The sequence below is a fragment of the Trichomycterus rosablanca genome, chromosome 7 (genome assembly GCF_030014385.1).
Source record: "Trichomycterus rosablanca isolate fTriRos1 chromosome 7, fTriRos1.hap1, whole genome shotgun sequence".
NCBI classification, from domain to species: domain Eukaryota; kingdom Metazoa; phylum Chordata; class Actinopteri; order Siluriformes; family Trichomycteridae; genus Trichomycterus; species Trichomycterus rosablanca.
Window position 1 is genome coordinate 1,676,644 of NC_085994.1, and position 144,179 is coordinate 1,820,822.

Consider the following 144,179-nt stretch of genomic DNA (forward strand, 5'->3'; position numbering starts at 1 on the left):
TATTTATATAAAATAATATAAGTAAGCAGTTCACATTTAATTTCATTTGTCACATGTAAACAAATATAAATTTAAGCGAATAAACACTTTATACCTGTCTATTCAGTTTATGTTGGCATCAGAATAGTTTAATTAAAGTCACCTTTGTCACCCTCTGCTGTTATTGGAAAGAATATTTATTTATTTATTAGGATTATAACATCATGTTTTAGACACTTTGGTTCCATTTATGACAGCACAGGTAGTTACTGCTTACACAAGATTCATCAGTTCAAGTTTAAGGTCAAACACAGTCAGTCATGGACAATTTTGTATCTCCAGTTCACCTAACTTGCACGTCTTCGGACTGTAGGAGGAAACCCACGCAGACACGTGGAGAACATGCAAACTCCACACAGAAAGGACCCGGACCGCCCCACCTGGTTTGGCAACTGTAAATGTCCAGAGTTCATGGCACCAGTAATCTCTGGACCAGTGCACCCTGAATGACCCAGTCTCATGGAAGAGGTTCTTCTTGATGCCGAGTTTATCCTGCACGACATTTGCTGGAAGGTCATGAATGAAAATGAAGGTCAAGAATGAAATTCTTACAGCAGCTTGGCTGATATACACACACAAGTGCCACAGAAGCCAGGTGGGGCACAGTAAACTCTTTATGGTAATAATAGTAATTATTCTGATAAATAATAGTAAATAATGCTGATAATTAAGAATAATAAAAATAATTTTAAACCTGTAAAAATAATAAAATAATAAAAATAAACCTGTCAAATTATAATAAAAATAATAAAAACAAAAATAATAAACCTTTTAATATAAAAATAATAATAATAGTAATAATAATAATTCCAACAGTGAAATAATAAAAAACCTGACAATGGAATAATAATAATAATAATAAAAAATAATAATAATATTAATTATTCTGATAAATAATAGTAAATAATGCTGATAATTAAGAATAATAAAAATAATTTTAAACCTTTCAATTAAATATAATAATAATAATTAAGCTGATAAATTATTATAACAAAATAATAATACACCTGTTAATTAAATAATAATAAAAATAATAAAACAAAAATAATAAACCTTTCAATATAAAAAAAAAATAATTATAATAATATTGTATCTAATATAATAATTATAATAGAAAATAATAATAAACCTGTCAATAATAATAAAATTATACAACAATAATAATATTAGTAATATTAATAATAGTAATAATAATAATAATAATAAAAATGTTAATATAATGATAATAATAGTAATAATAATAATAGTAATAATAATAATAGTAATATTAATAATAGTAATAATAATAATAATAATAAACCTGTCAATAATAATAAAAAATTATATAACAATAATAATAAACCTCTTAATAGAATGCTAATAATAATAGTAATAATAATAATGTTAATAATAATAATAATAAAAAAATAAACCTGTCAATGGAATAATAATCACTCACTTTCTTAACTGCTTGTCCAATCAGGGTCATGGGGGGGAGTGCTTTTCAATCCCAGCTTTTCAATGGGCGCAAGGCAAACAGTAACACCCTGGATGGGGGCGCCAGTCCATCGCAGGGCAGACACACACACACCCATTCAGTATCTTCAATTAACCTGACTGCATGTTTTTGCACTCCTGGAAGACACCCACGCAGACATGAGGAGAACATGCAAACTCCACACAGAAAGGACCCGGACCGCCCCACCTGGGGATCGAACCCAGGGTCTTCTTGCTGTGAGGCGGCAGTGCTACCCACCAAGCCACCCTGGAAATAATCATAGTAATAAATAATAATAATAAACACATCACAGCAGAAGAAATGCTAGTATTGATTTTTATTCAGTTATACAATATATCATGTTTTTACTACACTAAAATAAATGACATTTATAAAAATCTGCTGCTAATAATCATGAATAATAAACGTCTGTGGTCGGAACCTCAAACAAAGCTCTAAATGAACAGATTACAGTACGTCCACAAGCTACACGTGCTCAGAAAGGGTTTGTGTTTTATTACATCTGGTCCTTGAGTGAAGTTTAGTGTTGATTTAGTGACAGAATAATGAATCCTGGGTTACGGTGATGGAGTGAGGGAGTTGGATTTGAGGTCAGTGATGAGGAACGTGTGAGGAAACACTCCTGGATCATGTGAGGATGCAGCGTTTTAACACAAATATTAGAAGTTCTTGATAAGGCACTACAAAGTGTGAATCATGGGTAATTTGGGACTTTGCTCTTAATTAAGTCACAGATATGATGCAGGAATCTATTTTGAAGGACTGGCCTTGCTGGAATCCAGTGACCTTATATATACACTGATCAGCCATAACATTAAAACCTCCTTGTTTCTACACTCACTGTCCATTTTATCAGCTCCACTTACCATATAGAAGCACTTTGTAGTTCTACAATTACTGACTGTAGTCCATCTGTTTCTCTACATGCTTTGTTACCCCCTTTCATGCTGTTCTTCAATGGTTTTTAAATACCGTGTCCACTCTGTTTGAGTCGGTCATCTTTTAGACCTTCATTGGTGGTCACAGGACGCTGCCCACTGGGCGCTGTTGGCTGGATATTTTTGGTTGGTGGACTATTCTCAGTCCAGCAGTGACAGTGAGGTGTTTAAAAACTCCAGCAGCACTGCTGTGTCTGATCCACTCATACCAGCACAACACACACTAACACACCACCACCATGTCAGTGTCACTGCAGTGCTGAGAATGATCCACCACCTAAATAATACCTGCTCTGTGGTGGTCCTGTGGGGGTCCTGACCATTGAAGAACAGGGTGAAAGGGGGTAACAAAGCATGCAGAGAAACAGATGGACTACAGTCAGTAATTGTAGAACTACAAAGTGCTTCTATATGGTAAGTGGAGCTGATAAAATGGACAGTGAGTGTAGAAACAAGGAGGTGGTTTTAATGTTATGGCTGATCGGTATATATATTTATACAGTGGTGTTCAAAAAAATAGCAGTCCAACACCATTAATCTGATAAATCACTGTTTTTAGTAGAAATGATATTTCTACATAGCAAATAATTCACTTGAAAGTGTAGTAGAGTAATGAAAACAAAACAAACCCAACAATTAGGACGTGCATGCTGCTCATTCTGAGTAATCGAAGCATTGATTGAAAGGGGGTTGTTCAAAATAATAGCAGTGAGGTGTTTAATTGGTGAAGTCATTCATTCTGCAGAAGAACGGGTGTCAATTTTGGCCCTTATTTAATGTAGGAGAGGGGCAAATGTTGCACAGGTTGGTCATAGCACATTTCCTTTTGAAATACTGGGTGAAATGGGTTGTTCCAGACATTGTTCTGATGAACAGTGTACTTTGATTAAAAAGTTGATTGTAGATAAAAAAACATACAGAGAAGTGCAGCAAATTCTTGGCTGCTCAGCTAAAATGATCTCAAATGCCTTGAAGTGACAACCAAAACCTGAAAGATGCAGAAGGAAGTGTGGAACTACTGTTTGAAAGGATCGAAGAATTGCCAGAATGGCAAATACTCAGCCAATGATCACCTCCAGAAAGATCAAGGAACATCTGAAGTTACCAGTGAGTACAGAAGATGATTAAATAAAGCCGATTTACCAGCAAGAACTCCTTGCAAAGTCCCGTTGTTAAGAAACAGACGTGTCCTGAATGGGTTCAAATTTGCCAAGGAACACATCGACTGATCCAAAGAGAAACGGCTCAACATTTTGTGGACTGATGAAAGCAGTATGTCAGACGACCCCCGAGCACTGAATTCAAGCCACAGTTCACTGTGAAGGTAGTAAAGCACGGTGGTACAAAATGATGATATGGGGATGTTTTTCATACCGTGGTGTTACGCCTATTTATCACATACGAGGGATCATGGATCAATTTAAATATATCAGAATACTTGAGATGATCATGTTGCCCTATGTCAAAAAAGAAATGTCCTGAAAATGGGTATTTTAACATGACAATGACCCAAAACATCTTGGTTACAGACAAACAAGATTGAGGTAATAGAGTGGCCAGCCCAATCCCCTGACCTCAATCCCAGAGAGAACTTGTGGGCTGATATCTGAAGTGTGTTTTTTTTTAGGCAAAACCCAAAAATGCAGAAGAACTGTGGAATGTCTAATCATCCTGGACTGGAATACCTGTTCTGAGGTGCCAGAAGTTGGTCGACTCCATGCAACACAGATCTCGGAAACAATTGTTATGCCACTAAATATTAGTTCAGTAATTTAAAGTAAAGTGAAACCTCAAACATTTTTATCAGTGTATAAATACATTTTTTGAGTTTTTAAAGAAAAATGCTGCACTGCTATTTTTTTGAACAGCCTAATATTCATTTTTCTTAACTTTCTGTAAAGGATGAACACAAACTGGCTAATTTTTGTTAATGTTTTGATTTAGAATTGAAAGTGTAGTATTTTCAGTGCATTTGCATTTATGGAAATAAAAGTTATTATAATGATTTTGTGCTTTATTTGCTTTTTTAAAAATCACTGCTATTTTTTTTAACACTACTGTATGAAGAAAAAAACCCACGTTACTGCATAAGACTCACAGGACGATCGATGAGGTTTGGGACAAATGTGTAAGTGGCAAATATAAGACGATCACTTAACAACCAAGGACTTTAATTCCACTGGAGTACACCAGAAGAAATGTGGACAGGCCTGCAGAGTTCTGGAACACAGTTTTATATAGAGACGATTCAAAACTAGAACTGTTTGGCCATGTGGATCAGCCGTTTGTCCAGGGTCGAGCATGGAGGGAAAAGATAAGCGATGACCTTTTTCTTACATTAGCAGATTCATGGATGCACAGAAACATCAGGGCATCTTGAGGAGGAACGTTCTACCTTCTGTGGTAAAATTAAACCTCGGTCATTACTGGATCCCAAACTCACTTCTAAGTCGACCCAAGCCTGGTTAAGGAATCAGTCCTGGAATACCTTGGAGTGGATCTTCTCCAGATCTTCTCCAGATTTAATTACTTTAGAAATGCTTTTGCACCACATGAATGGGTGAATAACTGATTACCGAAATCGCTTATTAGAGGTTATCAAGTCAAGTGGATGTTGCATGAGACTGGGTTTGAATAATACTTCACATGAACGTACGTCAAGAGAACGAGATGTTTTTCAGTTACAGCGGTACCTTGTAACTCGACGTCCCCTAAACTCAAAATCTTTGAAACTTGACGGCCTTCATGGAGAAATTAGTACCTTAAACTCGACGTTTCTCTTAAAAGAACCGCCACCAGCATTAGTGCATTAGTGTGGAATAAGGTTCAGATCCAGGGTTACAGCTCCACATGTATCTGTGTTTATCTGGATTCTCCTCCCTGTTTCACTTTTAAACTTGTGTTACAGCTCCAGCTTCTGAGAAATGGTGAGAATCAGAATCAGCTTCTCCCAGAGTCTAAAACGCTTCTGGTTCAGAATAAAGCTTAACGTGGTTTAATGTAGTAAAAGAAGGAGACAGGAGCACTAAACTTCTCTTCATTATTACTGCTCATAAGTTCCTCCACTAATCACATTCCTCACTCGCTGTTTTACTACAGTAAGTCACGCTAAGTTTTGTGCACCGCCGTCACACTTCATAGGAAATAACGGCACAGCGGTGCAGAAGCGGTTTTGTCACTTCTCATGTGAATGCGCCGGTGCTGAAGGGAATCAAGAACCTCCACCGTTAAGAAGCGTCAGGAAACAATAAAGAAGTAAAACTAAAGTGCAGCTTTTATTGTATTTTTATTGATGTGTAACTGTTAGTAATTGTATTTCAGTGTGTTTATATTATATTTGTGTTATTTTCAGTGTTTAAGTGTCAAAAACAACCTCATTATTTTACATGAGACTAAAATATCTGCAGCTCCACGGGACCATGGACGCATTAACTGGTTTCACAAACATACTTATGGGAAAAAATACCTCGAAACTCAACGTCTTTAAAACTCGACACCACTCCCAGAACCCACTGACGTCCAGTTTCAAGGTACCGCTGTATACTCAAAATCTCTTTGATTTATGCTGTCAGATTTGCTTTCATTTGTTTGGGAGTGTGTGTGGTGTGGGTGTGTGTGTGCTGAAACAGCCTCTCCTGTGTGAGGTGACTATACCATCAGTAAAAATAAAGATTCATCATGAATTAATGTATTAAATTCGTTATCAATTTAAAGTAGAAATTCCAGACGGCTTATAGACGTCACATGATCTACTCTTCACTCGGTCGTGTTAGTAACGTTAGCCTCGTTAACGTTTAGGATAATTGGGTATGTTCCATGTTTTTTACAGAATTATTAGTAAATAAATGTACCGAATGCCCACTGATTTAGATTTTTTTGTTTAATTAGCGTTCTGGCTGATGTTTCCCTTCAAAAGTTCCCTTCGTCGTAGACCGATCGAGCCTCCGATTCCAGCTCACATGACTGACAGATGAAATGTGTATCACCTCGACTACCTGCACGTATTTAGAACGTCTCGTTGTTTGTTTTTATATTTTTAGCAGAGGGTGGAATGTGCTTTACTGCTCCAGGACCTGCTGGAACTTCTCGACGACCTTCTGAGCGTCGGCAGGACGGCAGGGGAGCAGCGGCAGCCTCGGCGGACCCATCGACAGCCCCGACATCTCGGTCATCAGCTGCTTGTTCAGGGCGAGGTCAAAACCTGGAGACGGAACAGGAAACACTCCGGACTGAGGTGTTTTAAAGAGACATTTGTAAAATAATTTGGAGTAGATCATAATAAAAAAAAAGTCAGGTGGAGGTCTGCAGCAGTAGCTAAAAAACCTCCAGCGGTGCGACTGTAAGAAAGTGACGAATGAAACTCACCGATACTGCGAGCAAACGTGACGACGTCCTGCATCTTAAACTGAAGAGGAAACATAAACAATAATAAATATAATGCAGAGCAAAATCAGCTCCACTTACCATATAGAAGCACGTTATAGTTCTACAATTACTGACTGTAGTCCATCTGTTTCTCTGCATGCTTTGTTACCCCCTTTCATGCTGTTCTTCAATGGTCAGGACCCCCACAGAGCAGGTATTATTTAGGTGCTGGATCATTCTCAGCACTGCAGTGACACTGACATGGTGGTGGTGTGTTAGTGTGTGTTGTGCTGGTATGAGTGGATCAGACACAGCAGCGCTGCTGGAGTTTTTAAACACCTCACTGTCACTGCTGGACTGAGAATAGTCCACCAACCAAAAATATCCAGCCAACAGCGCCCCGTGGGCAGCGTCCTGTGACCACTGATGAAGGTCTAGAAGATGACCGACTCAAACAGCAGCAATAGATGAGCGATCGTCTCTGACTTTACATCTACAAGGTGGACCAACTACTGTAGGTAGGAGGGTCTAATAGAGTGGACAGTGAGTGGACACGGTGTTTAAAAACTCCAGCAGCGCTGCTGTGTCTGATCCACTCATACCAGCACAACACACACTAACATACCACCACCATGTCAGTGTCACAGCAGTGCTGAGAATCATCCACCACCTAAATAATACCTGCTCTGTGGGGGTCCTGTGGGGGTCCTGACCATTGAAGAACAGCGTGAAAGGGGGTAACAAAGCATGTAGAGAAACAGATGGACTACAGTCAGTAATTGTAGAACTACAAAGTGCTTCTATATGGTAAGTGGAGCTGATAACATGGACAGTGAGTGTAGAAACAAGTTCAGTTCTTTTGATTGAACAAACCTGGATGCTTTGAGCCAGAGTGAAATCTCCTCTATCGAATGCGCTCAGCATCCTGTTCATCACATCACCCATGTAGTTATACGTGCTGCCGAGGGAAAAGACGAGGAGGAATTAATGAAGCGCAGATTTATCATTAACACTACAGAGTGAACACACACATATAACCACACAGACACAGAAAGACACACTTGCACGCACACACACTCACACATGCACCCTTACAAACTCTCATGCATGCATACACCCACACACACATACAAACACACTTAGATCCTGACACATATTACGCTTACACATATACATATACACACACATACACATTTAGACTGCGACGCATAATTACTGCCATATACACACACACACTCATGCACAAACTTACATGCACATACACTAACATACGCACGCACACACACACACACACACACATACATAAATTCACACACACTTGCACATATACAGTGTATCACAAAAGTGAGTACACCCCTCACATTTCTGCAGATATTTAAGTATATCTTTTCATGGGACAACACTGACAAAATGACACTTTGACACAATGAAAAGTAGTCTGTGTGCAGCTTATATAACAGTGTAAATTTATTCTTCCCTTAAAATAACTCAATATACAGCCATTAATGTCTAAACCACCGGCAACAAAAGTGAGTACACCCCTAAGAGACTACACCCCTAAATGTCCAAATTGAGCACTGCTTGTCATTTTCCCTCCAAAATGTAATGTGATTTGTTAGTGTTACTAGGTCTCAGGTGTGCATAGGGAGCAGGTGTGTTCAATTTAGTAGTACAGCTCTCACACTCTCTCATACTGGTCACTGAAAGTTCCAACATGGCACCTCATGGCAAAGAACTCTCTGAGGATCTTAAAAGACGAATTGTTGCACTACATGAAGATGGCCAAGGCTACAAGCAGATTGCCAACACCCTGAAACTGAGCTGCAGCACAGTGGCCAAGATCATCCAGCGTTTTAAAAGAGCAGGGTCCACTCAGAACAGACCTCGCGTTGGTCGTCCAAAGAAGCTGAGTGCACGTGCTCAGCGTCACATCCAACTGCTGTCTTTGAAAGATAGGCGCAGGAGTGCTGTCAGCATTGCTGCAGAGATTGAAAAGGTGGGGGGTCAGCCTGTCAGTGCTCAGACCATACGCCGCACACTACATCAAATTGGTCTGCATGGCTGTCACCCCAGAAGGAAGCCTCTTCTGAAGTCTCTACACAAGAAAGCCCGCAAACAGTTTGCTGAAGACATGTCAACAAAGGACATGGATTACTGGAACCATGTCCTATGGTCTGATGAGACCAAGATTAATTTGTTTGGTTCAGATGGTCTCAAGCATGTGTGGCGGCAATCAGGTGAGGAGTATAAAGATAAGTGTGTCATGCCTACAGTCAAGCATGGTGGTGGGAATGCCATGGTCTGGGGCTGCATGAGTGCAGCAGGTGTTGGGGAGTTACATTTCATTGAGGGACACATGAACTCCAATATGTACTGTGAAATACTGAAGCAGAGCATGATCCCCTCCCTCCGGAAACTGGGTCGCAGGGCAGTGTTCCAGCATGATAATGACCCCAAACACACCTCTAAGACGACCACTGCTTTATTGAAGAGGCTGAGGGTAAAGGTGATGGACTGGCCAAGCATGTTTCCAGACCTAAACCCAATAGAACATCTTTGGGGCATCCTCAAGCGGAAGGTGGAGGAGCGCAAAGTCTCGAATATCCGCCAGCTCCGTGATGTCGTCATGGAGGAGTGGAAAAGCATTCCAGTGGCAACCTGTGAAGCTCTGGTAAACTCCATGCCCAGGAGAGTTAAGGCAGTTCTGGGAAATAATGGTGGCCACACAAAATATTGACACTTCAGGAACTTTCACTAAGGGGTGTACTCACTTTTGTTGCCGGTGGTTTAGACATTAATGGCTGTATATTGAGTTATTTTGAGGGAAGAATAAATTTACACTGTTATATAAGCTGCACACAGACTACTTTTCATTGTGTCAAAGTGTCATTTTGTCAGTGTTGTCCCATGAAAAGATATACTTAAATATCTGCAGAAATGTGAGGGGTGTACTCACTTTTGTGATACACTGTACATACACACACTAACACACTTAGATTCTGACACACAGTTATGCTTACTCATACACACACATGCATATATACACATGCTCACACACACGTACGCGCACACACACACACCAACACATACACTCACATACTTAACTGCACACATACCTACACTGGGACACATAATTACTCACACATATACACACACTCATACCTACATGCACTTACACTCACTTACACACGCACTTGCACATGCACACACACACAACCAACACAGTCTTGTTCCCTGGACTCTAACAACTTCAACACATACAACTACTTAGCGAATATATTACTTGCATCTTTGCACAGCATTTTTGCACCTTACTCTTTTATATCTCTGCTGCTATAAAAACCATACGCTGCTAACTGTATATCAGAATATGCTTTTTACCCCACCTATCATTTACTCATTACCATTTACTGGCCATCACTACACGTGTCTCTAGTCTCGTTTCTTTTAATTACTCCATTAGATTAGAAATGTCTTCTGTATTTATTGTACTGCTGTCTATCTTGCACTTTTCATTCTATGTTGCACCCTGGTCCAGGAGGAACGTTATTTCATTTAATTATTTACTTGTATATAGCTGAAATGACAATAAAATCTCTCTTGAACTCTTCAGAATTATTGGCTAATGGTTAATTAGCGCTTATGCAAATTAGAATTGAAGCGATGTTGCGATAACCAATAGGAATCGAGCATTGGGCAGTGCGGTATGAGCTTTGTCTCCTCCACCGTGAGGCACTACACTTTGTTTTCGGTTCCTAGATAATCGTCCTTACTAGAGAAGGAAGAGAAACTAACTGTCGTGAACAGACGCAGTTTTATTATCATGTTGATGTACAGTCAGTGATGGACTACACATGGATGAAGTTTATAGTCAAGCGATTTGCCTCCAGGATTTTTAGGGCGTCCAATTTTTTACCCAAATGCATTACGCTTCCTCTCCACTGGCGCTGACCCCCACCACGATTAATGAGAGCGAGACTCCGACACGTGAGCAGTACCCGACTGCATCTTTTCACCTGCGTGAGGCGAGTTCATATGCGGATCAGCTTTGTGTCTGGAGAGACACACCCTGATCAGTGTTATTCCTCGACTCTGTGCAGCCAGCTTATCCTATCCTGTGAATAACAGCCAATCGTTGTTCATGTGGCCGCCCAGTTCAGCCGGATGGCAGAGCAGAGATTCGATACGATTTATTCGAGATCCCAGCTCTGGTGTGCTAGTGTGTTTTACCGCTGCGCCACCAGAGCAGCTTTGATTTTTATTTCATTCGTATTCCTAGACGCTCTGTAGATACGAGTCAGTAACATACGCCGTACCGCCATGACGTTTGCTTTTATTTTGGCTTGGCGTCAGATAAACAATGCCAACCATGACGCTTCCTGTGTGAACGCAGGGCGACAAGAGGCGAAAAGTCACCGCTGGTCTCTCATAACATTCACAGATTAATCAAAAGTTAAGTTTGACAGATTGAGATTAAATAAAGATATAATAATAAAACAGACCTTCCCACGGCTCCGTTGACTCCAAGCACCCGGGCTCCCAGCAGTTGCTAATTACAGAATAAATAAGCGTTAATCACTGTTAGAGCATAAATACAACACAGAGTGGCATCATTAAGGTCAATTTTTCATCTGACTGTTCACAACAAAACACAGCTGTGCTACCGGCCGGCCGGGCGCCTGTATGGACTGTGATTGGCTCATCCGAGAATCAGATTGGTCATTAAATGACACTCATAAATTAAATGATAGAATAAATAAAAGCTGCAACACACAGCACAGCTACCTTAAAAGTTCCCTCTAAATCAGAGGTCCCCAACCACTGGGCCGTGGACCGGTACCAGTCCGTGGGTCATTTATTACCGGGTCGCACAGAAAGAATAAATACTGTAATTACAGATCACTACTTCAGCAATGAAAACACTACTATTTTATAAGTGTTATTGTTTTCAATCACCCCAGCAGCATCAGATCCAGTGTTCCAGCTCCACATGTATCTGGATTTTCCTCCCTGTTTCACTTTTAAACTTGTGTTACAGCTCCAGCTTCTGAGAAATGGTGAGAATCAGAATCAGCTTCTCCCAGAGTCTAAAACGCTTCTGGTTGAAAATAAAGCTTAACGTGGTTTAATGTAGTAAATAGAAGGAGACAGGAGCACTAAACTTCTCTTCATTATTACTGCTCATAAGTTCCTCCACTAATCACATTCCTCACTCGCTGTTTTACTACAGTAAGTCACGGTAAGTTTTGCGGTGCAGAAGCGGTTTTGTCACTTCTCATGTGAATGTGCCGGTGCTGAACGGAATCAAGCATCTCCACCATTAAGAAGCGTCAGGAAACAATAAAGAAGTAAAACTAAGGTGCAGCTTTTATTGTATTTTTATTGATGTGTAACTGTTAGTAATTGTATTTGTGTGTTTATATTATATTTGTGTTATTTTCAGTGTTTAAGTGTCAAAAACAACCTCATTATTTTACACGAGACTAAAATATCTGCAGCTCCACGGGACCATGGACGCATTAACAGGTTTCACAAACATCCTTATGGGGGAAAATACCTCGAAACTCGACGTCTTTAAAACCCGACGCCACTCCCAGAACCGACTGACGTCCAGTTTTAAGGTACCGCTGTATATACGTGTTAACGTGTACAGTACAATAAAAAAAGAATCCTGAAGTGCTTTTCCACTAATTTATACAAAGAAGGAACCGGTACCTCATCCACCCCGTAGAAGACGGACCAGCCGCGAGGGCAGCAGTAGCTGACACACTGACCCAGATCTCTCAGATCCACTCCACTGAACTTCAGTCCTTTGAAGGAGGGAACCTGCTTCTCGATGCCCTCCAAAACCTCCCTCGCTTCAACTGTGAGGAGGAAAATGTGAATTAAAAAGGGTGAAAACCTAGTGACCCGCCCTGCTCCCCTACTGCCCACCTGATCAGCTGCCTCAGTACAGAGGATTTTAATAACACATGGAGCTCATAATCAGATTATTTAGACGCTCTAGTTTACGTCACTCGCTCATTATTCAGTCGGATCATCACTCAGAATTAAGGCGCCTCAGTAGGAGCATTTTAAGGGATCTAAGAATTTAGACACGCCCTCTTCTCGGGAGTGTAGGATGATGGGAAATGTGTCTGTGTAGAGAGATCACGAGGTTTTCACACAGACCCAGTGTCTGTTGGAAAAAGTGCTGTCCAAATAAATTTGACATGACTTACTGCAGGTAAAGTGACAGATATTGAGTCTGACAGGGTCGTTATGTATTTAAATGAACATAAAGTTGTTGCCGTCGCCCAAGCGGCATGTCTGCGGACGCGTCGACACGAGACAGTCGAGACAGAGTCAAAACAAACGCCAGAGGGCCGAGTAAAGATCATCCGAGGTGAAGGAGTGTGTTTCAGTGCCACCTTGTTTGGAAATTGTTAAACCCTGGAGGAAAGTGAGAGACCGAATGTTCCTTATTTGACTAGTCAATCAAAAAGTGTAGCGCGTGGGTTCACTTCCCCGTGTCTCTGTTAGCACTTCTGCACACACACACACACACACACACACACACACACACACAATGTTGATGTGTGTTACAAACCTTTTGTGCTAAATTGTGCAGTCGTTTGCTAGGAGACGCTGGTGGATTTAGGGGGAAAGCTGCCCCCCCTGGTGCCCCCATGGTGGAAACAGCATCGCCCTCTAGAGTGGCAAACATGACACTGTTCTTCACATGAGAAAATGGTCCAGTGCCCTCTAGGGTCTGTCTGTCTATATCTGTCTGTCTATTTATCTATCTGTCTGTTTGTCTGTTTATCTCTATATATCTATCTGTCTGTCTATATCTGTCTGTTTATCTATCTCTGTCTGTCTATATGTCTGTCTGTCTATATCTACTATATATCTATCTATTTATCTATCTATCTATCTGTCTGTCTATATCTGTCTGTCTATTTATCTATCTGTCTGTCTGTTTATCTCTATATATCTACAGTGCTCAGCATAAATGAGTACACCCCAACAGATTTGTCAGAAAACCTTTAGTTTCTTTACAGAATCAACATTTTCTATGGGGTACTATACTACAGAATACTCCTACAAATGTGGGCCATTGATTGCAAACAAGATTTGTTCATTTGTACACACAAAAAAGTTATTTTCTCAACAAATTCATTCAAGACCATGTTGCAAAAATGAGTACACCCCAATGAAAGTCTTAGGAGTTTAGACTACAAAATTCTAATTAACACGAATTTAACCACATGTGAGTCTAATTATTCATTAAACAGGTGTCCAGCAGACAGTTGACAGTTAAAAGGGCATTACTTAACAAAGAAAACCCCATCCCATTTCATGCTGTCAGCAGTGGCACCACATGGAAGAGAAATGTCACAAGACCTGAGAAAGAAAATTGTTTCTTTACACAAGAAAGGTGAAGGCTACAAGAAGATCGGCAAAGCTTTACTGATCAGTCAGAATACTGTAGCAAAAGTGATACAAAAATTTAACAAAGATGGAACTGCAACCATCTTACAGAGACGTCCAGGCCATCCACGGATGTTAACACCCAAACAGGAGCGTCTTCTGATGAGAAGGGTTGAAGAAAATCGGCATGCAAGTTCACTGCAGTTAGCTAAAGAGGTAAAAAGCCAAACTGGGGTGACTTTTTCCCGTGACACAGTACAGCGTACACTGCAGAAGAATGGCATGCATGGGTATCATCCACGAAGGAAGCCTCTCCTGAAGCCCATGCACAAAAAAGCCCGCCTAGAATTTGCCAGGGCCCATGCTGAAAAAGATGAAGACTACTGGGACTCTATACTCTGGAGTGATGAGACCAAGATAAATGTTTTTGGAACTGATGGCTTCCAAACTGTATGGCGTCGCAAAGGTGAGGAGTACAAAGAAGAATGCATGGTGCCTACAGTGAAACATGGTGGTGGCAGTGTCCTTATGTGGGGCTGCATGAGTGCTGCTGGTGTTGGGGAGCTGCATTTCATCGATGGTATCATGAATTCACAGATGTGCTGCTCTATATTGAAGGACAAGATGCTACCATCACTTCATGCCCTTGGTTGTCATGCACTTTTCCAACATGACAATGATCCAAAACACACATCTAAGGCCACTGTTGCATTTCTGAAGAAGAACAGGGTGTAAGTGAATCAGTATGTCTCCTGATCTGAACCCAATCAAACACCTATGGGGAATTCTGAAGACACAGGTTGAGCATCACTCTCCATCCAGCATCCAGGCTCTAAAAGAGGTCGTTCTTGAAGAATTGAAAAAGATAGACGTTGCAATTTGTCGCCAACTTGTTCATTCCATGATTAGAAGACTTAATGCTGTCCATAAAAATCATAGTGGTCATATAAAATACTAGATGTAGTACTTTTTGATGTGGGGTGTATTCATTTTTGCATCAACTCATTTGAGTAAAACTGAATATTTTGTAATCTAAGTTATATTTTTAACCTTACTTTTATGTTATGGGTTAAAGAAATGTTCTATGAAACTCAGTCTTGTCAAAATTTAGAAAATTGTTCCTGTGTTCAGTGAGATATTGATTAAAATCTTACTTTTCAAAGGGGGTGTACTCATTTATGCTGAGCACTGTATATGTCTGTCTGTCTATATCTGTCTGTTTATCTATCTGTCTGTCTATATCTGTCTGTTTATCTATCTGTCTGTCTATATGTCTGTCTGTCTATCTATCTATCTATCTATCTATCTATCTATCTATCTATCTATCTATCTATCTATCTGTCGATCTATCTATCTATAATACTGTATCTATCTATCTATCTATCTATCTATCTATCTATCTATCTATCTATCTATCTATCTATCTATCTATCTATCTATCTATCTGTCGATCTATCTATCTATAATACTGTATCTATCTATCTATCTATCTATCTATCTATCTATCTATCTATCTATCTATCTATCTATCTATCTATGTATCTATCTATGTATCTATCTATCTATTTATCAATAAATATCTATCTATCTATCTATCTATCTATCTATCTATCTATCTATCTATCTATCTATCATCTATCTACTGTATCTATAATATCTATCTATGTAATCTATCTATCTATAATATATATATATATATATATATATATATATATATATATATATATCTGTCTATCTATCTATCTATAATATATATATCTGTATATGTAATCTATCTATCTATGTGTCTGTCTGTCTAACCGCCAATCCACCGAAGTATGGGGAATAAGAAGGGGTTGGTGTCAGGCGAATATCATCAGCAGCAGAAATCGTGAAATGATCATTTAAAAGCTGCATTTGTGTCGTTATTTATTTTATATTAAAATGAGTTGGACCATCTGAAACATTTCAGTGTAGCAGACGAGCAAAACCAGAAGTAATCAGGTTTAATCTGTAGATTTAAATGAAGCGGCCTCTCCCGGATACAGTTAAGTACATAAATGGCGTCCTAATAGCTGTGAACGTGGAGCAGTCGTAATTTACGCCGTGCAAAGACGAGGTCCTTTGTGACTGGAGCAGCTTATAAATCATCAGCAGATAAAACTATACAAATATGTTAAAGTTCATTATTATTTACTGACCCCTGGGTCTCTTTTTTTATGGGTAGCCCAATCACCTCACAGATTTCCAGGCGGGGCGGTCCGAGTGCTTTTAAAATAACTAAAAATCTTTACAGTTGAATAAGAATCTAGCAGGAACGGCATTATTGGGCTGGTACATTGGCAAAGAGAAGGCAGGAAGGGCCTGGGTTCAAGGGCGTGCTCTCCTTGTGTCCATGTGGGTTTCCTCCGGGTGCTCCGGTTTCCTCCCACAAGTCCAAATACATGCAGTCAGGCCAACTGGAGATACTAAAATCACCCTAAGTGTGAGTATGATGGACTGGTGCGCTCTCCGGGGTGTTTCCTACATTTCCCCTAATGAATCAGACCCACCGTGACCCTGACCAGGATAAAGCGGCGATAAACAGACAGTCTCAGACTTCAAAGCTTTGCAACAGCTACTTAAAGATCAAAGGAGATCAAAGAGTGCTGACTGGAATGGACTTTCCTCTACGGTCACCTGATCTAAATCTTATTGAACATTTACAGGGCGCTTTAAGATTTTGGATCAAACTGGTGGAATCCCTGCCACCCTAGGTGCAAGAAGATTTTTACTCTAATTATTATGATTACACTGGTACCTTGTAACTACACGTCCCCTAAACTCAAAATCTTTGAAACTCGACGCCCGTCATCGAGAAATTAGTACCTTAAACTCGACATGAATCTGATCTGAATCTGCATCAGTGTGGAATAAGCGTCAGATCCAGGGTTACAGCTCCACATGTATCTGTGTTTATCTGGATTCTCCTCCCTGTTTCACTTTTAAACTTGTGTTACAGCTCCAGCTTCTGAGAAACGGTGAGAATCAGAATCAGCTTCTCCCAGAGTCTAAAACGCTTCTGGTTGAAAATAAAGCTTAATGTGGTTTAATGTAGTAAAAGAAGGAGACAGGAGCACTAAACTTCTCTTCATTATTACTGCTCATAAGTTCCTCCACTAATCACATTCCTCACTCGCTGTTTTACTACAGTAAGTCACGCTGAGCTTTGTGCACCGCCGTCACACTTCATAGGAAATAACGGCACAGCGGCGCAGAAGCGGTTTTGTCACTTCTCATGTGAATGCGCAGGTGCTGAACGGAATCAAACATCTCCACCATTAAGAAGCGTCAGGAAACAATAAAGAAGTAAAACTAAAGTGCAGCTTTTATTGTATTTTTATTGATGTGTAACTGTTAGTAATTGTATTTCAGTGTGTTTATATTATATTTGTGTTATTTTCAGTGTTTAAGTGTCAAAAACAACCTCATGGGACCATGGACGCATTAACAGGTTTCACAAACATCCTTATGAGAACAAATACCCTGAAACTCGACGTCTTTAAAACCCAACACCACGCCCAGAACCGACTGACTAGGACACTGGGACACTGATATACACGTGGCTGATATACTTAGCTGTACGTACGGGTCACTCCGGTCATGCTGGGTATGTGATAGTAATACAGAGGAAGCTCCGGAGCTGCTGAAGCCACTTCCTGCAGAAAAGTCCGTAACGCCTCTGAGGAAACACAACAGAACCTGATTTAAGTTTATTTTGGAACCCGCAGAACACAAGTTCTTTTTTCTCAGAACAGAGACGAGCTGCTAACCTGCATTCGTGGGTTTGAAGAAAGACGGCGAGATGACGGCGATGGCGTCCGCTCCCACCGACGCGGCGTGACGCGCCTGCACCGAACACAGGAACATACGGGTTACTCGAGGTCAGCCCTACTGATAGTATTCATCCCCAGAACATCTGATCAGTATTCATCCCCAGATCATCTGATAAGTATTAATCACCAAACAATCTTATACGAATTCATCCCAAAACGTGTGATAAGTATTAATCCCCAGAATATCTAATAAGTATTCATCCCCAAAAACTTGTGATAAGTATTCATCCCCAGAACATCTGATAAGTAGCAATCCCCAAAACATATGTTAAGTATTCATCCCCAAAATGTGTGATAAGTATTCATCACCAAAATGTATGATAAGTATTCATCCCCTAAACATCTGATAAGTAGTAATCCCCTAAACATCTGATAAGTATTCATCCCCAGAATATCTGATAACTATTTATCCCCAAAACATCTGCTAAGTATTCATCCCCAGAACATTTGATAAGTGTTTATCCCCAGAACATCTAATAAGTAGTAATCCCCATAAGATCTGATAAGTATTCATCCCCAGAACATCTTATCAGTATTCATCCCCAAAATGTATGATAACTATGCATCCCCAAAACATTAGGAAAGTATTCATCCCCAGAAAATCAGAGAAGCATTCATCCCCAAAATATCTGATAAGTATTAATCCCCCGAACAGCCAATCTTCCGTAGATGCGCCTGACCTGCTGGTAGTGGAGCTGAGGTCTGTGAGATATGGGCTTTTATTCTTGTGAAGTAGTTGGGAGAGTAATAAGTACTTATTTTTAATAAATCACATATTTTTTGTGATATGGTAATAAACATAAACATTAGCATTTAAATAGTTTAAATTAAATAAAAACACTTTTATGTTGAATTTGTGGGGCTGAATGTTTAAGGCAGCGTATGAGGCATCGTTTGTACAGTATACATGCACAACACACTGCTCACCAGTTCCTGAGAGTCTTTAACGCTCAGGCAGCCGACGTGAACGATGACCTGCTCCAGTCTAAAAGTAAAAACACACGTAAGAATTCAGTCTACATCAGCAAAGAGAAAATGACTGACACTGCGTTTTTAATGACGCCACTAAACAGAACCACAGACGTACTTCCCCTTGCCCTGTCGGCACCACTCTTCCGCCAGCTGCTTCCTCTCCTGCAGGGTTAAAGAGCAGCCCTCACCCGTCGTCCCGTTTACTACAAAACACCAGCGAAAGATTCAGACACATTAGATAAAAAAAAGCAAAACATCACCATTAATAACGATACGGTTACTATGCAGCTACAAAATTGGACTATATTCATAATACCAGCTAATATCAACCCCCCCCCCCCCCCCCCAATTAATCATGTCCAAGTCTATTTTGCTTTTGTGAGGCTTTCACATGACTCTTCCTACTGCAATTCTGACAAAGACAAATATGCTACGCTCTTTGCATTTCTCCATCATCTATGGTGGCGCCTCAACCAGGCAGTAGGTGTCGCTGTTGCAACAGCTAAGAAGGTCATTAACAAACAGCAGCTCGTTCGCCTCCATCTTTCTCTGCCATCCTCTCCTCCTCATGCCTGGCGACTCCATCCTAATCACCCCTCTCCCCACAGAACTCTCACCACCGTCACCCTGATCACCCCATTTAATTCATAAAAAATACGGCCAAAAATTACTGTGACAGTACTGAGGGCATTAATCATTTTCCTTTATTTAGCATCCTTGACTGGCGTCCTTCAGTCAGCCCGCGGTCTGTTTACACATCAGCAGTTCTAAAAAATTTATTACTAGTCAAACAAAACTTTTAAAAAGAAATATTATTTGGACGCCCACGTACAGCTTTGTTTGTACACCTCAGATCCTGGTTTACAGGTACCATTCAGTTCATGCTGTTTATATTCTACATTCAATTGTAATTTAGGTGCCATAGTGGCTTGGTGGGTAGCACTGTCACTACCTCACAGCAAGAAGGTCCTGGGTTTGATTCCCAGTTGGAGCGGTCCGGGTCCTACATACTGTATTGTATATCTGTATCTGTATCTGTATCGGTTCTCTGCACAATGACATTAAGGTTGCATTTAATCTAAACAAGTGACATTCTGTGTAGATATTTATCAGCAATTAATAAACCAGCATTAATTCCTACATGATGTTCAAATGAAGACACGCACACAAGCAGTAATGATACATCGGTGGTGCGTTGATGGTACAGTGCCTTACAAGACATGTTTGCACGTGTGTGCTCTTTGTTCAGCACTCGGTTTGAGCAGTAAAACCTGATCAGCGTGTGAATCTGAGCTGAATCTGCATCAGTGTGGAATAAGCGTCAGATCCAAGTGTTACAGCTCCACATGCATCTGTGTTTATCTGGATTTTCCTCCCTCAACAACAACCTCATTATTTTACATGAGACTAAAATATCTGCAGCTCCACGGGACCATGGACGCATTAACAGGTTTCCCAAACATCCTTATGGGGAAAAAAATACCTCGAAACTCGACGTCTTTAAACTTGACGCCACTCCAAGAACCGACTTATTAAAGGGTCGATATTTTACATATTTACCAAAATATTTGGGACTTACCAAACACACTCCGCACGCCCTGTTTCTCGAGCAGATAGTCGACGTACAGTCCAATCACAGAGAGATTCACCTCACTAAATACAACGACAGAACACACTTTCTATAGAATAAGAATGTAGTCAAACAGACATTAAACAAACACACCTGCTTCCGGGGCAGATGTTTGTACAGATGTTAATGTAAAACACCTGTGTTAATCAGAAACACTTGATCAGCAGCTATATGCTATTTGTACAGTGCTATCTACACACCTTCATTGTCATGATAGTTTGTTTAGTCTGTTGGATGCGGTCCAGCTATCCACATTTATATGTGCACAGAAAAGTCACCAAATTATTTAACATTATAGAACATTAACACTATTTCACATCACTAATGTAACTGTTGTATTTAAAAGTAGGAGTACGTCTTATAATGATCTAGTCACAGCAAAAATAATCACTGAAATCACAAGGCTGTCATGTCATACATGTCCTTTATGAATGTTATAAACAGTGTTAAATAATTCCTACCCCTCCGGAGTAAGTGGAGTGAACGTGGCTGCCACCAGGCCACTGAACGTCACTGTCACAGGACACATCCTTGCACCTAAACACAAACCACACCACAATTCTCATGCATTTTACAATTCTTTCTGCCATATCTGTTCCCAATGAGCCAGTGTTCAACATTTTGTCTTGTTTTTTATTCTTTTTAGTCAGCATTTACATTGTCAAGTCACATTATTATGACTTTTCCTACTTTCGAGGGCTGTGGCAGCGTTATGGTCTGGAGAATGTCTTCAAGGCACTCTCAGCTGATTTGAGTATGAATCCATCCTTGCAGACCACGTACACCCATACTTGCTGATTCACTTCCCTGGGGCCGATGGGATCTTCCAGCGAGACGATGCGACACATCACCCGGCTAGAAATGTCCCACATTGGTTGGAAGAGCATAACCAAGACTTCCAAATACTGTACTACACTGGCCCCCTAATTCCCCAGACTTGAGCCCAATTGAGTGTCTGTTGGACCACCTCCGGCAGCTCCAGATACCCGTGAGAACCTACCAGGACCTTATTGAGTCACTCCCAGACCGTGTAGCTGCTGTCCGTGGATATTAGCAGGTGGTTATAATTTGACTGGGCATTTAGAGAAAATAGTCTCTGTGGAAGAGTTGCCAGGCAAAACCCTGCTAACCAAAAAACACAATAAATGTAGTCTAAAGATTGTCAAAAAAAAGCACCTTGATGATCCCTAAACCCATGTGGGTTCATGCTGTAAGGACGTTTTAAGACGTGTGTCCCAGTTATCAAGCTTAAGGGATTTTTTCATAGTTATATAGGCAGGGCTCTAGACTAACTTTTTGCACTGGTTGCACTGGTGCGCCTAACTTTTTTTCTTAGGTGCACCAGCACAAAAGTTAGGTGCACCCTAATTTTCAACTGCATCGCATTTAACACCTTAGTTTTACAGGTTCACTTGTTTTTTCGCTGTCCATATAGGCAATATTGACTTGTAAATGATTAAATAACAGTCTGGTCAACATGGCCTCGTCTGTTGATGTTTGTTGCTGTCTGCTGCTGAAAGGCAGTGGGGAGAGGGGACCCATGGGCAGTGCATTTACTGCGGCATGTAATGTGTTTTATAGATGCATTGTGCTTTTCATCCTTTCAATTCAAAATGTATTAGAACCAGTCACAAATACAATTTTGACGGCCATGGTTTTCCCATGCTCTTTACAGTTAATTATAGTATTATAATCTCATTATAGTACACTATTATAAAAATTATAACAATAATAATAGAGTATATCTATTCATGTATGTATGTATGTATGTATGTATGTATGTATGTATGTATATTGTATGTATATATATATATATATTTTTTGTGTGTGTGTGTGTGTGTGTATGGGGCTCTAGTGTTAGAGTGTAATCTTAAATAAAGTGCATTATATTATCGGCTTTACTGGATCTTTTACACAGATTCCCAAAATCGATTGCGGTGCACTCACTGTGTATTTTGATTACATGTATTCTAACACTTCACTGTCTTTTAGTTATTTTTATATTTTACTTAACGAAAATATTATTGTGTTTTTACTTTCGCTATCGTCGCACTTAACCGCTAGCATTAGCCTATTGCTACTAGACGGTCGGCTCACCACTGTTACGGGTCTCTTCTTGCTGTGTGGTGATGAATGTGTGGGAATAAAAGCACACGACAAGGTAGACTTCACTGTAACGGTTTAGTCAGGACTTCAGTAAGCGTTACAACACTTTAAACTGCCTAGCTCCAGAAACCGAACTTTTATACTTTGGCCGTCCGGCGAGTCTCATATACAAAACTAAACTAACTGAACGTCCGGTGCTGCATTCTGATTGGTTGAGCTGAATGTCGCTCACATATCACCGATACAATATTGTCCCGCCCTTCACTGTCTCTGATTGGTTTAGACCATGATATTGGCCTAATGTGTGTCTGTTGTTGAACCACGGGAAGACTTTCAGAGTAGCGGAGACTTTTTCCCCCTTGAACTGCTGGTCGCACCGGTGCGACCTGAGATTTTTTTTAGTCGCACCATTGAGAAATTAGGTCGCACTCTAGAGACCTGATAGGTGTTGCATACATTTATTTGCTCAATAAATTAAGTGATCATTTATCAAGACTGTGTGTTTGTGTTTCTCTGTGTGTGTGTGTGTGTGTGTGTGTGATCATGTTCTCTTAGTCTTAAATCCCAATGTGGATCTGAAACCATTACGTGACAAACGTGCAACAAACAAAGACAATAAGGAAGATAAATACCATACTTCTCACAGCACTGTATGTAACTATGATATATTAAGGAATTTTGAGATCAGAAAAAAAGCTGGGATGTATAGAAAATGCAAATAAAAAATAAAAGCAGTGTTTCATTTATTTACATACGTTTACTTTAACTTGTGATTGTTTGATTGCAGACAGATTGAACCCAAGATACAGTATTTTATGTTTTGTCTGCTCAACTTAATTTCATTTCTTTATATACATACAATCCTGCATTTCAGGACTACAACACTCTCCAAAAAAAGTTGGGACGAGAGCAATTTAAGGCAAATAATGAGGTAACAGGTGATTTAATAAGGTGATTTAATCCGGTGATTTGGAACAAAAGCAGCATCCAGGAAAGTCTGAGTCCTTGATGAGCAACGATGATCAGAGGATCTCCAGTTATGTGTGAGAAAATTATTGAAATGTTTAAAAACAGCGAACCTGGCTGCTCTAGTGGCGCAGCGGTAAAAACACACACTGTTCACCAGAGCTGGGATCTGGAATACATCGCATCGAATTACGGCTCTGCCTGCCGGCTGAGGCTGAGCGGCCACATGAACAACGATTGGCCTGTTGTTCAGATAGGGGCGGGATAAAGCCGGATAGGGACTCTCTCTCAGACTAGTGCAATGACGACCTCTGCTGGCTGGTTGGTAGCGCCTGCACGGAGATGGGAAAGGAGTGCGGTAGAGGGTGTGTCTCTCCATACACAGCGCTGTACTGCACTGCACTCGTCAAGTGTAGGTGATAAGATGTTCGATCGCTGTGCACGTGTCGGAGGGGGCGTGGAGCAGCCTCGTCCTCCACAATCAGGAGCAGGGAAAAAAAACAATGAACCTCAAAGAAAGATTGGAAGGAATTTGCATATTTCTCCCTCTACAGTGCAGAATATCATTAAACCATTCAAGAAATCTTGAGGTATTTTACTGTAAGGAGGGGGGCGGAGCGGTGGCTAAGTGAGTCGCACTGTCACCTCACGGCAAGAAGGTCGTGGGTTCGATCCCCAGGCGGGGTGGTCCGGGTCCTTTCTGTGTGGAGTTTGCATGTTCTCCCCGTGTCTGCGTGGGTTTCCTCCCACAGTCCAAAGACATGCAGGTGGGGTGAATTGGAGATGCTAGATTGTCCATGACTGTGTTTGATATAACCATGTGAACTGATGGGTCTTGTGTGATGGGTGACTACTGTTTCTGTCATGAATGGAACCAAGGGTGTGGAATGTGACGTTAAAATCCTAATAAACAAACAAACAAAGTGTAAGAAGGGCAAGGGTGCAAGCCTAAACTGAACACAGGTGATCTCGGGTCCCTCAGACATTCATCAATAGCTGATGGAACCACATGGGTGAGGGATTAGTTTATCAAACCTTTGTCAAGCATCACAACACAGAATAACTTTCACAAACACTTAAAACTTTACTGTGCAAACAAGAGTCTAATGTTAATCATGACCTTTAATGGTTGCTGCACGTTTCTTTATAAATCCAATGAAAAAAAGAACTCATTTTAATAATTTGTTAATAGAGAAAGAACTGTTAACTTTAACTATTAGTTGTTAAACCTTCTTGACAAGTCTTACCATCCTGCATCTCTCTATCTAACGGTATATCTATCTACAAAATAAACACTTTGAGGGGAAAATCATTTATAAATAGATAAAACACTACTACTAACAATAAATGTAAACACGCTGACCAGTCCAGCAACAAACCCAGAATGAAATGTGAACCTCACCTGTACTGAAGGTGCAGCTTCCACAAAACTCCAGCTCTGATCACTGATCATAAACACAAACTCAGCTTCTTCAGACGGGAAACTATGCGCACATCACGTGAAACCTCCGTATCCTAAATCACACCCTTTCTCCTACGTAGGGCACTACTTTAGAAAGTTTGCTATTTTCATTTATCATTTCTTTCAGCCAAAAGTAGAAAATACCGAAAACTAAAAAGTTTTAATTAAAACGCGCCTCCAAATGAGACATATTAGCAAGAGCAGAATAACAATGATTTGCTTTGAAGCATGTAGGGAATAGGGAGCAAGTGCAATTTGGGACGCAGCCGAAAAACCGCCCGCTTACTGTGACGTTAGAATCATGTCGAAAGCGGCTGGGTGGTTTTAGTTTAACCCCTTACTGTAGTGAGTTTTACTCTTTATTTTATTATAGTCATTAGGCTTGTTCGACTTAACCCGGCGCTGCGCAGACCGATCGCCGCCTGGCTCGGTACGGTCCATGCCGGTTAGTTTTTTTTGTCCGACTTGCGTCGGCGCCACCTGCGCGTCACGATGACAGACTGGTTATAATCTCGCGAGAGCGCGGCGGCTGCAGGCGGCGGAACCAGTCCCTGCAGTTGCTCTCCACGGGCTGCGCTGCCTGAGAGACGGCTTGATGACGACAGAGCTTAATCCTCATTGGCTAGAAGCTCCGCTGAATCCTCTGGCGGTTGTTTCGTTTCATTCTAAAATGTAAATCTCAGTTTATTTGTCTTAAAGACCTGATATGTGCGAAATACTATCATGCTTTCTAGTAGCATGACAGTTTATTTTCGTACAAATTGCAACATATGTCATAATTATCATTCCATATCATGAAAAGACTCAAGTAAGCTACCTGATATTTCTTTAATGTAACATATCTTTTTATCTTGATGTTTTTCTAGAACTTCTGATGGTTCTTGTCTTCTAATTTTATTAATATAAAGGAATCTAAATTGCTTTAATATTTTATATCTTAACTGTTTTAATACCACGATCACTACTACACTTTGATTTATTTTTCATTCTTCTCTGTAAACTTTGTAAACATTTTAAAATATGCTACATAAATAAAAATGTGTGGATGTGCATGGTGTCATGTTTCTTTACAAGAACCAAGGCCAGAAGGTAAGCTGTTCTGGAAGAACAAAACAAATGTGTTGTTCAGAAGATGATTGTGTTAAGAGATTCATCTTCAATAAACCACAGCCACTATTCATCATCAATGCCTAAATAACTGATTTGTCAGTGCTCGAAGAAGCACACACTTCTACACAATTGTACAATGTACTTATTAACCACATTATTCATTAGTGACTCATACTGGGCACATCGGTGAGCATACTGAAGTATACTGTTTAACAATGCATCTATAAAATACAGTGGCATGCGAACATTTGGGCACCCCGGTCACAATTACTGTTACTGTGAACAGTTAAGCAAGTTGAAGATAAAATTATCTCCAAAGGGCATAAAGTTAAAGATGACACAAAAACATTTTTTTTTATTATGTCTCTATAATGAATTACATCTTGGTTGTGAGGTTGTAGTGAATGCTGTTCATCATCCTCTTCATCCTGCACATCATCGCCATGGTCTCCTGGCTCCAAGCAAACACTGTGTAGAATGCAACAGACACTGCTGAGCTGATGGACTGGACATTCCTCATGTGCAGGCACCGGAGTCTCCTAAACTTTGCCGAAGGCATGCTCAATTACCACACGGCCAGTGTTTAGTTTTCTATTAAAGCGCTTCTGCCTAGCTGTCAAGTGCCCATTGTCTCTGTAAGGCCTCATCAGTTGGGGCAATAGAGGGTAGGCTGAATCCCCAATTATATACATCCCTTGTGGGACCAGGGACAGACAGGGGATCTTCTTCTAAAAGACAAGCAACCTCTGTGAGGCGAAAGGCTCTGGCATCATGCCAGCTACCAGGATGACCCACGCTGATGTGGGTGAACTGCCGGTGACTGTCACAAAATCCAGTGAGAATGATAGAATAGAACTGTTTCCTGTTAAAATATGCCAGGGGGTTGTCACAGTGTGGCTTCTGAATATGAATGTGGCATCCATCTACTGCACAGATAGTGTTTGGAAATCCAGCTGCTTGAAAGCCTAACAAAGAATTGTGCAGGGTTTGTCCTAAAGGCCAGGAAATGTGGTGTGCCATGTGCATACAAAACTCATGGAGATGTTTGGCAAGAGTGGATTTTGTGATATTGAATCTGTCTGAAATACCCCTATATACAGTGTATCACAAAAGTGAGTACACCCCTCACATTTCTGCAAATATTTTATTATATCTTTTCATGGGACAACACTATAGAAATAAAACTTGGATATAACTTAGAGTAGTCAGTGTACAACTTGTATAGCAGTGTAGATTTACTGTCTTCTGAAAATAACTCAACACACAGCCATTAATGTCTAAATGGCTGGCAACATAAGTGAGTACACCCCACAGTGAACATGTCCAAATTGTGCCCAAAGTGTCAATATTTTGTGTGACCACCATTATTATCCAGCACTGCCTTAACCCTCCTGGGCATGGAATTCACCAGAGCTGCATAGGTTGCTACTGGAATCCTCTTCCACTCCTCCATGATGACATCACGGAGCTGGTGGATGTTAGACACCTTGAACTCCTCCACCTTCCACTTGAGGATTCGCCACAGGTGCTCAATTGGGTTTAGTCCATCACCTTTACCTTCAGCTTCCTCAGCAAGGCAGTTGTCATCTTGGAGGTTGTGTTTGGGGTCGTTATCCTGTTGGAAAACTGCCATGAGGCCCAGTTTTCGAAGGGAGGGGATCATGCTCTGTTTCAGAATGTCACAGTACATGTTGGAATTCATGTTTCCCTCAATGAACTGCAGCTCCCCAGTGCCAGCAACACTCATGCAGCCTAAGACCATGATGCTACCACCACCATGCTTGACTGTAGGCAAGATACAGTTGTCTTGGTACTTCTCACCAGGGCGCCGCCACACATGCTGGACACCATCTGAGCCAAACAAGTTTATCTTGGTCTCGTCAGACCACAGGGCATTCCAGTAATCCATGTTCTTGGACTGCTTGTCTTCAGCAAACTGTTTGCGGGCTTTCTTGTGCGTCAGCTTCCTTCTGGGATGACGACCATGCAGACCAAGTTGATGCAGTGTGCTGCGTATGGTCTGAGCACTGACAGGCTGACCTCCCACGTCTTCAACCTCTGCAGCAATGCTGGCAGCACTCATGTGTCTATTTTTTAAAGCCAACCTCTGGATATGACGCCGAACACGTGGACTCAACTTCTTTGGTCGACCCTGGCGAAGCCTGTTCCGAGTGGAACCTGTCCTGGAAAACCGCTGTATGACCTTGGCCACCATGCTGTAGCTCAGTTTCAGGGTGTTAGCAATCTTCTTATAGCCCAGGCCATCTTTGTGGAGAGCAACAATTCTATTTCTCACATCCTCAGAGAGTTCTTTGCCATGAGGTGCCATGTTGAATATCCAGTGGCCAGTATGAGAGAATTGTACCCAAAACACCAAATTTAACAGTCCTGCTCCCCATTTACACCTAGGATCTTGACACATGACACCAGGGAGGGACAACGACACATTTGGGCACAATTTGGACATGTTCACTGTGGGGTGTACTCACTTATGTTGCCAGCTATTTAGACATTAATGGCTGTGTGTTGAGTTATTTTCAGAAGACAGTAAATCTACACTGCTATACAAGCTGTACACTGACTACTCTAAGTTATATCCAAGTTTCATGTCTATAGTGTTGTCCCATGAAAAGATATAATGAAATATTTGCATAAATGTGAGGGGTGTACTGACTTTTGTGATACACTGTATATATGACTCCTGGTTCGACAGTGTCCATAGACAGGCTAGGACACTCTTTGTCAGTGGCAATTTTGTCTGCTGTGGATTCATATAGACAGGGCCAATGGTGCTTATAAGATCCTACATAGTAAGTGAGAGAAAAGAAGGTTATCATATCATACCTCCACTTGTCCTTTGGAGAGTCTGAAATGACCTCTGAATTCTGAGGGACTATAGAGGGGGACAACATCCTCTACAAAATGTTGTATTTTTGGAACAAGCCTAAAGAAGGGTAAATGTGATTAAGTCCTTACGTAGACAATATAATTAGACAGTTTGGACTTTAAGCCACTTTGACACAATATAATTGCAGTCTATTTACCATATACACAACCATAATGATTAAGGTCTGATTGAGTGCACTTTATAATTTCCATCTAATTATTTCTAGAACACTTTTACGTACATTGTTCATCATATTCACTAATTCTACATTGAACAAACCGTATATTTGGAATTATGTATTCACGTTTTCATGTGAAATGTTTCAATAGACAGTCTTGAAAAATAGGCTACTTAGTTTAGGTCTATTCATTTAAATTGTTGTAGACAAATATTTAAATCTATTCAATAACATAAATATGTGTTTGATAACATGTTTGTTAGAACTTTTCTTTTTCACCAATCTACAAGATAAATGAATGATGAGTAAAACTATATTTATTTACAGATTTTACAGAAACTTAGTTTGACACTTTATGGTCATCTATATTCACCACTATGGATTTGGAAAACAAACGCTGGGTTTAACCTGCTCAATGATCAAGAATGTTTAGTTCGATTTCACGCAAAAGCAGAGCGATTTCTACTGCATTCACTTCATTAGCCACGAAGAACGCAAACGGCGCGAGATCCGCTGTAGCTCACGTGGGTTGCAGGTGGCGACTGTGAAGGCTTGTTCGAGATGAACTGCGCCTCGCCTTGGTGGTCAGCGAGAGCTGCCGGTTGCAGTTGGGGGAGGAGGTTAAAAGAAAGCCGTCAAGTCGGACAGTCGCCACCTGCAACCCACGTGAGCTACAGCGGATCTCGCGGCGTTTGCGTTCTGCGTGGCTGATGAAGTGAATGCAGTAGAAATCGATCTGCTTTTGCGTGAAATCGAACTAAACATTCTTGATCATTGAGCAGGTTAAGCCCAGCGTTTGTTTTCCAAATCCATAGTGGTGAATTAAAGATGACCATAAAGTGTCAAATTAAGTTTCTGTAAATAAATAGTTTTACTCATCATTCATTTATCTTGTAGATTGTAGATTGAAAAAAAAGAAAGAAAAGTTCTAACAAACATGTTATCAAACATATATTTATGTTAATGAATAGATTTAAATATCTGTCCACAACAATTTAAATAAATAGACCTAAACTAAGTAGCCTATTTTTCAAGACTATTGAAACATTTCACATGAAAACGTAAGAATACATAATTCCAAATATATGGTTTGTTCAAGGTAGAATCTGTGAATGTGATAAACAATGTAAAAGTGTTCCAAAAATAATTAGATGGAAATTATAAAGTGCACTCAATCAAACCTTAATCATTATGGTTGTGTATATGGTAAATAGACTGCAATTATATTGTGTCAAAGTGGCTTAAAGTCCAAACTGTCTATATCAGGGGTCATCAAACTACGGCCCGATGCTTTAATTTGACCGGCCCCTTTAACCACTGCAGCAATACATGTTGTCTGGCCCCTGTTCATCTTCGAACTCACAGTATTATAGCGGGGGGGAAAAATAACAGAGGAAAATTGGCATGAGGGGAGTGATTGGCGCATCAATAGAGAGATGAGTGACCGCAGCCACTGAACTGTGTTGCAAAGTGGGATTTTGTTATGAAAATCCTTGTGTCCTGTGTTAATTTCATTAAAGCTAATGCTCTTAACTACAGGCAGCAAGGAATTCTTGTCTGAGCTGAAGATGTGCTTTACTGAGATCCGCTGGCTGAGTCGGGGCGAGTTTTGAAATGTTTTAACGACCTGCTCCCGGAGATCGATGCATTTATGCATCCAAAATCAAAACTCAAACACATTGTTTAATTTTTATGCTTCTCTTTCCATTGCTCCCCGATCTCAATAAAACATGCACTCAAAGTAACTACCGTTTTCGACAGCATCTACTTCTGTGAGCAGACTTTTTCGAAGTTGAAACACCTTAAATCTCCAACCAGATCCAGACTCACTGATCAACATTTATTAGCTATTATGACTGGCAGTAACAAATATGGAACCCGACGCTTACTCTCGTCAGGCAAAAGTAGGCTCACAGTTCACACTGATTTTTTAAGGAAACACTGTATGAGGTAGGATAATGGAAATTATAGAAATAAATAAAATTTCTGCATTATCATTATGAACTACAATTATACAAAGCCCAGACAATACATCCAGTATACATAGTAAATAGCTTTTTTGGGTGTGTTTACTATTTCACCTGCGGTCCGGCCCCCCGAAACACTGAAGAGCAGTAATCTGGCCCTTTGGTTAAAAAGTTTGAGGACCCCTGGTCTACATAATTATTTTGTCTACGTAAGGACTTAATCACATTTACCCTTCTTTAGGCTTGTTCCAAAAACACAACATTTTGTAGAGGATGTTGTCCCCCTCTATAGGGGGACAACATCTAAATTCTCAGAATTTAGAGGTCATTTCAGACTCACCAAAGGACAAGTGGAGGTACGTAGAGTATGTGGAAGCCACATAATCATCCAGATGGTTTCAATGTTATCATGATAACCGTCTTTTCTCTCACTTACTATTTAGGATCTTATAAACACGTTTGGCCCTGTCTATATGAATCCACAGCAAACAAAATTGCCACTGACAAAGAGTGTCCTAGCCTGTCTATGGACACTGTCGAACCAGGAGTCATATAGGGGTATTTCAGACCGATTCAGTATCACAAAATCCACTCTTGCCAAACATCTCCATGAGTTTTGTACTCTGGTAAATACACACATGGCACACCACATTTCCTGTCCTTTAGGACAAACCCTGCACAATTCTTTGTTAGGCTTTCAAGCAGCTGGATTTCCAAACACTATCTGTGCAGTAGATGGATGCCACATTCATATTCAGAAGCCACACTGTGACAACCCCTTGGCATATTTTAAGAGGAAACAGTTCTATTTTATCATTCTCACTGGATTTCTGAAAGCAAAGTTTAGGAGACTCTGATGCCTGCACATGAGGAATGTCCAGTCCATCAGCTCAGCAGTGTCAGCTTGTTGCATTCTACACAATGTTTGCTTGGAGCCAGGAGACCAAGGTGATTATGTGCAGGATGAAGAGAATGATGAACAGCATTCACTACAACCTCACAACCAAGATGCAGTTTATTATAGAGACATAATAAAAAAAATGTTTTGTGTCATCTTTAACTTTATGCCTGTTGGAGATCATTTTATGTTCAACTTGCTTAACTGTTCACAGTAACAGTAATTGTGACCGGGGTGCCCAAATGTTCGCACACCACTGTATTTTATAGATGCATTGTTAAACAGTATACTTCAGTATGCTCACCGATGTGCCCAGTATGAGTCACTAATGAATAATGTGGTTAATAAGTACATTGTACAATTGTGTAGAAGTTTGTGCTTCTTCGAGCATGGACACATCAGTTATTTAGGCATTGATGATGAATAGTGGCTGTGGTTTATTGAAGATGAATCTCTTAACACAATCATCATCTGAACAAGATTGTTTTGTTCTTCCAGAACAGCTTACCTTCTGACCTTGGTTCTTGTAAAGAAACATGACACCATGCTCATCCACACATTTTTATTCATGTAGCATTTTTAAAATGTTTACAAAGTTTACAGAGAAGAATGAAAAATAAATCAAAGTGTAATAGTAATAGTGGTAATAAAACAGTTAAGATATAAAATATTACAGCAATTCAGATTGCTTTATATTAATAAAATTAGAAGACAAGAACCATCAGAAGTTCTAGAAAAACATCAAGATAAAAAGATCTGTTACATTAAAGAAATATCAGGTAGCCTACTTGAGTCTTTTCATGATATGGAATGATAATTATGACATATGTTGCAATTTGTACGAAAATAAACGGTCATGCTACTAGAAAGCATGATAGTATTTCGCACATATCGGGTCTTTAAGACAAATAAACTGAGATTCACATTTTAGAATGAAACGAAACAACCGCCAGAGGATTCAGCGGAGCTTCTAGCCAATGAGGATTAAGCTCTGTCGTCATCAAGCCGTCTCTCAGGCAGCGCAGCCCGTGGAGAGCAACTGCAGCGACCGGTTCCGCCGCCTGCAGCCGCCGCGCTCTCGCGAGATTATAACCAGTCTGTCATCGTGACGCGCAGGTGGCGCCGACGCAAGTCGGACAAAAAAAACTAACCGGCATGCACCGTACCGAGCCAGGCGGCGATCGGTCTGCGCAGCGCCGGGTTAAGTCGAACAAGCCTATTAGGCTTGTTCGAGATGAACTGCGCCTCGCCTTGGTGGTCAGCGAGAGCTGCAGGTTGCAGTTGGGGGAGGAGGTTAAAAGAAAGCCGTCAAGTCGGACAGTCGCCACCTGCAACAAACGTGAGCTACAGCGGATCTTGCGGCGTTTGCGTTCTACGTGGCTGATGAAGTGAATGCAGTAGAAATCGCTCTGCTTTTGCGTGAAATCGAACTAAACATTCTTGATCACTGAGCAGGTTAAGCCCAGCGTTTGTTTTCCAAATCCATAGTGGTGAATATAGATGACCATAAAGTGTCAAACTAAGTTTCTGTAAAATCTGTAAATAAATATAGTTTTACTCATCATTCATTTACCTTGTAGATTGGTGAAAAAGAAAAGTTCTAACAAACATGTTATCAAACACATATTTATGTTATTGAATAGATTTAAATATTTGTCTACAACAATTTAAATGAATAGACCTAAACTAAGTAGCCTATTTTTCAAGACTGTCTATTGAAACATTTCACATGAAAACGTGTGAATACATAATTCCAAATATATGGTTTGTTCAAGGTAGAATTAGTGAATATGATAAACAATGTATGTAAAAGTGTTCTAGAAATAATTAGATGGAAATTATAAAGTGCACTCAATCAGACCTTAATCATTATGTTTGTGTATATGGTAAATAGACTGCAATTATATTGTGTCAAAGTGGCTTAAAGTCCAAACTGTCTACATAATTATTTTGTCTACGTAAGGACTTAATCACATTTACCCTTCTTTAGGCTTGTTCCAAAAATACAACATTTTGTAGAGGATGTTGTCCCCCTCTATAGTCTCTCAGAATTTAGAGGTCATTTCAGACATTCTGAAAGCAAAGTTTAGGAGACTCCGATGCCTGCACTTGAGGAATGTCCAATCCATCAGCTCAGCGGTGTCAGCTTGTTGCATTCTACACAGTGTTTGCTTGGAGCCAGTAGACCATGGTGATGATGTGCAGGATGAAGAGGATGATGAACAGCATTCACTACAACCTCACAACCAAGATGCAGTTCATTATAGAGACATAATAAAAAAAATGTTTTGTGTCATCTTTAACTTTATGCCCTTTGGAGATAATTTTATCTTCAACTTGCTTAACTGTTCACAGTAACAGTAATTTTAACCGGGGTGCCCAAATGTTCGCATGCCACTGTATTTTATAGATGCATTGTTAAACAGTAAACTTCAGTATGCTCACCGATGTGCCCAGTATGAATCACTAATGAATAATGTGGTTAATAAGTACATTGTACAATTGTGTAGAACTTTGTGCTTTTTCGAGCACTGACAAATCAGTTATTTAGGCATTGATGATGAATAGTGGCTGTGGTTTATTGAAGATGAATCTCTTGACACAATCATCATCTGAACAAGATTGTTTTTTTCATCCAGAACAGCTTACCTTCTGACCTTGGTTCTTGTAAAGAAACATGACACCATGCTCATCCACACATTTTTATTTATGTAGCATATTTTAAAATGTTTACAAAGTTTACAAGGAAGAATGAAAAATAAATCAAAGTGTAATAGTGATAGAGTGTTATTAAAAACAGTTAAGATATAAAATATTACAGCAATTCAGATTGCTTTATATTAATAAAATTGAAAGACAAGAACCATCAGAAGTTCTAGAAAAACATCAAGATAAAAAGATCTGTTACATTAAAGAAATATCAGGTAGCCTACTTGAGTCTTTTCATGATATGGAATGATAATTATAAAATATGTTGCAATTTGTACGAAAATAAACTGTCATGCTACTAGAAAGCATGATAGTATTTCGCAAATATCAGGTCTTTTTTTTATTTTATTTTTTTATTATTTTTATTATTTTAAACAACATAACATACAGAACAATAAAAAAAGAATACAAATTCTCGTGGAGGATGTCATACCTATAAATTACAATCTAGGGGGTGCAAAATAATAATAATAAAAAAGAAAATAAGATAAAAAAAAAAAAAACAGAGGAATACAATGAGAAACTTAAAACAGTAAAATATCAGGTCTTTAAGACAAATAAACTGAGATTTAGAATGAAACGAAACAACCGCCAGAGGATTCAGCGGAGCTTCTAGCCAATGAGGATTAAGCTCTGTCGTCATCAAGCCGTCTCTCAGGCAGCGCAGCCCGTGGAGAGCAACTGCAGGGACTGGTTCCGCCGCCTGCAGCCGCCCCGCTCTCGCGAGATTATAACGAGTCTGTCATCGTGACGCGCCAGTGGCGCCGACGCAAGTCGCACAAAAAAAACTAACCGGCATGCACCGTACCGAGCCAGGCGGCGATCGGTCTGCGCAGCGCCGGGTTAAGTCGAACAAGCCTATTATTATCAGGGTCACGAAGGGTGTAATGCACATTTAATCACTCACTCCCAGCAGCCAACACACCTTCTGCATGTTTTAAAAGATGATCCTTCTTGGGTGGCCTGGAGAATAATTTGAATAAATAGGATTTACACAATATCATCCAGGGCCGGCGCTAGGGGGGGGCTGAGGGGGGCATTGCCCCCCCAAATTGTGTCTTTGCCCCCCCAAGCACAATGCAAGCAACGGCTATTTTTAAAATTATCTCTGAACCAATCACAAAAATGCATTTTGTTTTACAGTGTGAAGATATTTCCTTGCTTATTCCTGATCGGCTCTTTGAGTCATATAAAAATCGGCAGACTGCCCCAAACAGTTCAGTTCGGCAGTATATGTTCTGTTAGTGTGAGCGAGAGGCAGGTATACTGGTAAACACTTTTTTTTTACAGAATTCGTATTCTTTTGTTTTCTTTATATTTTAATTTCCCAATAATATAAATATTCTCACTCATTCCTATTTCCACGTTTGAATATTCTCAGTCTGTGTGTAGGTACATTTGTCAGCTTTGACTTAAATTTGTATTAAAGCCTTTCAAGAAATAGAGTTGTTCTATTAGTAATGGCAATTTAATTAAGGGGGCGTATTCAAATGAAATACAATTAGATCATCTTTTTTCTCCATTTACATAATCAACATGTATTTTTTAATCATTGGGTTTTAAGTTTAAGTTCGAAACCATGCATTTTTATTTCTTTACCTCATACATCACTTTAAGCCAGTATCAATAGCTTGGCTGTCATCATTCATGCACAAATCAAGCCTTGAATATATTTCTGGCTTCAAAAACATGACTATCAACATGCCCCCTCATTAGGTTTTACTGCCCCCCCAAGCAAAGCAGTCCAGAACCGGGGCTGATACACACACAAATTAAAATGAACTAAAAGTTATAACTAGCAAAAATAATTGGAGTTATTATTCAGTCCAGTCTGTGATAAAGTCTGTAAAGGGTTCTTGACATTCTTGGTGCAAACACGCCAGGTACCCATCACATCTGGCAGGAGCAGCATTGTTGGCACGGCAGTCTCGACTTCATCCCTTAACCTCGGGTGGGTGAACAGGTTTCCATCAGAACCATTCATCAGTTCAATATCAAACACAGTCATGGACAATTTTGTATCACCAGTCACCTCACTTGCACATCTTTGGACTGTGGTAGGAAGCCCACACAGACACAGGGAAAACATGCAAACTCCACATAGAAAGGACCCGGACCACTCCACCTGGGGATCAAACCGCCCACATTTTAGACAGAAAAGAGGATTAATTAACTGTACAGGAGATGAAAGTGAATTTTGGTCAGTTAATCACACTTGAGATAATCCAGTTAATAAAATGTTTGCTAAATGAACTGGCAGCTACAGTTACAATTTAATAAACACTTTTATAAAGACAGCTAAACATAATACTGTTATGCATTTTGCGAAAAGGGCTTAAAATAACACAAGGGCCTTCAAAAAGCTCAAGAGAAAGCCAAATCAAACAATAAACCAATTTCTAAAACATTCACATTTACATTTTCGACATTTAGCAGATGCTTTTATCCAAAGCGACTTACAGTACTATGATAGTATACAGTCTAAGCAATTGAGGGTTAAGGGCCTTGCTCAAGGGCCCAACATTGGCAACCTTATTTGATTGCAGACAGTATGAACCCAAGATTTTTTCATGTTTTGTCTGGTCAACTTTATTTGATTTCTTTATGTATAAACATTACTTGAACAAGTAATGAGGTAAAAAACTAAATAATGAAGTCATTCATTATGGTGATCGTAGTCATGATATGCAAAACAGCATCTACAGCATCTATAGTACCTACAGCAACCAGTATCTACAGTATCTGCAGGATCAACCGTATGCCAGCAAAATTATAGAAATGTTTAAAAACAATGTTCCTCATAGAAAGATTAAAAAGATTTGCATAGTATCAGTGTATAATATTAATAAACGATTCAAAGAATCAGAAGAAATTTCAGTGCGTAAAGGGCAAGAGTGCAAGCCTAATGCCTAGTTCACACTACACGATTTTCACCCTGATTTTCGCTCGCCGACTGGTCGACGCTAGATTTGCCGGCTCGGGAGCAACTCGGCGATTGAAACTCGGCTCTTATTCGCTATGTGTGAACTACTCAACAACTCGATCCGAGTGTGAACTGTACAGTGACCTGACGACATTGTGTAGTGTGAACTTGGCATAATCAATCGTTAATCGTTAATCAATAGCTGATAGAACCACATGGGCAGGGATTAATTTGGCAAACCTTTGTCAAGCACTACAACAGAGAGTTACATGCACAAATCACACTAAAAACTTTACTGGGCAAAAAAGTCTAATGTCAATTATGTCCTTTAATATAAGTTGCTGCACGTTTCTTTGTAAATCCAATTATTATATAGAGGGTTAAGGGCCTTGCTCAAGGACCCAACAGTGGTAACTTGGCAGAGCTGGGGCTTGAACCAGCGACCTTTTGATTACTAGTTTAGTACCTTAACCACTAGGCTACAACTGCCCTGCCCTTTTACTAAAATTGAAGAAGTTACTTTTCTTGTTTAATGGATTAAACTTATATAAAGTTTAGGTGTTTATAATTCACGTTAATAACTAACTTTTGTCCAAAACCTTCCTCAGTTGTAATATTGTTGAAAAAGACAGGTGGCCTTGACACTGACGCTGTACAGATGAAGAAGGGAAGAAAGTTTGGACTCTTTACACTTGTTTTTGTTCTTTTTTGTATTTGTTTGTTGCTAAAACACTGAAAAATAGCACCTAAACTTGAGTTTGTTATTGATCAACTAGAAAACGCTTAAAGACAAGCCTCAGGGGGGAAATCTGGCTGATTTATTTATCAGTTTGGAACTTTAATTCATACAGTAATCATATCTGAGAATAAACCAAAACACAATGTAGTAGTTTATTATTTATTTACTTAATTCTTGATGCTAACTTTAACTTGAAGATCCGACTCATTTCCGAACGACACATCACTAATGATAGGACTACCAGGTGCATCATGGGATTTGTAGTTCGACAAGTGAACTACAAATGGACTACAAAAGAAATGTAACGGTTTTATACAAAATACATAAACGTTTACTGTATTTAAATATATTTTACAGCATATATCATCATTAACAGACGTACCAGAATGTTAAAACTAACACTAATTTATGTACTTATTCGGAAAAGCAGCTGTGACGTATAGGGGCGTGTGTTCCCCGGATATGGAGGTTGAGTTCTTAGCTGGAACTGCTCAGGACTGCTCTGTGTGTTAGCCGCTTTGCTAACACTACTCACAGCCGTTATCAACACTTGGACAGAAGACAGAATTTCATCTAAAAAAAAGACAACCTAACAATTCTGGAATATATTTAAATATAATTCGAGTACCATGGCTGAACTCTGGTTAAACCAATCAGGCTAATCTGTTTGTTTTCTTTACAACAGCTGGCTAATAACAATGCAGGCGAGCTGTCAGTTTCTCATCCGTCCAGATACTTTCGGTTTTCTGATCGTTTATTGTTGATTTAATTGAACAGACCGACTGTTTACAAGGTCTAGCTTTGTTTCAGGTTGGGATGAATGGAAGAAAGAAGAATATTTGGTTGTTATACTGATGTGCCAGGTTGGCATCTGATCAGAAAGCAGTGTAGGCTGGGAGGTGAATGTAGGGCTGCACGATTAATCGAGTTTTAACCGGTATCGCGGACTTAAGTTTACATTACATTTACATTCCTTATAGCTGGCTGTTTTTGCCTACATGTGAATGATTGATTGGTTGGTTGACCTTCTTTCATAGTACATGAAGCTAAAAGCTCCTAATTCTTGTTGTATTTGATTAAACATCATTTTTTTATTGACTAATTAATTTACTGGCTCACTTATTGATTCACTGAGAGCTTAATTGTGTCAATGGGTTGTATATAATCCTTAACAGATCTGCACAAAATAGATTAAAGCAAAACCATATATGTATATATATATTTTTTTTCCTGTGGTGGCTTATTGACAGATTGGTTAATTGAGTTATTGATTTATTCGCTAATTTATTATTATTATTAATGAATGAATAAATGAATGCACTGGTTATAAATCTAAGTCTGTAACAAAGTCAAAAGCTTCATATTCTTGCTTATTGATATGATTCATTCATTGATTCTTGTTTAGTAGCATTTAAAAGATCCATCTGATTAATGCTGCTGTTGAAGGAGCAGCCCTGTTTGGACTGAATATTCACATTTGAAGGAATAGAATTGTTTACTCTATAAAGAGCTGTTTTTTCCCCCTGAAGTAATAGATCATATCATACCCAGGATCAAATCATTTGTATGTATTATCATCCCATCTGTGTTGTTTTGAAGGGAATGTGTTATTTCATGTCTGCTGTGTGCGTTTTCTGAAAATGCCAGCGTGTCAGGTGTCCAACCCGAGGTGCTCTGGAAGGTCCGGGTTTAGCCGTGCGGTGACGAGGCAGCCGGGTGTGTTGAAGTTCTCAGATAAGAATATTTAATTTAAACAGGCTCTGTTTGCTCTAACCAAACTGACTGACTGAGGAGCCTTGACAGCATGATACATTGACAGGTGAACCTGTACTAGGGTCGTGCTGTGTACGAGTTTGATGAGGCTGATCTCTGGTGCTCAATCGGCGTGTGAACTGGGCAGCTACAGGATTCCATTCAGTCATGGTTTGATACCAGTTCTGACTCTACGTTGTGAAAAAGTGTTCCCTTGTGGTTTCGGGTGCCTGGTTCAGTGATGATGCAGCCTCTTGTTTTTGTGCTGCTGCTGCTGCTCGGCTGCTCCGTCCGGCCCTCGCAAAGCATGAGCAAGGAGGAGAAGCTCCGACTGAGGTACGAGTCCTGTCCTAAATTACTGCCTCAATACACCGTAGGTTTGTCTATGTGTGTGTGTGTGTACTAACATGGCTGTGTTTTCAAACAGGAACCAAGTGGTGGAGATGTTTGACCATGCTTATCAAAATTACATGGTAGGTCAGCTTTCTCATATAATTAATTCTAAGGGGTGCACTATATGGCGAAAAGTATGTTGACTAATAGTATTACCATCTCAATTCAAATCCATGCACATTATTATAGGTTTTCTTCAAAATTTGTCAGTGTGAATTTGTGTCCATCCAGTGCCCACTTTTTTTGATTTTCCCCTTTCCTCCCAGTACAGCGGTACCTTGAAACTCGACGTCAGTCGGTTCTGGGAGCGGCGTCGGGTTTTAAAGACGTTGACTTTCGAGGTATTTTTCCCCATAAGGACGTTTGGGAAACCTGTTAATGCGTCCATGGTCCCGTGAAGCTGCAGATATTTTAGTCTCATGTAAAATAATGAGGTTGTTTTTGACACTTAAACACTGAAAATAACACAAATATAATATAAACACACTGAAATACAATTACAAACAGTTACACATCAATAAAAATACAATAAAAGCTGCACTTTAGTTTTACTTCTTTATTGTTTCCTGACGCTTCTTAGTGGTGGAGATGCTTGATTCCATTCAGCACCGGCGCATTCACATGAGAAGTGACTTATTGTAGTAAAACAGCGAGTGAGGAATGTGATTAGTGGAGGAACTTATGAGCAGTAATAATGAAGAGAAGTTTAGTGCTCCTGTCTCCTTCTTTTACTACATTAAACCACGTTAAGCTTTATTTTGAATCGAGTTCAAGGGCACAAATTTCTCGATAAATGGTGTTGAGTTTCAAAGATTTCAAGTTTAGGGGACAAGGTACATCTGTTTAGTCATTTTTTATTCCTGATTGTTTTGGCCAAGGAGTGCTGTAGACTATCATGCGCCCCCTCCTACACATATCCAGTTGCCAGCCACTTTTATTCACCTGCCCGATTTGGGTTCCCACACAGCGCCGTACCACGTACGGAAAGCATCTGCATTGTATACGGGGAGACACGCTAAGCCCTCCAGACTGTACAGCGGCACTGAAATCCATCCCCTTTCCCTCCCTACAGACCAAGCCCATCATATCTTATTTCTTTTTTCTCTGTCTGTCTCCGTCTTTCTCTTTCTCAGGACCATGCGTATCCAGCAGACGAGCTCATGCCTCTGACGTGTCGGGGTCGAGTACGAGGTCTGGAGCCCAGTCGAGGGGACATCGATGACGCTCTTGGAAAGCAAGTTCACATGCACACACTTACACCTGTTGCGTTTTGTCCGGGCTTGGTTGGTTAAAGAGGCAAAGAGTTTCATAAGCTGTCGGGGCTTTAGCAAGGGAGTCTGACATGTTTTCATTAGTGAGCGGTAACGATTATGATGAAGTGAAAGGCTCATCATCATCACTTTTATTGGTATAGCGTTTTTCCCCACGCTCAGGACTTGTTTCTTGGGTTAACAGTTCATTAATGATGCTCTTTCCCAAACAAGCTCAGAAATGGTCCTGGGTTCAGAGTAATGAAGTGTTAGACCATCTGAACTGATCAGTGATGCTTTAAACTTTATGGTCTGACAAACAGAAATTAATTTAGTTTTCAATTCTGCTTGTGTGTGTGTGTGTGTGTGTGTGTGTGTGTAGGTTTTCTCTCACCCTCATAGACACTCTGGACACTCTTGCGGTGAGTAACACTCCAACTTTTTTTTTTTTTTTTTGGAATGTAGAAATACCGGTCCGTTTTTATAGTTGATACTCCTCCCAGTGCTTCCCTTATTGTACCCGGGCTTGTGACAGCCTCCCAGTAGCTCCCCCAGACGTAGCCAAGCATGTCTGTGTGGACACCCGACCGGCTGCTAGCACCCACAGCTAACCCTGCTCTGATCTTTGCAGCTGTTAAACAAGACGAAGGAGTTCGAAGACGCTGTGAGGAAAGTCATGAAGGACGTTCGACTGGACAACGACATCGTCGTGTCCGTTTTCGAGACCAATATCCGAGTGCTGGGGTAAGATAGTAACTGACGTGCGTGTCTGTACTTCTGATAGGACACGACACACATCGTGCTGCACAGTAAACAGTCCGGTGGCTCGTATATAATGTGGTTTTATTTTAATGTCTTACCATCCGCTTAATACCATCCCAGTCCAGAATCGTACAGCTATAACAGGCTCTGCTCTTCTGGGAGGGTTTTCTACAGGATTGTGCCGTCCAGTCAAAATTCCACTGAAGTTTCTTTTATTAATATCTAGTCATTTTCAATTCCTTATTGTTTAACTATACTTTGTTAATAGTTTGTTTATAATGTCATTTCACCAATGCTTGATCCTGGTCAGGGTTGCGCCGCGCGGGTCCAGCTGGTTCGGAATCACTGGAAACAGTGCAGGAACACACCCTGGATTCCAGCAGCAGTATTGGGCTACAAATCCAATACTTAGTTCATTATTGACTGAATATTCAGTGCGATTTAGAGCCTTATTTGTCAGGTACAACAGTGTGGCTGGATGTTGGGATTAATGAGTATCTTTTGCTTTATTTTTCACTTCAAATGCACATGGGATGGAATTTTGGCGCTCTTGTGGACCTTGGTGTCACAAAGACACTATTTTACATTTACATTTTCAGCATTTAGCAGACGCTCTTATCCAGAGCGACTTACAGAAGTGCTTCTATAGTGAACATTTCATTCCTTAAGTTTAGGTAAACAACAGTCGAAGAACACAAATCTGCCTAAACCTGTTAGAACCAAAGTGGCTTTTATTTATTTATTTATTTTTATTTTTTTAATAAAAAGATTGGAATAAAATGTTAGTAAATAAGTACAAGTCAGCCTAAGTGTTTAGTAAAAAGGTGATGAAGGTTTTTAATCGTTTTTTAAAGACAGCAAGAGACTCAGATGTTCGGACAGACAGAGGAAGTTCGTTCCACCATTTGGGTGCTAGAACAGAGAAGAGCCTTGATGCTTGTCTTCCTTTAGTCCTGGATGGAGGCTCAAGTCGAGCGAGACTAGAGGCTCGGAGGTTGCGTGGTACAGAGCAGGGTTTGATTAGGCCACGAAGGTAGCTTGGGGCTGGTCCTTTTTTGGCTTTGTAGGCGAGCGTCAGTGTTTTAAACTGAATGCGTGCAGCTACAGGAAGCCAGTGAAGAGAACGTAGCAGTGGGGTGATGTGGCAGCAGTGGGGTGATGTGGCAGTGTTTGGGCTGGTTAAAAACCAGACGGGCAGCTGCATTTTGAATGAGCTGTAAGGGTTTAATAGTGGACATGGGAGCTCCTGCCAGGAGGGAGTTGCAGTAGTCCAATTGTGAGATTACAAGTGATTGCACCAGAATCTGAGTAGCTTCCCTGGAGAGAAATGGACGAATCTTCCTGATGTTGTACAGGAGGAACCGACACGCTCTTGTCATGTTGGCTATATAAGGAGAGAAAGTCAGCTGGTTATCCAGGACAGCACCAAGACTTCTTACCTTATCAGATGGTAATATGATTTACTATAATGAAGTAAAAAAGAAAACAGTACTATCAGTCGCAGCCTGGGAGAACAATACCTGACACTTATTGCACACTTGTAGATACTTGTAGATATGTGTTTTTATTCATTGATTATGCATTTTGTATCCTTCCTCCCTATTACAACTGGCTGAGTGCAAAACTGCAGACCACTTCATTACAACAGTCAGGTGTGGTCTCTCGTAGGGAGCCGTACAGCGCACGGAGGGTCACGCTATTCCTCAAGTGTTTCTTTACCGTTCGTTCCAGCACCTTGATCGAACAGAAGAGGTCACTATTGCAGTGGTCAGTCCAGTAACTTTGCGTTTTCGGACAAGAGTATTAGACTGCTGCACTACCTGTGCGCCCCGTTAAGGTCTAGCCTCTAAAGTACTTACATCAGTTTTATTCGCCATCAGGATGGGAACTTTTCTGTACTTAACCTCTGCAATCTCATACAGGACTTATAAATAGTAAATATGCTATAAATAGTGATAAGTAGGTCATGCACTGACTTTGTTAATTCGAGTAATAGCTTCAGTGCATCCAAGGTGCACACTAACACATAATCAAGTGACTGAATAATTACAGCTTTACGATGCTTTACCGTGTGTGTGTGTAGAGGGCTGCTGGGAGGACACTCCATGGCTGTGATGCTGAAAGATGGAGGTCAGCACATGCAGTGGTACAAGGATGAGCTTCTGCATATGGCTAAAGATTTAGGAGTGAGACTGCTGCCCGCCTTCAACACCAGCAGTGGCCTGCCTTATCCCAGAGTAAGTACACACACTCACACTCATATACACCGATCAGCCATAACATTAAAACCACCTCCTTGTTTCTACACTCACTGTCCATTTTATCAGCTCCACTTACCATATAGAAGCACTTTGTAGTTCTACAATTACTAACTGTAGTATATCTGTTTCTCTACATGCTTTGTTAGCCCCCATTCACCCTGTTCTTCAATGGTCAGGACCCCCACAGGACCACCACAGAGCAGGTATTATTTAGGTGGTGGATCATTCTCAGCACTGCAGTGACACTGACATGGTGGTGGTGTGTTAGTGTGTGTTGTGCTGGTATGAGTGGATCAGACACAGCAGCGCTGCTGGAGTTTTTAAACACCGTGTCCACTCACTGTCCACTCTATTAGACGCTCCTACCTAGTCGGTCCACCTTGTAGATGTAAAGTCAGAGACGATCGCTCATCTATTGCTGCTGTTTGAGTCGCTCATCTTCTAGACCTTCATCGGTGGTCACAGGACGCTGCCCACGGGGCGCTGTTGGCTGGATATTTTTGGTTGTTGGACGATTCTCAGTCCAGCAGTGACAGTGAGGTGTTTAAAAACTCCAGCAGCGCTGCTGTGTCTGATCCACTCGTACCAGCACAACACACACTAACACACCACCACCATGTCAGTGTCACTGCAGTGCTGAGAATCATCCACCACCTAAATAATACCTGCTCTGTGGTGGTCCTGTGGGGGGTAACAAAGCATGCAGAGAAACAGATGGACTACAGTCAGTAATTGTAGAACTACAAAGTGCTTCTATATGGTAAGTGGAGCTGATAAAGGTTTGGCACAGCGATGAAAGGGCTGACAGGAATATTATTAACAACTGGTACTGACTGTAGATTATGCAGAACGCTTTTTATGTTGATTGTCCTCTCAGGTTAACCTGCGGCACGGAGTTCAGGGTCCCGAGACACGGACCGGCACGGAGACGGACACCTGCACTGCATGCGCTGGCACCATCATACTGGAGTTTGCCGCCCTGAGCCGCTTCACCGGGGACCCCACCTTTGAGGTAGGTTTGGTCCCGATGTGGTCAGAAGTTCACATACACTTGCGGGATCGGTCTGCTGCGATGCGTGATCTCCGAGACCGACCTGGCACCTGGGTAGCCACGTGGGTCACATCATTTATCATTTTCAGCATTTAGCAGGGGCGGCACGGTGGCTCGGTGGGCAGCGCTGTCGCCTCACGGCAAGAAGGTCCCGGGTTCGGTCCCCAGGCGGGGCGGTCCGGGTCCTTTCTGTGTGGAGTTTGCACGTTCTCCCCGTGTCTGCGTGGGTTTCCTCCCACAGTCCAAAAACATGGTCAGGTTAAGTGGAGACACTGAATTGCCCTATAGGAGAATGTGTGTGTGTGTGTGTGTGTGTGTGTGCCTTGTGATGGACTGGCGCTCCGTCCAGGGTGTTACTGTGTGCCTTGCGCCCATTGAAAAGCTGGGATAGGCTCCAGCACCCACCCCCTCAACCCTAACTGGATAAGCAGTTAAGACAGTGAGTGAGTGAGGATGGAGTACATGCTTTTATCCAAAGTGACACAGTACTGTGACAGTATACAGTCTAAGCAATTAAGGGTTAAGGGCCTTGCTCAAGGGCCCAACAGTGGCTACCTGGCAGTAGTTGGGCTTGAACCGGCAACCTTCTGATTAATTACTAGTCCAGTACCTTAACACATGTGGTGCTAGTCTGCGTCTCTCCTTGGCCTGAGCTGAGGTGGTGCGATCAATGTAATCCGTGGGCTTTATTTGTGTAACCTCCAGACCCATGCGAGAAGAGCTCTGGACTTCCTGTGGGAGAAGAGACAGAGGAACAGCAACCTCGTGGGAACAACCATTAACATCCACTCTGGAGAGTGGGTGCGGCGAGGTGAGGCCTTCAGCTCTGTACAGCGCCTTTATTCTGATAAACCTGCTGGATTTATTTTCATACATTATCGTGTTATCTGTGTCACGGCAGACAGCGGAGTCGGAGCTGGGATCGACTCGTATTACGAGTACCTCCTGAAGGCTTACGTTCTCCTGGGGGACGACCAGTTTCTCCAGCGCTTTAATATCGTAAGCATCTCCTTACTTTCGTAATATCTGTAATAACTTATTTTATAATATAAGAGTTATTTGTTTTATGTCTTAATGCCTTATTATGGAGCTTTTTTCACTTCTAAGCACATTAGATGGTCAAGATCACATTTATTATCAATCAGAGAGCAAAGAGAACGAAAGGAACGCTAAATGAGAAAAACGTAACATCAGCGCCCCCTGTCGACTCGTTTTTGCAGTATAACCAACAGTTTACCATGGAGCTGCACTTTATGGACAAAAGTATTTTTTATTTTATTTGTTAAATTCATGCGTTGCAATAAACAAATTACACTTCAAACAGTATGTGGGCAAAGCATGCTCGGTTTAAAGAAACCTCAGACCTCAGCCTCACTCAACAGCTCTGGAATGAACCGGAACATCGACTGATGCTTGATTGCTTTATCTTTGGGCACAAATTCCCACAGGCATACAGTTTTTTAAAGTCTTATGAGAAGCCATCTCAGAAGAACGGCTGTTCTAGCTGAAAAGATCACACAGAGGTCGCTGTGTATTAAAACCATTTGTTTTTGAGATGTGGCGTCCGACAAGCTCAAGGTCGGGTGTCCAAATACTTTTGGCCCCATAGTGTATATTTCTGGTCAAAGAAATTATGCTATTTGTTCTATTTTTACCAACACTTTGATTTAATCTTATATAAAAGCAATAAACATGGGCGCTGGGGTGGTGCAGCAGTAAAATATTACTCATAACTGAGTGAATAACGACCTCTGCTAGCTGGTTGATGGCATCTGCACAGAGTCGAGGAATAATGCTGATCAGGGTGTGGCTCTCCGTGCAAAAAGCTGATCGGCATATGAACTCGCCTCATGCAGGTAAAAAGATGCAGTCGGCTACTGCACACGTGTCGGAGGGGGCGTGTGACGGTCTCGCTCTCCTCAATTTGGGTGGGGGTCAGCATCAGTAGAGAGGAAGCAAAACGCAATTGGGTAACAATTGGACATGCTAAAATCAGGAAAAGCAATAAACACTTAAGGTTGGGTGTTATCTCGTTTACTGGCCCTAGTTTAAACACTGTCCACAACTTATGATGCCACTAATGTGCCCAGATCTCTCAGAGGAACAGTCCTCCCCGAAACAGCGGTTTTAGCGCTTCTCATGTGAATGCGCCCTGACTCGTTCTCCACTTTTTCTGTTTCAGCACTATGCATCCATAATGAAGTACATCAGCCAGCCTCCGCTGTTACTGGACGTGCACATACACAAACCCCTGCTGCCCGCACGCACCTGGATGGACTCTCTGCTGGCTTTCTTCCCTGGTCTGCAGGTGAGGTCCAAACCCACCGCCAGGGTTTCATAGTTCCTCAAATTGTATCCATGAATCCTGTTGCTGGCCATCCTCCTCCTCTTTTACCTTCACTGAATGAGCTTCATTTTGGAGTGAATGCGCCTTTACCCTGAGTGTTTTTTTTACAGGTACTCAAAGGAGACATTCGACCAGCCATAGAGACCCATGAAATGCTCTATCAGGTCACCAAGAAACACAACTTCCTTCCTGAGGTACGGTTCATTTTTTTGCAGGTGCAGATGTCCAGAAATTTCCGACTCATGCAGTAGCCGACTGCTTCTTTTCACATGTATGTTGTGATTAAAAAAAAAATAGCTCTTTGAAGCATTCTTAAGCTCAATATTTCTGCTTCTCTTGATTTAGGCGTTCACCACAGATTTCAGAGTGCACTGGGCGCAGCATCCTCTGAGGCCCGAGTTTGCAGAGAGCACCTACTTCCTGTATAAGGTATTTCTAATACCTCAGTTGGATTAGAACACGTCCATGTTTACATCTCGATCGGAATAGAACACATCCATGTTTACACCTCGATCGGAATAGAACGCGTCCACGTTTACACCTCGATCGGAATAGAACATGTTCACGTTTACACCTCGATCGGAATAGAACATGTTCACGTTTACACCTCGATCGGAATAGAACATGTTCACGTTTACGCCTCGATCGGAATAGAACGTGTCCACGTTTACGCCTCGATCGGAATAGAACGCGTCCACGTTTACGCCTCGATCGGAATAGAACGCGTCCACGTTTACGCCTCGATCGGAATAGAACAAGTTCACGTTTACGCCTCGATCGGAATAGAACATGTTCACGTTTACGCCTCGATCGGAATAGAACGCGTCCACGTTTACGCCTCGATCGGAATAGAACGCGTCCACGTTTACGCCTTGATCGGAATAGAACATGTTCACGTTTACGCCTCGATCGGAATAGAACGCGTCCACGTTTACGCCTTGATCGGAATAGAACGCGTCCACGTTTACGCCTCGATCGGAATAGAACGCGTCCACGTTTACGCCTTGATCGGAATAGAACATGTTCACGTTTACGCCTCGATCGGAATAGAACGCGTCCACGTTTACGCCTCGATCGGAATAGAACATGTTCACGTTTACGCCTCGATCGGAATAGAACGCGTCCACGTTTACGCCTCGATCGGAATAGAACATGTTCACGTTTACGCCTCGATCGGAATAGAACATGTTCACGTTTACGCCTCGATCGGAATAGAACGCGTCCACGTTTACGCCTCGATCGGAATAGAACGCGTCCACGTTTACGCCTCGATCGGAATAGAACGCGTCCACGTTTACGCCTCGATCGAAATAGAACGCGTCCACGTTTACGCCTCGATCGGAATAGAACACATCCATGTTTACACCTTGATCGGAATAGAACACGTCCATGTTTACACCTTGATCGGATTAGAACACGTCCATGTTTACACCTTGATCGGAATAGAACACGTCCACGTTTACACCTCGATCGGAATAAAACATGTTCACGTTTACGCCTCGATCGGAATAGAACGCGTCCACGTTTACGCCTCGATCGGAATAGAACACATCCATGTTTACACCTTGATCAGAATAGAACACGTCCACGTTTACACCTCGATCGGAATAAAACATGTTTACGTTTACGCCTCGATCGGAATAGAACGCGTCCACGTTTACGCCTCGATCGGAATAGAACACATCCATGTTTACACCTCGATCGGAATAGAACATGTTCACGTTTACACCTCGATCGGAATAGAACACGTCCACGTTTACACCTCGATCGGAATAGAACGCGTCCACGTTTACGCCTCGATCGGAATAGAACGCGTCCACGTTTACACCTCGATCGGAATAGAACGCGTCCACGTTTACGCCTCGATCGGAATAGAACAAGTTCACGTTTACGCCTCGATCGGAATAGAACATGTTCACGTTTACGCCTCGATCGGAATAGAACATGTTCACGTTTACGCCTCGATCGGAATAGAACGCGTCCACGTTTACGCCTCGATCGGAATAGAACAAGTTCACGTTTACGCCTCGATCGGAATAGAACATGTTCACGTTTACGCCTCGATCGGAATAGAACATGTTCACGTTTACGCCTTGATCGGAATAGAACATGTTCACGTTTACGCCTCGATCGGAATAGAACATGTTCACGTTTACACCTCGATCGGAATAGAACATGTTCACGTTTACACCTCGATCGGAATAGAACGCGTCCACGTTTACGCCTCGATCGGAATAGAACATGTTCACGTTTACACCTCGATCGGAATAGAACATGTTCACGTTTACGCCTCGATCGGAATACAACATGTTCACGTTTACACCTCGATCGGAATAGAACGCGTCCACGTTTACACCTCGATCGGAATAGAACGCGTCCACGTTTACACCTCGATCGGAATAGAACGCGTCCACGTTTACACCTCGATCGGAATAGAACGCGTCCACGTTTACACCTCGATCGGAATAGAACGCGTCCACGTTTACACCTCGATCGGAATAGAACACGTCCACGTTTACACCTCGATCGGAATAGAACACGTCCACGTTTACGCCTCGATCGGAATAGAACGCGTCCACGTTTACGCCTCGATCGGAATAGAACGCGTCCACGTTTACGCCTCGATCGGAATAGAACATGTTCACGTTTACGCCTCGATCGGAATAGAACGCGTCCACGTTTACGCCTCGATCGGAATAGAACATGTTCACGTTTACGCCTCGATCGGAATAGAACGCGTCCACGTTTACGCCTTGATCGGAATAGAACATGTTCACGTTTACGCCTCGATCGGAATAGAACATGTTCACGTTTACGCCTCGATCGGAATAGAACATGTTTACGTTTACGCCTCGATCGGAATAGAACGCGTCCACGTTTACGCCTCGATCGGAATAGAACACATCCATGTTTACACCTCGATCGGAATAGAACATGTTCACGTTTACACCTCGATCGGAATAGAACACGTCCACGTTTACACCTCGATCGGAATAGAACGCGTCCACGTTTACGCCTCGATCGGAATAGAACGCGTCCACGTTTACACCTCGATCGGAATAGAACGCGTCCACGTTTACGCCTCGATCGGAATAGAACAAGTTCACGTTTACGCCTCGATCGGAATAGAACATGTTCACGTTTACGCCTCGATCGGAATAGAACATGTTCACGTTTACGCCTCGATCGGAATAGAACGCGTCCACGTTTACGCCTCGATCGGAATAGAACAAGTTCACGTTTACGCCTCGATCGGAATAGAACATGTTCACGTTTACGCCTCGATCGGAATAGAACATGTTCACGTTTACGCCTTGATCGGAATAGAACATGTTCACGTTTACGCCTCGATCGGAATAGAACATGTTCACGTTTACACCTCGATCGGAATAGAACATGTTCACGTTTACACCTCGATCGGAATAGAACGCGTCCACGTTTACGCCTCGATCGGAATAGAACATGTTCACGTTTACACCTCGATCGGAATAGAACATGTTCACGTTTACGCCTCGATCGGAATACAACATGTTCACGTTTACACCTCGATCGGAATAGAATGCGTCCACGTTTACACCTCGATCGGAATAGAACGCGTCCACGTTTACACCTCGATCGGAATAGAACGCGTCCACGTTTACACCTCGATCGGAATAGAACGCGTCCACGTTTACACCTCGATCGGAATAGAACGCGTCCACGTTTACACCTCGATCGGAATAGAACACGTCCACGTTTACGCCTCGATCGGAATAGAACACGTCCACGTTTACGCCTCGATCGGAATAGAACGCGTCCACGTTTACGCCTCGATCGGAATAGAACGCGTCCACGTTTACGCCTCGATCGGAATAGAACGCGTCCACGTTTACGCCTTGATCGGAATAGAACATGTTCACGTTTACGCCTCGATCGGAATAGAACGCGTCCACGTTTACGCCTCGATCGGAATAGAACATGTTCACGTTTACGCCTCGATCGGAATAGAACGCGTCCACGTTTACGCCTTGATCGGAATAGAACATGTTCACGTTTACGCCTCGATCGGAATAGAACATGTTCACGTTTACGCCTCGATCGGAATAGAACGTGTCCACGTTTACGCCTCGATCGGAATAGAACGCGTCCACGTTTACGCCTCGATCGGAATAGAACGCGTCCACGTTTACGCCTCGATCGAAATAAAACATGTTTACGTTTACGCCTCGATCGGAATAGAACGCGTCCACGTTTACGCCTCGATCGGAATAGAACACATCCATGTTTACACCTCGATCGGAATAGAACATGTTCACGTTTACACCTTGATTGGAATAGAACATATTCACGTTTACACCTCGATCGGAATAGAACACGTCCACGTTTACACCTCGATCGGAATAGAACGCGTCCACGTTTACGCCTCGATCGGAATAGAACATGTTCACGTTTACACCTTGATTGGAATAGAACATATTCACGTTTACACCTCGATCGGAATAGAACACGTCCACGTTTACACCTCGATCGGAATAGAACGCGTCCACGTTTACGCCTCGATCGGAATAGAACGCGTCCACGTTTACACCTCGATCGGAATAGAACGCGTCCACGTTTACGCCTCGATCGGAATAGAACGCGTCCACGTTTACACCTCGATCGGAATAGAACGCGTCCACGTTTACACCTCGATCGGAATAGAACACGTCCACGTTTACACCTCGATCGGAATAGAACACGTCCACGTTTACACCTCGATCGGAATAGAACATGTTCACGTTTACACCTCGATCGGAATAGAACATGTTCACGTTTACACCTCGATCGGAATAGAACGCGTCCACGTTTACGCCTCCATCGGAATAGAACATGTTCACGTTTACACCTCGATCGGAATAGAACATGTTCACGTTTACGCCTCGATCGGAATAGAACGCGTCCACGTTTACACCTCGATCGGAATAGAACGCGTCCACGTTTACGCCTCCATCGGAATAGAACATGTTCACGTTTACACCTCGATCGGAATAGAACATGTTCACGTTTACACCTCGATCGGAATAGAACGCGTCCACGTTTACACCTCGATCGGAATAGAACGCGTCCACGTTTACACCTCGATCGGAATAGAACACGTCCACGTTTACACCTCGATCGGAATAGAACGCGTCCACGTTTACACCTCGATCGGAATAGAACGCGTCCACGTTTACACCTCGATCGGAATAGAACGCGTCCACGTTTACACCTCGATCGGAATAGAACACGTCCACGTTTACACCTCGATCGGAATAGAACACGTCCACGTTTACGCCTCGATCGGAATAGAACGCGTCCACGTTTACGCCTCGATCGGAATAGAACGCGTCCACGTTTACGCCTCGATCGGAATAGAACACGTCCACGTTTACACCTCGATCGGAATAGAACGCGCCCACGTTTACGCCTCGATCGGAATAGAACGCGTCCACGTTTACACCTCGATCGGAATAGAACACGTCCATGTATTTAGTGTATACAGTCAGTATGTTATTGGTTCTAGGCCACCAGGGACCCGTACTACCTGGAGGTGGGACGGACCGTGATGGAAAACCTGAACCGCTTCGCCCGTGTTCCCTGTGGCTTCGCTGCCATGAAGGACGTGAGGACGGGAAGTCACGAGGACCGGTAAGGAACATGTTCTGCACTCGTGACCTGAAGGCTGTGAGTTCAAATCCCAGACCTTTTAGTCATGGTGAGAAGTGGAGCGTCTGGTTTTCTGTTGGTAGAAGGTCTTTGGTTCACATCCCCTCTCTCCCCTCTTTTCCCAGCATGGACTCGTTCTTCCTGGCCGAGATGTTTAAGTACCTGTTCCTGCTGTTCGCCGAGGAGGACGACCTGTCCTTCGACGTGGAGGACTACGTCTTCACCACCGAGGCTCACCTGCTCCCGCTCTCGCTCTCCACTGCGCCCCGCTCACCCTCGCCCCCTGCGGGCAACTCCACGGTACCGCCTACAGTTCTACAGTCTTTAAAAATCGCATTTTAAACTCCTTGTTCAATCACAGCCATAGGATCAAAAGTATACGGACACCAGTCTTGTTGGACATACCATTTCAAAATCAGGAGTATAAATATGGTATCAGGCCCCTGCTCCCAATTGCAGCGATAGCAGTCTCCACTCTCCACTCCGGGTCGCTGAGGTAATGGTCAGAGCTATGGTCAGGATACTGGAGTTGTTCATGCTTGATTAAAATTTCTACAGGAACACCTTGCCACAGTTTTACGAACTAAAAAGCAAAAGGCGTTAAGACTCCACCAAACCACAGTAAGAGTCTGTTTAGAGAGTGCCAGTCCATCGCAGGGCTTCGGCCAAGAGACTGTCTGACTGATAGAGGTGGCAGCTTGCTGTCCCATTGGGGTGTCAATACACTAGTTACATACACTATATTGCCAAAAGTATTCACTCACCCATCCAAATCATTGAATTCAGGTGTTCCAATCACCTCCATGGCCACAGGTGTATAAAACCGAGCACCTCGGCATGCAGACAATTCAGTGAATTCCAGCGTGGTACCGTGATGCCACCTGTACAACAAGTCCAGTGGTGAAATCTCCTCACTACTAAATATACCACACTCGACCGTCAGTGCTGTTATAACAAAGTGGAAGCGATTGGGAACGACAGCGACTCAGCCACCAAGTGTTACCACGTAAAATGACAGGGCGGGTCAGCGGATGCTGAGGAACATAGTGCACAGAGGTCACCAACTTTCTGCAGAGTCCATCACTACAGACCTCCAAACTTCATGTGGCCTTCAGATGAGCTCAGGAACAGTGTGTAGAGCTTCATGGAACGGGTTTCCATGGCCGAGCAGCTGCATCCAAGCCTCACATCACCGGATGCAGTGGTGTAAAGCACACCGTCACTGGACTCTAGAGCAGTGGAGACGTGTTCTCTGGAGTGACGAATCACGCTTCTCCGTCTGGGTTTGGCGGTTGCCAGGAGAACGGTACCTGTCTGACTGTACTGTGCCGAGTGTAAAGTGTGGTGGAGGGGGGGATGATGGTGTGGGGGTGTTTTTCAGGAGTCGGGCTCGGCCCCTTAATTCCAGTGAAAGGAACTCTTAATGCTTCAGCATACCAAGAGATTCTGGACAATTTCATGCTCCCGACTTTGTGGGAACAGTTTGGGGATGGTCCCTTCCTGTTCCAACACGACTGCGCACCAGTGCACAAAGCACAAGCTCCATAAAGACGTGGACGAGCCAGTTCGGTGTGGAAGAACTTGACTGGCCTGCACAGAGTCCTGACCTCAACCTGATAGATAGAACACCTTTGGGATGAATTAGAGCGGAGACTGTGAGCCAGGCCTTCTCGTCCAACATCAGTGTCTGATCTCACAAACGCGCTTCTGGAAGAACGGTCAAAAATTCCCATAAACACACTCCTAAACCTTGTGGAAAGCCTTCCCAGAAGAGTTGGAGCTGTTATAGCTGCAAAGGGTGGCGACATCATATTAAACCCTGTGGATTAAGAATGGGAGTCACTCAGGTTCATGTGTGTGTGAAGGCAGACGAGCGAATACTTTTGTATATATTACAGTACATTGTGATACCAATATATCGTCACAGACTTTGCATACGTGTCTACCTGAACGATTGATGTTGCTTTCTCCTTTCCTCTCACCCTCTGGACAGGCCCCGGGAGAGCTAGATGACTCGAACTTTGAGTGGACGTGCCCCAACACACGCCTTCTTTTCCCCGATCCCTCCTACCCACAGAATTTTCGGGAGCCAATCAGGAGCGCGGTGGACAAAAGTTGTCCGCGACCTGCACCCCCTCGGTAAGACTCGGAACTCGATTACGGTTGATTGGTAAATGTAATCAAATACTGGAGCTTCCTGATTACATTTATGGAAGGAAAAATGCTGTTTATTGTAATTGCACCCTTAAGCTATTGAATCAACAAGTTAACCAAATTCAATGCACAGTTAGGTTCAATTTTGTAGCCACACCCAGGCATGATGACCACCAGACTTCATATAAATGTGAAGCAGGGTGTCCCAATATTTTTGTCTCTAAAATTCCAATATAAGCCTCAGCATCAATGTAGCCTTCACACATTTTAAAGAAACTTATTCAGCGGGTATTGATGCACCCCTATGCAATGACATTGACTTTTGCACCTTTCGCTGATAACAGTCTGGATGGTCCTTTTGTCTTTGGCACTAGAAACTAGCGGTGGGTGATATAATATCGTTCACGATAATACCGGTATAGTTGTAAACTCGATATGATTTTTGCCATATCGCGATATCGTTAGCAAACGTGCGTAGGGCTGCAACTAACGATTATTTTAGTAGTCGACTAATCTGACGATTATTTTTTTTTTTTTTTTTTTTCGATTAGTCAACGATTATTTATGTCATACCCTCCATCTCTGCCATAACATAACAAAACTCTGTTATGTTATTTAAGTTCCAATATCAAATGAAAACAATGACCCATGAAACATGAATATGAAACTTAAGCTTGATAGTTTAATCAAATATATTTGAAACATTAATACACAATCACACAAAAAATTCAATTGAATAAGAAAGCTTTGGGCAGCATTAGAAGCTGTTATGTTTCAGAAGTTATCACTCTGGAAGTCAAAAACATTTATAACATGTGGTTGAGAAACATGTGAATGCTGTCTGTGAGGACCTCAGCCGTGCATGAACCTCTCCTCTGGTCAAAGTCATCCACACTCCATTGCTTAGTGCTGTTAATAGAAAGAGCAAAAGAGAAAGCTGTATTAATGATCACAAACTGAAGGCTGTGTATCATAGTTTATTACAGATAGTGCACCGGCTATGCCAACTAAACCATAACAGGTTAAATATCTGAACTGAATTATCTACTGAGCTAACTAGCTATCATTAAGTGGAGGAGGCTTTATTATTTAGAATGAATGCTCTCATCAACGTGAGCAAAAAATAACGTTAGGCTATAACGTTAAGTTATAAAACGTTACTCCTAATAAATCACTGATTAACTATTGCACTTAATGCGTTAGCTTAGCTATCAAACCTAAAAAATAGCGATCTCTTAGGAAGTTTTCCGACAGGTACTCTAACATTAACAAACATTAGCTACAGTACGTTGGTTAAAGAATGAGGCGGTGTAAAAATTTACCTGTCCTGAATAACGCTGGTCATCACGGCTGCAGGGTGCTCGCGTTTCAGATGCTCGTGCATCACCGTGTTGCTGACGTGAAACCACGACTCTGCTCTGCAGTGTCTGTAGCGTTCAGCTCGTTTCTTTGGTTTATTTTGGCTGAAATGCTCCTGAAATACTTTGGAAAGTTTCGGTCTCTTTATCTTTGCCTCTCTGTCTTCATAAACTCCCCGCTGTGCCATGGAAGCGATGCTGCGCCCCCTGCTGTCCCTTTAGCGCGTCGCAATAATAACGACGCGTCGACAATGAAATTACACGTCGACACATTTTTATAGTCGACGTTATCGATTACGTCGACTAATCGTTGCAGCCCTAAACGTGCGTCACTCGCTCTCAAGCGCGTAACAGTGAAATAATCAGTCAGTGAACGAACAGAACACACAGGTTACCATCTGAGAACGTTTAAAACACTAAAGCGCTAAGCGGAACGCTTTCCTTTGCGTATGAGCATGGAAACTGAATCACTGAGTCAATGAGTTAGAAACGACTCTCTTCAGATGAATTATTCATTGAGATCGAATAAGAAAACTGTGCTCTTATCTGTGGTAAAGATTCATTCGTGTAGCTGACTCTGTGGGCAAACAACTCATTCAAGAGATTCAGATGTATGAACCGGAATTTCAAGCTCTCTCTTCATTGGTTGTTGAATAATTGACAGACACATTTTCATTATGCAATGATAGCAAAGCATGATCAAATATTAAATGTTTTCGGGATTTTTTAATGCTCATTTATTTGAAGTTAAACGAAGCAGAAATGTGATTGTGAGATTCTGCTGGTTTGTTTAATATAAATGTTGTCAATATGAATACAAATACAGCCTGTAATAATACACAATATAAACACTGTAACTCAGAACTACAATGTTTTGTGTTTTTAAGAGAACTTATAAACAATATAAGGTAAAATACGGGCTGTGGCCTGCCATTGTACTTTAACTTTACATTATATCGTATCGTGTGTCACCACTTCTCAAAAGCATATGGAGATATGAGTTTTTTAGCCATAACGCCCAGCCCTACTGGAAGTGATGCTTAATTTAATGTACATTTAGTAACATTTGTACCTTAGATGAGTGTCTGCAAAACAAAGGTGTTTTTAAAATAAACTTTTTAAAAAAGTGTTCTTATATATCGCGAGTGAATATCGTTATCGCAAAAATATCCCAAAATATCCTGATAATATTTAAAGGCCATATCGCCCACCCCTACTAGAAACCCATCTGACCCCAGCACGTTTCCACTGTCTTTTGGTCCATCTTGAGTCTAGAAAAGCGTTTCTGCTTAGAACTGATGTACAGCGGCGGACTGTATGAAGTGCAGAGCTGTCTGATGACTCGAGGGTCACACACAGTTTCTCTGCACACGGACTGAGATTTTTCCAGATACTTTGAATCTTTACACAACATTATGTACAGTAGATGGTGAAAGATCACAAATCTTGCCATGAGAAACGTTCCTACCTCATTTGGTACCTATTTCAGAATGGTGTTAGTTCAATACTTCAAAACAATAAGTTTTTATTCTTATTTTGCTCCGTCCCGACTTTTTTTTGAGTGTCTAGCAAGAAAATAAATTTAGTCCCCTGATAATTTGCTTGGCCTCCTCGTTTCAGGGAGCCAGGATTGGGTCGAGCTCCACTGAGGGCTCAGGACTTCATGGCCAATAATCCAGAGCACCTGGAGCTCCTGAGGAGGATGGGGGTGACTCTGATCCACCTGAAGGATGGCAGAGTGCAGCTCGTACAACACGCCGCTCAGGTGAGTCCTCCACCTGTCACCCCTTCTGTCCTCAAAACAGGACTTTATTTTGTAATCTAAACGTGTGTGTGTGTGTGTGTGTGTGTGCAGGCGGTGAGTGCGGTGGCCGCCGAGGACGGCATGCGCTTCATGCAGGAGATGATGGAGCTGTCCAGCCAGCAGCAAAAAGAGCAGCTTCCTCCCCGTGCGGTGCAGATCATCTCGCACCCCTATTTCGGGAGAGTGGTACTGACCGCCGGACCCGCGCAGTTCGGAACGGACCTTTCGAAAAGCAACCTGGGGGTCAGTAGGGCCGATTTTTTTAGCCATTCATTTTCTTATTCATTTTCTGAGTCATTTACGGCGCAGAGTGTTCAGGCTCACGGGTTCGGGGCTGATCTGGATCTCACAGAGGTCACATGGAGCATAGCGTGTCTCTCCGTATGTGGTGTGGCTCTGTGTTGGAACTCACCACCGGCAGGTGATAAAAAGTGGCCCGTTTCTTGTCCAGAATAGGCGTGGTGCAGAGCTACCAACCTGGCCGGGCATCCACACAAGCGTAATTGGGTGTGTTTGAGGGAGGGAGGGAGTTTGCCCTTAATGCAATTCGCAATCTTCAGGGCTGATCTGGACACAGGTGGGGGGAGCGGTCAGGGTCGCCTGAAGCGTAGCGTGTCTCTCCGTACATGATACGGCTCTGTGTGTGATTCCACCACTGGCAGGTGATAAGAAGTGGCGCGTTACTTGTTCAGACCGGGGGCAGTGCAAACGGCTTCGGGTCTACTGTGAGCGAAGGGGGTGGCTGGTCAGGGAAAAGCCCGATCGCCACACACGGAGGGTTTTAACTCGTAAGTTCGAATCCCAGAAGAGCCACCGACCTGGCCGGGTGTCCACACAATCGTAGTTGGTAGTTTTTGAGGAAGGGAAGGTCGGACTGGGTTTACCCTCGCTGCCGCTGCAATTCGCAATCTTCAGGGCTGATCTGGACACAGGTGGGGGGGGAGCGATCAGGGTCACATAAAGCGTAGCGTGTCTCTCCGTACATGTCCGTCGCTCAGCTTTGGGTTTGTGTCTCCACTGTGACACGATTTTGCTTGAGTGCTTCACAATCACCCTTAAAACCAGCTCATCTGGTCAGATCATATATACAGTATTTCATTCGAAAGCTCTTGGACATGTCCATGTCTGTGATTGGCCGGCTCTCTCACTCTCCCGTTGCTTCTTCGCTCAGGTCAGAGGGTTCGTGATGGTGGCCGAGCCCTACACGGGCTGCTCCGAGCTGAGCAACGCTGACTACGTAGCCGGTCGGATCGCTCTGCTGCAGAGGGGTCAGTGCATGTTCGCAGAGAAGGCCAGGAACATCCAGAAGGCCGGAGCCATCGGGGGTATCGTCATCGGTGAGCGAAGAGCTTTTAAATGATAGATTGTTTCTCACCCGGATCCACGTTGCACGGACAAATTCCTTAAAAATCTACACTATACTGCCAAAAGTATTCGCTCGTCCGCCTTCACACACATATGAACCTGAGTGACTCCCATTCTTAATCCACAGGGTTTAATATGATGTCGCCACCCTTTGCAGCTATAACAGCTTCAACTCTTCTGGGAAGGCTTTCCACAAGGGTTAGGAGTGTGTTTATGGGAATTTTTGACCGTTCTTCCAGAAGCGCATTTGTGAGGTCGGACACTGATGTTGGACGAGAAGACCTGGCTCACAGTCTCCGCTCTAATTCATCCCAAAGGTGTTCTATCTATCAGGTCGAGGTCAGGACTCATGGGGCAGGTCAGGTTGAGGCGCAGTCGTGTTGGAACAGGAAGGGGCCATCCCCAAACTGTTCCCACAAAGTCGGGAGCATGAAATTGTCCAGAATCTCTTGGTACGCTGAAGCATTAAGAGTTCCTTTCACTGGAACTAAGGGGCCGAGCCCGACTCCTGAAAACCACCCCCACACCATCATCCCCCCCTCCACCACACTTTACACTCGGCACAATACAGTCAGACAGGTACCGTTCCCCTGGCAACCACCAAACCCAGATGGAGAAGCGTGATTCGTCACTCCAGAGAACACGTCTGCACTGCTCTAGAGTCCAGTGGCGGCGTGCTTTACACCACTGCATCCGGTGATGTAAGGCGTGGATGCAGCTGCTCGGCCATGGAAACCCGTTCCATGAAGCTCTACACACTGTTCTTCAGCTGATCTGAAGGCCACGTGAAGTCTGGAGGTCTGTAGTGATCGACTCTGCAGAAAGTTGGTGACCTCTGTGCACTATGTTCCTCAGCATCCGCTGACCCGCCCTGTCATTTTACGTGGTAACACTTGGTGGCTGAGTCGCCGTCGTTCCCAATCGCTTCCACTTTGTTATAACAGCACTGACGGTCGAGTGTGGTATATTTAGTAGTGAGGAGATTTCACGACTCGACTTGTTGCACGGGTGGCATCACGGTACCACGTATCACTGGTGCAAGTGTGCCTGAGGGATGCACGATCGAGGCTTAATAACTCTAGCAAACTGTGTACGTGTCTGACACTGTGTTTTCCCCCTGTAGATGATAACGAGGGCAGCAGCAGTGACACGGCGCCGCTGTTCCAGATGGCAGGAGACGGGCGGAGCACGGACGATGTCACTCTGCCCGTTCTCTTCCTGTTTCACAAGGAGGGGAACATCCTGCTGGAGGCGCTGAAGGACCACAGGGAGGTGGAGGTGCTGCTCAGCGAGAAAGCACGAGACCGAGGTGAGACATGACACCCGTTACACATTAAACGTACCCTGTTACACCTGCGACCTCAGAGCCTTGAGGCTGGGCTGGAGCCTCGAGTTTTAGTGGGGTGTTGCTAATAAACTGACCAGTGATTTTACACTGTATGACCAAACATATATGGACACCTGAGCATGAGCTTGTTGGTATAAAAATAGTGACTTCTGTGTGATCGTCTCAGCTAGAAGGCTTTTCACAAGACTGGGAATTTGTGCTTAGTTGAGTGGGGCTGAGGTCAGGGCTCTGTGCCCCTTTCATGCTGTTCTTTAATGGTCAGGACCCCCCACAGAGCAGGTATTATTTAGGTGCTGGATGATTCTCAGCACTGCAGTGACACTGACATGGTGGTGGTGTGTTGGTGTGTGTTGTGCTGGTATGAGTGGATCAGACACAGCAGCGCTGCTGGAGTTTTTAAACACCGCGTCCACTCACTGTCCACTCGATTAGACACTCCTACCTAGTCGGTCCACCTTGTAGATGTAAAGTCAGAGACGATCGCTCATCTATTGCTGCTCAGTGGTCACAGGACGCTGCCCATGGGGCGCTGTTGGCTGGATATTTTTGGTTGGTGGACGATTCTCAGTCCAGCAGTGACAGTGAGGTGTTTAAAAACTCCAGCAGCGCTGCTGTGTCTGATCCACTCATACCAGCACAACACACACTAACACACCACCACCATGTCAGTGTCACTGCAGTGCTGAGAATGATCCACCACCTAAATAATACCTGCTCTGTGGTGGTCCTGTGGGGGTCCTGACCATTGAAGAACAGCATTAAAGGGGGGTAACAAAGCATGTAGAGAAACAGATGGACTACAGTCAGTAATTGTAGAACTACAAAGTGCTTCTATATGGTAAGTGGAGCTGATAAAATGGACAGTGAGTGTAGAAACAAGGAGGTGCTTTTAATGTTCTGGCTGATGGGTGTAGATGATTCTGGAATGACTCTTGTGCTCTTTGGCTGCTTCTCCTTCCTGCTGTTTGCTTTAGTCTTTATTATATTTCTAACTGTGACTCTTCATGTTCTGTCTCTGTTTTCTCTTTTTTCTGTGCACGAGCAGACGCTATATTTAAGGGAAAAGCCCTGCCGGGCGCCCTGTTGGATGGCGGTAAGTAGTCCAAGTTTTCTCTCTTTTCTTCCTCATTTTCATTCTTTATTTCTATGCTCTTGAAAGGGCTCCGGATTTCCACCTTAATGCAGTTGGTTACGAAATACGGGGTCTAAGGTGGCCTGTTGTTTGTTTTTAACTGCAGGAACCTGTTACTGCCGATATGTGTTTTGCTAGGGATGCCCGGGTGGCGTTCGAACCTTAGCAGCACAATCGACCTGGCCGGCACCCACACGAACACAATGGGGCGTATTGCCGTATTTAAGGGAGGGAAGGTTGAACTGGGTCTCTTACCTCTGTGATATACCATCTCCGGGTCACACGGAGCTTAGCGTGGCTCTCCGCACGCGATACGACTCTGTGTGAGAACCCAACACTGGCAGGTGATAAGAAGTGGCGCAGATTGGACACGTGTCGGGGGGGGGGGGGTGATCCGGCTCCCCTCATTCAGATTAGAAATTGGAAACGACTAGATCGATAGATGGGCTAGACAAAATGTGTTTTGCTGACCATTTTTGTAAGTTACCCCTTTCCATCTGAATTTAGTCATTTCCAGTTCCCCTTCACAATTCCTCCATGGTTTGTCGAGAAGGGCCTCGGGCTGGGGCCCTAACCGGACAGTAGGCGTAGCTGTTGTGCCACCGTGACTCATTTCTTTGCCCATCTTGTTATCTGTCCAAATGTAAACTAAAGGGCCAAAAGTATGTGAACACCCATCTCTAAGTGTTCTCTTCCACTGAAAGAACTCTGGTTCTGGTTCTTGAACCGGTTCTGTTCAGGTTTCTTGGAACCTTGGTGTTTTGTAGAGAACCGACCCGCGTTTCCACCAGTTTTTGGGAGCCGAGGATGTGTTGTATAAAGAAAGTTAAGAGCAGTAACATGATGGTGGAGCGTGTAGATTATCTGTGGGGATTTGTGCTGTTGTTACAGATGTTGGTTTTTATGTAAAAAGCACCGATCAGCTGTTGGTGATAAGAAGACGTGATTCAACTTTGTGGATTTGTGTACCTGGATTATTGAGCATGCATCAACAGATTCACGTGTGCTGGTTCTGCAGCTCCAGGTGCTGAATCCACAAAAAGCCTCAACTAAATAAAGTGTAACGTGTCTGAATGTACTAACAGTACCACACAGGAACTAAACCTCTCTCTGTTATTACTGGTTATAAGAGCTCTGCACTGGTTATTAGTGCTCTGTACTGGTTATAAGTGCTCTGTACTGGTTATAAGAGCTCTGCACTGGTTATAAGTGCTCTGCACTGGTTATTAGTGCTCTGCACTGGTTATAAGTGTCTCTGTACTGGTTATAAGTGCTCTGCACTGGTTATAAGAGCTCTGTACTGGTTATAAGTGCTCTGCACTGGTTATAAGTGCTCTGCACTGGTTATAAGTGCTCTGCACTGGTTATAAGCGCTCTGTACTGGTTATAAGAGCTCTGTACTGGTTATAAGTGCTCTGCACTGGTTATAAGAGCTCTGTACTGGTTATAAGTGCTCTGTACTGGTTATAAGTGCTCTGCACTGGTTATAAGTGCTCTGCACTGGTTATAAGAGCTCTGTACTGGTTATAAGCGCTCTGTACTGCCCAAATTCATCGCTCATTGTTTTAGTACAAGAAGCCACGTTAAGCTTTATTTTTCACGTTAAGCGTTGATCGTACGGCTTGAGTTGCTTTTACCGTGTCATATCAAACAGTTCGTCTCATTGGAGGCGCTTTGTGGCTATAACAGCCTTCGCTCCTTTGATAAGGTTTTCCACAATATTTAGATTCTTTTTGCCCCAAGCTTGCCAAATTACGTCTTCATGGAGCTCATTCTGGACACACGAGTTCTGCTACAAAGGTGGAAGCTTATCGTTTACTTTATATAAGTGAATCTAACACTGAAACACGTAATCAGACGTGGCGTCCACATACTTTTGGCTGTATAACATACTAAAACGGTGCTTGAGCTAATGCTTGTTTTCTCAGGTGCTGAAGAAACTGAGGACGAGGTGGGAGGAGACTGCTGCACAGAGGACCACACCGACCCCGCCCCCTCGCCCACACCCGACCAATCACAGTCCACCCCCGCGGAGCAACGTGCAGTGGACGAGGAGCCTGTAGGACAGGAGGACGCCACCGTGACCGCGATGGACGAGCCCGTAGAGGACGCCGACGCTGCCAACCAATCAGCGGACTCTATTATGGCTGATTGGCAGGAGGACCTGGAGGCGTTTAAGCAAATGGAGAATGATGAACTTTGACCTCGGTGATGAGTCTCATCCCAGAACCATAATAATAACAATAATAACAATAATATTCATAATAATACTGAAGCAGAATGATCGGACACTTTCGGACACACCGGATCACACGGCGTCATTCTCAGGTGCAAACCCCGACTTCGCTCGGACCCTCGGAGTCCTTCCCTAAACTCGCACGGGGTCCAAACTTCGTTATCTCGCTATCCTCGTTCCTCTTTCTTCGTCAGTTCCGCGCTCGTTAAATCAGGGTTACGAAGGGATTTACAGACTGATCAAAGCGATCGGCGGTCAATCAGATTAAAGCTCGTTTCATCTCTCATCGGTTTACACCTCCGTAGTCTTGATACACCATGTGCTCAAAAATACGTGGACACCAGGGCATGTGTGTGAACTGATCTCAATTCCAGTGACCACTTTTGGGATGAATTGGAACATCGATCGCTCCTAGGTGCCTGAGTAGGCCTAAATTCCCACAGACGCACTCCAAAGTCTGTCTGCTATTTTGAAAGGGGGGATTTCATATTAATGTCCGTAGTTTTGGAATGGTCAGGTGTCCACATATTTCTGACACTTTTAACAAGATTAAAGCAGGTTTTTCAGTGCTGCTGACCGGTCGAGGTGCCCGCACAGTTCAAGCTGATACTGCGCTCTGTGAGACTCCGCCCCTGGTAGGTGAAAAGAAGCGGTGGCGGCAGCGACGGATCGGGGGAAAAAGGAGAGAAATGAATAAATAAAAGTTAAAACGGGATCAGTTTTGTTGTATGATTTGAGTGTGTGTGTATTTGTCTCTCGAGTTCCAATCATAGCTGTACTATCGGCCGGCTGGGTGCCTACACAGACATGATTGGCTGATCTCTCAGGCTAGGAGGAACGGTTGAAGGTATTCCTCGGTGCTGCTGCACGTGTGACCCCTGCTGGCTGGTCGAGGTACTGCACAGAGCCTGTGAACGATGGAGAGCAGTACGTGATACTGATCCCTGTGTGAACTCGCCTCATGTAGGTAAAAAGAAGCGGTCGGCTGCTGCACACGTGTCTGAGGGTGTGTGTGTTACGCACGGCCCTCTTCAAGTTGGGTTGGGGTGATTGGATAAGACTAAATTGAAAGAAAAGGAAATTGTGTCTGGGGAAAGCCATTGAATGTTATTATTATTTTAACTGCATTGTTGTCCCTTGCAAGACCCAGCAGACGTGTTTTCCAATGATTAGTGTCATGTAAACATTCTTTGTGGGGGGTGTCGGGCTGCCATTACAACCCTAAGGGCGCATTCACACGAGAAGTGGCAAAACCGCTTTTGTTTAGTGCTCCTGTCTCCTTCTTTTACTACATTAAACCACGTTAAGCTTTATTCTGAACCAGAAGCGTTTTAGACTCTGGGAGAAGCTGATTCTGATTCTCACCATTTCTCAGAAGCTGGAGCTGTAACACAAGTTTAAAAGTGAAACAGGGAGGAGAATCCAGATAAACACAGATACACGTGGAGCTGTAACCCTGGATCTGACGCTTATTCCACACTGATGCAGATTCAGCTGTATTCACACGCTGATGTGAATGCGCCCTAATACACGACACATCTTTACTGGAGGGCAACAATGGCAAGAGGAACAGTGCATGAATTTAATATTCTCCAAAACCCTAAAAGACATCATTTAATTCTGTTTTGAGTTAGGTAGGGTGCACGCAGGGTGCGCTGGGTGCAGACTTCGATTGGCAGGAGTGATTTGCGATATAAGGGCATTTGCCAGACCTAATGGGAAAGGTTACAGGACAGTACTGAGCCCTAATGTGTTGGAGGGCTTGGAGACGGTGGCGCTGACAAGGAGGTGGTGGAGATGAAGACGCTGAGATTCTTGGGAACAACGAGGATGAGCAGAATAAGGAAGGAGTTTTGGAGGTTTTGGAGATTAAGTTAGGGAGGTGAAATGTTGCCACTCCTTGGGATTGGGGGATTTTGCCAAGTAATCTTTGGGATTTTTAATTTGCGCTCAAGCAATTAAAATCTGCATGTAATTTTATGGTCTACAGTCATAAATAAGGATGACTAAGCGTCCTACTACTAAATAATAACCTTTGGTTGTCGCTGGCCATCTTTACGGCTACTGTACATTTACTTCTTTACTTAATCACATTTTCTTGGACGCAAGAACACGACGTCACGCCTGTTGTCATTGATGAAGTTTACTTATGTTATTTGGTAATTGTTGTGATAGGTTGCAAGAATAAATCTGCGTCAATCGTCAGAAAAAATGTATGTTGTTACCGGACTTTCAGAGTCCGATAGTGATAGAAAAGCAGACTGTACAGGACACACTGGGTTTAAAAGATGTTCATTTTTTTAATATTGCAATTTGTAAATATTAATACTGATAATGATCCTGATTGTTCTCTGTCAGGTAACTCTGGATTTTGTTTTTGTGAATGGGTGATTCTTCAATTGCGGGCTCTTTTGACCATCTTAACTTTTGAAAAATAAAATTAGGAATAATTTAGTTTTAATTAGGTCAAGATAATGCTAGAGCAAAGACTTAATGATGGCTGCAATTGAGCTTATATAGAATTTTAATATTTCATATTTATTTGCGAAGTGGCATAGCAAAATGTCATCATGTGTCGGTAATGACGTGTTGCGGTAATGACAATTTTTACTTTTTTTAAGAAAAAAACTAGCTAGGCCATGGATTTGCTAAAGCTAGTCAACAGCTAGTACAAGATGCACTTTAAATACATATAAATAATGTGTACATTTCTTTTTTTTTTGGTAAAGTACTGCCATACTGATGTAAATGGTAATGACGCTGAATAAATATACTCTATGATCAGGAGGAATACGTGATTAAATTACTCATATTTCCAGACATTAAAATGTTAATCTTCTCTCATGGCTGGCATGTGCTTCCTTGCAAGTCTTTGTTTCCATGGTTACAACATAAACAAGTGTTACCTTCAAATGATTCCCTACAGAAACCGTACACTGTAGCGGTAATGACGATAATGCCGGGGACAGTAATATATTGCTCAAAAATACGCATAGGTTGTACAAATATGAAAAAAAATACATTTTGTTTCTTTTTAAGTTATTATAAAACTGATATTGTGATTTTTTTTAATGAATTGATCACTTTTTAGCATTTTATTAGAGCAGAGAAGTTTTAAAGTCTGGGTTGGGGACAAGGCCAAAGTAGCAAAATATTGATGTTTAAATCATCATAAAAAATGGAAATCATAATTATTTTGGTATGTTTTTTTTTTTAGTGATGCAATGAATGATCTTTTTAATACCTAAAATATTTGTTTTGTAATAAAGTATTTTTAACACAAATTTATAACCTAGGGACGTAAAAGTTTCCCCAATTGAAGAATCACCAGAATAATTGTGAAAATACGTTATACAGTATAAATCTTCACAATTTTGTCGTTTTCAGTTATTTGGGAATTTTAGTACAATCTTGGGATTTCTCAAAATGCGGAGTGGAAACACTGGGGAGGAGAGATTTGGATGTTTTGAGGATGTGCAGAGGAGGAAGGAGGACAAAGAGGAGGTTTATGGATGCTGTGAAGGAGGACAGTAATGAGGACTTTATGAGGGTCGAACCCACTTGTTGACACAAGAGGGCGCTGATTCCACAGCACTGATGAGCAAAGCACGAAGCTAACCAAATAAACATGATTTAGTAGTTATTCAAAGCATTTGTTAATCAGATTTACACAACACGATAATACATCAATAAAGTTTATTATTGATTGGGAATCAATGAGCCTTGTGCAGCAAATAGTGCAATTAATACGGGATTAATCAATCACTTGTGTTCATGCAAACAGTATGTCCACTTCACATGTACATACACGATAACATTTGAGCAAAAATGTATACTTATAAGCATAAACAAATGTTTTAAATAGATTAATAATGCAAAATAACAAGTAAAGAAAGTTCTCAGGTAATTTGAGGATCGTTTCAATCATATTTCTAACTGATTGTCACAAAGCTGTGATTAGCAAATAGTGCTAATGCTATCTTGTGGTGCCTATTAACTACAAACAAAAACCTTTACACTTACATTTGTTAATGCTTAAAAATGCATGTTTTTTTTGTTCATATTTGTAAGTACGATAAAACGTTAAAAGACACCAAAAGAACTCTGGTTCCTGAACTGGTTCCTTTCGGGCTGCTTAGAACCTTGGTGTTCTTTAGAGAACCGGACACATTTTCACCAGTTTTGGGAGCAGAGGATGCGTCACTAATGGTGGGCAATGCACAACAAAAGTAAAGAGTAACATGATGGTGGAGCGTGTAGGTTAACTGTGGGGATTTGTGCTGCTGTTACAGATGTTTGTTTTTATGCAAAAAGCATCGATCAGCTGTTGGTGATAAGACGATGTAGACGGCGACTCTGTTCCTTGTGTTTGTCGCCATTGTTGTTTTCTTTAGTGCGTTCATGTGAGAAGCGTTTTGCACTAAAACATCACTGAAGGTCCACGACATGAACATTTGTGTGAAATAACCATCAAACCCAGTTTAAAATATAACACATATATCTGTGTTTAGCTGGATTTACTTCACTGTGTGCTGGTTTTACTTTTAAACTTGTGCTATGCAGCTCGGGGTTCTGAGAATCTCCGGAGAGTCGAAAAAGCTCAACGTGGCGGAATGTACTAAAAGTATGACACAGAAACCATACATTTCTCTCCGTTATTACAGGTTATAAGCGCTCTGTACTGTCCAAATTCATCGCTCAATGTTTTAGTACAACAAGCCACGTTACGCTTTAATTTTCACGTTAAGCGTTGTTCATTCTGTCTGGGACTTTTTTACCACGTCATATCACACAGTTCATGTCATTTGAGGCGCATTGAAAACATCAGCGGCAAACTGGCTCAAAATTAAATGAGATGAACTTTAAAAGATGGAAGCCCAGCGTCAAGCTCCGTCGAAAACAACAGCAGCACAAAAGCGCTTTCGCAGCTTCTCATGTGTATGCACCCAAACCTCTACAACTGGTTCAAAATCAAGTACACGATCCGGAACAGAGCCCATTCTGCATCAGTGGAAAAGGGGTAAATGTGTGTAAAAGTCAAGTGGCCGTGTGTAATGTAAACGTAGCTGAATACTTGTTTCCCCTCTCTGTATATTTCTGATATATTTCCAAATTATCAGAATATATTTCCAAATTTCCTCTTTTTTAGTTGTTTTATCATAACAAACTTGTGAAACCAGCTCTGATTATCAGCTGCACGTATACAGCGAGTTAAAACAGTATCATACACACAGCAGGACTCATAAAACTCCTTCTGACAGTTTTATTGCTCTCTGTATTGACTCTCCTTCTAAACGCAGTCAAACTGATAGACAGATGAGATGCAAAACCGAAGCCGGAGTTGTTTATCGGGACGTGGGAAAGTCGAAATCACCCACAAGTCCACAGATGAGTAACACTTCTGCAAAAAATGCACAAAAACTGTCAGTGTGGGGTGTAAATTCTGAAAGGCTGACGGTGTTCCACAATTTGGGCTCAGCTACAACAGCTCTTAATGGAGAATGAGTGGAAAATCAGAACTTTTTAGTGCATTTTAAGCTATTACAACCAAGAAACTGTGAGCTAAGCTTTAACTTGTATGTTTTAATAAGGGTAAAGTCTACTTCAGGCACTTTTAAACTTTCCAAAACAGTCATTAAAGTGACAAAAACTTTTTGCATGTATAATAAACACATCGATCACATTATTTTTATGGTACTTTGACATACTGCATACTTAAAAACACACAAAACATGAATATTTCTTTTGAGAAAGAGTTTAATCCAGTATACTTAAACTGTGTTTTGTTGGTAGAAAAGCGTTTTTATTGTTGTGATCAGTGTAATAGCTAAGCACCTAAACTTTCAATGGTCCCAAGTGCGCATGGTCGTCAATTACACAAAAACGTTATTTTCACAACATAACAACTTGTTAAATGTCAAACATGATAGGTTAAAAAGTAATAATGTTATTACCATAATGCTGTACGTGAGCATCTGAATTTCGAACACAACTGGTTAAAAAGTATTGAGGTTATTGAAGTTGACTTGGAGTGGTCCAAATGGTCCATAATGTATGCGTGTTATAACAATATTCATGTTATATTTTTGTCTTATGTCTTTATTTCAATTAGATTCATGTTAAAAGGTAAAGAAAATATAGACAGAAGATACTGAATGTGATGCAATTGTAGTGTGGAAGAATGTAAACAAAGGCTCATGTACGCATTTTAGAATATGTATTTTAAATCGATTCAACATAAAGGTCGACGCAGAAGAGACGATACAGTGGAGAGTTTGTCATTTCATTGTTTTCCTCTCTACAGGGTGATTTACTTCATTTTTTTCCCTACATTTCTACTATCATGATAATTACTCTGTGAGTCAATAAAGCAAACCTGTACCTTTGCCCATAACTTTGGCAAACTTTGACCTTGTGTGTACAATTTACAAAATTCTTTCACCTCCAGTGGCGTTCGCAATTTGGGGACATTTTAAACATTATTTGTAACTTGCAGATGCAGAAACAGATAACTGGTGTGGAATTTGCTCATAAATTGACATTTTATTGTCCATAGTTAAAGTTCTCATTTGTCTGTAGTATGAAAATATCATTTCACAAGTTAATGTTGGTACATGCTTAGGTTGTGGTGGGCGATATGATAATACAGACATCCCAAGTCTCCCGGAAGTTCCGGGAGTCTCCCGCTTATACATAGCGGCTCCCTGATGCCCGCAAGTCAGTTAAAATCTCCCGGAATCTAGAACGAGCAGCCAAGAGCGACACACACACACGCACGCGCACGCACGCACGCACGCAGGCGACACAGACTTTATTCCCGATCGCGTATTAACTCCGTTATCTGATATACAATCTAGCACACTGTGTAGGGAACATAAATCAAGTGTCTAATATACTGTCTAGTGCACTATGTAGGGAACATAAATCCGTCATCTGATATACAATTTAGTGCACTATGTAGGGAACATAATTAATTATGTAATACACTATCTAGTGCACTATGTAAGGAACACAAATCATCATCTAGTTATACTTTCTAGTGCACTATGTAGTGAACATGAATGCGTTATCTAATACACTATCTAGTGCACTGTGTAGGGAACATAAATCCGTGATCTGATATACAATCTAGCGCACTGTGTAGGGAACATAAACCAATTGTATAATTCACTATCTAGTTGCACTACGTAGGGAACATAAATTCATTTCTAAAATACTATTTAGTGCACTATGTAGGGAACATAAATCCGTTAGCATTATGTAAGTAACATAAGTCTATTATCTAGTACACTATCTAGTTCACTAAGTAAGGAACATAAATTATTTTCTAATATACAATCTAGTGCACTATGTAGTACACATTAATGTGTTTGTGACGCGAACAGTTAGCTTAGTAGCTCAGTTAGCAGCTCATAAAAGTTCTGTTATCACCCATATCCTTTGGTGTGTGCAAGAGGTTTTTTTTAGCTTTTTTTTTTTTTTTGGGCTTGGGGGGTCGGGGTCGAGGTCCGGGGGTACCTCCCTGAAATGAGTTTTTGCAACTTGGGATGTCTGATAATATCATGCACACCCCGACCTACATCAATGGTACTCCTGTTGAGATTGCCCAGAACACGAAGTTCATAGGGGTCCACGTTATGGACAACCTGACCTGGCTCACCAGCGGCTGTATTACCTACAGTGATTGAAGAGGACCCATCTCATTCCACCCATCCTCACCACTTTCTATAGAGGCACAATAGAGAGTGATTTAACCAGCAGCATCTCTCTCTGGTATGAGAGCTGCAACACCTCAGAAATAAAGGCCTTGAGGAGAGCGGTCACAGCCTGTTTACCCGTTTGCCCTCAGGTAAAAGATACATGAGTCTACGCTGCAATACGGACTGATTTAGAAATAGCCTCTACCTGACCGCCATCAGAATCCTGAACAGAACAAAATAACCAAATTCTGATGCATATTTTATCTAAGGGTAAATCATTTGTGCACTATCTCTGCAATATGCAACACTGAAATGTGCAATAACTTAATGTGCAATATTATAATGTGCAATAATAATCATTATGTGCAATTTTCAGCATGTGAATATTATTATATGTAACTTTTGATGTACCTACTGTATTTCAGTCCTACATATTTTTATATTTTTCATCATTATTTTATACACTGATCAGCCATAACATTAAAACCTGTCCATTTTATCAGCTCCACTTACCATATAGAAGCACTTTGTAGTTCTACAATTACTGACTGTACTCCATCTGTTTCTCTACATGCTTTGTTAGCCCCCTCTTTCATGCTGTTCTTCAATGGTCAGGACCCCCACAGGACCCCCACAGAGCAGGTATTATTTAGGTGGTGGATGATTCTCAGCACTGCAGTGACACTGACATGGTGGTGGTGTGTTAGTGTGTGTTGTGCTGGTATGAGTGGATCAGATACAGCAGCGCTGCTGGAGTTTTTAAACACCGTGTCCACTCACTGTCCACTCTATTAGACTCTCCTACCTAGTCGGTCCACCTTGTAGATGTAAAGTCAGAGACGATCGCTCATCTATTGCTGCTGTTTGAGTCGGTCATCTTCTAGACCTTCATCAGTGGTCACAGGACGCTGCCCACGGGGCGCTGTTGGCTGGATATTTTTGGTTGGTGGTCAGTCCAGCAGTGACAGTGAGGTGTTTAAAAACTCCAGCAGCCTGCTAGGCCTGATCCATTCATACCAGCAAAACACACACTAACACACCACCACCATGTCAGTGTCACTGCAGTGCTGAGAATGATCCACCACCTAAATAATACCTGCTCTGTGGGGGTCCTGACCATTGAAGAAGAGGGTGAAAGCAGGCTTAAAAAGTATGTAGAGAAACAGATGGACTACAGTCAGTAATTGTAGAACTACAAAGTGCTTCTATATGGTAAGTGGAGCTGATAAAATGGACAGTGAGTGTAGAAACAAGGAGGTGTTCATAATGTTATGCCTGATCGGTGTATATACTCTCTATTGTACTGGACTTACGATGTAAATAAACAACATTCGTTATTTTAAAGCGTTTATGTTTTATTTGGCTTTCCATATTGGCCATAAGCCCCGCCCCTCACTCCAGAATCTCGGCCTGTGATTGGCTCGTTTTTGGCTCTCGTGTAAAACGGCTACCGAGTTTTCCTGCCAAGTCGGGTGGCGCGGACGACGAGCTGCCCGTGTTGCCAGGTTTGCACATTCTACTCCTCTTTGGACTATTTCTTTACAGTACAGTACATATCCTAATCAGGGTCGCGGTGGGTATGATTCACTGGGAAAAAGGTAGGAAACACCCCGGACAGGTCGTCAGTCCATTACCAGGCAAACAAACTAGGGTCAATTTGGTATTTCCAATTTATCTGACCGCATGTCTTTGGACTGTGGTTGGAAACCGGAGCACCTGTAGGAAACGCACGCAGACACGGGGAGAACATGCAAACTCCACACATAAAGGACCTGGACCATTTAACCAGGGAATCGAACCCTGGACCTTCTAGCTGTGAGGTGACAGTGCTACCCACCGAGTCACCGTGTCACCCCCCAGACTGCTTTTCAATACATTCATTAGTTGTCCGTCTTACACACACACACACACACACACACACACACACACACACACACACACACACACACACACACACACACACACACACACACACACACACACACACACACACACACACACACACACACACACACACACACACCTTAGTGTAATGTCTTCAGGGCCAGCTGTAGCCTAGTTGTTAAGGTACTGGTCCAGTGATCAGAGGGTCACTGGTTCAAGCCCCACCACTGCCAGGTTGCTGCTGTCGGGTCCTTGAGCAAGGCCCTTAACCCTCAATTGCTCAGACTGTATACTGTAACTGTAATGTAAGTCGCTTTGGATAAAAGCGTCTGCTAAATGCTGAAAATGTAAATGTAAATGTCTTTGCGCTGTGCAAGGAACCGGATCACCTGGAGGTAAGCCACGCAGACATGGGAGAACATGCAAACTACAGACCGCTGGATCTGAGAATCAAACCCAGGACCTTCTTGCTGTGAGGAGACAGTGCTACCCACCAAGCTTTTGCCCATGATTGCGAGTCCTGTGTGTTAACTTGTACTGGACTAGTAAGCACAAAGTTGCTGGTTCAAACCCCACCACTGACAGGCTGCCACTGTTGGGCCCTTGAGCAAGGCACTTAACCCTTAACTGCTTAGACTGTATAATGTAAGTCTGCTAAATGCTGAAAATGTAAATGTAAACTTATTCTGGCGGGTATCCTGGCTCTATGTAGAGGATCTGGCAACCCTGCAGGCAGTACTGTGAGCTGGGAGAGGAGCAGCAGGGCTGGAGTTTAAGTTTCATCACCATCAGCAGCGGATCGTCTCTCATACAGTGAGTGTGTGTATTACAATTAACATCACTGCATGTGTTTATGTGCTGTTATGGAGGGGAACACGTGTGTGTGTGTGTGTGTGTGTGTGTGTTTGTGTTTTGCTTTTTTTACTTTTGCTTTTTGGTTTTATAGTGAACAACATGAAACTGGTTATTATTATAATCATTACTGTAAGAGTTACATAAGGACTGACTGTTATTTATAGTGTTCATGTTTGATGTTCTCTCACTTTTACTGTTCATGTTGTCATTTATTTATCCATCCATTGTGCTGCCAGGATAGAGAGGAGCTGGAGGGCATGGGGTGGTGAGGGCACATGGGCTGGCACGTACAATCAATCTCAGTATGACAAGAGGAACTGTGTGTGTACAGTAGTTCAGAGGCTACACGTGTGTGTGTGTGTGTGTGTGTGTGTGTGAGTGTGTGTGTGTGTGTGTGAGTGTGTGTGTGTGTGTGTGTGTGTGAGTGGTACGGTGTAGTGTGTATATTAAGGGTATGTGTGTGTGAGTGGTTCAGTTTAGTGTTTATAAGTGTGTGTGTGTGTGTGAGTGGTACGGTGTAGTGTGTATATAAAGTGTGTGTGGTATAGTGTAGTGTGTGTCTGAGTGGTACAGTGTAGTGTGTGTGTGAGTGTGGGTGTGTATGTGTGTTGTACGGTGTAGTGTGTATATAAAGTGTGTGTGGTACAGTGTAGTGTGTGTCTCAGTGGTAAAGTGTACTGTGTATATAGAGTGTGTGTGAGTGAGTGTGAGTGGTACACTGTAGTGTGTATATGGAGAGTATGTGTGTGTGAGTGGTACAGTGTAGTGTGGATATAAAGAGTATGTGTGTGAGTGAGTGTGTGTGAGTGGTACAGTGTAGTATGTGAGTGGTATAGTGTGTATATAAAGAGTGTGTGTGTGTGAGTGGTACAGTGTAGTGTGGATATAAAGTGTGTGTGTGTGTGTGTGTGAGTGGTACAGTGTAGTGTGGATATAAAGAGTAAGTGTGTGTGTGTGAGTGGTACAGTGTAGTGTGGATATAAAGAGTATGTGTGTGAGTGAGTGTGTGTGAGTGGTACAGTGTAGTATGTGAGTGGTATAGTGTGTATATAAAGGGTGTGTGTGTGAGTGGTACAGTGTAGTGTGGATATAAAGTGTGTGTGTGTGTGTGTGTGAGTGGTACAGTGTAGTGTGGATATAAAGAGTATGTGTGTGTGTGTGTGAGTGGTACAGTGTAGTGTGGATATAAAGAGTATGTGTGTGTGTGTGAGTGGTACAGTGTAGTGTGGATATAAAGAGTATGTGTGTGTGTGTGAGTGGTACAGTGTGTATATAAAGTGTGTGTGTGTGTGTGAGTGGTACAGTGTAGTGTGGATATAAAGAGTGTGTGTGTGTGTGTGGTACAGTGTAGTGTGGATATAAAGAGTAGGTGTGTGTGTGGGTGTGTGGGTGTGGGTGTGAGTGGTACAGTGTAGTATGTGAGTGGTATAGTGTGGATATAAAGGGTATGTGTGTGTGTGTGAGTGGTACAGTGTAGTGTGGATATAAAGAGTAGGTGTGTGGGTGTGTGGGTGTGGGTGTGAGTGGTACAGTGTAGTGTGTGAGTGGTATAGTGTGTATATAAAGGGTATGTGTGTGTGTGTGTGAGTGGTACAGTGTAGAGTGTATATAGAGAGTATGTGTATGTGTGTGTGTGAGAGAGAGAGTGTGTGTTGTACGGTGTAGTGTGTATGGTACAGTGTACTGTGTATATAGAGAGTATGTGTGTGTAAGTGTGTGTAAGTGTGTGTGTGAGTGGTACAGTGTAGTGTGTGAGTGGTATAGTGTAGTGTGTATATAAATGGTGTGTGTGTGAGTGGTACAGTGTAGTGTGTGAGTGGTATAGTGTAAAGTCTATATAAAGGGCGTGTGTGTGTGAGAGAGAGTGGTACAGTGTAGTGTGTACATAAGAGGTACATGTGTGTGAGTGTACAGTGTAGTGTGTATATAAAGGGTAAGAGTGTGTTTTTTTTTTTTCCAGTGTAGTCTGTATATAAATGATACATGTGTAAGTGTGTGTGGTACAGTGTAGTGTGTATATAAAGTGAGTGTGTGTGGTACAGTATAGTGTGTGTGAGCGGTTCAGTTTAGTGTGTGTGTGTGTGTGAGAGTGGTACAGTGTAGTGTGTATATAAAGGGTACGTGTGTGTGTGTTTGTGTGTGTGAGTGGTATAGTGTAGTGTGTATATAAAGGGTACGTGTGTGTGTGTGTGTGTGAGTGAGAGAGAGTGGTACAGTGTAGTGTGTATATAAAGGGTACATGTGTGTGTGTTTGTGTGTGTGAGTGGTGTAGTGTGTATATAAAGTGAGTGTGTGTGGTACAGTATAGTGTGTGTGAGCGGTTCAGTTTAGTGTGTGTGTGAGAGTGGTACAGTGTAGTGTGTATATAAAGGGTACATGTGTGTGTGAGTGGTGTAGTGTGTATATAAAGTGAGTACGTGTATGTGTGTGTGTGGTACAGTGTAGTGTATATATAAAGGATACATGTGTGTGTATGTGTGTGGTACAGTGTAGTGTATATATAAAGGATACATGTGTGTGTATGTGTGTGAGTGGTACAGTGTAATGTGTATATAGAGAGTACGTGTGTGTGTGTGTGTGTGTGTGTGGTATAGTGTTTTGTGTATATAAACGGTGTGTGTGAGTGGTACAGTGTAATGTGTATATAGAGAGTACGTGTGTGTGTGTGTGTGTGTGTGTGGTATAGTGTTTTGTGTATATAAACGGTGTGTGTGAGTGGTACAGTGTAGTGTGTATATAGAGAGTACGTGTGTGTGTGTGTGTGTGGTATAGTGTTTTGTGTATATAAACGGTGTGTGTGAGTGGTACAGTGTAGTGTGTATATAGAGAGTACGTGTGTGTGTGTGTGTGTGGTATAGTGTTTTGTGTATATAAACGGTGTGTGTGAGTGGTACAGTGTAGTGTGTATATAGAGAGTACGTGTGTGTGTGTGTGTGTGGTATAGTGTTTTGTGTATATAAACGGTGTGTGTGAGTGGTACAGTGTAGTGTGTATATAGAGAGTACGTGTGTGTGTGTGTGTGTGGTATAGTGTTTTGTGTATATAAACGGTGTGTGTGAGTGGTACAGTGTAGTGTGTATATAGAGAGTACGTGTGTGTGTGTGTGTGTGGTATAGTGTTTTGTGTATATAAACGGTGTGTGTGAGTGGTACAGTGTAGTGTGTATATAGAGAGTACGTGTGTGTGTGTGTGTGTGGTATAGTGTTTTGTGTATATAAATGGTGTGTGTGAGTGGTACAGTGTAGTGTGTATATAGAGAGTATGTGTGTGTGTGTGTGTGTGTGTGTGTGTGTGTGTGTGTGTGTGTGTGTGTGTGTGTGTGGTATAGTGTTTTGTGTATATAAACGGTGTGTGTGAGTGGTACAGTGTAGTGTGTGTGTACAGTAGTTCAGAGACTACACGTGTGTCTGAGAGTGGTACGGTTTAGTGTGTGTGTGTTTTTTTGCAATCTTGACAAAGAGACAACTGTTCCATGTACTTTGTACTCATAGACAGCTGTTTGTACAGATGTGCTCGCTTTAAAAGTGACGTTCCGATCTAGAGTAACTGTAAGTCGTAATGTAGAACTCAGCAGCACAACACGTGTTTCCTCTGTCCCATGACAACAGTGGCGCTCCTTGATGTTGTCGACTAGTCTTCCACTTTTTTATGAGTGATGTTAGAGGAATCGTAAAAGCTCACCTCGATGGTTTTAGAGTTCGGGACTTTAGTAGGTTCCTCAATAATTGCTTTTACATTTACAAGTGCACTTAGCCAAAAGTATAAGGACGCCACTCAGCTGGAACCCTGTTAGAAATCATAACGGGCTCTTTAGCAGAGTAAATGTGTGTCAGGCGCGACAGCAAAAATAAACTGTTATTAACCTTCTGTAGTGATGAGATGGATGTAAATGAGTCTGGATGGGTTTCCCCGAGGTAACGTGAGCAGCCCTCGCCGAATTAACGTTACTACTGAGGCTGAGCGTTTTACGATGGGCGTCGAACCTCGGCGTGTTTTTATATTCGGGTCCTACACGCAGCAGATCACGGGCAGGTTTAGATCGTTGGAATGGGCGCGTGTCAATAATCAAACGACCGGAAAAAATTGGGAAAATTAGGTATGTCCGTTTTACTGTTGGTGGCACTGTCGCCTCACAGCAAGCAGGTCCTGGGTTTGATCCCCGGAGTTTGCATGTTCTCCCCGTGTCTGTGTGGGTTTTCTCCGGGAGCTCTGGTTTCCTCCCACAGTCCAAAAACATGCAGTCAGGTTAATTGGAGACACTGAATTGCCCTATAGGTGAATGTGTGTGTGTGTGTGTGTGTGTGTGTGTGCCCTGTGATGGATTGGCGCCCCGTCCAGGGTGTTGCTGTGTGCCCTGCACCCATTGAAAAGCTGGGATGGGCTCCAGCACCCCCTAAACCCTGACTGGATAAGCAGATAAGAAAATGAATAAGTGAATGAATGTTTTATCTGCTGCTGGTCCGGTTCGTTGGGCGAAAGGCAGGAAACACCCCGGACAGGTCGCCAGTCCATCACACTCACACTTTGGGTGATTTTTAGTAGCTCCAGTTGGAGCACACACAGACGAGGGTTCTTCAAAAAGTTTCCACACTTTTATAAACTTTGTTTATTAAGAATGTCAAAGACAAACAGGTTACAACAGTGGGGCGGCACGGTGGCTCGGTGGGTAGCACTGTCGCCTCACAGCAAGAAGGTCCTGGGTTCGATCCCAGGGCAGGGCGGTTGTCATTGTTGTCATGGGATCACACACACACACACACATTCACCTACAGGGCAATTCAGTTTCTCCAATTAATCTGACTGCATGTTTTTGGACTGTGGGAGGAAACCAGCGCACCTGGAGAAAACTCACACAGACACGGGGAGAACATGCAAACTCCACACAGAAATGACCCAGACCGCCCCACCTGGGGATCGAACCCAGGACCTTCTTGCTGTGAGGCGACAGCGCTACCCACCGAGCCACCGTGCCGCCCCACTGTTGTAACCTTTTTGTTTTTGACATTCTTAATAAACAAAGTTAGTAAAAGTGTGGAAACTTTTTGAAGGACCCTCGTATCATAACAGATCCTGCTTTTGAACAACACGCCAGCCTGTGTGATAGTTTCCTCAACGATCGTGACATTTATTATATTCATAAACCATCGTAAACAAGGTCGACTCAGCAGAGCGCAGGACGTGTTCCCGTTCTGAAAAATAGAAACTGCAAAATAAACGCGGTAGGTTGGGGAATGGAATGTACAGAACGCACGTGGTCAGGTGTCCACATATTGCTGCTATATTGAAATACTTATAGGGTATATTTGGTAGTTATACCAGAGGGACGGAGCCTCTGGTTTAAATGTAATAACTTATAGTATACAGCGGTACCTTGAAACGCTACATCAGTGGGTTCTGGGAGTGGTGTTGAGTTTTAAAGACGTCGAGTTTTGAGGTATAAGGATGGTTGGAAAACCAGTTAATGCGTCCATGGTCCCGTGGAGCTGCAGATATTTTAGTCTCATGTAAAATAATGAGGTTGTTTTTGACACTTAAACACTGAAAATAACACAAATATAATATAAACACACTGAAATACAATTACAAACAGTTAAACATCAATAAAAATACAATAAAAGCTGCACTTTAGCTTTACTTCTTTATTGTTTCCTGACGCTTCTTAATGGTGGAGATGCTCGATTCCCTTCAGCACCGGCGCATTCACATGAGAAGTGACAAAACCGCTTCTGCGCCGCTGTGCCGTTATTTCCTACGAAGTGTGACGGCGGTGCACAAAACTCAGCGTGACTTACTGTAGTAAAACAGCGAGTGAGGAATGTGATTAGTGGAGGAACTTATGAGCAGTAATAATGAAGAGAAGTTTAGTGCTCCTGTCTCCTTCTTTTACTACATTAAACCACGTTAAGCTTTATTCTGAACCAGAAGCGTTTTAGACTCTGGGAGAAGCTGATTCTGATTCTCACCATTTCTCAGAAGCTGGAGCTGTAACACAAGTTTAAAAGTGAAACAGGGAGGAGAATCCAGATAAACACAGATACATGTGGAGCTGGAACCCTGGATCTGACGCTTATTCCACACTGATGCAGACTAAGGGAGTTGAGTTTTCGAGATTTTGAGTTTGGGCCACATTGAGTTACAAGGTACCGCTGTAATCAAATGATTTCCTCTAAGTAGCTTCACAGCTTCATTATCGTTGTATGTTGACGTACACACGAGCTGTGTTTAGTTGATGCGTTGGTGCTGCGTGTTTCTGATGGAAGCCTCTTTTATCTAGTCGGCTCAGGCTGAGGGAAACGAGGCTAACGTGGCTAAAGGCTAAAGATAAGCTTCCTTAGAACAACGTCTGAGAGCAGCACGAAAGAAAAACATAAAAAACACACGAGCGTTTAGTCTTCATCAGAACAGAACAGAATGGCTTCTAACCAGTTTGTGTAATTAACATCAACAGTCGTTTAAAATAGTGGTTCTCTTAGACCCCCCTGGGTTCAAAAACATGTTGTGACCCCCTTGACACGGATTATGATATTAATCTTACACTGTCAGCAAGAATTACCAAAGCTTTTGTATTCTTACTCATGTTAAATTTGATAAATCCATGATGAAGATAAATATCTTGGTATTTTCTGATTTTGTTCGATTAACTGATGGTAGGAGCTTCCTCACACAAGATGTTCACAAGTCACAAAATATGAGTCTGAGTTAAATCTCGAGTCAATATAATAAACACAAAACATATATTATAAATGTAGAGTAGAAATAAACAAATAATCTGTAAGTTCAGATAAAAACAACAACAGATTAGCGAGTGTATTTAGCCGTTTTACTTCGTGCCTTTACTTTCCTCGGTACCAGTTAAAAGCCTAAACTGACGTTTTGTTTTCATTGCAAATCACGGCACAGCTGCCAAAATCCCAAACACAGCAAAAAATCCATAACCGCTGCTTACCTTAGCTTCTGTTCTTCCAGATGCTATTACATTTATAAGCGTGCATCCCATTAGGAATAGAATCCGTTATTTTGTAAATGTGCTTATAATTAAAAACCTCCAAACTTTTCCCAGTCGTGAAGTAAAACAGGAAGTGGTTAGAAAGCCGATCGAGCGTTTCATTACCACGTCATCTGTGTGACGCAAACTGAATAAATGCAAATAACAGCATTTCTTACTAACAATTACAATCAGAAGCTCTGATTGGTTCAGAAAGCGTCTTTCAACCATTAGCACCGATTCAGTAGGAGCGTTCCATTCACCCCGGTTGTTCCTGTGAAGTGCACTACGTAGGGTATTCCACCATTTTAAGTGAGATTCCAATCCAAAGGTAACGAGAATGTTCAAATGAAGTGAACTTCAGACTGTGTAGGGAGTAGGGAGCGACGCTTCATCACTACGCCGGAAGCTGGCTGGAACATTTACACATTGTGTGTGTTGTGGGTTAAGACGGCCAGAGCGTTGTTGTTGTTATTATTATTATTATCATTATCATTATCATTATCATTATCATTATCATTATCATTATCATTATCATTATTATTATTAATTATTATTATTCATTATTATTATTATTATTATTATTATTATTATTAGAGAGCAGAAAATGACACGATCAGAATGATGTCGGATCATATATATATAATTGTCACATGTAACTAATGTTGCTGACTTTTGTTGTACACGAGTCATTTTTTGCGAGTCACGAGTCGAGTCCGAGTCATTTCAAACGAGTCCGAGTCGACTCGAGTCCCCATCTCTGTCCTCACTTGGGTTTGCTTCAGACGGACCTGCGTCAATAACTGAATCTTGACTCTTTCATAGTCGTCGTTTGTTGACCTTTGCACTTTTGTGGTGGGCAAATCAAATATGCGTCCAGTTTCAAACACCCACTGCTGGCTGTAGGTAGTTTAAAATCATCTATATGATATCACAAATCTCCCGTATGCTAACAGCTGATTGATTTCCCATCCCATCACGTGATTATATTTTTCTCTTCTTAATTAAATGCAGCTGGACCCCAATCTAGGCTCAATGACGCCCCGGGGCCCCTCTGCCCCCTGCTTGAAAATCCGCTTGAACATCATCGACCATGATAAAATATTCATTACAGTTGGATGTTTCCCGTTATAAACCCGTTAGATTTGGATTTATGCACCCAAGCAGCGCAGTTACACCCTCGCTATGGTACCGGTCGGCGGGCCGCCCCCTAGAGGACACGATCGGCGGTGCAGACAGAGCAGCAGACAAAATCAGCGACTAGTCTGCTGGGTGGAAAAAGATTGGACTAAAAAAAGTGTGCGACGCTGTGTAAGGACCCTGGTTAGTATCCCGAGGTGCCTGTGCAGAAGTGGAGGAACGTGGAGATCAGCGTGTGACTCTCCGTGAGCGAGACCGACCTCATGCGCCCATCCACCGAAATACGGGCGAATGAGACGGGGTCGGTGGAACGCTCACTAGTCGGAGGGAGGGCGTGTCAGGAGAATATACCCTCCTCGTACACCATCGAGGTCTCCAGCAGAGGAAGAGGAACTGGCTACGACTAAATCCTCATGATGAGTTTTGTATGTTCTCCCCCGTTATGTGGGTTTCCTTCTGCTACCCAGCCTCCTGTGTGTGTGTGTGTTGCCCTGTTCGTAATGTATTCCCATTGTGAACTTGCATTGCTGGGTGGCGCCGATCCACCACGACCCTGACCAGCATCAGGGATTCATTCATTCATTCATTCATTCATTGTCTGTTTAACCTCTGCTTTATCCTGGTCAGGGTTACGGTGGGTACATTTCACTAGGCAAAAAGGAGGAAACCCCCTGGACAGGTTGCCAGTTTGGACTGTGGGAGGAAACCGGAGCTCCCGGAGGAAACCCACACAGACACAGGGAGAACATGCAAACTCCACACAGAAAGGACCCACTCCACTTGGGAATCGAACCCAGGACCTTCTTGCTGCCCATTGACTATATTATGATGTCATTAAAATAGAAAATGCATCTCCAAACACGCGTCTGCATACGAAGCTTTTTAGTTATCAGGATATTGTGTGCGTGTGTGCGTGTGTGCGTGTGTGTGTGTGTGTGTGTTTGTACGTGTGTGTGTGTGTGCGTGTGTGTGTGTGTGTGCGCGTGTGTGTGTGTGTGTGTGTGTTTGTACGTGTGTGTGTGTGTGTGTAAGCGTGCACAGGAAACAGAAAGGCTCATTATCCTGCTGCAGCTTCGTAACTCAGTTATCAGTGAGTCCTGGTTTGGGTTGGATTTTATTTGGGGATGAAGATTCAGAGTGAGGATGAGGATGACAGAGATGAGAGACTCCACCAGTCCACCACCCAGCCGGGCCTGTACACACGTGTGATTAGCTGTGTCTTAGGAGGGGGGGTCGAAGCTTGAGAAAAAATGGCACTCTGTCCAGGGTGTTTCTGCACTGCGCCCAATGTTTCACAGTGGAACCGGACCCACCAAGACCCTGACCAGGATACATTTTACCTAATTAATACTCAAGCATTTCACTGCCAGTGTGGACCTGCACTGACGAGTGCACCTTCTAATGGCTGGGCTGTTTTGGCCACATCACCTCCCCTCGGATCAAGTCCATGCCCGATCAAGACGCCCGATTGGCTGATAGCACTGCGTGTGTGTGTGCGTGTGTGTACAGATGTGTGTTTGTATGTACAAGTGTGTGTGTGTGTATGTGCATGGGTGTGTGTGTGTACGAATGTGTATGTGTCCATGTGTGTATGTGTATGGGTGTGTGTGTATGTGTCCGTGTGTGTGTGTGTGTGTGTGTGTATGTGTCCGTGTGTGTGTAAGTGTGTGTGTGTGCTGCAGTAATGAGGTGTGGAAACTATGGTCTACAAGTCAATCCCTCCAAAACACAATGGAGGTGAGTTCATGTTCCTCTGCTTCTTCCTGTCTGATTGTTACTAACAGTTACAGACGCCTTCTAACCTGAACGCCCCCCCCAACACACACACACACACACACACACACACACACACACACACACACATTGGCACAACAGTTCCACCTGACATGAACTTTAGGGCTTATCAGAACTCAAACGTAAACAATACGAGGTGTCGTAGGGAGTGTTCGATTATTCCTTCATTATCGCCAACCGTTTCATCCTGGTCAAGCTGGTCAAGGTCACAGTGAGTCAAAAACATCCTGAAACGGTACCAAACAGGACCAGGCATGCCCGCAGGCGAGCACATTCACTCATCGACACTCAGGGGCCGTTTCAGTGGCATCGAATGCATTTTTTAAATAGTTTTTGGGAGGTGGTGAGGGGGCGCAAGCAGGTGGCGACGACTGACAAGACTGACGTGACGTGAAAACTGTTTTAGATAAACCTTAAGGGTGCATCTGAACGCAGCACGGCACTGGAAAACACTAGAATCTAAAATCAAATGGAAAAAATGGATTCCAGAAAAGTTTTGTGAAGTAATCTGTGATTTGTGCATTCTTGTAGGAATTTAATGCTGTTATTTTTTAGTGATTGAATAACTGGAACACAAATGTGGATCAGGAACAAAAAACTATGTTTAATTAAATTTCTCTAATAATAATCCAGGGTTCGAATCTCAGCGGTGCTATCGGCCTGTCGGGCGTCTGCACGGATATGACGGGCTAAGGTCTGAAGGAAGGTGACCAAAACAGTCCAGTCATTTGGAGGTGTTTTTACTTATTAGTTTTATTGTATTTTGTAAATATGAACTAATTTAGAAGTTGGCGCCTGCAACACACTCCGAAAGAGTTGGGACGATGGTGTGTTTAGCACTGTAATCCATCAGTGCTCTGTTTATGCATTTTCTCCCTTTTTAGGGCGTCCAATTGCCCGATTGCGTCACGCTTCCTCTCCACCAATGCCGATCCCCGCTCTGATTGATGAGAACGAAGCTAACCCACGCCCCCTCCGACACGTGGGCAGCAGCCGTATGCATCTTATCACCTACACTTTGACGAGTGCAGTGCAGCTCAGCGTTGTGTACGGAGAGACACATCCTGACAGCACTCTTTTCACCTCTCTGTTCAGGCGCCATCAATCAGCCAGCAGAGGTCGTAATTGCACCAGTCATGGGAGAGAGACCCCATCCGGCTTAGTCCCGCCCCTATATGAACCACAGGCCAATCGTTGTTCGTGTGGCCGCTCAGCCTTACCCGGCAGGCAGAGCTGAGGTTCGATACGATGTATTCCAGATCCCGGCTCTGGTTCCAGCGTGTGTTTTTACCGCTGCGCCACCTGAGCGGCATCAGCGCTCTTATTAATCAGAGTGTTTAATGCCTCGGGAACTGAGGACGCTAATCGCTGAGGTTTTGCGAGTGGTATTTTTCTCTGATTCTCCTCATGATGCGCCGTACATTTATTATAAGACTCGGATCTGGACTGCAGTTCTTCAAAGCTTTTGTTGCATTTTATTAAATGTCCCAACTTTTCTGGATATGTAGTTTGTATTTTAATAAGTACTTGATGATACATTTATAATTCAGGTTTATTTTTTATACCATGCTTGTTTATCTGAAGTCTAAATTAGTGGAGTGGACACTCGAGCGGAGTCGAGCCCGTGTGCGGCGTGGCCCTTCCCTTAATTGTCTCCTGGTATCCATAGTAACCCATTAAAAGAACCAATCACGGCTCATTACTGAGCAAATGAAACTGACCGGCCAATTTGCATCCGAGCGGGACGTCGGTTCTGTTTCCTCGCTTTATAATGATGTGATTTATTATGAATAAATAAAGTGAGTCAGCATAGAGTACAAACACACACACACACACACATCTGTACACACACACACACACATCTGTACACACACATCTGTACACACACACACATCTGTACACACACACACATCTGTACACACACACACACACATCTGTACACACACACACATCTGTACACACACATCTGTACACACACACACATCTGTACACACACACACATCTGTACACACACACACATCTGTACACACACACACACACATCTGTACACACACATCTGTACACACACACACATCTGTACACACACACACATCTGTACACACACACACACACACATCTGTACACACACACATCTGTACACACACACACACACATCTGTACACACACACACATCTGTACACACACACACACATCTTTATACACAAACACACACACACACATCTGTACAAACACACACACACATCTTTATACACACACACACACACACATCTGTACACACACACACACACACACACATCTGTACACACACACACACACACACATCTGTACACACACACACACACACACATCTGTACACACACACACACACATCTGTACACACACACACATCAGTACAAACACAAACACACACATCTTTATACACAAACACACACACACATCTGTACACAAACACACACACACATCTGTACACACACACACACACATCTGTACACACACACACACATCTGTACACACACACACACATCTGTACACACACACACATCTGTACACACAAACACACACACATCTTTATACACAAACACACACACACACACACATCTTTATACACACACACACACACACACATCTGTACACACACACACATCTGTACACACACACATCTGTACACACACATCTGTACACACACAAACACACACACATCTTTATACACAAACACACACACACATCTGTACACACAAACACACACACACATCTGTACACACACACATCTGTACACACACAAACACACACATCTTTATACACAAACACACACACATCTGTACACACACACACACACACATCTGTACACACAAACACACACACACACACATCTGTACACACACACACACACATCTGTACACACACACATCTGTACACACACAAACACACACACATCTTTATACACAAACACACACACACATCTGTACACACACACATCTGTACAAACACAAACACACACGTAAACGCACACACACGTAAACACACACACACACACACACACCTTGGTCAGTGCTTCCTCTTACCTGTTACACACACACACACACACACACCTTGGTCAGTGCTTCCTCTTACCTGTTACACACACACACACACACCTTGGTCAGTGCTTCCTCTTACCTGTTACACACACACACACACACACCTTGGTCAGTGCTTCCTCTTACCTGCTACACACACACCTTGGATATAAAGTTTTTTACAAAACAAAAACACACACGAGGATGTGAGTAAGCTGGCACGTACTCGCAGAAACGGAGCCAAGTGAAATGCCCGGACACGCCCAGCAGCCACACAAACACACACACACACCCCACACGCTGTGATCTACGCTTGGCTTAGGTATAGAAGCCACGCCTCCTTTACTGAGACTGACAGGTACAGAAGCCACGCCTTTATTTCCTAGACTGAGATAAACAGGCTGAAAATGGCAAACGTGGTATTTTGGAATCCTACAATACAACAGGTTTTTCTGCGGTCTAGGCAACCGGGTGTCATTGTGATTAAGTGTGTGTGTGTGTGTGAGTCAGAGATTCACTTTGTCCTTTGGGACTTTCAAACTGCTGGATGAAGACGTTTTGTGACTGGATAAGTTGTCGCTTAGCTTTAGCACTAATTTGAGGTATTGTCTCTCACTGTGGTTCAGTGGAGTCCTAGAGCCTTAGAAATGGCATTGTACACAGACCAGCCATAACATTAAAACCACCTCCTTGTTTCTACACTCACTGTCCATTTTATCATCTCCACTTACCATATAGAAGCACTTTGTAGTTCTACAATTACTGACTGTGTTAGGGTTAGTTAATAACCCACCAAAGACTAGGGGGGAACCCAAAGGCGAGTGCACAAACAACAAAACCCAGAAGTGATAATACGATATTTTATTTAAACAAATAATAAATAAACGACAAAAACAAACAACCAAAAAGATAACAGAAAACGAGAGGGGAGCGGCAGGAGCGGTACTGGAAGCGCCGGGGAACTGCAGGGCGGACTGATGACCAGGAGTGATGAACCGGAATGCAGGATGACCAGGAATGGCAGGAGAACCAGGAATGGCAGGAACGCAGGAGAACCAAGAACGGCAGGAATGCAGGATGACCAGGAACGGCGGAACGGCAGGAAAACCAGGAACGGCAGGAACACAGGAGAACCAGGAACGGCAGGAACACAGGAAACCAGGAACGGCAGGAACGCAGGAACGGGGGGAAGGTCTAGGAGGCGATGAAAAACAAAATACGTTAAAGAGGAGAAGGTACAAGAAGAGGACTCACGGTTTAAGGACACAACGAACGGCCGTCTGTGTACCGTATGGCAAGCAGACAATCTGGCGACGAGTGAGAGAAAAGCCGGCGTTTAAATGCAGGAGTTGATGAGATGAGGAATGAGGCGCAGGTGTGTGAGGGGTCCGCCCTCCAGCGATCTATTGGCTGGTACCGCAGCAACCTCCGAAAACAGTACCGCTCCAGGCCGCTAGGGGGAGAAGGGAGCAAAACGGGAAAGCAAACGCAAACCACCACCAAGAACAAAAGCGATCGGGGAAACTAAAGAAAACGGAGAAAAACAAAATACAAACCGGAATGAAAACAAAACGCTGGGAAACCCTGAAAATGAAAGGTAAGTGCTGGCGGATCCTAACAGTACCCCCCCCTCAACGGCCACCTCTAGGTGGCCTACCGGGTCTATCGGGATGTAGACGGTGGAACTCACGGACCAGGTTGGAGTCAAGGATGGCAACCCGGGGAACCCACGACCGCTCCTCAGGCCCATAACCCTCCCAATCTACCAGGTATTGGAGGCCCCGACCACGTCTACGGACATCCAGCAACCGGCGAACCGTGTATGCCGGATGCCCATCGATGAGCCGGGGGGGTGGTGGGGATTCGGTCGGAGGGTTCAAGGGTGAGGAAACCACGGGCTTGAGCTGGGAGACGTGGAATGTGGGGTGGATCCGCATGTGGCGGGGAAGTTTCAGTCGTACCGACGTGGGGTTGATGATCTTCTCGACGGTGTAGGGGCCGATGAAGCGGGGGGAGAGTTTCCGAGACTCGACACGCAAGGGGATGTGAAGGGTGGACAACCAGACAGCTTGACCAGGAGCATAGGGGGGGGCCGGTCTTCTACGACGATCGGCCGACTGCTGGTTGGCGTCCCGAGTGCGCAGGAGGGTGGTCCTGGTGGAGCGCCAGAGTCTTCGGCACCTGCGAAGGTGGTGCCCAACAGAGGGGACTGCCACATCGGCTTCTTGTTCGGGGAACAGTGGTGGCTGGTAGCCTAAGGAGGCCTCGAAGGGGGACAATCCTGTGGCAGATGACACCAGAGAGTTGTGGGCATACTCGACCCAGGCCAGGTGGGAGCTCCAGGCCTTGGGGTTGCGAGCAGCCATGCACCGTAAGGCCGACTCCAGGCCCTGGTTGGTCCTCTCCGCCTGACCGTTGGACTGTGGGTGGAAGCCGGAGGACAAGCTGACTGTGGCGCCCAGTGCCCTGCAGAAGGCCTTCCAAACCTGGGAGGTGAATTGGGGTCCTCGGTCTGACACAATGTCCAATGGTATTCCATGAACGCGAAAAACTAGATTAACTAAAAGTTCTGCTGTTTGGAAGGCTGTGGGGAGCTTCGGCAGAGCAGCAAAATGTACGGCCTTGGAAAACCGGTCAACGATGGTGAGGATGACTGTGTTCCCGTTGGAATCCGGAAGGCCCGTGACGAAGTCCAAGGCAATATGGGACCATGGGCGACTCGGGATAGGGAGAGGCTGAAGTAGCCCCGCAGGAGATTGATGGGATGCTTTGCTGCGTGCACAGGTGGTACAGGCCGCCACAAATTCCCCAACATCCTTCTCCAAGGATGGCCACCAGAAATGCCTCTTTAGGAAGGATAAGGTACGACTAGTCCCGGGATGGCAGGCGACGCGGGACTCATGGGCCCATTGAAGGACCGGCGAGCGAGCTGTGGCCGGGACGAAGAGACGGGTTTGGGTTCCTGTCCTGGGGTCTGGTTCCTGGGCCTGGGCTTCGGTGACTAGACGACGAACGTCCCAAGTGAGGAGCCCAACAAGTCGACTCGGCGGGAGGATAGTCTCGGAAGAGGTGAGGGCTTCCTTCGGGGCAAACTGGCGAGAGAGGGCGTCCGGTTTGATGTTCCGGGATCCAGGCCGGTAGGTCAAAGTAAAATCAAAACGGGCGAAGAACAGTGCCCATCTGGCTTGCCTGGCGTTCAGCCTCTTTGCCGTCTGGACGTAAGACAAATTCTTGTGGTCCGTCCAGACGACAAAGGGCTGAGCGGCCCCCTCCAGCCAGTGCCTCCACTCCTCCAAGGCCAGTTTCACCGCCAGTAGCTCACGGTCCCCGACATCGTAATTGGCCTCAGCTGAAGAAAGGCGACGTGAAAAAAAAGCACAAGGGTGCAGAGGGTTCTCGGGACTCACCCGCTGGGAGAGCACAGCCCCTACCCCAGTATCGGATGCATCCACCTCCACCACGAACTGCTTGTCGGGGTCGGGCTGGATGAGGATGGGGGCGGAAGTGAACAAAGTCTTGAGCCGGAGGAAAGCTTCCTCTGCCTCCCGGGGCCAGGTGAAGGAAATCTTAGTCGAGGTGAGGCGAGTGAGGGGTGCTGCCACGTGGCTGTAGTTTCGGATGAATCGTCGGTAGAAGTTAGCGAAACCCAGGAAGCGTTGGAGCTCCTTCCGAGTGGTAGGGGTAGGCCACTCTGTGACCGCTCGGATCTTGTGGGGGTCGGCTCTAACCTGGCCGCTCTCCAGAACGACCCCGAGGAATTCCACAGAGTCGACGTGGAACTCACACTTCTCGACCTTGACGAACAATCTGTTCTCTAATAACCGAGAGAGGACCCTCCGGACATGCGCTCCGTGTTCTTCCCGGGACTTGGAAAAAATCAAGATGTCGTCAAGGTAGACGAACACGAACCGGTTGAGGAAGTCTCTGAGCACATCGTTGACCAAGGCTTGGAAGACTGCTGGGGCGTTACAAAGCCCGAAGGGCATTACGAGGTACTCGAAGTGGCCGAGCGGGGTGTTGAACGCCGTCTTCCACTCGTCGCCTTCTCGGATCCGCACCAGGTGATACGCGTTACGCAGGTCCAACTTTGTGAAGATGGTAGCACTGTGCAGGGGTTCAAAGGCCGACGACATCAACGGCAGGGGATACCGGTTCTTGACCGTGATCTGGTTGAGGCCCCGGTAGTCGATGCATGGCCGCAGGGTCTTATCCTTCTTTTCGACAAAAAAGAAACCAGCTCCTACGGGAGATGATGAGGGGCGGATGATTCCGGCGGCCAGAGACTCCGAGATGTAGCTCTCCATCGTGCTCCTCTCAGCACGAGAGAGGTTATAGAGCCGACTGGTAGGCAGTGGGGCACCAGGCAGCAAGTCGATGGCACAATCGTAGGGTCGGTGAGGGGGTAGAGACTGGGCCCGGTACTTGCTGAACACCTCGCGGAGGAAGTGGTACTCCCGGGGCACCTTGGACAGGTCAGGGGATGCTGCAGAGGGGGTGGTGCTTGTCCCGTTCCCCGGCTGAGGGATGGCGGAGACCAGACAATTGGCGTGGCAAAAGTCGCTCCAAGCCACAACTCGTCCACGAGCCCAGTCGATGTGGGGGTTGTGACGTGCCAACCAGGGGTAGCCTAGGACCAGGGGGGTCTGAGGAGCTTTGATAACTACGAAGGAGAGGGTCTCCCGGTGGTTTCCTGAGAGGATCAGGGACAAAGGCGCGGTACGGTGGGTCACCCGGGCAATGATCCGTCCATCCAGGGCTCGCGCAGTGATAGGAGGGTCCAGGGGCTCCAGGGTCCCCCCCAGCTGACTTGCCAGCCCTTCGTCTAACAGGTTGTCCTCCGCACCCGAGTCCACCAAGGCATGGAGAGGGACCGAGCAGCCATGGCAACAAAGGGTTGCCTGCATGCGGAGGTGGCGTTGCTGGGAGGATTGGGATAGTTGTGGGAGGGGGGATAGCTGAGAGTCGCCCGCCAGTACCCCCACGGCTACTGACGGGCGCCCTCTTTTGGCCAGACAGGGCATGCCCGGAGAATATGGCCTGCCTGACCACAATAAAGGCATTGCCCGGCCCTGAAGCGGTTAGCCCGCTCCTGGGGGGTTAACCGGGCACGCCCCAACTGCATGGGTTCAGGCATTGGTACTAAGGGTATAGGGGCAACACTGGAGGCACCTGAGGGCTCTGAGGGGCTCGAACAGGTCAAAGGGGAAGGTAGCCTGGAACCGGTTCTGGCCGCCCTTTCATGGCGGCGGCTGCGGAGGCGGTTATCCAAGCGGATGGCCAGAGCTACCAGGGAGTGGAGGTCGGGGCTCTCGTCCCTTGCCGCCAACTCATCCCTCAGGGAGTCGATGAGACCTTGCCGGAAAGCCTCCCGGAGGGCCTCGTCGTTCCACCCCGAGTCGGCGGCCAAGGTCCAGAACTCAATAGAATAATCAGCCACGGACCGGGAACCTTGGTGCAGGGAAAATAGTCGGGAAGAGGCACTCCCCGAATAATCCGGGTGGTCAAACACTGTCCTGAACCGGGCGAGGAAGTCAACAAACGAGCCCTCTCGAGGGTCCGTCTGTGACTGTACCGCTTCGGCCCAGGTCAGGGCCCTGCCTCTCAGGTGACCAATAATAAAGGCCACCTTACTGGCCTCGGTGGCAAAGGTAGTGGGACGCTGACGGAAAATGGATTCGCATTGGAACAAAAACCCTCTGCACCTCTCCAGGTCTCCACAGAAGGGCTCGGGGTTGGGGACAGGTGTTTCCACGGAGGACCCTGGAACCACGGGACCCGTCGGAGGTACGACCGGAACCTGGGAAGGAGCAAGAGGTACAGGATTAGGAGGTATTAGACGTACTACCTGCTGGGTCAAGTCAGCGAGCTGCTGGCTGAGTGTCCCCAGCATCTGGTTATGGCGGATAAGGATCCCCTCAACCGTTTGTGCACCCGTGGGTTCCATGGAGGCCAGATTGTACTGTTAGGGTTAGTTAATAACCCACCAAAGACTAGGGGGGAACCCAAAGGCGAGTGCACAAACAACAAAACCCAGAAGTGATAATACGATATTTTATTTAAACAAATAATAAATAAACGACAAAAACAAACAACCAAAAAGATAACAGAAAACGAGAGGGGAGCGGCAGGAGCAGTACTGGAAGCGCCGGGGAACTGCAGGGCGGACTGATGACCAGGAGTGATGAACCGGAATGCAGGATGACCAGGAATGGCAGGAGAACCAGGAATGGCAGGAACGCAGGAGAACCAAGAACGGCAGGAATGCAGGATGACCAGGAACGGCGGAACGGCAGGAAAACCAGGAACGGCAGGAACACAGGAGAACCAGGAACGGCAGGAACATAGGAGAACCAGGAACGGCAGGAACACAGGAAACCAGGAACGGCAGGAACGCAGGAACGGGGGGAAGGTCTAGGAGGCGATGAAAAACAAAATACGTTAAAGAGGAGAAGGTACAAGAAGAGGACTCACGGTTTAAGGACACAACGAACGGCCGTCTGTGTACCGTATGGCAAGCAGACAATCTGGCGACGAGTGAGAGAAAAGCCGGCGTTTAAATGCAGGAGTTGATGAGATGAGGAATGAGGCGCAGGTGTGTGAGGGGTCCGCCCTCCAGCGATCTATTGGCTGGTACCGCAGCAACCTCCGAAAACAGTACCGCTCCAGGCCGCTAGGGGGAGAAGGGAGCAAAACGGGAAAGCAAACGCAAACCACCACCAAGAACAAAAGCGATCGGGGAAACTAAAGAAAACGGAGAAAAACAAAATACAAACCGGAATGAAAACAAAACGCTGGGAAACCCTGAAAATGAAAGGTAAGTGCTGGCGGATCCTAACAGACTGTAGTCCATCTGTTTCTCTACATGCTTTGTTACCCCCTTTCACCCTCTTCTTCAATGGTCAGGACCCCCACAGGATCCCCACAGAGCAGGTATTATTTAGGTGGTGGATGATTCTCAGCACTGCAGTGACACTGACATGGTGCTGGTGTGTTAGTGTGTGTTATGCTGGTATGAGTGGATCAGACAGCAGTGCTGCTGGAGTTTTTAAACACCTCACTCTCACTGCTGGACTGAGAATAGTCCACCAACCAAAAAACATCCAGCCAACAGCGCCCAGTGGGCAGCGTCCTGTGAGCACTGATGAAGGTCTAGAAGATGAGCGACTCAAACAGCAGCAATAGATGAGCGATCGTCTCTGACTTTACATCTACAAGGTGGACCGACTAGGTAGGAGTGTCTAATAGAGTGGACAGTGAGTGGACACGGTGTTTAAAAACTCCAGCAGCGCTGCTGTGTCTGATCCACTCATACCAGCACAACACACACTAACACACCACCACCATGTCAGTGTCACTGCAGTGCTGAGAATCATCCACCACCTAAATAATACCTGCTCTGTGGGGGTCCTGTGGGGGGTCCTGACCATTGAGGAACAGCATTAAAGGGAGGTAACAAAGTATGTAGAGAAACAGATGGACTACAGTCAGTAATTGTAGAACTACAAAGTGCTTCTATATGGTAAGTGGAGCTGATAAAATGGACAGTGAGTGTAGAAACAAGGAGGTGGTTTTAATGTCATGGCTGAGCATTTTTTTCCAGAATTTTCCTTTCAATTTAGTCATATCCGGTTCCCGACTGTGAATCTGCGGCCTCTTGAACGACCCCAGGTTTGACCGACTAGAGACGTGTCACCACACCCCCCCTCCGAAACGTGTCCGATCTGCGTGCCGCTTTTTATCACCTGCCAGTTTTGGGTTCCCACACGTACAGAGAGCCACGCTAAGCTCCGTGTGACGTTAGAGCGCCCCCTGTGGGCATTTTTTAAATACATTTCCCGCTGTTTTCCCTTGACATCCACAGAGAGGAAGGAACCGTGAGAACGTTAGCGACGCAGCGTGTGCTGGAGTAAGCGCGGGGTACGAGGTGCAGAGACGTCGTTACACTGTTTATACGGTTAAGTGCACACTTACGTAAGAGCTGGAGTGTGTGTGTGTGTGTGTGTGTGTGTGTGTGTCAGGATGATGAAGTGTTTGAAGCGGGCGGGGGGGGGGGATTTACTCCTAGAGTAAATGTTATGACGGTACGCGCAGCACGCCATCACACACACACACACACACGTTTATTTGTTCAGGCCACTTTATCGAGGTGTGTGTGCGAGCTGAGGAAGATCCCGGTCCTGAAAGACGTCACGCATGTCCAGGGGCCAAATTGGGCCCTCAGTCTGATTTCATTCGATCTGCAGCTTCTGTCTTATAATATATTTATATGTAAGTGTTATGTGGGCGGAGTCAACGACTAAACAAAGTCCAGCAAATTAGAATTGAAGCGATGTGGCGATAACCAATAGGAATCGAGCTTTGAGCAGAGCGGTACGAGTGCAATCTCCAAGCGCTAAGTTCCGTCCGTAAATTAAAGTTCTTCCTATTATTATTAGTCGGTGTTATGAGGTGATGAGCAGATTTCCACTTTTATTTTGGGATATCCACGTCAGGGCGAGTCTCAGATGGATGCCGCGTTCGCTGTCTGTGACGCGGAGGGATCTGAAGCTCAGCATTAAACATTTACATTTACATTTTTGGCATTTAGCAAACACTTTTATCCAAAGCGACATACAGTACTGTGACAGTACACTGTCAAAGCAATTGAGGATTAAGGGTCTTGCTCAAGGGCCCAACAGTGGCATCCTGGCAATAGTGGGGCTTGAACCAGCGACCTTTGAATTACTAGTCCAGTACCTTAACCATTAGGCTACACCTGCCCTTCGATGGTTTTGCCGCTTCTCATGTGAATGCGCCCTTACAATTATGACTGATACTGTTTTAACAATTAAGTGTTAAGGGTCTTGCTCAGGGGCCCAACAGTGGCAACTTGGCAGTGGTGGGGCTTGAACTGGCAACCTTTTGATTACTAGTTTAGTACCTTAACCGCCGAGCTACTACTGCCCTCCTTAAACCAAACGTCAGTTGTTATGGTGCAGCGGTAAAACACACTAGCACACAAGAGCTGACATCTCAAGCTGGTGAGTTCGAATCTCTGCTACCAGCAGACGTGATTGGCTCGTCCAAGGATGGGAGTGACTGCTGCAATTACGCCCTCTGCTGGCTGATCGATGGTGCTGCACAGAGACGGGGGATAATGGATATTGGTGCGTGACTTTCTGTGCGCAGTACGGATCTCCGTATGAACCTGTCTGGTGCAGGTGAAAAGAAGTGGTCAGTACTGCACACCTGTCGGAGGGGGTGTGTGTTTGTCACGACTGTCCTCGGTCAGGAGTTGAGGAAGTGAAATATGATCGGGGAATCGGATACGACTGTGAGTCTGACTGCATGTTACACTCTGTCGACAATAAGGGGGCATACATTTTGCTTGATATTTACTATTAAACTGTATGAAAAGAAGCACAACTAAACTGTTCCACCTTAAAATCACAAACCTGGAAGCTCTTCAGTATCACTCAGGATTTATTTTTTTGGAGGGGGGGGGGTCTCAAATCCGACAGCATAAGCCCTATCCCACATCTGTCTGTGTGGGGTGGGGTGCCGTGTCAGTCACATGACCCCTGGATAACACACACACACACACACACACACACACACAGCGGTGCTACAGACGTCAGTGTGTGAAAGGTGCGTAACAGTATGGATGAGCTGCAGACGTCTGGGAGCTTAGTGTTTATGTTCTGGGTTTAGGAGCATGAACAGATGCAGTGTGTGTGTGTGTGTGTATGTGTGTGTGAGTGTGTGAGTGCAGTCAGGCTTAGTGATGTCAAAGCTCTGGTGTTTCAAAATGACCCAAATTGTAAGTCCTGCTACTGGTAGAACATCCACAGTGTCAGTGCCAGTCCATATTACACACTTGCTGCGTCCCAAATCGCATACTTAAACAGTACGTACTAGATCGGAGGCAGTGCGTGCTGCTCTGCCAACTTTCTGCCATCTTTCTTCTTCACCACAAACGCCTTTGCAGCTCCAGTTGAATTTTGGGATAGATTATTGGACCGTTCTTGGACAGTTTGTTGTTTTTCTTGGAGGCTAAATATTATTCTGTATATTTATAACGTATCTCTACATTTATATTGTCCACCTTTACCACAGACGCGGCCTCATAACACAAGAGACGTACCGCTTTCTCTTCCTGAAGCACAAACTTTTATTCACTTTCACATCTTTCATAAAATTTCCTCCTTCTGCTTCAGTTTTCTCTTCTTGTACATTTTGGGATTATTTGTAAATATTTCTCAACATCATCTAGTAGTGGGATGCAGGATAAAATCACTTTGCAGGTCATAGAATCAGCATGCATTGTGGGAGATTTTACAGTGTATATTAAGATGATCATTCTGCCCTTGCTAAGAGTTTTTCCCCCTTTCTCAGTTAGACAGACAGACAGACAGATAGACAGACAGACATATAGACAGACAGACAGCTCCCTCCAGAATACAGTTAAGTCGAATGTATTTGCTTCTCAGCTGTGTGATACTCTGTGTGCATCAGAATGGAGTAAAACTACAAAGTACAAGCAATAAAAACAATAAACGTAATACAGTAGACACACATAGCTGTAGTTAAGTTACATCTAGTACAATATGAAATGTAACCAAACGTAAAATAGCGCGTTTGCGTAAAATAGCGCGTAAAATAACGAGTTTGTATGCATTGTATGTAAAAATACTAATTGCTATAGTAACGGTAACAACTGTATTTAATTACGGAATTACGGTTAATTTGTAAATTCGGTAAATGCTGTTCAGTTCCGTTGCGCGTCGTGCCCTCCATTGCTGACGCCTCCTCGGTTCTGATAAAAACTGGTGCCAACATGGGCCGGTTCTGAATAATCGACCCTCTGTCCTGATTTCTTTCAGGTGGGATGGTGAGAGACGGGGGCTAGCATAGCGATGGGCTGCACCTCGGCTAAGCAGGTGTCGGCTGTGCCAAGCGAGGATGAGGGCAGAGGGAAGAACTACGGCAACGGAGACCTGTACTCAGGTGAGTCTCTCTGCATTCACACCGTTTATCTGAGGTCTAGCAGTATGGTAGAGACCCTTCAGAGTCCAAAGCAAACCCAGGTTAATAAAAAGCATTTTTTATTTATTAATGAGCGTCTATCAGACTTCTCAGTGTTCCTACACGTAAATCATAGCACAGTTCAGTCCCTTTTTTAGGTAAGTGGTAACATTACGAAACTACAACCTCACTGCCTAAATCAGGCCACTCCTCCTGGTCAGCAAACTTGAAGGGCCGTCATGTGAATGGCAACAGCACTTCCGGCAGAGATTAGATCGACCCCGTCCAAGACGTTACACCATAAGGAAGAACTCGGCAGCCTCTCCAAAGATGTGATACCATTCTTACTGTGAAATATGGTGGTGGTAGCATCATGTTATAGAAATTCTCCTCAGCAGCAGGGACCAGCAGCCTGATTAAGATTGACAGAAGTGAATCGCTTACGGAGAGACCTGGTATCAAAACGTTTATGCATGCCAGCCTAAAATTCATGCTCGAGTTCCAAAAGTTTGTGGACACCACTGACTGATCGCAGCTAAAAATTGTGTAAAGGCCCCAATTCTTCTCCCAGTTTAGTCATATCCCCTACTAGCCTCTACTGTAGTGCAGTGCCAACCGCTTCTTTGCACCAGGTGGGTTCATACGGAGATCCGTATCGCGCACAGAGAGTCACACACAGATCCCCGTTATCCCCCGTCTCTGTAGAGCAGAGCTCGTAACTGCAGCAGTGATGTTCAATCCCCTAAAGCATTGCCACCCTTCTATGAAAGTGGTGAAATTATGAAACTACAACCCCACCACCTAGATCAGGCCACTTCTTCAAGTCAGCAAACTTAAAGGACCCTTGGATGAGCCGGTCATCGTCTGTACAGACGCCTGGCCTGTCAGTTTTTGATTTTTTTAGGTGTAAACAGGTTTGAATTTCTGATCAAATGAACACAAGGGCTTTTTAGGCGCATCACACGCAGCAGTCTGCCTCCCGAGTGCCTCCCGACCCTCTCCGAATAGCTCCCGTCCTCCCACGCGCAAGGATTAGCACTTTAAATCAATCAAGAAGCGATTTTCTCAGGCTAGCGGCGGCGGCGGCGTTCCTCGCTGCTATTCAGAGCCTGGCTGGGGCCGCCTGCTTTTTAAAGATCTAACGTTGTCACCTCGCCATGGGCGTAGGAATCGGCGCGATGACTGAGAGAGGGAAGCGTGTGGGCGTGTTAGAAAGGCGACAGGGCAGTGCCAATCACGACGCAAAAGTATTAATCATTTCATTTTCTTCAGATGTCGACGATCAGCCGCGACGTGTTCGGCTAATTAGGTTAGAACTGCAGCGTGACTTTATTTTACAGCTGTTTATTGTTTACGGCTCATGAAAGCACCCGTATTATTGTTTTATTTTATTTATTATATCTTTCTTCTGGTTAATCAGTGTCGGAGTCTCTAACACAGCGGCTTTTCTCTCTCACCAGTGAGACCTTAAATACTCAAACTCTCCACCTTAAATTCTCACACATGCACAGCTGGAATATTTACACAGACGTTCGTACAGAATTTACAGTTTCACTCGTCTGTCCTCACACACACACACACACACACACACACACAGCAGGTTTACGTTAAAGTTTTGATCCTCATCGTACCACACGTGTAGAAGCTGAGAGCTGATCGTATCTCAAATCTTACAGCTTCTACAGCGACAGTAACAAAATCCAACGTTTACATTTACAGTCATGACTGAATACAGATCAAGCTATTAAGGGTTAAGGGCCTTGATCAGGGGCCCAACAGTGGTAACTTGGCAGTGGAGGGGCTTGAACCCGGAACTTTTTGATTACTATTTCAGTACTTTAACCACTGAGCTACCACCACCCTACAATCTAAAATAATAATAACAATAATAATAGTAATAAATAATAATAATAATAATGATAATAATAATTACATTAATAATAATAATGATAATAATAATAATAAAATAATAATAATAATAAGTACATGAATAACAATAATAATAATAATAATGATAATAATAGTAATGATAATAATAATGATTATAATGATAATAATAATAACAATGATAATAATAATTAATATTATAATTAATAAGAATGATAAAGATAATAATGGTAATAATAATTATTATAATGAATAAGAATGATAATAATAATGATAATAATGATTATTATAATTAATAATAATAATGATAATAAAGGCAATCATTATTATAATAATAATAATAATAATGACAATAATAATTATTATAATTAATAATAATATAAATAATAATGATAATAATAACAATAATAATAATAATGATAATAATAATTATTATAATTCTTCTTCGGCCTTTGTCCCGTTCGGTCGGCTCTCTGTGGATCGTGATTTGCATTGATTTGGCACAGTTTTTACGCCGGATGCCCTTCCTGACACGACGGCTTGGGACCGGCACTACAATGCACTGGTTTATGCATCCTAGCGGCCGGGTATCTATAGGACAATTCAGTGTCTCCAATTAGCCTGGCTGCATGTTTTTGGACTGTGGGAGGAAACCGGAGCACCCGGAGGAAACCCATGCGGACACGGGGAGAACATGCAAACTCCGCACAGAAAGGACCCGGACCGCCCCGCCTGGGGATCGAACCCAGGACCTTCTTGCTGTGAGGCGACAGTGCTACCCACTTAGCCACCGTGCTGCCCAATAATAATAATTATAATTAATAATAATAATAATAATAATAATAATAATAATAATAATAATAACAATTAGATTAATAATAATAATAATAATAACAATAATAATACTTACATTAATAATAATAATAATAATTAAAAAAATAGATTAATAATAATAATAACAATTAGATTCATATTACTAATAAGAACAATAATAAAATAGCAATAGTAAAATTAATAATTATAATAATACTTAATAATGTAGAATAATAATAAAAATTAGATTCATAGTAATAATAACAATAATCAATAATAATATAATTACATTAATAATAATAATTACATTATTATTATTAATAATAATAATAATAAATAAATAATTAATAATAATAATAATAATAATAAATAATATAATAAGTACATTATTATTAATAATAGTAATGATAATAATTACATTCATAAAAATTTTTTACCACCACTTCTACTACTACTAATAAATGCAAATAATAATAATTACATTAATAATAATAATAATAATAATAGTAATAATAATAATAATACTAGTAATAACATTAAATTAATTAATAATAATAATAGTTTTTCACTTGTATATAAAGGCTAGATGTGATGAACTTTTCTGCTCCTCTGTGTTCTGTGGTTCTATGTTTTTATTTCTCAGACATTAAATAATTTGTAGTTTATTTTACATTCTGCAGTCGCTGTTGGTTTGATGTTCTGAACTCCTGGATTATAACGGTGTTGGTATAGTTCTGATTGTGAGCTGTAATCTGTGTGTGGCAGAGTTTTATTTTAGGATGTAGGAATAAAAAACAAGGATTTTTTTCTCTATAGGAACATCTGCTGCTTCTGGTACCTTCAAATCCAACCTACGTGACTTAATCAATTATTAATAATCAGTTATGATGATTACTGGATCCTCAGGGGACAGGAAATAGTTAGATTTGATTCTGGGGGACGTGGAGACTTTATTTTTAATGTCTTCATTGGTTCTAGTATCACTGAAGCTCTTTAGGACCTGATGATGAATCATCTGTCTCTCCCGTACATCCAGGTTTATCAGCGATGCTAATGCGTAGGTGTTTTGTCTTTGCTGTAAGGAAGTGCTAGCCAGTTTGTTTCTGAGATTCAGGTGTGGAAGAGCTAAAGACGTGACGCGCGTGGGTTATACATGGCCTACACATTATTATTAGCACTAGGTAGCAATGAAGTGACAGACAAATGCTAGCCCACACTTAATGCCCTCACCTGACTTTACATACAGAGAGGGGGAAACAATTTCTGTAAAGAACCTTGGAGCTCTTCTGAGAAAGCTTTCCACAAGATCTTGGAGAACCTTGAAGAATCTTTGAGAACCATGAAGAACCTTGGAGAACCTTAAAGAACATTGAAGAATCTTGGAGAACCTTGGAGGACTTTGAACTGTGAAGAACCTTAAAAAACTTTGAAGAATCTTGGAGGACCTTGAACTGTGAAGAACCTTAAAAAATTTTGAAGAATCTTGGAGGACCTTGATAAACCTTGGAGAACCTTGGAGAAAATTGAAGAATCTTGGAGTATTTTGGAGAACCTTGAAGAACCTTGGGAAACCTTTAGGAACCGTGAGGAACCTTGGAGAACATGGTAGAATTTTGGCAAACCTTGGAGAACCTTGAACAATCTTAAAGAATCTTGGGGAACATAAGGACCATTGGAGAACCCTGTAGAACCTTAAAGAATCTTGAAGAACCTTGAAGAACTGTGAGAAACCTTAAAGAACCATGAGGAACCTTGAAGAACCCTGAAGAACCGTGGGGAATCTTGAAGAACCTTGAAGAACTGTGAGGAACCTTGGAGAACCGTGAGGAACTTTGAACTTCTATTCATTCATTCATTGTCTTTTCGTCCACTGCAGGAAAATGGCAGGAAACGCCCAGGACAGGTCGCCAGTCCATCACAGACTTTGGACTTTAATTACACAATGAGTAGCCATCATGGTGAAGGTGCAGGAGCTTCATAAAGTTCTCAGGGTCATATTTATTAAACAAAGGGTGTTGGTTCGGTGCCCAGTCCTGGGTGTCTTCTGGTCTCCTCGTTATTTCTAGGCGGTTACTGTAGATCCCTGGATGTTCTTGACTTCTGAACCAGAGCAAAGATTTTGTGGAGCCTCCTTAGTCGTGTCCAAATGAGTCTCAGAGGACTGACCAGCTCCTCGTCTTTCTCCTGATGTTTGTTTCTCTCTCCTCTTACTGTCTTCCATCTCTCTCATTTGCCCTCTCCTTTGCTCTCTGTCTTCTCAACTCTCAACCCAACAGTGACTATGTAGCAGTGATGGGGCTTGAACAAGCAACCTTCTGGTTACTAGTCCAGTACCTTAACCGCTGAGCTAGCACTGGTATGGTCTCTCCTCAATTATCTGGTCTTCAATTAAGTGTGCATTAGCGCCAATCCACCGAAGTGGGCGAGTAAGAAGGGGTCAGAGGGGGCGCGTGTCAGGAGAATCTACCCTCCTCGTACAGCATCATGGTCCATCAGGGTCCATCAGGGTCCTCACAGCGGGAGACTAATTGACTACGCTGAATTCGAACCACGCTCCTTGGGCTTGTTCCTCAGCTCTGCTCTCGCTGGCTCTCTCTCCAGCTCTCGCTCTCACGCTGTTACTTATTTCTCCTCCGTCCGTTTCCTGTTTTATTAAAGTACCAGGTCGTGATCTTCTGTACTGTCTCACGCTGCGAGTGTGTGTGCGAGTGTGTGTGCGAGTGTGTGTGCGAGTGTGTGTGCGAGTGTGTGTGCGAGTGCGCTCGGCATGGCAAGGTTAATAGCGCCCTGAGAATTATGATGCTGAGGATTATAATAGCTGGACTCGTGACCTATGTACCCGTCCAGTCTCAGTACAACCGTCTCCGTGTTCCTCCTCTGCCACCCCCGTCTCCTCGACTGAGTGTAGTAAACAGTATATACTGAGTGTAGTATGCAGTATATACTGAGTGAGTGTAGTATGCAGTATATACTGAGTGTAGTATGCAGTATATACTGAGTGTAGTATGCAGTATATACTGAGTGTAGTATGCAGTATATACTGAGTGTAGTAAACAGTATATACTGAGAGTAGTATGCAGTATATACTGAGTGTAGTATGCAGTATATACTGAGTGTAGTAAACAGTATATACTGAGTGTAGTATGCAGTATATACTGAGTGTAGTAAACAGTATATACTGAGTGTAGTATGCAGTATGCAGTATATACTGAGTGTAGTAAACAGTATATACTGAGTGTAGTATGCAGTATGCAGTATATACTGAGTGTAGTAAACAGTATATACTGAGTGTAGTAAACAGTATATACTGAGTGTAGTATGCAGTATATAGTGAGTGTAGTAAACAGTATATACTGAGTGTAGTATGCAGTATATACTGAGTGTAGTAAACAGTATATACTGAGTGTAGTATACAGTATGCAGTATATACTGAGTGTAGTAAACAGTATATACTGAGTGTAGTATGCAGTATATACTGAGTGTAGTATGCAGTATGCAGTATATACTGAGTGTAGTAAACAGTATATACTGAGGGCAGTATGCAGTATGTAGTATATAATAATTGTAGTATACAGTATATACTAAGTGTAGTATGTAGTATACAGTATATACTGAGGGAAGTATACAGTATGTAGTATATAATAATTGTAGTATACAGTATATACTAAGTGTAGTATGTAGTAAACAGTATATACTAAGTGCAGTAGGCAGTATATACTGAGTTTATTATACAGTATACAGTATGAACTGAGTGCAGTATATAGTATGTAGTATATAATAATTGTAGTATACAGTCTGTAGTAGGCGATTTGGAACACACCCTAAATAAATGGAAGGAAAGACGACTCGATCGGTTCGTCCATTTGTGTATCGATTGTCCATCAGTTAATCGATTGATCAGCTGATTTATTTCATGCCCATCACTAACATAACTGCACATAACTGCACTGATGTGCCCAGTCTCACCCTGCGCCCCTCTCAAATGTCAATCAATCAGATCTATTTATAGACCCGAGTGAGACACGCCCAGTTTCTGAGCTCCGGATTGTTTACATGTCAAACTGTAACTGTGTGTGTGTGTGTGTGTGTGTGTGCTTCTTTCTGTGCCTGTTCATTTTCATTTGTTTTTTAGGGTGAGTCACACACACACACACACACACACACACACACACACACAATGACAGGAAAACGGCTCTTAGAGAAGCTGGAGGGGCGTCAGGGAGAAAATAGTAACACTTTTTGATTGCGTGCTGGCTGAAATCAGCGGCGGCGGCTGGTACGTGTTTACATACGTTTGTGAAACACAGTTTCAGGGCCGCCTCAGGATTTCTGCAACCGTTTTCTTTCTGTGACTGAATGATCAGTGCAAATATTTATTCTGTCCCTTTCTGTTCTTTTCTGCTCTTGTCCGTCCTAAAACTTATAACTTGTTCATAATCGCGATCGGCTTCTGGCTGCCCGTGTAAACAGGACTAGTTCGACTGCACTAGCTTGATTAGAAACCGCATGAAACAGGGGTCTCTTGCTAAGCTAGCAAAGCAAATCCATTTCACTGAATAATTCCATTTCACTGAATGGTGAAAATGCAACTGTTGCAGCATCGGTGAGGCTGACCGCAGTCTAGCAAGCTTTACTTCCACCTGAACGTAGAGACAGACGTGCAAAAAAGAGGTTCAGCACCTTAAAGCTTTAGTGAAGTCAAATGTATTTATATAGCGCTTTTTACACTGAACATTGTCTCAAAGCAGCTTTACAGAATCCAGGACCAACAGACCCAAAACCCCTATTGAGCAGCCGAGGGTGACAGTGGTGGGACAAAATCCCTTAAAATTACAGGAAGAAACCTTGAGAGGAACCAGACTCAGCAGGGACCCCCGTCCTTCTTGGGCGGCCTGGAGGAAACTTTAAATAAATAGGATTTACACAAATTATACAAACACAAAATTACATTGAACTGAAAGTTTTAACTAGCAAAAAATAATGTGAGTTCTTCATTATTCAGTCCAGTCTGTTATAAAGTCTGTAGTGAGTTCTGGACACACCAGGTACCCATCCCATCTAGTAGGAGCAGCATTGTTGGCACTGCAGTCTTAACCTCAAGAGGGTAAACAGGTTTCTGTCAGAACCACCTTGGGTTACTCCTAATTATTATAGCATAACTAAGTTTGCTTGTTTAGTTTGACGAAACTTTAGAGGTTTATTCCTGATCTCTGGACTAAACGAAACAGGAGACGAGGTGCAGCCGGACTAGTCCTGTTCATATAACGGCACAGAGAAGTTAAGCACAGTCACTGAGGAGGAGTTGGGAGGCTGTACGACAAAGTGAAATGAAGAAGGGGTCGGAGGAGCGTGCACATGTCGGAGGGAGGGCGTGTCAGGAGAATATACCCTCCTCGTACACCACTGGGGTCTCCAGCAGAGGAAGAGGAACTGGCTATGACTAAAAAAGGAAAAAAATGCATCAATAAAGTAAAATAGTAAAAAAATGGTGAATGTTTCTGAGAGTCTGTTGCTCCTGCAGATGAGGATGAATTTCCTCTCTCTCTCTTTTTTTCTGTAAGTAGGAGAACGATTTCAGTCTCACACTGTAGCACAGGAACATGAAATAAAACAGCAGAACAGACGATGAATCATTTACACACAAGCCGACACGTTTCGAGAAGCCTGGCGACTCCGGGCTGAAGATAAAACTCCACAGCGGCGTCTCCCTGAGCAGGAGGATGAAATGTAGAGCTGTTATGAACGTAAAAACATAACATTAAAACCACCTCCTTGTTTCTACACTCACTGTCCATTTTATCAGCTCCACTTACCATATAGAAGCACTTTGTAGTTCTACAATTACTGACTGTAGTCCATCTGTTTCTCTGCATGCTTTGTTAGCCCCCTTTCATGCTGTTCTTCAATGGTCAGGACCCCCACAGGACCCCCACAGAGCAGGTATTATTTAGGTGGTGGATGATTCTCAGCACTGCAGTGACACTGACATGGTGGTGGTGTGTTAGGGTGTTTTGTGCTGGTATGAGTGGATCAGACACAGCAGCGCTGCTGGAGTTTTTAAACACCGTGTCCACTCACTGTCCACTCTATTAGACACTCCTACCTAGTCGGTCCACCTTGTAGATGTAAAGTCAGAGACGATCGCTCATCTATTGCTGCTGTTTGAGTCGGTCATCTTCTAGACCTTCATCAGTGGTCACAGGACGCTGCCCACGGGGCGCTGTTGGCTGGATATTTTTGGTTGGTGGACTATTCTCAGTCCAGCAGTGACAGTGAGGCGTCTGATCCACTCATACCAGCACAACACTCACTAACACACCACCACCATGTCAGTGTCACTACAGTGCTGAGAATCATCCACCACCTAAATAATACCTGCTCTGTGGTGGTCCTGTGGGGGTCCTGACCATTGAAGAACAGCATGAAAGGGGGTAACAAAGTATGTAGAGAAACAGATGGACTACAGTCAGTAATTGTAGAACTACAAAGTGCTTCTATATGGTAAGTGGAGCTGATAAAATGGACATGGAGGAGGTTTTAATGTTATGTCTGATCGGTGTATGTCTGATTGTTACGCTTGTGAAGAATGCTGCTGAGGCTGGTCTGGCGCATTGAGAGTCACGCCCTGATCTCCACGTTCCTCCACTTCTGTACAGGCGCCTCGGACTACTAATCAGGGTCCCTGCTCAGCGTCGAAGACCCCGCCCACTTTTTAGTCCCGTCTTTTCCCACCCACCCAGATTAGTGGTAGATCTTGTCTGCTGCAGGCACTAGGGGGCGCCCAGTCGACCGGTAGCAGAGCTGAGATTTGAATTAGGGGAGTACAGAATCCTCTCACTGTTTCTAAAAAGCACTTGGACTCCCGAGCAGAGAGCAGGGCGAGGTGACATCAGTGTTGATCTGTGTTGATCGATTATTGTCTTTTTTTTTTACTGTCTGTACTCTGTTTTTACTGTCATTCACTGACAGTGTTTGTAAAGACTTTCCTGTATGTGTAATTGAGTTACACACACACACACACACACACACACACACACACACACACGGCCATATAAACAAATAAAACGTCTGTGACCGACAGGGGCGTGAGAATCATGGTTCTGTCTCTGCCTGTGTAAATATGACGTATGAATGTAACATTCCTCCCGCTCTCCTCTTTTAGTAATGTCATCATCGTCATCATGGGAGACAGTGATAGCCTTGTGGGTAGAGCTTTGGCTGTCAATCGAAAGGTTGTGGGTTCAAATCCCGGCTCTTTTCGTACTGCCGCTTTTTGGTCATTGAGCAAAGCTCTTAATCCTCATGGCTTCCAAACAAGGTGTGCTTGTGTATATGTGTATACGACATTTTATTGTGTGTGTGTGTGTGTGTGTGTGTGTGACCATGTGTGATTCCTGTTTGAGCTCTGATGAGTTCTGATGGACAGAATTCATGTCCAAATTGTCTTTGTCTCTTTGTGCAGACGAGTACAGGATGAAGGGGGTCGAGGAGGTGAAGTACATGCGAGGAGAGGAGGACCGAGTCAACGCACACAACCAGGAGAACCTGGTGAGACCTCCACGTACCCACGTACCCACCCACCCACCCAAAAAAATGACTTGTAGACAACAAAAGTCAGCAGCATGTGTTATCATCATTCTAATTGTTTCTCTAATAACGCTCCGGCCGTCTTAACCCACAACGCACGCAATGTGTAAATGTTCCAGCCAGCTTCCGGCGTAGTGATGAAGCGTCGCTCCCTACTCCCTACACAGTCTGAAGTTCACTTCATTTGAACATTTTTGTTCCCTTTGGATCAGAATCTCACTTAAAATGGTGGAATACCCTACGTAGTGCACTTCACAGGAACAGCTGGGGTGAATGGAACGCTCCTACAGAATCGGTGCTAATGGTTGTAAGAACCGCTTTCTGAACCAATCAGAGCTTCTGATTGTAATTGTTAGTAAGAAATGCTGTTATTTGCATTTATTCAGTTTGCGTCACACGTCAGTTGGGCAACATGTAGGAACTGAATAGTGTGTGAATGATGCATAATGGTGTTGTTTTTATACCTGACCCACTACTTGGAACGTGGTCCATCAAACAGCTAGAAATAAGATGATATTAAAAGCTGTTCTTAACCATAAAGATTGTAGAATAAATATTTCAAGAGCTAAATGATGATTGGACTCATTAGAATCAAGACTCCAGGATATTACTGTGTTTCCAAACAAACCACCAGACACACACACGGATGGATTTAATTATTACAAATGTGTTGGCACCCTGGTGGCGTAGTGGGATATTTCTCCAGCTCACCAGCTCTCCCAGTTTGAATCTCAGCTCTGCTACTGGCTGGGCGCCCCCTAATGGGCATGATTGGCAATGCATACAGGCTATGGCTATGACTAAATTGGGAGAAACAAGGAGAAAATATGTCAATAAAATAGCGATAAAAACCCAAAATGCAACAGTGTGTGGTAAAATAATTCTTATATTTTAAAAATTCCTTTTTTTATGACTGAGTGAATCATAAGGGAGGATTAAACATGTAACACACTCACACACACATGTGCACACACCAAATTGTATTTTACTACTTCTTACATATTGTACTATTATTTCTCGTTACCATTCACGCTGTTATTGTGTTTTTTCATTTTATTATTATTATTATTTTCTTTTAAATCTTTTTTAATGTTTCTTAAACCTGCATCTGAGCTTTGGTGATGCCAACGTCTGTATTTATCATCCCAATAAAACTACATTTGAATTGAATTGAGAGAAGCAGGTTTAATTAAGACTCTTAAGAATGACAGTGTGGGATAACTCCCCCCCAAACACACACGGGCACACACACACGGGCGCACACACACACACACACACACGCACACACACACACGGGCACACACACACAGGCACACACACACATACACGTGTGTGTTAAACCCTGTCATTGTGTTACAGGACAAGAGCTCGACACACCACAGGGACAAACTGCATAAGGAGGCACCAGGAGCCAACAAGGCCAAGTAAGAGCGTCACTGTGTGCGTGTGTGTGTGTGTAAATCCTTGGACCAGTTTAAGATTAAAATGTCCCATGATACAGTCTGAACTATTTTACTAAGCGCTTGATCCTGGTCAGGGTTGCGGTGGGTCTGTGAATTTGCTTTTTTGGTGCCTCAGAAATATACGTACAGCTCATCTAAACATCTATGTCATTTAAAAACGTACAATTTTATACGTTCATGTACAAATGAGCTTTCTTTAGGCTGCTTCCGTTCAGGTGTCGCCACAGCGGATCGTTATTTTGATTTACCAAACACCCCTCCTATTTATCCAGGCTTGGGACCTGCACTAAGGGTGCACTGATATGTGACCCCACACTGACTAGGTTCACATACTGCCAAGTGTGTTCTGTATTTACATTTAAATTTGCGGCATTTAGCAGACGCTTGTATCCAAAGCGATTTACAATTATCAGTAAATACTGATCATTTAAGCAATTGAGGTTTAAGGGCCTTGCTCAGGGGCCCAACAATGGCAACGTGGGGGGGGGTTTGAATCTGCAACCCCATAATTACTCGTTCAGTATCTTAACCTCTGAGCTACTGCTGTCTCAGGGCTGTTGTAGCCAAGTGGTTAAGGTACTGGACTAGTAATCAAAAGGTCGCTGGTTTTATCCCCACCACCGCCAATTTGTCACTGTTGGGCCCTGGAGCAAGGCCCTTAACCCTTAATTACTTAGACAATATAACGTCACTTTACTGTAAATCTCTGGGGATAAAAAGCATCTGCTAAATGCCGAAAATGTATTTGTGAGCCCAGCGTGGGATTCGAACCCCCAGAAACAGGAGACCTAACTGTTATAAATGCATAATTGGAGTCATAAGCAGAATGTACTGAGTTGAGCTTATATTATTGTACGATGACACTTGATTTAAATCCTGGTGACTCAAACTAATCAAAAGAAATGACAAAATTTCAACCCAAATAAACACGTCTGATAGATTTTAAGATGAACGAGACTCTTCAGTGTGTGTGTGTGTGTGTGTGTGTGTTGAGTGTAATGTGTTTTCTTATTTTCTTGTTGTTGTTGTAATGGAAAATTCTTGTGTTTGTTACCTCCCTTCTCACCCCCCACACCCGTCTCCCCCAGTATTCATACGTCGGAGAGTCAGCAGGAGTTTTTCCGAATGCTGGATGAGAAGATTGAGAAGGTAAAGTGGGACGGAGGGAGGAAATGGGGGCGGGAGGGTTCCTGAATGAGGGCATTATAAAAACTAAGGGAGGGAAGGATGAAGGGGTTAAAAGCAGGGAGAGCTGGTTAGATAAGAGGGGTGGACTGAATGATGGGTACAGTATACAGGGTAAAGTACATGAAGTACGGCAAGGCAAGGCAAGTTCAGTAGTATTTTTAGTAGTTAGTATAGTTAGTACAGAAGTATATTAGGTGTTATAGTATAGTTAGTGCATTAGTTTAGTTAGTATAGTACGTTTAGTAGTGTAGTTAGTATAGTAATAGCTAGTAAATTCAGTAGTATACTTACATTTACATTTTCAGCATTTAACAGCATTTCCAAAGCGACTTACATTACAGTTACAGTATACAGTCTGAGCAATTGATGGTTAAGGGCCTTGCTCAAGGGCCCAGCAGCAGCAACCTGGCTTCAACCAACGACCCTCTGATCACTGGTCCAGTACCTTAACCACTAGGCTACAGCTGGCCTTTTATATACAGTGTATCACAAAAGTGAGTACACCCCTCACATTTCCGCAGATATTTAAGTATATCTTTTCATGGGACAGCACTGACAAAATGACACTTTGACACAATGAAAAGTAGTCTGTGTGCAGCTTATATAACAGTGTAAATTTATTCTTCCCTCAAAATAACTCAATATACAGCCATTAATGTCTAAACCACCGGCAACAAAAGTGAGTACACCCCTTAGTGAAAGTTCCTGAAGTGTCAATATTTTGTGTGGCCACCATTATTTCCCAGAACTGCCTTAACTCTCCTGGGCATGGAGTTTACCAGAGCTTCACAGATTGCCACTGGAATGCTTTTCCACTCCTCCATGACGACATCACGGAGCTGGTGGATATTCGAGACTTTGCGCTCCTGCACCTTCCGCTTGAGGATGCCCCAAAGATGTTCTATTGGGTTTAGGTCTGGAGACATGCTTGGCCAGTCCATCACCTTTACCCTCAGCCTCTTCAATAAAGCAGTGGTCGTCTTAGAGGTGTGTTTGGGGTCATTATCATGCTGGAACACTGCCCGAGACCCAGTTTCCGGAGGGAGGGGATCATGCTCTTCTTCAGTATTTCACAGTACATATTGGAGTTCATGTGTCCCTCAATGAAATGTAACTCCCCAACACCTGCTGCACTCATGCAGCCCCAGACCATGGCATTCCCACCACCATGCTTGACTGTAGGCATGACACACTTATCTTTGTACTCCTCACCTGATTGCCGCCACACATGCTTGAGACCATCTGAACCAAACAAATTAATCTTGGTTTCATCAGACCATAGGACATGGTTCCAGTAATCCATGTCCTTTGTTGACATGTCTTCAGCAAACTGTTTGCGGGCTTTCTTGTGTAGAGACTTCAGAAGAGGCTTCCTTCTGGGGTGACAGCCATGCAGACCAATTTGATGTAGTGTGCGGCGTATGGTCTGAGCACTGACAGGCTGACCCCCCACCTTTTCAATCTCTGCAGCAATGCTGACAGCACTCCTGCGCCTATCTTTCAAAGACAGCAGTTGGATGTGACGCTGAGCACGTGCACTCAGCTTCTTTGGACGACCAACGCGAGGTCTGTTCTGAGTGGACCCTGCTCTTTTAAAACGCTGGATGATCTTGGCCACTGTGCTGCAGCTCAGTTTCAGGGTGTTGGCAATCTTCTTGTAGCCTTGGCCATCTTCATGTAGCGCAACAATTCGTCTTTTAAGATCCTCAGAGAGTTCTTTGCCATGAGGTGCCATGTTGAAACTTTCAGTGACCAGTATGAGAGAGTGTGAGAGCTGTACTACTAAATTGAACACACCTGCTCCCTATGCACACCTGAGACCTAGTAACACTAACAAATCACATGACATTTTGGAGGGAAAATGACAAGCAGTGCTCAATTTGGACATTTAGGGGTGTAGTCTCTTAGGGGTGTACTCACTTTTGTTGCCGGTGGTTTAGACATTAATGGCTGTATATTGAGTTATTTTGAGGGAAGAATAAATTTACACTGTTATATAAGCTGCACACAGACTACTTTTCATCGTGTCAAAGTGTCATTTTGTCAGTGTTGTCCCATGAAAAGATATACTTAAATATCTGCAGAAATGTGAGGGGTGTACTCACTTTTGTGATACACTGTATATACTTGATATATGTATACTTAGTATAGTAGTATTATTAGTATAGTGAGTTCAGTAATATAGTTAGTATTTTAGTATAGATAGTATAGTAATGTAATTAGTGTATTAAGTATAGTAGTATAGTAATATATTTAGTGTAGTAGTATAGTTAGTTAGGTAAAATAGTATACTAATATAGTTAGTACTACAGTAATATAGTTTGTATGGTAGTGTAGTTGGTACAGTAGTATAGTTAGTATAGTTAATACAGTAGCATAGTTAGTACAGTAGTATAGTTATTCAGTAGCATAGTTCGTACAGTAGTATAGTTAGTACAGTAGTATAGTTAATACAGTAGTATAGTTAGTAGAGTAGTACAGTAGTATAGTTAGTATAGTTAGTACAGTAGCATAGTTAGTACAGTAGTATAGTTAGTACAGTAGTATAGTTAGAACAGTAGTCTAATTAGTATAGTTAATACAGTAGCATAGATAGATAGATAGATAGATAGATAGATAGATAGATAGATAGATAGATAGATAGATAGATAGATAGATACTTTATTGATCCCAAAGGAAATTAAAGGAAAGTAGTATAGTTAGTGCAGTACTATAGTAAGTATAGTTAGTACAGTAGTATAGTTAGTATAGTTAGTACAGTAGTATAGTTAGTATAGTTAGTACAGTGGTATAGTTAGTACAGTATAGGATGGAGGAATGAATAAAAGGGATTCTGAAGGAGGCATTATGAAAGCTAAGGGAGGGAAGAATGGTGGAATGATGGGTGGAGCGATAGATGGAGTGATGGGTGGAGCAATGGGTTGTGGGAGAGAAGAGGGGTGATGGGTAGTGGGAGTGATGGGTGAAGGGATGAAATGCGTGAATTTAAATTGCTGTTCTTTACAGAAATGCTGCATCATCTGGGTTCACATGGAAAATGATGATCATGTGATTAATGTTGTGATCTTATCTGTGGGGATTTCCATCCCCTTGTACGTCCATCTCTCCATCATGTTTTCACTTTTTATCTGTCCTACATCCTGGGATTTTGGGCTCTGGTGACCCTGTTTATATTTTGAATATTTAGGGTTTAGATCTAAGATTCACTCTTGATTTTTTTTTTTGAGGGAGGGAAGGTCGTGCGGCGTCTCGTCCCAATGCCACAGCGATATGCCAACTTCCGGGACGGGTTCGGGCACCTGCTGGAGTTGCAGTTGGGAGGAAGGGAGTCACACGGTGCTTGGCATGGCTCTCCGTATGCGATACGGGTCTGTGTGGGAACCCAACGTATCCGCCACAGACTAGACGAATGTTGGAGGGGATCCATGGTGATCCGGCTCTCCTCGGTCAATTGGGAATTGGAGATGACTCGATTGGGAGATAAAGCGGGCAAAAAAATAACACTGATATGTACAGCACTGGGTCCTAAACGGCTATGAAGTGAAGGATGTTGGTAGCTGGACTGGTAAGCGAAGGGTCACTGGGCAAGGGTAGCTCAACAGTTAAGGTTGCTGGTTCAAGCCCCACCATCACCAAGTTGCCACTGTTGGACCTCTGAGCAAGGCTCTTAACCCTCAGTTGCTCAGATTGTATTGTAATAATTGTAAGTTGCTTTGGATAAGAGCGTCTGCTAAATGCCACAAATGTAAACGGTCAAGTTATTATCACTGTTGGGCCCTTGAGCGAGGCCCTAATCTTTAATTGCTTGTTACTTCTGTCTCTTTTTGTCTCCAGGGTCAGAATTATTGTTCGGAGGAAGAGGATGTGACATAGCACAACCACCACACAGAGAGAGCTCGAGAGAGAGACGATTTTCCCTTCTATGGAGTGAATTTAAATCAGTGTTTCGTCTGTAACTCTTCAGATTGGAAGTGTGTGTGCGTGCGTGTGTATGTGTGTGCGTGTGTGCGTGTGTGTGTGTGTGTGTGCGCGTGCCACAACGATCCGTGCGAGTGTATTCCTGCGAGAGGACGTTTTCTCCAAACCCGACCCACTTTCCTTCTACTTTCTGAGAAACCGATCAATAAGTGGACGCTCGATTGAACACGCTCGACCTACTGACCCCTCGACCCTGCTGGACTTTACGCTTCGATCTGATTGGACGTTGTAGATACGGGCGGAAGGCGAAAGGCAGGATGGAGTTCACGTCTGGATTTTATTATGGAGACAAAACAAGGATGAAAGGACAGAATGATGGATTAAAGTGTTTATGTAAAGAAAAGAGAATTATTTTAATAAGAGAGAATATAACAGCTGAGAAGCTCCGAAGTTCTGCATTTTGAAGGACGTTTTATTTTTATTTTGTGGAGTTTTATTTCTGGTTTGTATGTTATTTTGTATTTCAGAGCAGATATAACAGACAGGACTGAGATATTTACACTATGTGACTAAATGTATGTCCACAACCCTCATAAATGTCCATAAAGTTCCTTAAAGTTCCCTGATTATGGTTTTAGCACCTTTGTGCCGCAGGAAGACTGGCGAGGCTTCCTTGTCATTGAAACTACACACGAACCGCCTCGCTCAGTGTGAACCCGATCACAAACACTCCTCATCAACGACGTCTCAAACACACATGAACATGAACGTAAATCAGGAGGTGCAGAAGTGATAATGGCATCTCATCTCACACGGCTGGTTTATCATCTTCCTATAGAGCATCACGGCACAAACCCAAAGTTATGGAGCGGTGACGATCATCGAGTTCAGAGACCGTAATAACACGTCCAATCAACATTTCAGAGCAGGAAACCCGAAGCTGTCTGTACCGGAACCTACAGCCAAATACAACCTCAAATCAGAAAAATAAAAACACAGAGTTCCTCACATTGACTTTGACTTTTATTTGATGTCAGACAGGATGAACCTGAGATATTTCATCTTTTATCTGCTCAACTTCATTTCATTTATTAATAAACATCCATTTTGCACACGGCGTCCATTTTTCAAAAAAAAAAAAAAAACTTGACTCGGACTCTAGCCTAAAGACTCGTGACTTGACTCGGACTCTAGCCTAAAGACTCGTGACTTGACTCGGACTCGTATTTTGTGACTTGTAAATATCTCTGACACAAGCAGGTTGATCAAAAAATGCTGTTAAATATGCAGCACATTTTCTATGTTTGGATATTTTTACTCAGCCAGCAAGTTCCAAAATTGTCCAGCAGAGGCGCTTGACTTCATATGAATGTCAGATTGAGGGTTAAAATTTCTCCGTCAGCTTCTCCCACAAATGAACGTAACAGCGTCTCTGCCTTTGTGTTCCTGCCCGAATTGAAGCGTTTTTGGTTTCTTTGTGCTCGGTTGTGCCCTAATCTTCACAAACAGTGCAGGGTACAGAAGGAAAAATGCAAAAATGGCACAAACTGGCTACTGATGAATGAAAACTTATATACTCAATATTCGCAGTGCTTTAGGTAGTGCTTTAGGAAATTTAAGAAACAGTGGCCACATTTCATGTCAATCACGTCGACCTGTTTGAATGAGGCACAATCTACCTGCGTGCACCGATCGACGTGTTGGGCACCCCTGCCTTAGACGATAATTGTGACAAAATCAAATCCTCAGTGCTTTAAGTGCCGTCAACAAAATTCTGATTCTTCTGAACATTCTCGTTACTGTTTGGGTCTTTTGGCATTTTATGGCTCGTTCATTGTTCCTCTAATTGTATTAATCCATCTTTTGCTGGCCGTCCTCTTCCTCTTTTACCTTTGCCTCTTCCAAGCTTAATTGTCCTTTTCAAAAATCTCATAATGTGTTCAAAATTAAAGATCCTAGTTTGGTTATCTGGACCTCGAGCGAGAGGTTTGGTTTGATTTGGTCGAGGATCCGTTTGTTTGTAGTTTTTGTCGTCCAAACTTGTCACCGTTGCAGCTGCTGATGTTTTTTGTGTCTTTTATTTGTTACTTTGCTGGTTTCACACCTTTTTTCTTGTTACTCTTTTTGTATGAAGCTTTTTAGCCCCAGTATTGTTTCATCTTGGTTTAACATCCTGCAAAGTGGGTTCATTTCCAATAATTGCAGGTGTGAGGCATTACTTGGCACCTCAGTAGCGAGGCCTGTAGACCTTTAGGAAGGGTGTCCACATACTTTTAGCCATAATGTATAAGCTGCGTGTCTTTATTTTAAATAAATTCGTTTAGATTCGTTCAGAAGCATTGCTCGTGTAATGAGCTACTGCTGCCACCTGTTGGTGCGATATTGTCACTGCATTATATAACAGTAACTAAAGGGCGGCACACAGTGGTGAGGGTGTCGCACAACAACAGCAACCTCATCTAGCTTTAGTCTTTTCCTGTCAGGAGTTTCATTTCTTCCAATGTCCACGTGTTTTTTTTTTTATCCAGGTACTTAAATTACTTCAATTTTTTAAAGCATACACAGAAAGATGAAAGGTGTGAAGGACTGAGTGAATGTAGTCTGCATGTGACACGTTTTGGAAGGGGTAAGTGCAAGTCTGAGACTCTCCTCGGCCAGCATGGGTTGGTAAAAGCAGCAGAGGAATTGTAATAGGGAACGAGAAATGACCAGACTGACACACTAGCACCATTACATGTAATTACTGTAGACCCTTGACTTACGAATGTAATTGGTTCTAAAGGGCTGTTCTTAAGTCAAAATGTTCGTTAGTTAAACCTGTTTTTCCCATAAGAAATAATGTAAATACAATTAATCCCAACCCCCCCCTTACCTAACCTCTCTAATGTCTTAAATGCTCTTTTTTGTTATAAATACAAGTATATTTTCCCTTAAATCTTAAATTATAGAATACACAGTAGTACTGTACATAAAACACACATCACATTTCAGTTTAGTATGTGTGCTGTACCATACACCATAATACATTTCCTTCTTTTTATATGAAATGTATCTACCAGAAACAACAATAACTCTCATAGTTCTCTATTATTTCCTTCTTTATTTCAGTAGTGTTGTATTTTGTAGGTGTAATTGCACGAAAGAAAGAATACTTTACTCAGCCGATTTCCTTCTTCTCTCTCACTCACTGTCCCCTCTGTCTGATATACAGTGACAGCTACTGGCAGGAGTAATTATACAACACAACAAATGTAATAGATTGATTTTATCACCGCTACACTTTCTCTACACCGGAAAAACACTGTCCGCTGTCCGAATGTTCGCTCACTGTATATACTGTATATACTGTATATATTGAGAGAGGCGCTCAGAGTGAACTTGTTCGTGATGTCACATGTTTCACGAATTTCAGTTTGTAATCCGAAATTTGTTCGTACGTTAAGATGAAACAGATCGTCCGTAACCCGAAATGTTTGTATGATGAACCGTTCGTAACTCAAGGGTCCACTGTATCTTATTCTCCTGTAAGGGCAGTTATGAGGTCTTGCTTGGGCTGTATTATTGAATAGTGTGTGTGTGTGTGTGTGTGTGTGTGTATAAGAGAGCACTGGCTCTGCTCAGTAGTTCCAGCTATTATAATAAATCCAGTAACTCCCTTCTCCTCCCTTATCCTCTCCATAGTTTTTCTCTTCCTCTCCATTTTTCTTTCTCCGTCTTCCAAAACGTTTCCTTTAATTTTTATTAAAGGTCTGCAGGATCAAAACACACACACACACACACACACACACACACACACACACACACTGTTGAATAATAAAGCCCAAACGAGACCTCATACTCGCCCTTACATTTACAGCATTTAGCAGACGCTTTTATCCAAAGTGACTTACAGTACTGTGACAGTATACAGTCTAAGCAATTGAGGGTTAAGGACCTTGCTCAAGGCCCAACAGTGGCAACCTGGCAGTGATGGGGTTTGAACCGGCAACCTTTTGATTACTAGTCCAGTACCTTAACCACTAGGCTACACCTGTCCTTACAGGAGAATAAGTGTTGGACAATCAAGCCTGTGTGATTGTCTGTAATGGTGCTAGTGAGTCAATGTCTTGTGTGTGTGTGTGTGTGTGTGTGTGTGTGCCCTGTAATATCCTGGTCTGTCCGGGTTGTCTCCAGCCTTGGAGTCTATCCCAGCTTTTCAATGGGTGTAACACCCTGGACGGGACGTCAGCCCATCGTGGGGCAGACACATACACACACATATTCACCTATAGCGCAATTCAGTGTCTCCAATTAACCTGACTGCATGTTTTTGGACTGTGGGAGGAAACCGGAGATCCTGGAGAAATCCCACGCAGACCCGGACCACCACGCCTGGGAATCGAACCCAGGACCTTCTTGCTACCCACTGAGCCACCGTGCCGCCAGTATATACATACAATTTTAATTTTATAGCTGTAAAAAAAAGTACAGGGGCATGTGTACCCTTTTCTTATTGCATTTTTCCCTCCTAACCTCCTTTTCCCCCACCAAATAGTTTTTTAGTGAATTAATCACCAAAGAAATTGCATAAATCCTTGTATGGTTTTTTATAACTGCACTGTTTAAAATGTAAAATCTTCCAGTTTCCAGCACACTGATGCCAACCAAAGTGTCTGGCCTGTAGTTACACAGAGGAAAATATCTCTTCAAATAAATAATTTATTTGACATAAATTTGAGCAGCAGGCGATGACGTCCTGCTTGAACCAAATGTTTGGAACTGATGAGAGGAGTTTGGAATGCGCTGGATTCAGGAACCAAACCCAGACTTCTGTTTCTGGTATTTTCCATCCAATCATCCATGAACTGTTTTACACGTTTCCTCCAAAACAGTTTTTCTGAAGGGTACTTGGTTGTTTTAAACACAGTGGCACAGAGCACAAGGCAGGAAAAGGCTGGGTAGAGTCCCAGTTCATCACAACAACACTCATTTACTGACTTATATAACTAGTGGAAATTTGGAGAAGCTAATCCACCAAGTAATCAGAGAAAACCAGGCATGGACCAAAGGCAAGACTCAAACCCAGGACATCAAACGGTACAAGATGGTAATACACCCTGGAAAGCCTGCCAATCCACCGCAGGGCACCACTCGCTGCCTTATTTACATACACACACCTACAGCAAATCAAGCATCCAAAGAACCCAGAGGAATATCCTGTAAAACTCTGTGGTGGTGTCTCATGGGTAAAATAAACACGTTTCAATATTTTGGAAAAATAAATGATATTTATATATAGATATTTTTCCAAGATGTTCAAGACCTCCATTCTCATGGGTCTTAGGGAGAATGGTTTAATTCTTGCTTCCTGTCACTGTCTTCAGTCATGGTACTTCAGTTTCCTCATACCCTCTGTAAACATTCAGAAGGTGGATTAGTTTGTTTGTTTGTTTATTATGATTTTAACGTCATGTTTTACACTTTGGGTGCATTCATGACAGGAACGGTAGTTACTCATCACACAAGATTCATCAGTTCACAAGGTTATATCGAACCCAGTCATGGACAAATTAGTATCTTCAGTTGCACGTCTTTGGACTGTGGGAGGAAGCCGGAGCACCAGGAGGAAAGCCACGCGGACACAGGGAGAACATGCAAACTCCACACAGAAAGGACCCGGACCGCCCCACTTTGGAATCGAACCCAGGAACTTTCAGAAGGTGGATTGGTTGCTGTCAATTGCCTCTATGTGAATGTACTTCCAGTGTAAATTCAGTTCTGTTCAGTTTTTAATCTTTCAATGAGGAAAACTAACTAAATATACAAAACAATCATAAACATCTAATACAACAATATAAAAAAATCAGTTTAATAATTCTATAGCCTTGGGTATTCTATCTATTTCCTCGGCTGCTCCCGATTTGGCAGTTTTTACGCCGGATGCCCTTCCTGACACGACCCTCCCTATTTATCTGGGCTTGGGACCGGCACTGCAATGCACTGGCTTATGCATGCTAGCGGCTGGTACCTATAGGACAATTCTGTGTCTCCAATTAGCCTGGCTGCATGTTTTTGGACTGTGGGAGGAAACTGGATCATACGGAGGAATCCCATGCAGACACGGGGAGAACATGCTAGAAAGGACCCGGACCGCCCCACCTGGGGATCGAAGCCAGGACTTTCTTGCTGTGAGGCGACAGTTTTACCCACTTAGTCACCATGTCGCCCAGCCTTGGGTATTAATGCTATATATTAATTTTCACCATTAATAATGTAAATCTTTGTCCAAATGGGAAAGGCTGGAATTCAGCTGGACGTTGAGTGGAGTTTTGCTTTCTGGGTGACCTGACAATAAAATATATAATTTAATACCAATTATTTGTTAGCCACCTTAACAATTGTATTATTATGGACATTTGGGTTCACAAACCAAGCAATCAGATTCAATAACAATTCAGTAATATATAGAAATAATACCCAGGGCTATAGGATTATTAAACTTGTGAAGTTTTCCTTTAAATATTGTTGTATTTGATGTATATGAGCCTTAAATGTGATTTTGCGTGAATGTTGTGTCTTTTCATTTTGATCCTGGGTTTGATCCCCAGGTGGGGCGGTCCAGGTCCTTTCTGTACAGAGTTTGCATGTTCTCCCCGTGTCTGTGTGGGTTTCCTGCGGGAGCTCCGGTTTCCTCCCACAGTCCAAAAACATGCAGTCAGATACTGAATTGCCCTACAGGTGAATGGGTGTGTGTATGTGTGTGTGTGTGTGTTTGTTTGTGTGTCTGCCCCGTGATGGACCAGGGTGTTACTGTGTGCCTTGCGCCCATTGAAAAGCTGGGATAGGCTCCAGCAATCGCGACCTTAATTGGACAAGCGGTGAGTGAGTGAGTGTACATTTAGGTAAATTTCATTTTTGGGTTAGAATAAAGTGAACTGAACTATATTTGCATTGGAAGTACATTCAAATAGAAGCAATTTAGAGCAGCCAATCCACCTTCTGAATGTTTTTAGAGGGTATGAAGAAACTGAAGTATTTTTAAATGCCATATTTTTATATTCACTTCAGCTCTAAAAACTTTTTACTTACAGAAATGAGCAAAAAGTATTTATTAATAAACAAAAACAGTTTTAGAATCAACAGCAAAAAATTTATAGCACATATAGCATTAAGACACCACAAATGTACAGTATATTGTGTTGAAGCTGTTCTTGACTCAATCATTTTGCCTCATTCCTCCTGGCACACCGTTTCAAAGTCATTTCCCAAGGTATCAAGGGTTCTTCTGATGGACTCTGATGAATATTTTGAAGGATTTAATTAGAAGATAAAGCCATACAAGCACCTTCACCTTATTTACCTCGTTTTTTAGAAACTAGTCTTGCTGTTAGCAGTGTAGCAGCTCCAAACAATGCTAAATTTTAATAAAAACCAGTTGCGAGTTTAACAAGAATCATCAAATACTGAACATACACTTATTGTCTATAAATTCGCCTTTTTAAACATATTTATTTAAACATAATTTGTATAAAGTATAAAGTCAGAAAGCGCGGTGTGTTTACATTGATTACATGACTGAGGGTTTGAGCTCCAGCAGAGGGCTCCGTGTCACCATGTCGGACCAAAACAAACATCTAAACTTCTTTCCATTACTTGTTCACAATTATGTCAACAAGAGAATTAAAAACATTCACTAATGCGGTAATAAAACCACACAGAACAAAAATACATCTGTTTTAAATAAACCCAACTGTTGGGCGAGGCGTGCGATTAGCTTTAGCCTAGCATTAGCATAGTTAATTTCTTCAGCTCAGATACAGGGATATTTTTTTAAATAAATGTTTAATGTATGAACATTAAAACATCACCAATGGGTACAAATACTTTATTATTTATTTATTGCATGTAAATATGTGTAAATCATGTCTACATATCCCTATCTTGGGTATTCCTGCCTCACGCCTAGTCCTTTTCAGTGAAACTATACCAAACACAACCCTGAGCAGGACAAAGTGATTGATAAAATTTTTTCTTTTTTAGTATTAATGAGGAACAGTCATGTTGTGTGATAGCAAAGATATGTGCTACTCATTGTGTCGGCAGTGTATAAATCAGAAGGTTGATGGCTCAATCCCTGCTACATCGAAGTTACCGCTGCTGTTGTGCACTTAACCCTTAACTGCTTGCATCGTATTCAGTCATAACTCTAAGTCACTTTAGACTTTTAATTAATTGAATTCATGTGTTTCAGCCACGGAGGGCATGGTGGCTTGATGGGTAGCACTGTCGCCTCACAGCAAGAAGGTCCTGGGTCCTTTCTGTGTGGAGTTTGCATGTTCTCCCCGTATCTGCGTGGGTTTCCTCCGGGAGCTCCGGTTTCCTCCCACAGTCCAAAAACATGCAGCCAGGCTAATTGGAGACACTGAATTGCCCTATAGGTGAATGGATGTGTGTACGTGTGTCTGCCCTGCGATGGACTGGCGCCCCGTCCTGGGTGTTACTGTGTGCCTTGCGCCTATTGCAAAGCTGGCATAGGCTCCAGAGTGAGTGAGTGAGTGTTTTAGCCACAACATTTGCTAACAGGTGTAATAAATTAATGAAGGATGAGGGGAATGATATGCTTCCAACTTTGCAGCAACTCTGGAACAAACTGGAAATCAACTTAGAGCCTGGCTTACGTGACTAGCAGTGCCCAGCCATACAAATCCTTACAGACATACTTCAAAGTCTCTTTTTAGAAGAGTGGATGTTGTTATAGCTGAAAAGATCAGAAAGCGGTCACTCTATTTGTTGTTAGGGGATGTCCAACAAGCTCATGTTCCGGTGTCCAAATACTTTTGGCCATATAGTGTATGCATGTTCTCCAGAATTGTGTTTGACTGTAGTTTCTTGGTGTTATGCACCTCTTTTTATATTTAATAATTGCCAGACATGACTGTTGAGTGAGTTAATGTACAGAATAAAGTGGTCACACTGTTTATTTTACAAGTTATGCCTTCTTGTAGGGCAGCAGGGTGACTCAGTAATTAAGTGTGGGTTCTGCAGCACAATGTGGGTCCTGAGGATTTGGGTTCAATCCTCATCTCTGGTCACTGTCTGTGAGGGATTCAGCATGTTCCTCCCATGCACGTTTTAGTTCCTTTTGTTAATTTCAGTTTTTAACTTCTACATTTGCGGCATTTAGCAGACACCTTTATCCAAAGTGACTTACATTACAGTATACAGTCTGAGCAATTGAGGATTAAGGGCCCTGCTTAAGGGCCCAACAGCAGCAACCTGGCGATGGTGGGAGTTGGACTAGTAATTAGAAGATTGCTGGTTTAAGCCCCATCACTGCTAGATTGCTGTTGTTGGGCCCTAGAGCAAGGCCTTAACCATTAGGCTACAGCTTGTCCTTTGTAAAGACAAAGTGTCTTTCCACTGTGTAAAGGCATGCGAAAGGTAGATTGGCTGCTCTTAGTTGCCACTAGGTGTGAGTGAGTGAGTGAGTAAGTGGTAGAATCATTTAAGCAATCATTGGGAATAAAACACATTTCTGTCCTGTTTCATGGAATCGACTCCTTGAATTGATTCCAAATTGAAGAGTCAATTAGCAGGGGCATGGAACAGACGTGCCTTTGGTTTTAGGAGGCGTGGTCGTACGTACATGAGGCTACTTATAGAGGGCGTGGTCAGATCAAATCTAGCGTAATAATTATATCATAAGCCAAAAATAAATTGGTTATATTTTTATATATTGACTGATTCAGTGAACGTTTCCCTAAATGGGACAAACATGGAGACATTTTGGGTCTGGTGTAAATGAGGTGCTGGAGGAATTCTACAAAAGGTAGAGGTGGAGGAGGAAGGGGGAGGACGGCCCTCTCACATGGACTGGTAAATACACACACAGAGCCGCACTGTGTCCTCCCTCTTCGCCTGTGCAGAGCTCCAGAATTCCGCTTCAGCCCGGCTCCTGAAGAGATGTTGGCCGTGCCCGGTGCACTGACGCTCGGCGTAATGTGCGCGCTCCTGTCCGCCTGCGCGTCGGAGGATCCGGTGAGTCCGGAGAGCCCGATGTCAAAGCCCACCGTCATGATCGCAGTGTTAGCCCGGAACTCTGCACACAGTCTGCCGCACTCTCTGGGCTGCATCGACCGCCTGGATTACCCCAAAGATCGCCTGGCTATATGGTAAGAGCAGTTTACGCACTTAATGCGCACTTTTAATGCGTTATTGCGCGCTGTAATGAATCCGCGTTTAATTGTGAAGGAAACACTTGACCTGAACTAGAGTTGCGTAATGCAGTTTTTTATACATTGGGTTGCACTTTTGCGTGCATTAGGGCTAAACAATGTTTTCTGTAATCAGTTAATCAATCAAAATGTTTGTAAATGTGTTATATAATTAATTTACATTGATTGTTCAGTGGTGGCTCAGCGGTCAGAATTCTGGACTAGAGATCAGAAGATTTCTACTGTTGGGCTCATGTGCAAGGTCCTTAATCCTCAATCACTTGCACTTTAATGAGGTACGATTGTAAATTGCTTCGGATAAAGGTGTCTGGTATAAATTTCATAAATGTAAAATCAAAATATACAAATGTGTAATTTACAGATTGAAAGAACACAAATAAACCCCTGATAAGCAAGCCAAGGGCAATGACAGCAAGAAAAAAACTCAAAACCTTTAGAGGAACCAGACTGAGTGTTGTCAGGTGTCGGTGATCTTTGCACCTCCAGCATTACTGACACAAATTTGGATGTCCACCCTCACAATCCCTCCATCATCTTAAATTGCATAAGCAATAACATAATAATAAACATATGTTATTAACATAATAATAAAACAAAAGTAATAATTTGAACATAATATAGAAAATACAGATCTTAAAGTTCATTCATGCACCCATGAATCCTGTTCAGGATTGTTTTGGCAGGGGGATGGTGGCAGGAATACAATTTGTACGGGGCATCACACTAATCCATGACAGGGCATTCATGCACTCATTTACACACTGGGGCAGTTTAGAATAGTCAGTTCCTGTGCATGTTTTTAAGAGGTGGGAGAAAAACCAAGTTTCCCAGACTGACATGCAGAACTAAAACCAGAGACAAGGATTGAACTAACATCATGAAAGTTGTCTGCACGGAGAGCTGACCTCAACCAAGACGAGGCCAATGCCTGTGACTTAAGTGGTGCACATCTTCTCTATATTAGTATCCAATTGTCCACATACCTGTCATGCAACCACATACCTTTGGCCATATAGTGTAACATAATGGGATGTTGATTCAATTAAATGGGGTGTTGAATAAAATACTGTGATGTTTCAACATCATGACACTCCTTTCTGATTATTGCTGGTATCACCAGGTTTCAGCACATTACATAAAACAGCTGCTTTATTCATTTTTGTATTGATATACATCAACTGACAACCTAGTGTGTGCGTACTGCTGAGCAAGCTTTACAAACACTAGTTTAGAGACACCCAAGCAAAAACAGTATGTGCATTAAAACTGACCCCCTTAAACATCACTGCATTATTTATACGAATCACAAGTCAGGGGTTCTTAACCCTTTCATGCATGGATTATTACATTTTTTACAATCTCCATAAATAAAGGCGTAACGTCCACAACTGACAGTGCAGAGTATTATGTTTTTGATGTCATGTTATGCTATGTGTTTAGAACAAAGTGAGGGAAAACACTCACAGTGGTGTTTATATCTGTAGTTATACACTGATCAGCCATAACATTAAAACCACCTTGTTCCTATAGTGTCTATAGAAGCACGTTGTAGTTCTACAATTACTGACTGTAGTCCATCTGTTTCTCTACATACTTTTTTAACCTGCTTTCACCCTGTTCTTCAATGGTCAGGACCACCACAGAGCAGGTATTATTTAGGTGGTGGATCATTCTCAGCACTGCAGTGACACTGACATGGTGGTGGTGTGTTAGTGTGTGTTGTGCTGGTATAAGTGGATCAGACACAGCAGCGCTGCTGGAGTTTTTAAACACTGTGTCCACCCACTGTCCACTCTATTAGACACTCCTACCTAGTCGGTCCACCTTTCAGATGCGAAGTCAGAGACGATCGCTCATCTATTGCTGCTGTTTGAGTCGGTCATCTTCTAGACCTTCATCAGTGGTCACAGGACGCTGCCCACGGGGCGCTGTTGGCTGGATATTTTTGGTTGGTGGACGATTCTCAGTCCAGCAGTGACAGTGAGGTGTTTAAAAACTCCAGCAGCTCTGCTGTGTCTGATCCACTCATACCAGCACAACACACACTAACACACCACCACCATGTCAGTGTCACTGCAGTGCTGAGAATGATCCACCACCTAAATAATACCTGCTCTGTGGTGGTCCTGTGGTGGTCCTGACCATTGAAGAACAGCATGTAACCATCACGTCCACGTCTCTCTGGAATATTTTCAGGGACTCTGTACTGACCCCTTGACCTGTGCTGTCGCTGTTTGTAAAGCAAAATGCAAATTTGTCTCTAAATACATGTCTGTACTTTTGTTTTAATATTCATGATCATAGACTCATCACATCTTTGAAAGAAATAGAACAGATATACTAGCAGGATACAGTAATCAGACTTAATGCAGTCTGACTCCACTGTTGCATGATGTCCTCATACGTGGACGGTTGTTTTTTGTGTATAAAAATAATAATAAAAAGTTTTTCTGTTAAATTTTAGTTTATAAAGCATAAACATGTCCATCATACTTGACTGTACATACCTTTACTTTTACTACCTCAATTGACCTCCTTGAATAAGTTTTTCACAGATGTCTGAGGAATTTTGCACATGGCTGTCACTCTCGACCGTCTTGGATTGACGTCTTCAAGCAATGAGCATTTAGAATACAGGAGAGTGACCACTGTTACAAGATTGCAATCAATCAACTGACACTGCCCTCAAAAGGGTTGGAGAACAGAACCATGGTATACTGTATTAACCCAAAGTGGAGTTAAATGAACTGTCCACAAATAAAGATTAAACTTTTTTTTAGTCATTGGCCAGTTCATATTTCATACATCGTGACAATTTGATCCCCATCACACATGGATCAGCATTATTTACTAGACGTGTATAGTCCACTGAACGTTAGCTGAGTTATCTGCCGTAAACTCAATTAATATTCTTGTAAAAATATCCTGACACCCTGTTGGGGTCTCAGATAACCCCAAGGGGTCAGTTTTTCTTTTTCACCTTGGCAAAAGAACACTGTTCCATGCACTTTGTACTGGGTGCAGACAAACTAGCTGTATTTATATGGGTACAGAGGATTCACCAGCTGTACTCACAATCATAAGCACTGTAGTCGTCCAGTTGCAGAGTATTAAAATGAAATGTTTTGGGCGCCTGGCTGGTGCGGCGGTCTGGAGCCACACAGACACAATTCGCCTGATGCCTGGTTCACACTACACGATTTCTGCCCTGATTTTTGCTGGTCGGTGCTAGATGTGCCGGCTCGGGAGCAACTCGGCGATCGAAACTCTGCTCTCAATCGCTACAGTGGGGCCAAAAAGTATTTAGTCAGCCACTGATTGTGCAAGTTCTCCTACTTAGAAAGATGAGAGAGGTCTGTAATTTTCATCATAGGTACACTTCAACTATGAGAGACAAAATGAGAAAATGAGATGCACATGAGATGCACATCAGCGTACAAACTTTGATCTCTCACTACTTGTTGACGTGCATTTCTGGACGTGGTATCATTAAACCCCTCGTCACTTCTTGCGTTTGTTTTCGTGACAGAACTTAGTTTGGGAGACCAGAGAAGCTCGCCCGCGATTCCAGTTGGTGATAGATGGTGTAGTGTGTGACCCCGTATCGCCGATCAGTCAGTGATTGTAGTGTGAAATACACACCGATTTAAAAGACTACAAGATTACAAGAGATCCAGTCGTGTAGTGTGAACTGTACAGCGAACCGACCGCTTGAAAAGTCGTGTAGTCTGTCTCTTCGGTATGTGATCTCTAGGACTGGTCCGGACACCCGTGCGAGTGGAGGTGGGGGTGAAATGAAGCATAGTGTGACTTTCTGTGGGAATCCCAATGCTGGCAGGTGAAAACACGTGTCAGAGGGGCGTGTGGTGAGCCCACTCTACAAGATCAGATCAGGGATGTGCAAGCCGCGGCAGATTCATGATTGGGAATTGAAAAAGGAAATAATTGTTGTTATTGATCAGTCACAGAAAAAAAACATTTGCAGAATTCACTGAAATTCTTACAAGTGTACGTCCAGGATGCGTACCTGCCCGAATCCCAGTGCTCCCAGTGCTTCCAGTGTTGGTCAGGAATGAGTGAAAATGAGTGAATGAATGATTTTTTCCGGCCCTGATTGTTCACTACAGGTGGTAAACACCACGATGGGGTTCTGGTTGAGCATGTAGTAATAAAATCACGTTAATAAAAGTCGCTTTTGTGAGCCGCGGTGAGTTTTTACGACGTCGTGTTGCCGTGCTTCCTCTCGGCTTTAATTACACCTCAGACGCTCATATAAAGTGTTATCGCTGGCTAAGCAGCGTCTTCTGTTTGTACTCGGACATCAAACGGGCGTCGAGGCTCCGGCGAGCCAGCGGGTGATGCAGTGAAACGGCAGCTAATTTGTACCCGGCCTGCACCTGAACGCCACGTGGCATTACCGTCTTACGAGGTGGATTAACGTTGTGTTACAGCAAACACACACGTACCGTGTGATCAGATGTATTCGGACACCACATTCATTCATTCTTAGTCTTTTTTACCACTGATTCATCCTGGTCAGGGTCGCGGTGGGTACAATTCACTGGGTAAAGGGCAGTAAACACCATGGACACCCTGGACAGGTCACCAGTCTGTCACAGGGCAAAACACACACACATAAACACCACATGTCTTTGGACTGTGGGAGGAAACCGGACAACATGCAACCTGACCGCTCCACCTGGGATTTGAAGCCAGGACCTTCTTGCTGTGATGCCACCCACCGTGCCACCCTGTATGAAATCAGTTATATAAAATAAATAGGCTTTAAATTCAAGTCGTAAAGGCAAGTCATAGACTAGTGGTTAAGGTACTGGACTAATATTCACAAGGTCACTGGTTTAAGCCCCACCACTGCCAGGCTGCTGCTGTTGGGCCCTTGAGCAAGGCCCTTAACCCTTAATTGCTTGTACAGTATACTGTCACTGTAAGTCACACTTGGATAAAGGTGTCCGCTAAATGCTGAAAATGTAAACGTAAAATCCGGATCCTTTCTGTGTGGGGTTTGCATGTTCTCCCCGTGTCTGTGTGGGTTTCCTCTGGGTGCTCCGGTTTCCTCCTACATTCCAAAGACATGCAGTCAGTGTGTGTGTGTGTGTGTGTTTGCCCAGTGATGGACTGGTGACTTGTTCAGGGTGTTTTCTGGTTTTGTTCAGTGAATCAGACCCACTGCAACCCTGACCAGGATAAAACGCTGTTAAAACAGACAGTGAATGATTGAATGAATGAAAGTGTCCAGTTTGGTGTGGATTAACCCTACTGAACACCTTTGGGATGAATTGGAATTTCTCTTGTGTACTGCAGTGCATTGTGGGATTGCATGTGCTCTACATGCTTTTGGACTGGACTGCAGGAACGACTGGACTTTTGGACTGGACTGCAGGAACGGAGTACTAGTTTCTATTAGATCATTTCGATTGCCCGTGATGGGCGGGTTCATCTGATCTTGTGTGATACTGTTGAAGACGGAGGGGGTTCAGACCCTCACCTAATGAACCAGACTCCGCCCCTTTCTGTGGTGTGTGGGCATGTTGCTGATTTTGGGAAGGAAACTCTTTACTGAAATGAAACGGGTGTGTAGACGCCCCTCAGTCGGCGCTCTCGGATGTTACGTTTTCACTGCGCTGGATGGAAACTGTATGGAATTTCTTTACATAGCCAGTTCCTCTTCCTCTGCTGGAGACCTTGATGGCATATGAGGAGGGTATATTCTCCTGACACGCCCTCCTTCCAACGTGCATGCTCCACCGACCCCTTCTTATTCGCCCGTACTTCGATGGATCGGCGCGTGAGGTCGGTCTAGCACACGGAGAGTCACACTGATCTCCACTTCTGTACAGGCGCCTCGGGCTACTATATTCTCAGTTGTTTGTAAATGTTTAGCGAGTATATTACAGCGTTTCAGTTACAAATTTAACGTCATTCCGTAAATAAATACGGTCGTTAGCGTTACTATAGCAATTAGTATTTTTACATACAATGCATACAAACTCGTTAGCGCTATTTTACGTTTGGTTAAATTTCATACTGTACTAGATGTAACATTGAAATACAGCTGTGTGCATCTGTACTGTATTACGTTTATTGTTTTTATTGTTTGTATTTTGTAGTTTTACTCCATTCTGATGCACACAGTGTATCACACAGCTGGGAAGCAAATAAAACTGACGTAACTGCATTTAGGAGTCTGTCTGTCTGTCTGTCTGTCTGTCTGTCTGTCTGTCTGTCTGTCTAGCTAAGAAAGGGGAAAAAACTCTTAGCGAAGGCAGAACGATCGTCTTAAAATACCCTGTAAAATCCTACATAAACTGCACCTCCCACAATGCATGCTGATTTTGTGACCTGCACAGTGACTTTATCTCGCATCCCGCCACTAGATGATGCTGAGAAATATCTATAATTAGTCCCAAAATGTACAAGAAAATTGAAGCAGAAGGAGGACATTTAATGAAAGATGTGAAAGTGAAAACAAGTTTGTGCTTCAGGAAGAGAAAGCGGTGCGTCTCTTGTGTTATGAGGCCGTGTCTGTGGTAAAGGAGGACAATATAAATGTAGATATACGTTATAAATATAGAGAATTAATTTGACATTTTGATTGTTCTTGATGGTTCTTGAACCGGTTCTGTTCAGGTTTCCTCGAACCTTGGTGTTCTGTAGAGAACCGACCCGCGTTTGCACCAGTTTTTGGGAACCAAGCTGCATCATCAACGGTGGGCGTTGCTTAATGAAAGTTAAGAGTAACATGATGGTGGAGCGTGTAGATTATCTGTGGGGATTTGTGCTGTTGTTACAGATGTTGGTTTTTATGTAAAAAGCACCGATCAGCTGTTGGTGATAAGAAGACGTGACGTGTTCGTCTCAGTTGTTGTTTTCTTTAGTTCAGTGACGTGAGAAGCGTTTTGTGCTTCACTCTCACCCCGACCCTCGGCACAAATAACCGATTTACTCAGCGCTCGACTCGAGCGATAAAACACTAAAGTTCCACGACACGAACAAACATCTGTGTGAAATAATTATCAAACCCAGTCTAACAGCTCCACATGTATCTGTGTTTAACTGGATTTACTTCACGTGTGCTGGTTCTGCAGCTCGGGGTTCTGAATCTTCTCGGGAGAGTCGAAAAAGCTTCACGTAAAAAATAAAACGTAACGTGGCTGAATGTACTAAAAGTACGACATAGAAACACTAAATTTCTCACAGTTATTACTGGTTATAAGAGCTCTGTACTGGTTATAAGTGCTCTGTACTGGTTATAAGAGCTCTGTACTGTTTATAAGCGCTCTGTACTCCCTAAATTCATCGGTCGTTGTTTTAGTACAACAAGCCACGTTACGCTTTATTTTTCACGTTAAGCGTTGTTCGTTCTGTCCGGGTCGCTTTTACCACGTCATATCACACAGTTCATCTTTTTTAAGGCGCTTTAAAAATATCAGCGGCAAACTGGATCAGAATCCAATCAGGTGACTTTAAAAGATAAAAATGCAGCATTAAGCTCCATACGAGACACCAGCACAGCGGTTTAGCAAAGCACCCGAACCTCTACACTCTGTTCAAAATCAAGTTCGCGAACCAGAACCAGAACCGGAACCATTCCGCGTCGGTGGAAAAGGGTTACTTGAGGACCACCGTAATGCTGACGTTGCCCTCGGTGAACATGAGTTTGACACCCCTGTGTTAGCATAACAGCAACATGATTACGTATCACGTCGACTTTCAACCTCGAGCTGAGTCTCCAGGACGCCTTTGAAGCACTGTAGCGAGTGATGCTAATTCTGAGCAGGGAACGTCGACCTCTGTCAGAATATGTGATTGGCCGAACTCTGATTTCAGCGTCGGACATCAGAAATCTGTTCATGATCAGATTATTGTTGTACGTATAAACACACTCTCACTAAAACCAGTCCTGCATGAGTGTAAATCCCAGTTAAACCAGTGGCTAATCTCAGCGCTTGTAAAATAAGCGCTACACGATTGTGCTTAAGCTAGCGGCGGTTTCTGATCCAGGTGTGTCGGTGGCGGTACAGCGTGTGTTTACACACCGGCGCTCGTCTGATTACAGGTCTGGTGAAGTCGACATGAAACCTGTTATTATTCAGCCAGGAGCCAAAAGCACCGCTGCACTCACGCCTGAGAGTGTGAGGACCAGAGGACCAGCAAGAGACCAACATCAGAATCAGATACATAATCAGATAATCAGATACATAATCAGATAATCAGATACATAATCTCATAATCAGATACATAATCAGATACATAAACTTATAATCAGATACATAATCAGATACATAAACTTATAATCAGATACATAATCAGATAATCAGATACATAATCAGATACATAATCTTATAATCAGATACATCATCAGATACATAAACTTATAATCAGATACATAATCAGATACATAATCAGATACATAAACTTATAATCAGATACATAATCATACATAAACTTATAATCAGATACATAATCAGATACATAAACTTATAATCAGATACATAATCAGATACATAAACTTATAATCAGATACATCATCAGATAATCAGATACATTATCAGATACATAAACTTATAATCAGATACATGATCAGATAATCAGATACATAATCAGATACATAAACGTATAATCAGATACATAAAATCATTATCAGATACATAATCAGATACATAAACTCATTATCAGATACATAATCAGATACATAAACTTATAATCAGATACATAAATAATCTTATATTCAGATACATAATCAGATACATAATTAATCTCATCAGATACATAATCAGATACATAAATAAACTCATCAGATACATAATCAGACACATAAACTCATAATCAGATACATAATGAGATAATAAGATACATAATCAGATACATAAATAAACTCATAATCACATACGTAATAAGATACATAATCAGATACATAATCAGGTACTTAAATACACTCATAATCAGATACATAATCTCATAATCAGATAGATGATCAGATACATACTCAGATACATAATCAGATACATACTCAGATACATAATCATATACATAATCTCATAATCAGACAGATGATCAGATACATAATCAGATACACAGATTCATAATCAGATACATACTCAAATACATAATCAGATACATACTCAGATATATAAACTCATAATCAGATACATAATCAGATATATAAACTCATAATCAGATACATAATCAGATACATACATAATCTCATAATCAGGTTTTCTGTCCATTTGGCTGCTTTTTATGGAAAAACATTGAAAGTTTCCTGTAGGCTCAGACAAGGGTCTGATTATGTGTGTGTGTGTGTGTGTGTGTGTGTGTGTGTGTGTGTGTGTGTGTGTGTGAGTGTGTGTGTGTGTGTGTGAGAGAGAGAGTGTGTGTGTGTATTTGGGAGGGGGGGTTAAGTAACCGAATGACTATCAGAGTGACGTTTCTGTACAGACGGAGCATTCAGGCGGCACAGCCGGGATTTGAACATGCAGAGGAATGCTGGGATTATTGAGGGAATCACCTGAGGGGTGTTGAGGGGGGTGTTGGGGGGTGTTGAGGGGTGTAAGGTGCAGTTTCGGTTACCTTGAGCCTCGTAGCGGAGCACAGTCGACTCTCACACTGCAGACTGAGCTTCTGGAACACTCATTTGGTCTTGTATATACACTGTACTGCCAAAAGTATGTGGACACCCCTAAATATTCAAACAGGTGTATAAAATTATTATATAAAATACATTTGTACCCACATTTTGGTGAAGGCCCTTCTCTGTTCCCCTCCACAGTAATGTCCACAAATGCTCGTCACTCAATGGACACAAATCCCAACAGACACACTCCAAAATCTGGTGTAAAATAACTATTTTATTACTATTACTACTAATAATAATGACACTCATAATAGTAATTGTAATATCCGTAATTATAATTATGAAATACTGATAATATATAAAAACTGAAAAGCATGTATAACGAAGGCAAGAAGCAAATAAAAAGAAATGCTTGATTAAAATTGAATATAAAATACACTGTAAATCAGTGTGTCCCTGTTGGGAAAATGTCTCTGTGTTGCTGCATGTAGTCGTCTGTACCCCTCAGGTCGGAACTCTGGTCCACCAAAATTAGGACTGGACTTTAATCAGAGCAGAACTTGAACCTGTTATTATCAGGGATTTGAACCCATACACAGAGGTACCTTCGTGAGACCCTGTACTCTCACGGATAATCTGTAAATCCGACTCCATGTAGGATTGGCCCTCGGCTCCTCAGGGAGGGACTTTCAGAGGACCTGCTGCAAACGTTATGGTGCTGGATAACGCAGGATGCCTTCAGAGGTCTTGTGGAGTCCATGCCTCAACAGGTCAGAGGAACATTACAGAACGTATAATCTCAGTCTGGGTAAAGCGCAGGTCTTTACCGTGCTGATATGACTGATTACATGATGGAATGTTTACGGCTGAGACTCGCTGCACGTATGTTTAGTTACGGCAGTAAAACCCGGCGCTACACGACGAGCTGGATGGGACATGTCCGATCGTCAGGTGAGATTTATCATGTCCGTCGTGACCCTGACTGCGGTTCACAGGTGTTTTACCCCGAGCTTGTAATTCACCGTTAATGGAATGAAGGGAATTTGGTTCTGTGTGCAGAGGAATGCTGGGTAATGCGGAGCAAACGTGTGTCCGTCAGAAGCAGGACTGTTAGTAATCGTACCCTTGTTATTGTTCTGGATCTGTTCCTCACGCGTGTGTGTGTGTGTGATTGTTCTGTATTACATCATGTATGAGGTTTGTACTCGTCCTGACTGAGGCGGTCCAACATCAGTGAGGAAAGAGTTTAAATAAAATGTATTTAGCCCACTGGAACAGTTTAGTGTTGCAGGGACAGGAGTGGGCACTGCCCGGGCACAGACCTGCATTTGACTTTGGAATTGGGCGTTTCCAGGTCAGGAAATGATCATTAGAAAGAGTATTTTGATGCAGAATTTGTGCACTTTAGGTTTAGGAAAAACATGATCACACAGGGACATTTTGATGTTGGAGGTGGACATATTTACACCGATCAGCCATAACATTAAAACCACCTCCTTGTTTCTACACTCACTGTCCATTTTATCAGCTCCACTTACCATATAGAAGCACTTTGTTGTTCTACAATTACTGACTGTTACCCCCCTTTCATGCTGTTCTTCAATGGTCAGGACCCCCACAGAGCAGGTATTATTTAGGTGGTGGATGATTCTCAGCACTGCAGTGACACTGACATGGTGGTGGTGTGTTAGTGTGTGTTGTGCTGGTATGAGTGGATCAGACACAGCAGCGCTGCGTTTTTAAACACCTCACTGTCACTGCTGGACTGAGAATAGTCCACCAACCAAAAATATCCAGCCAACAGCGCCCCGTGGGCAGCGTCCTGTGCCCACTGATGAAGTTCTAGAAGATGAGCGACTCAAACAGCAGCAATAGATGAGCGATCGTCTCTGACTTTACATCTACAAGGTGGACCGACTAGGTAGGAGCGTCTAATAGAGTGGACAGTGAGTGGACACGGTGTTTAAAACCTCCAGCAGCACTGCTGTGTCTGATCCACTCATACCAGCACAACCCACACTAACACACCACCACCATGTCAGTGTCACTGCAGTGCTGAGAATGATCCACCACCTAAATAATACCTGCTCTGTGGGTGGTCCTGACCACTGAAGAACAGATGGACTACAGTCAGTAATTGTAGAACTACAAAGTGCTTCTATATGGTAAGTGGAGCTGATAAAATGGACAGTGAGTGTAGAAACATGGAGGAGGTTTTAATGTTATGGCTGATCAGTGTACAGAATGGCTTAACAGGGGACGTGAGTATCATAAAAGCTGCTTCCACTTGGGTTTTGGATTTAAAAAGCATATATTGACTTTCTGTTTGGTGTTTTTACATAAGAAAAGAACATTTCAGCAATGGAATGGGCATTTTAGCTCCTAAAAGATTGATTTTACATAGGAAGTGGGCATTGTATCATCAGAAAAGGGTGAAAGTTGGTGTTTGTACATCAAAAATGGCCATTGTAGCATTGAAAGTGGGCATTATGTGTTATAAAAGAGTGATTTTACATGGATAGTTGGTAATTTATAAACACATTTTCTCTCGATTTAGCGTGTCCAATTTTTACCCAATTGCGTTAGCATTATTCCTCTACTCTGTGCAGACGTATCAATCAGCCAGCAGAGGTCGTAATTGCATCAGTAACGAGCTCCCTATCCGGCTTTTCCCTCCCTGGATGAACAACAGCCAAACGTTGTTCATGTAGCCGCCCAGCCCAGCCAGATAGCAGAGCTGAGATTCGATACGATGTATTCGAAATCCCAGCTCTGGTGTGCTAGTTTGTTTTACCGCTGCGCCACCTGAGCAGCAAACATGGGTGTTTTGACGTTGGAACTTGGATGTTCATCATTAAATGTGGGTGATAGCATTGAAGACAGTTTAGGGTCTTAAGGACGGGGCTTCCTGCCTTTCGCCCAATAAATGAGACCCACCGTGACCCTGACCAGGATAATACGCTGGTACAACAGGCTGCTATGTTGTTTGCTAATCTTTTTGTTTACTGTTAATACCAAACTGTCACTCCCTCACTGGCAGGTAAGTCTAACTGGAGTATGTGTGTGTGTGTGTGTGTGTGTGTGCGCGGAGGGCGCTCTTCACATCAGCTCTGATGGTGTGGGTGCTTCTGTAACATTTAGAAATAATAGGGCGTTTAGGTGGCACAGCGGTAAAACATGCTAGCACACCAGTGCTGTCATCTCAAGCTCGTGTGTTCAAATCTCAGCTCTGATACCTGTAGGCTGGGCGCCTACACGAACAATGATGGGCTCGTTCGTAAGGTGGATGCTGCAGTTACGACCTCTGCTGGCTGATCGATGCCGCTGCACAGAGACGGGGGATAATGGAGATCAGTGCGTTATATAATAGTATAACTAGTATTTATATGAAATATTGGGCTGACCGGGCGCCCCATGGATGGACGGCGCCCCTAGCGTTCTCCTCTACTGCGTATGCCACTCGCCGACTCTGTTTATGCCCCCTTTGCCAATTTGAAGCTCCAGTTTGGAAGGTCAAAGCTGCATCATATGAGAACATTGACACAGTGAAACCCAAAGCAAAATCTTTTGATCTATAATAAACAATCCATCCTAAATGTCTCAGTAAATATTGTTTAATTATTATTTTTAATGTTGTTGCCATGGGAACGCTGGGATGTGGGAACACTTGTCACTCTGCATTACCAGGATGTGCAGATTGTGAGAAAGCGGGTGAAGTCATGTGTGGATCTGTTTACGGGTTGCACATGGGAACATCTATGTGTGTGTGTGTGTGTGTGTGTGTGTGTGATCAGTCTGGAAGTCATTACTGCTGGCCTGTTGCTGCTGAATGTCTTTACAGTGTGTGTGTGTGTGTGTGTGTGTGTGTGTGTGTGTTAAGCAGACTCACATGTGTACGGTTGCGTATACATACACTACACACATGGCCATAAGTACACCGATCAACCACAACATTAAAACCACCTCCTTGTTTCTACACTCACTGTCCATTTTATCATCTCCACTTACCATATAGAAGCACTTTGTAGTTCTACAATTACTGACTGTAGTCCATCTGTTTCTCTGCATGCTTTGTTACCCCCTTTCATGCTGTTCTTCAATGGTCAGGACCCCCACAGGACGACCACAGAGCAGGTATTATTTAGGTGGTGGATGATTCTCAGCACTGCAGTGACACTGACATGGTGGTGGTGTGTTAGTGTGTGTTGTGCTGGTATGAGTGGATCAGACACAGCAGCGCTGCTGGAGTTTTTAAATACCGTGTCCACTCACTGTCCACTCTATTAGACACTCCTACCTAGTCGGTCCACCTTGTAGATGTAAAGTCAGAGACGATCGCTCATCTATTGCTGCTGTTTGAGTCGCTCATCTTCTAGACCTTCATCAGTGGTCACAGGACGCTGCCCACGGGGCGCTGTTGGCTGGATATTTTTGGTTGGTGGTCAGTCCAGCAGTGACAGTGAGGCATTTAAAAACTCCAGCAGCACTGCTGTGTCTGATCCACTCATACCAGCACAACACACACTAACACACCACCACCATGTCAGTGTCACTGCAGTGCTGAGAATCATCCACCACCTAAAAAATACCTGCTCTGTGGGGGTCCTGTGGGGGTCCTGACCATTGAAGAACGGCATGAAAGGGGGTAACAAAGCATGTAGAGAAACAGATGGACTACAGTCAGTAATTGTAGAACTACAAAGTGCTTCTATATGGTAAGTGGAGCTGATAAAATGGACAGTGAGTGTAGAAACAAGGAGGTGGTTTTAATGTTATGGCTGATCTGTGTATATGGACACCCCTCTTAATTAACTTGGCATTATGATTGCTAGTCCAGCTGTAGCCTAGTGGTTAAGGTACTGGTCCAGTAATCAGAAGGTTGCCGGTCTCACCACTGCCAGGTTGCCAGTTGTTTATATACAGTCATGAGTTTGGTGTGGAGAAACAAACTCCCCACAAAACACCTCTGGGATGAATTGGAACATCGCAAACTGTGGTGCCTGTCTGGTGGGTGCGTTACAGATTACTGTGAGTGTGTGTGTGTGTGTGTGTGTAAAATAATGCGACACACCCCAATCCCAAATCCTTATTCCCAGACCCTCTCCTCTCCTCTGCTCTCCTCTCCCCGTCCTGCTTCAGTTACCTCCACAATGCACAAATATTTGTGGACCGACCCTCCATTATTATCATTTTTATTTAACCAGAACCAGAACCCGTCCAGCTCTGATCTTCCCATCCAGAGTTCGTCAGCTGGGCCGAGGAGTGGCCGCCAGCCTCCAGAGAGCCTGCAGAAGAAAAGGACGGTCTGGTTTTTGCTTCATACGCCGTGTATCACGTTACGCTCAGTGACGTAATGTTTCTGGAACCCAGATTAGCACATAGAACTAGTTAACAGAGCTCTAATAAGTGTTTGCTTTTGCAACATGAGGCAACCAAAAGATTTCTTGTAGGGCTGAATATTGAATGTCCAAGCTGCATCAGTGGACAGAAACAGGCTAACAGAAATGATAGGCATGATGCCACTTTACAGGGACGTTACAAAATACTCCAAAGTACCGTTCATGTATTCAACACTCCAGCCGTTTTAACCCGCAACGCGCGCAGTGGGTAAATGCTTCCGGCGTAGGGATGAAGCATCACTCCCTACCTTTGGAATCTCACTTAAAATGGTGGAATACCCTACGTAGTGCACTTCACTGGAACAGCTGGTGTGAATGAAACACTAATGGTTGGCGCTAATGGTTGAAAGACGCTTTCTGAACCAGTCAGAGCTTCTGATTGTAATTGTTAGTAAGAAATGCTGTTATTTGCATTTATTCAGTTTGCGTCACACAGATGACGTGGTAATGAAACGCTCGATCGGCTTTCTTACGACTTCCTGTTTTACTTCACGACCGGGAAAAGTTTGGAGGTTTTTAATTATAAGCACATTTACAAAATAACGGATTCTGTTCCTAATGGGACGCACGCTTATAAATGTAATAGCATCTGGAAGAACAGAAGCTAAGGTAAGCAGCGGTTATGATTGTTTTTGCTGTGTTTGGGATTTTGGCCGCTGTGCCGTGATTTATCGAGCGCTTTTGTTCTGTAATGAAAACAAAACGTATCAGTTGAAGCTTTTAACTGGAACCTTCTTGTTACAGAAATTACATTCATTTACACAATGAGGAGGAAAGTAAAGGCATGAAGTAAAACGGCTAAATACACTCGCTAATCTGTTGTTGTTTTTATCTGAATTTACAGATTATTTGTTTTTTCTACGCTACATTTCTAATATATGTTTTGTGATTATTATATTGACTCGTGACTCGACTCAGACTTGTATTTTGTGACTTGTGAACATCTCTGTTACATACACATGTGTTATTCAAAAATAAGAAGACACATCTTGGCACCATAGAGTCTGAGTTTTTACATCCTTGTTAGGTTTAGGTTTGCACGTTCTGTTCTCTTTCGTAACCTCGGTCACAGTGCTTTTAAAACTTACTGGATATGTGAAAACTATCTTACACTTTAAATATGTGAAATGCTTTTATATGATTTTATAAGAAGCCCCTTACTCATAATTTTCTATCACAAGCCATTAAATGAAAACAGTTCACAGGACCAGAACTGATTGCGCTAGAACTAATCACACAAACTGAAAAGCTGCTATAAAATACTAAACATTTAAAAAAAAAACTCACAGTACCGAGAATAAAAAGCACTTTTTTTTGCTCACACAGCGTGCAAACTGTGCAAACATTGAAAAATATTCAGTGTTTTTAATGCATGATGCTGTAAGTATTCATAACACGTTCAGTCGTAAAATGTAGGGTTTTACTGCAGGGAAAACAGTTACACTGATCACCCAGGGACTCGATTTGGAAGTTTGCAGAACGTTCCTGTGTACAGCTGTGCATTGAGAACATTTTCTAGTGACATTCCACACTGTGTGTGTATGTATGTGGGTTTGTTTGTGTTTGTTTGTGCATTTAGTGGACGTTTGTGCACCGAATGTCCTCATGTCCACTTTTAAGGGACTCATGCATAAAATATGTTTAAATCATGTTCTGTAGAACATCAGTAGTCACAACAGTACTGATTTACTGCACACTGTGATCTCACGTTATATTTAAATATTACTTTATTAATTGTCTAAAATATAGTAAAATGCATTTTTTGAAAGCTTTAGCTCTGCAGTCAGTCCTAGATCAACACAGATGTGCATAAGTGTAATGAAATAAACTAGAAAATTTGTGTTTCTGTAAAAAAAGGCAAAGAAATTATGTAACAAACCATTTGAGATGGTTGCTATGGTGTTGCTAGGTGGTTGCTAGCTATAGTATTTCAGGTGGTTTCTAGATTTTGCTAAGTGGTTGCTAGGTGGTTACTAGCTGGTGGTTACTAGAGTGTTGCTCGTTGGTTGCTTTTGTATCCCAGGTGGTTGACAGGGTGTTCCAAGCTGGTCACTAGGGTGTTGCTAGGTACCTTAGGTGGTAGAGAGGATTCTGATGTTTAGTAAATGAGAACTGTGTAAGGTGAATGAAGAATGAACATGAAGTGTGTGTGATGTGTGTGTGATG

The 144,179-nt window shown here is 43.0% G+C and overlaps 4 protein-coding genes across 7 annotated transcripts in view; 3 read left to right on the top strand and 1 right to left on the bottom strand.

Moving 5' to 3' along the window:
• Positions 1 to 6,340: 6,340 nt before the first annotated feature.
• Positions 6,341 to 25,271, bottom strand: npl (N-acetylneuraminate pyruvate lyase (dihydrodipicolinate synthase)). 2 transcript variants are annotated; one of them, XM_062998821.1, is made up of 12 exons: positions 25,184 to 25,271; positions 21,171 to 21,246; positions 20,659 to 20,732; positions 19,195 to 19,282; positions 19,035 to 19,092; positions 18,045 to 18,120; positions 17,861 to 17,953; positions 12,556 to 12,704; positions 11,343 to 11,389; positions 7,714 to 7,798; positions 6,841 to 6,880; positions 6,341 to 6,676 (listed from the first exon to the last, which is right to left on the bottom strand). In XM_062998821.1, exons 2-12 carry the CDS (start codon positions 21,236 to 21,238, stop codon positions 6,534 to 6,536), a joined length of 921 nt encoding a protein of 306 aa, XP_062854891.1. In that variant the 5' UTR covers positions 21,239 to 21,246; positions 25,184 to 25,271; the 3' UTR covers positions 6,341 to 6,533. The 2 variants fall into 2 exon arrangements, with proteins under 2 accessions (XP_062854891.1, XP_062854892.1); XM_062998822.1 differs by lacking the exon at positions 25,184 to 25,271 and adding an exon at positions 22,807 to 23,076.
• A 14,695-nt stretch (positions 25,272 to 39,966) lies between these two features.
• On the top strand, positions 39,967 to 66,246 carry edem3 (ER degradation enhancer, mannosidase alpha-like 3). 2 transcript variants are annotated; one of them, XM_062998823.1, is made up of 22 exons: positions 39,967 to 40,370; positions 40,474 to 40,742; positions 40,834 to 40,879; positions 41,933 to 42,033; positions 42,432 to 42,471; positions 42,681 to 42,793; positions 44,895 to 45,048; positions 45,950 to 46,084; positions 46,829 to 46,934; positions 47,025 to 47,122; positions 48,306 to 48,431; positions 48,581 to 48,664; positions 48,816 to 48,899; positions 53,992 to 54,116; positions 54,260 to 54,434; positions 56,128 to 56,273; positions 59,267 to 59,411; positions 59,502 to 59,693; positions 60,622 to 60,787; positions 61,939 to 62,124; positions 63,209 to 63,256; positions 65,224 to 66,246. In XM_062998823.1, the coding sequence occupies exons 2-22, from the start codon at positions 40,648 to 40,650 to the stop codon at positions 65,496 to 65,498; spliced, it is 2,640 nt and encodes an 879-aa protein (XP_062854893.1). In that variant the 5' UTR covers positions 39,967 to 40,370; positions 40,474 to 40,647; the 3' UTR covers positions 65,499 to 66,246. The 2 variants fall into 2 exon arrangements, with proteins under 2 accessions (XP_062854893.1, XP_062854894.1); XM_062998824.1 differs by lacking the exon at positions 63,209 to 63,256 and having other exon boundaries at positions 39,968 to 40,370.
• A 9,623-nt stretch (positions 66,247 to 75,869) lies between these two features.
• On the top strand, positions 75,870 to 117,917 carry zgc:92140 (uncharacterized protein LOC447854 homolog). Of its 2 annotated transcripts, none has more exons than XM_062998826.1 (6): positions 75,870 to 75,928; positions 99,808 to 99,931; positions 110,112 to 110,197; positions 111,596 to 111,660; positions 112,788 to 112,848; positions 116,722 to 117,917. In XM_062998826.1, exons 2-6 carry the CDS (start codon positions 99,841 to 99,843, stop codon positions 116,758 to 116,760), a joined length of 342 nt encoding a protein of 113 aa, XP_062854896.1. In that variant the 5' UTR covers positions 75,870 to 75,928; positions 99,808 to 99,840; the 3' UTR covers positions 116,761 to 117,917. The 2 variants fall into 2 exon arrangements, with proteins under 2 accessions (XP_062854896.1, XP_062854895.1); XM_062998825.1 differs by lacking the exon at positions 75,870 to 75,928 and adding an exon at positions 95,673 to 95,759.
• Positions 117,918 to 126,747: 8,830 nt separating this feature from the next.
• colgalt2b (collagen beta(1-O)galactosyltransferase 2b) overlaps positions 126,748 to 144,179 on the top strand; it is a 48,232-nt gene continuing 30,800 nt past the window's right edge. The window contains exon 1 of the mRNA XM_062998234.1: positions 126,748 to 126,956. Within this exon, the coding sequence (XP_062854304.1) occupies positions 126,748 to 126,956 (209 nt within the window). The remainder of the gene's footprint in view (positions 126,957 to 144,179) is intronic.

Bases quoted from the DNA above. Each gene is read 5' to 3' on its own strand.
- zgc:92140 (XM_062998826.1), top strand. From the start codon at position 99,841: ATGGGCTGCACCTCGGCTAAGCAGGTGTCGGCTGTGCCAAGCGAGGAT. The intron at 111,661-112,787 runs GTAAGAGCGTCA...CGTCTCCCCCAG, and splicing joins CCAGGAGCCAACAAGGCCAA to TATTCATACGTCGGAGAGTC. The intron at 112,849-116,721 runs GTAAAGTGGGAC...TTTTGTCTCCAG, and splicing joins TGGATGAGAAGATTGAGAAG to GGTCAGAATTATTGTTCGGA.
- edem3 (XM_062998823.1), top strand. From the start codon at position 40,648: ATGATGCAGCCTCTTGTTTTTGTGCTGCTGCTGCTGCTCGGCTGCTCC. The intron at 42,794-44,894 runs GTAAGATAGTAA...GTGTGTGTGTAG, and splicing joins ACCAATATCCGAGTGCTGGG to AGGGCTGCTGGGAGGACACT. The intron at 60,788-61,938 runs GTGAGCGAAGAG...TTCCCCCTGTAG, and splicing joins CATCGGGGGTATCGTCATCG to ATGATAACGAGGGCAGCAGC.
- npl (XM_062998821.1), bottom strand. From the start codon at position 21,238: ATGTGTCCTGTGACAGTGACGTTCAGTGGCCTGGTGGCAGCCACGTTC. The intron at 19,283-20,658 runs GTAAGTCCCAAA...GGTGTTTTGTAG, and splicing joins GGGCGTGCGGAGTGTGTTTG to TAAACGGGACGACGGGTGAG. The intron at 11,390-12,555 runs GTACCGGTTCCT...TTCTGTAATTAG, and splicing joins TCTTCTACGGGGTGGATGAG to CAACTGCTGGGAGCCCGGGT.